At 41.0% G+C, this 137,526-nt stretch overlaps 5 protein-coding genes and 1 long non-coding RNA gene across 13 annotated transcripts; 4 read left to right on the top strand and 2 right to left on the bottom strand.

The window, feature by feature from the left end:
- Positions 1 to 16,050: 16,050 nt before the first annotated feature.
- papss1 (3'-phosphoadenosine 5'-phosphosulfate synthase 1) lies at positions 16,051 to 29,153 on the bottom strand. Its single transcript, XM_086032391.1, has 13 exons — positions 29,071 to 29,153; positions 28,144 to 28,499; positions 26,739 to 26,853; positions 26,423 to 26,658; positions 25,482 to 25,620; positions 25,168 to 25,286; positions 24,966 to 25,079; positions 24,494 to 24,605; positions 23,003 to 23,208; positions 20,454 to 20,589; positions 20,050 to 20,318; positions 19,501 to 19,730; positions 16,051 to 18,529 (listed from the first exon to the last, which is right to left on the bottom strand). The coding sequence occupies exons 2-13, from the start codon at positions 28,204 to 28,206 to the stop codon at positions 18,391 to 18,393; spliced, it is 1,878 nt and encodes a 625-aa protein (XP_085888517.1). The 5' UTR covers positions 28,207 to 28,499; positions 29,071 to 29,153; the 3' UTR covers positions 16,051 to 18,390.
- On the top strand, positions 22,951 to 27,414 carry LOC147146087 (uncharacterized). Its single transcript, XR_015087033.1, has 3 exons — positions 22,951 to 24,141; positions 24,479 to 24,633; positions 26,412 to 27,414. It is a non-coding gene; the product is annotated as an uncharacterized LOC147146087 (long non-coding RNA).
- Positions 29,154 to 29,722: 569 nt separating the features above from the next.
- Positions 29,723 to 41,369, top strand: sgms2a (sphingomyelin synthase 2a). The gene is made up of 6 exons (XM_086032392.1): positions 29,723 to 29,923; positions 34,998 to 35,474; positions 36,858 to 36,975; positions 37,671 to 37,824; positions 38,567 to 38,733; positions 39,831 to 41,369. Exons 2-6 carry the CDS (start codon positions 35,053 to 35,055, stop codon positions 40,011 to 40,013), a joined length of 1,044 nt encoding a protein of 347 aa, XP_085888518.1. The 5' UTR covers positions 29,723 to 29,923; positions 34,998 to 35,052; the 3' UTR covers positions 40,014 to 41,369.
- A 2,187-nt stretch (positions 41,370 to 43,556) lies between these two features.
- cyp2u1 (cytochrome P450, family 2, subfamily U, polypeptide 1) lies at positions 43,557 to 48,288 on the top strand. The gene is made up of 5 exons (XM_086033949.1): positions 43,557 to 44,043; positions 45,061 to 45,711; positions 46,899 to 47,060; positions 47,682 to 47,849; positions 47,926 to 48,288. Exons 1-5 carry the CDS (start codon positions 43,632 to 43,634, stop codon positions 48,105 to 48,107), a joined length of 1,575 nt encoding a protein of 524 aa, XP_085890075.1. The 5' UTR covers positions 43,557 to 43,631; the 3' UTR covers positions 48,108 to 48,288.
- A 379-nt stretch (positions 48,289 to 48,667) lies between these two features.
- Positions 48,668 to 52,067, top strand: hadh (hydroxyacyl-CoA dehydrogenase). The gene is made up of 8 exons (XM_086033950.1): positions 48,668 to 48,815; positions 49,705 to 49,833; positions 49,907 to 50,064; positions 50,691 to 50,817; positions 50,974 to 51,063; positions 51,153 to 51,225; positions 51,522 to 51,638; positions 51,718 to 52,067. The coding sequence occupies exons 1-8, from the start codon at positions 48,699 to 48,701 to the stop codon at positions 51,834 to 51,836; spliced, it is 930 nt and encodes a 309-aa protein (XP_085890076.1). The 5' UTR covers positions 48,668 to 48,698; the 3' UTR covers positions 51,837 to 52,067.
- Positions 52,068 to 53,753: 1,686 nt separating this feature from the next.
- Positions 53,754 to 117,090, bottom strand: lef1 (lymphoid enhancer-binding factor 1). 8 transcript variants are annotated; one of them, XM_086032242.1, is made up of 11 exons: positions 116,399 to 117,090; positions 114,413 to 114,470; positions 110,231 to 110,355; positions 74,595 to 74,724; positions 70,912 to 71,002; positions 70,659 to 70,778; positions 68,989 to 69,151; positions 67,534 to 67,641; positions 64,177 to 64,225; positions 62,984 to 63,025; positions 53,754 to 55,167 (listed from the first exon to the last, which is right to left on the bottom strand). In XM_086032242.1, exons 1-10 carry the CDS (start codon positions 116,612 to 116,614, stop codon positions 62,991 to 62,993), a joined length of 1,095 nt encoding a protein of 364 aa, XP_085888368.1. In that variant the 5' UTR covers positions 116,615 to 117,090; the 3' UTR covers positions 53,754 to 55,167; positions 62,984 to 62,990. The 8 variants fall into 8 exon arrangements, with proteins under 8 accessions (XP_085888368.1, XP_085888369.1, XP_085888370.1 ...); XM_086032243.1 differs by having other exon boundaries at positions 64,177 to 64,219; XM_086032244.1 differs by having other exon boundaries at positions 64,177 to 64,216.
- Between the last annotated feature and the right edge of the window lie 20,436 nt (positions 117,091 to 137,526).

Below are 137,526 nucleotides of genomic sequence, written 5' to 3'. Positions count from 1 at the left end.
TGTAATTTTTATGCAATTCTGGCCAATTTAAATAGCAAACACACAAATAGAAACACAAATTCACTGCCAGTTTTGAACGCAATCTACGTTTGATAAGTGCATGTATGTTTGCTGAAGTGTGGCAAAAATACTTCTGTTTGCTCGGTCATCTGTGTGGCGTAAAAGTCGCCTCTATTGGGTGTTTTTTTTTGTTTGTTTGTTTTTTTCAGACAATAACGAGCTGGATTAAGTTGGCTTGCTTGTTTAAAGTCAATCCCTTTGATGCTTCGTTGCAGACGGACCATCGTGTGTCACGGAGGTAAGTCTGTGTTTCATTTTAATATCGAATATATTAATATGTAATAGACCTGGTTAGTTGGCTCATTGTTTTATTTATTGCGTCACTCACGGCTTTGGAGCTTTAAGAAGGTGTTTTGTAAATATATTGGGCAAATATTTGCTTTTGTGACATTTTCAAAGGAATTTTTGCCCAATGGGGGCTTCACATGATCGTTGGCTTTGAAGTACTTGGCTGCCGCTGCCTTTGTGTTTGTACTATCTTAATCAATGCCAGCATTAAATAAGCATTTCGTTGCTGTCTTGTGAAAAACACTTATGTCCATTTTTTTCATTCTTATTTTTACATGAACGGTGTTTCCGCGTTATGCATTAACGTGAAAATTTAAAAAAATTAATAAAAAATTAGACATAAATGTTTTTCATAGGACAGCGGTGATTTGAATGTATTCTTTAGGTAGTATTATGTTTACATGAGTGTACAATAGGAATATAAGGTATAATACAACTTGAATGAAGCGGGGCCTACGGACTCAAACAAGCTGTTTTTTTTGTTTTGTTTTTTTTTCATTTCATGATGAATCAACCAGAATCATTAAAAAGTATTGGCATTGGCGATAATGGTCTGGTACTTACCTGGTATTGGATTGATACCAAACCCTGGAGTATTGCACATCACTACTGCTGGTTTTAGCATGTACAACAGTTTTTTTTTAATCATTTGTCATTAAATGATTGGCTGATTGATTTGCTGTGTATAACCAAGTTAAAAAAACAATATTTGAAGAAGCGGAATGATGATTATCTCAGCCATCATACACAGGGAGATTTACAAGCAAATTAAAATAAAAATGTGTTTAGGTTAAAATGAAAGAGCAGAAGCAAATCTAATGAGACCTCCCACAATACCACTGTGCTGTATATGTAAAATCAACATTCATAACTAAAATAATTAACTAACTAACTTTTTACCACGCTGTGCACATTTCTTGGGCGCTTCAGGTTAAATCCTTCCCTAAGAGCTTGAACAAGATATAAAGGCCAGAAAATGTCTAATGTTGACTCATTCACTGCCAGACATTTTCAGACCCTCTTTTACCCTAATGTTTGAAAAATAATTGCCCCAAAAAATATAAATGAGTTCCTGGAATTGAATGGCTGGACTGTCAAAAGACAAGTAAATTTGTCAATGGCAGTGAATGAGTTAAATATTCGGTTACATTTTATGCTGAAAAAAAAAGTTAAAAAAATGTGAAAGACCCTAGATTGATATATCAGAATTATTTGAGTGCAAAAACCAGCCAATGGGTTAAACACAAATATCAGATTGTATACAACAGGGTTTTGAGTTGTGTTTTTTTTTCACCACTTGTTTACATAGTAGTTGTCGAATATGTATATGCCCAAAATAATTTGCCATTATAGAGTTAATCAGAACATCAACGTGGCCATGTTTGCATCATTGGCCTGTAATGTTGATAGAATCCAGTAAAAATCAACTAGAATGCATGTGCTCATCTCAAAGGGCCATAATGAATTCCAAGCAGAAAACAGGATTTTTCCATGTCAGAATGTGTGCTATCGACATTATATCTCGTGTGTAAACGTCAGGATTATTTATGTCGAACAGCGGCGTTGACTTGAGTGAGCGAAGTGCAGCGAAGCAGATTATGACGTGCTGGCATCCGAACACACCACATCATAAAAGTCCAAATGCTCCCTCAGGACACACATTTGATACTGTTGCTGGGTACACTGAGCATGTTTTCCCAATGTGTTGCACAACCGACTTTGAATCTAAAACGATACGCTCTTGTCTCAATTTGGCTCCAAATAAGCCCTGAGTGATACTGGCAGAGATTGAATCTGTCAACAGTCGTTACTATTTTCACCGTGGGCCTTTGCTCAGGTTTTGGATTTCCTATAAACTCCATTAAATGCTTTGATTGTTCAAAAGGAGCAGGAATTGGAACACTTTATTTCTCAACGCGTGGGTGGAATTTGGTCCTGAAATTCGATGTTCTCCATGTTACCAAAGCCCGGTCATGAATTTCACATTAGATCAGAGTGAGCAACAAGAAGGATATCAGACTTCGTGTTGTCCTGATCTGGGAATTGCGAATGTACTCGTTATCAGTTTGTCATCATCCAACAATGTTGCAATGTGAAACAGATGCTTTTTTTTAATGTCTCACACTCCAAATCATCAAAAAGCAATAATAACTTCACTTAACTTGCTATTTCATCCATGTTACCGTTGAAAAATGGTGTTGTCCAAATGATGATGACGTCAAGAACGGATATATGTGACCTGGCCTTTCAGACTGTGGTCGCATTGCAAAAAATCAGATACGCATCCTCCGATCTAGGCTCACATATGAAAGCGACCCAGGTCGGATTTGAAAAAAATCGGAATTGAGCCATTCAGACTGTCAGAGAAAAATCTGATACAGGTCGCAATGAGGGCAAAAAAAATCCGATCTGGGTCGCATTTCCCTGCAGTGTGAACCTAGCCTAAGCATTTTAATAATGCAGATAGCGTTTAAAATTTTCCAAGTTTTTTTATCCGAGAGGTTACTGAGAGTACCAAGAATTGATTTATACAGACCGTATTTTCCGGACTATAAGTCGTGTTTTTTTCTTCATGGTTTAGCTGGGGATGCGACTTATACCCCGGAGCGACTTATGTGTGAAATTATGAACACATTATTACCTGAAAATCATTTCACATGTTATTTTAACGCACATAGAGAACATAAAGGTAAATCCTAAAAGCTATTAAAATGCATGAATGATTTAAACGGTTAAAATCTATTATTGTGTTAAGAAATAGTATGATAAAAAGACAATCAATCCATCTATACAAAATAGTGTACTGTTCCTTATACAGACTTATACTTCAGTGCGATGTTTTTTTCTTCTGTATTATGCATTTTATGGCTGAGGCGACTTGTACTCCGGAGCGACGTATAGATTGGAAAATACGGTATATATATATATATATATATATATACATATATATATATATATATATATATATATATACATATACATATACATATTTTGGGGGGGACTGATGAAATGTAAACTAAAGGGCTTAATAGGACGAGGACGGATAGGGTCAGAGGATGATTATTTTTATGAATAAGGACAGAAGGACAAATGGAAGGGTGCCCAGGTCACGGACGGAGGACTGTGTTATTCCTGGAAGCAGCACAGTACTATAACGAGAATTCTAAACATATGTATAAACGCCTTCTCTTTCCTCCAACCAGTGTCATTTTGTTGCAAAAAGGCTAGAGCCTGTATTTGTGCCATGAAGTTGAAACGGGGAATTGCTTCATGAGTTCTCTATTCAGGGACCCAAATTATTCCCATAGCCCGTTTTTCCTGCTGATTGCCGTTATGCTCCATAATGAACCGTTCCCCACGGTCGGGTCTCTCAGGTTGTGCTGGTTTATTTATTTGTGCTTGGAAACTGGATGGAGGATCAAGGAAACGAGCAGTTATGAGACCATTTGCACATCCGGCCGTACCAATCGGAATCTGCGTTCAATCATCTTATTTATCCTCCCAATTGCAGGCCTGAGTGTGTGGGTGTGTGAGTGTGTCACCGTTCCAGATCTACACATTGTTTCCAGCGGAAAAGACAAGGCCCTTGACTAATCACTGCAAATTGGAGATCAAAACTGAGAGCGACACCCAAGACAAATAGGAGCATTGCGTTGGTATGCCGGGAAGTCAGAACCAGACTGCATCACTTCTTGGTCGTTCCCAGGTACTCGTTTATGGCGTCAAATGTGTTTTGTCAGCCTCAAAGTGAACTGCGGTGTTTGACGGATTGTTTAGTCATTCTGGATTGTCAGGAATATTATTGTTCACCATTCCAGATTTTAACCTAGCTCTTTTGCTTTTTTAACTTAAATCTGGACCCAGAATATTAAAAATTCCCAATTAGCTCAATGGCTTGCTGAATTTGCACCTTGGTATAGATTGCTTGGCACAGTGCAGTGCGCCGTTGACCAACCCATTCTGTGTATGTAGTGCCGTGGAGCACTGGCTCAGTGCTGCGCAGGCTGGCAGCCGCAAGCCGCACCCGAATTAGAAATGTTTTTTCTAAATATGCCGCCCGCTACGACAACATCTGGTGATGGTGGCGGCAGAATGATTTCACAGTGACAACAGCAAGAGCTTTTGGAGGAGAGTTCTACAGTGAAAACAGCATGGAGGAGACAATGGAACAATCCATAATTGATTCGGCGTCCCGAGTTCTGGCACACGAGAAAGATGACGTACCGTGATGTGGTCAATAAGAAGCTGCTCCCTGCTCAGCTTGAACTCCGACTGGAAGCAATGTTCATTGAGCCGCACCTCACGTACGAGCTGAAACTCCCGCAAATCCTGGCGTTCCATTCGAATCTGATGCCCAAGTTTGACCTGCTACTTTGCTCCTCCTCCTTATTACAAGCAAAGCCAGTGGCTTTCCTTTGAAACAGTGACGAATACATTTTGCCGGTGCTGTTTCCTGCCTTACGTCCACACCAGTAGGAAAAAGCACTAGGCTACTTTCTGTTCCGTTGTTTTGCAACCTGTACCAAATATGGGAACGCTTGCGCTGTGTCACTAGAGTCCCTGCGCCCTACCTCGTGGCACAAACCGGTGTGTGAACATCTATTTGCCGTCGTCCGCAACGCAAATCTCAGTCGTTTAAACACTGAACGTGTCTCCCATCAACATCGGAGAGACACAAAACGAAAACAGAATCTATTGCCCGGACAAGGCTTGCAAATGTTTAGTGCACAGACTCCACGTCGCAATTGGCATAAGAGATTTATTTTAAATAACATATCTTATGCAAATATGCACTACTTTTACTAGCACAAAAATAGAAACCATGCTAAACATCAGAGCTGGCTGGGCACTTGACCCTTTTTTGCCCGTCTGTTATTCTGTCAAAATTGGCATTTTACTCCAAGCAGTTTACTACTTTGGCAATTTATAAGTGCATGGCAAGTTAACTCGTTTTTTTATACAAGGAAACCATATTTTGATTTATACATTTGCACTTTATTTTTTTTTGTTGTTGTTGGGTCCAAAACGAACTTAAATTATTATTGCGTTTCAAAGAATTTTGTCTTAATATTTTTTACATGTTTAAACCTGTTCTTGTTTTGTAGCAAAAAATAATCGTTTGAATAATCGTGATTTATACTTTTTTCATAATCGAGAAGCCCTAGTATGTTCTCATATGGTGGCCATTAGGCATGCATTTAGTCAAATGCAAAGAGTACCAGCCGTCTTTTTTGGGAAGGCCAGTCAGTGACTACGTTTACATGCAGTCAATAATCTTTCTAAAACCCGAATATTGGCAGTATTCTGGGTTTATAAGCCATGTAAACGTGCGCAGTAACCTGAATATGGCCTTATTCGGTTTTTAAAATTCCGAATATCATCCCTGGGTTACTCCTTTTCTGACCCGTATATAGTATGTGCGCATGTACTGTATACGTCGATCGGAATACTGTATCCCGATTGCACGGGACACGCTGTGCATGCTCAGCCGTGAGGAATTTTGTTTTTTGGAATACAGGAATTGCTTGTATGCGTGGCGCGCAATCCACCGCAAATACACAATTAGTGATAAACAAAACACGGCAAAAGCTAGAGTAAGTACGAAACCACACTTTTGGAGCAAGGAAGAATAAAAGAAGGAAGCGGATGAAAATGCGGAGATAACGTATAATTACGTCATGACGTTGTCCGTATGTCGCCATTTCAACCGGGTTATTTAATTGTGGGGAGTAACTCTGTCCACCCAAGCCATGTAAACGGGTTATTCCGAATGACTCAGAAATCGGAATATTGACCTTAACCCGAATATTGACTGCATGTAAGCGTAGTCAGTGTTAGTTACCACCTGTTCTTTTTTCCAGAGGGAAAAAAAGGGGTGTTGGGGGAGAGGCAATTATCTGCTTCGTCATTTGATGACATCATGGCGTGAAAACAGACCATCGTAACAGCATGCGGAGTCATAATGTTCGCCCGTAAAACAAAAGCATATGATGGCCAAGGTGGACACGTGAGGCTGCCAAAAGCGCAGCAAGCAGACATCTGTGCACACGGAAGACCGGCGCGGAAAAGACCTGAAGGCTGCGGGAGGTCAACTGACTCAACGCTGAGGCATCCCATAGTGTTTGTCCTGCCAGGTCCAACTAAACGAGCGCTGATATACAGGATAGAGACTGGGCTCGCCTCAAAGGGTTTGAGCTCGCGTCCCAGTCTCGATCGTCTTTAAACTGGACTACAAGGTTCTTTCTTGTCTTTAAGATTGAGTCCAAGTCTCCAGTTTCAGATTTATATGTAGTCTGTGGTCTTTGAGCTTTAGTCTTGATCTGTCGTGTGCGGGCCACCTTTGAGCTTGACTCCCAATCTGGAGTCCATGTCCTGAGTTTCTTTAACGTAAGTCACTTCAGTGGCATCTATTGTCATAGTCTCTACAGTAGTCTTAGTGCCTGATTCACTAAGAAGCCAAATAGCGGAACCGCAGGATGATTTTTTTGTAAGCCCTTACTTGACATCAAAGTTTAAGGCCTCCACGCTTTTTGCGGTGTCATTGCCATTAACCACAGCTCAGGCTCATGACAGCTTCCGGCGAAAAGTAATTCTGAAGTGACACCAAGTGGAAGGAAAAGATATCCTCTCACCCAGTCCCCGTCATGGCTTTTTCAAGACCTGCAGTGAAGAGAAAGTTGGCTACGAGAATAGCCAATTTCGAGAGGAACAGGAGACTGAATGTTTTTTGTTGTTGTTGTTGTGCACAGGGGCACCCCGACATGTCTTGAACGCACATAGAAGGTTGCAGTGCTCAAAAAATCAAATGTCATTTCGCCAGTACACATGCTGAGGAGTATGCAAAAAAACAGGAAGGTGAGAGAGGACGGCAATCTTATTCATGTTCTGAACTGTGAATATTCTGAGCTGTTATTAATAAAAGTTGAGAAGATGAGATTAGTTGTACTTTTGTTTTTGAAGACTTGAGCCCCTTTTTTGTGGAATACTTGATGTGGCCCGGACAGACTCCATCTCCAGCGGCCCTCCACATTATTTGCGTTTGAGGCCCCTGCGCTAACAGAATATGCAAGAGAGTTTTGCTCTCTAGTTAGCTCTGGTGGAAAATTTGGAAGAGCACCACAAGTGCAAAATGAAGTTTGAAGTGATGGAATAGGAAGTGTTAGTGGAAGAGGCAAACAAACGTATTACTAAATTACAGAAATCTATCACTCCAAAAGTTTGGCCGGAAGTCAGCATTCACATTACAGCCATGTCCTTTTTGATTTAACTTGTCTCGACTGTGTGGAAATTACATGTGTATCCACACTCTGTCTAACATGGCATTTAAAACTTTGCACAGCACACCTGAAAAACTGCGTTGGGAGAGGTTAGCACTAATTGTCTTGCGCTGAAATGACCCAGATGCATGAAAATGCAGAGTTGCAAGGAATTTTGTCATTGGTGATGTGGCATGACTCCTTCTTGTGACTGGCGGCAAGTTAGCCCTTGCATTGCGGAATGAATGATATGTTGTTTTAATATTTGTTTCTGGTATTTCCAAAAGGTTTACGGAAGCATAAAAGATCCGTTCACCCTGTTGCTTCTCATTTTACCCACACCTCATCCTTGCCACAGTAACAGCAGCCATACACATAGCAGTGCAAGTTTGCAACGGACTTTCAGACAGAATATTTTAAAACACAAAGTCAGCCGCCAAAATTCATTTTTTTTTGTTTGCTAAATCACCTTGCATGCCCTTAATGAATCTATTTGCATAATACTCGCTGTGCAGCGTTTGCCAGACGTAATCCTCGGTTCTCCCGGTTCGTAGTTCAGCTTTCACATTTGCTGCATCGTGCAATCAAGTTTGAGCCTATCTCGACAACCACAAAGCTTAAGTTAATCAGAAACCTTAAGAGTTAAAGTCTAAATCTTAAGTTCAAGAGCTTGAAACTCAAGTTCAGGCCATTTCTATAGAATTTGAGCTCAAGTTCAACTGAAGTCTTTGACATCACTTCATTTTTGTCTAATCTCAAATTGCATCCCAAATTTTTGAATCCCCATCTCTTGTCTTTAAGCAAGAGCTCAAGTCTCCAGTCATTTGATCGGATTTGAAGTCTCTAGTTTTTGGGACTGAATCCAAACCTCAAGTCTTTGAGCTTGTGGCCAGATCATTTGGACTCTTGGTCTCTCGCTTTTGAGCTGGAATCTCAGTGAGTGAAAAAAAACCCAGGCCTACAACGTAGGTATTTACATAAATGGTTAGGCACATTTTTTTCAAATATATTTATTGGTTTTTAGTATACAAACAGACAAAACAACAGTAACAGAGAAGAAAGAAAAATCATTAAAAAAAAATAAAATAAAATAAAATTGGCCCAAAACGATATTAAAATAACAATACCTGCATCTCAGAGACAAGTTACCATGTCAGAATACAAATGGTCTTTTAACAATAGTTGAAATTTCAAGTCCAACAAAGGCACATTTTATTTATATAGCATTTTTCACAGAGAGGACTCAAAGTGCTTCACACTCACCATAAGGCGCACTTAAAATTCTTTAATTTCTCAAAAATCGACAGTACGTCTTGTAATCCAGTGAGCATCATTTATGGATGTTGGCTTTTCAGTCCGTCGCCTTTAATTCAAATAGCTTCCTATTTACTTTCGCGCCACTAATCACAAGTAGGCGTCCATGTTTTCATCATACCGGAACTAGAACTACTTCCTCTTTCTGTGTCTAAGAATCAAGGGAAATATAGTCCTACTAGCAGAGCTGCGCATTAGGACTTCAATATGAAGCCTGTCAAACAGGTTCGAAAAAGACAGATGAAGGGGATCGAGACAACAACTAGCGGCCATTCACGTGCTAAGCAAACATCGCTAACAGCAGCCTTATGAAAAAAAGTTTGCATAGGTACAAAGAAATTACGAGAGCTATAACTCATTATATCGTCAAGGGTATGATGGGGTGGGGAAGGTGGATCTTGGTCAAAGTTGCTAGAAAGAAACGCTAAGGGAAGCCCGTTTAAAATGCTAGGCGGACTGGCTATAGGTGATTACTATTTGCTCCGGAAGGAAGGGTACCCTGGCTGCAGGCGGAAGTCGATAAACGGCCCGAGGTAAATGACACAGCCAGTTTTCTATAGTTGCCGGGCAAAAAAGGTCGGATAATGGTGAGTGCACTGACTTGTTTACAGCTGATAAACTGTCAACCAAGATAGCATTTAGCATTAGCCAAAGTAATAACACAAACACTGGTCACCAGATTGACTAGCAATTGTTCAAATGTTTTTTTTTGCATCTGTCGGAGGATCCCGTCCTCCACTTGAAGCAACCCTTGCGTAATTGTACGGTGAACAATACAGAAAAAGACAGAAATAACATCATGCCGGCCTCCCTCTAGACTCAAATCCTCACTTCGACTTTCCAGAGCATAACCTTCCCACCACACACACACACACACACACACCCAACCCCCCGCTGCCGCCCTCCCTCCTTCCATCCTGAGGTCAAGGCAGATGCGTCTTCAACTCAAATCTTCACTTTTTCATTCTTCGCCTGTGTTTCACATTTAGACGCAGGGGCCTCTGCTTGTATTCGCCGCAGATGTCCACTTGGCAACTTGCTTCTCCTGTCTTTTGGGTGCATTTTGATGCCTATTGCTCAGTTGAGTGAATTAAGGAAACATGATATAAAGTTGACGCTTTCTAATCAGATCTTCCGGAGTGTAACAGAACAGCGTGGAAATCTTTCATTGCTGTGGTGTTGATGGATCAAATTCCCCTGTGCTCTTTGTACCTGGACTCTGTCATCATCTATCAAGGAGTAGTCAGATTACTTTATGTTCATATGATTAGCAGGCATTGGAAGAGCACACATTTGGAAAGAGAGCAGGTTTAAAATAATGTCATAATAACAACACATGCAAGCAGGGCAAGGAAATTCGCCAAATTTGTTTTGTTGACATAAGCAAAGCAGGTTAATGGTATGCCAGAAACCTCACTACAGGATTAACTTTTTAGAAGACCATGGCTTGGTTCACTTTGTGCAAAATTGTTGTTGTGACTTTCAGATTGTTCTGTCAGGGGTTGCCACAGCGAGTCACTCACATGATTTGTTTGGCACAGGTTTCACACTGCATGCCCTTGTCGACGGAACCCACCCATTCAAATTTGGGAAGTTTTATTGGTCTGTCCTCTCAGCAAATAAATTCAAACAATCAATGTTTTTATACGGGTTTGGGACTAATGCAATAATTTTGGTGATAGGTAATGGATGACTGACCATAGCATGTCACTGGCATTGGGCCGAAATATCTTGTCACCACAACTCTATGCTACTGGCCAGTCCTCACGTGAGTCTATATTTATTTATTCATTTTTTATATATATATATATATATATATATATAATATCGTCCCGAATGTGCTCAATCTTCTGCGTAAAGAATTGCATAAAGTCATGGGCTGAATGGGAGAAGCTATTGAAGGTCGGCAGCTGTTGCGTTAGCATTGTCACTGTATCAAATGAATATTTAGGATTGTTTTTATTTAGAACAATTAATCTGGAAAAGTAATTAGTTTTGGCTAAGGCGAGTGCTTCTTTATATATTAGTAAACTATCACACCATGCCTGATAGAAGACCTCAAGTTTAGTCGCACGCCATTTGCGCTCTAGCTTCCTACAAGATTGTTTAAGTGAGCGGGTGTCCTCAGTAAACCGCGGAGTAGGCAGTTTAGGACGAGTTTTAGGTCTTAATGGATGCTACAGAGTAGTAATTAGTTTTGGCTAAGGCGAGTGCTTCTTTATATATTAGTAAACTATCACACCATGCCTGATAGAAGACCTCAAGTTTAGTCGCACGCCATTTGCGCTCTAGCTTCTTACAAGATTGTTTAAGTGAGCGGGTGTCCTCAGTAAACCACGGAGTAGGCAGTTTAGGACGAGTTTTAGGTCTTAATGGATGCTACGGAGTCAAGCGCATTTAACAGAGCAGCATTAAAATCATTTGTGAGATTTTCAATCGATATAGCTCGGAAACGAAGCAGTTGCCAGGGGCAGTAGCTCAGACAGCGCAGTGCTGGTTGAAGAAATAATATTTCGGCTGCTAGAGCTTTGATTGTGGTCAGGACGATGGTAATGAGCCCGCACTTCAAATTTTATTAAGGAATGGTCAGACATAACAGTAGTATGCGGTAATACCATTACATTTGAGAATGCTAAACCACCGATTTAAACACTCAGCAGCAACAGCCTATGACACAGCTAAGTATTCAAGTTAAAGCCAAGTTGTCATTACAGTACACATATACACTTTTTGTGATGAAAAAAAATACATATAATAATAGTTACAATTATTGCTAACTATATTAAAACTATTTTTACAATGAAAAGAATACAGTAATTTTAAAAAGTCTATGAAATTGTACACACTTTCTAGGCATTGGAATCGTTGAATGTGCAACAGCATATTGTAACAAATTGAGTTATCTGTGTTGTGGTCAGATTTGTGTGTTGCTGAGTTGTGATGTTTCCAAGGTTCATAAATGCATCGTCCGGCAAGCGAGTGGAGCAGCGGAGAAAGAAGAGCGCGAGCAGTTGTAGTTGGATTAATAAAAACGTGATAAGTAAACTACGTATGACGGCGTGTTCCTGGAAGACGCTACAATCTGATAAATCTCGCCATTTAAGTTCGACGTTTTGCTCCCTCGTCTAAGAAACATTCAGTCAGATGATGCCGTGCATGTTAGACGTACTACCTGCTGCCCATCTCATGTAGCAATGTCGGCACACAACTTTCGCACTTAACCACGTACCTTTCCACATCGGCGATTTGAACAGGCCAGCCAAAATGTTCCCAAACAGGAGACGCAAGGTACGGGGGACCTTCAAGCTCTGGCTCTTTTCTGGCTCTCACTTTTGTGCCGCCACTCTCCTAATAAGTGAACCGAACCGAACGCAAGTGGACCAAACCGAACATGCCATACCGAAACGTATTAATACACCCACGTGTACCGTTACAGCCCTACTCAATAGCGTCTGTGTGAAAACTTGTCTACTCACGCGTAAGCGCATAATAAAAACTCATCAGAAACGGTACGTGAGTGGACCGAACCAAACATGCCGCACCGAAATGTATTAATACACCAGAGTCAGGAAATTGACAAATTTTCTCAAATTTGCACTTTTTGGGGCCCCACAACTGGGTTTGCCTTGGGCCCCCGGAGGTTCAGATCTCGAGTACCTGGTTCAGTTCATGAGAGCACACGTAGTCGATGGTTGTAATAAAAACCAAATCTGGGCTCAGCTTGCGGCCATCTGTCACAATGACAGCTACTGTTACCTCTCGTCTCAGCCGTGGCCTCCTGCAGGTGCTGCTGCTGAGGTCCACCATCAGACAGACCCCCTTTTTTTATGTTCAGTGGTCATAAATCCAACTATCCAACCAACTTTAGTACCACCATTATTCTCAAAAGGCTCTAATGGAGGAGCAATCAGTAGGAATGGCGATTAGGGCTGTGCTGCAATAATAAATTAAAGTCACAATACAAGCAGTGCCTTGACTTATGAGTTTAATTTGTTTCCTTATCATGCTTCCAACCCAGATCACTTGTATCTATTAAAATGAAAGGAAAGCCATTCTTCTGTTTCAGCGCACCACCCAAAAAACAACAGAAAAAATCGATACGCATTTAAAAATAAAAACACTTCGTAGTACTAGTAACATTAATAGAATGTAAATTAAACAGTTTGTGCATCGTGATAATTCATTGGGCATTGCGCTGCTCCTTCTAGTGTGTGCCACAACACACAGATGAGATGATGAAACAGAAGTCTGTCACAACTAAGCTGCAAATACATGTTGTTGTTTTTTTTACTGAGGATAAAGAATATATGCCTGTGTTTTTGTATGCTCGGTCCACTTGTTGCCAGTGCCTATGTTAAAAAATAAGTAATGTAAAGGTTTATAACTAGCACAACATCAATACTACTTTTGTTAGCTCATCTACAGCGTTAACATTAAGCTAGCAGCTAGCAGTGTAATTTTTTGTATTGTTTAGTTTTACAGTAAAACTTCAATTGAGAGTTAGTTCGCTTGGCCTCTTCAGACGATTTAGTCGCTACCTGTCAAAATGTTGCTTGTGAAGTTCCCCACCACCATAGCTAGCACCGGTAAGTCATGACAAACAAAAAAAAATTGGCCACATGACGGCTTGTATCACGAAAAACTCAGGTCAAATATCACTCTATTCCAATGTCTCTGACAAGTGTTGTGTTTCTGTAGTTTCTTCTTCTCCTTTCGGATTCCTCCAGAGTTACAAGGCAGATGTTTTACTTTTGACGGGCGTGTATGATCTCTTTATGTTCACACTTCTGACACGAGCCCCTCTGAATGAACGCCATTCATGAGGACGGCATAATAACCCTCCTACAAGGGTGGTATCGTCCGCGAGATGGTGTTGCTGCTGGGGTGAACGAGACAGCAGTTACGGTATGTGTTAAGCGGGAGTGGACAAGGGGGCTGAGGACTCATCCCTGTGGTGTCCCCATGTTTAGAATGAGAGTGACTGAGGATTATTGTTGAAGGTCCAAGCAAGAATGCGATTTTGAGTGTCATAATATAGCAGCTAAAAACAAAATCACTAAGGTGAAATCAAATGGCACAATATGAAAGATCCTTTTCATGATCAATAAGTCATCAATCTTAATACCCGGGATTACTGTTGAATGTCCAAGTAAGAACTGTATCCATGTTGAGTGACATGTAATGAACAAAAATACAAACGCTACAATTTTGGCCATCCTTCATGAGCTTTCTGTGTTCACAAAAGGCCTGTTTCCCTCAAATGTTCTTTATCAGTCTAAATCTGTGTTAGTGAGCATTTCTCTTTTGCCAAGATAATCCATCCATCACTCTAAATTGTGCAGTTTTATTGTATTTAGAGGCTCCAGGGAGGGGTCAGAAAACCAGTATCTGTTGTGAATACCAGTAAACGTCAGCCGTGATTTAATATCCGAGCAAGTACCCTGCTGATTGTGTTGCACACAGAGCATTTTTATTAGTAGGTTTCTGAAAACCAAACAAACAAAAATCCCTCAACACAGCACTTGTTATGATTCAATATTGAGATATTTTCTCAACAAAATGAAACAAGATTTTGACTCAAGTCTCAGCAGATGAAAAAGCTACGGCCGGACTGACAAATGAAAAAGATAAACAAAGACAAAGTGTCTTGTTCTAAGATGTCGGGCCACCAAGGCAGATGTAGTACAAGCTGAGCATATGACTGAAACAATCTTATGATTACATTCTTCCATGTGGTGTTTTATGTTGGTGACTTTCCTCTTTTTCTCGATATGGTGGCCTGGAAGGTCCTCACATGTGCTTCTCATCAGGGAACAATGACTAGTCGTAAATCCTACCATCAACTTAAGTTCCCCGGCAATATTCTCAAGAGGCTCTCATGGAGGAGCAATCAGTCGGAAGGAAGATGAGACCTATGATGCAATAACGTTTTATATTACCGGATTCATGGCAGGGATACAACTAAAGTACAAGTAGATGTAGTGTAATTATTAAGTCATGGTGTAATAATACAATTGCACTCAAGTATTGTAATATGTTTTTTTTTAACATGTAACATTACACACAATGGGGGGGGGGGGTCGTGAAACATCCACTATTTTGTTTTTGGTCATTTTTTAGGTTTTATTTATTATTAATTCAGGTCTTCATTACATTTTGAAGTCAGGATGAACTTTCTCAGATCAGGGTAGGTGGACACTACTTGGGGTGCAACCCCGCACGTGTTCGCCATGTATGGCATTGTTTGCATCTGGGGCCCAGCTGCCACTCTTGATGCGCGAGAGCATCAAAGTGAGGTTGGGGGGTTCGGGGGTCACTAGTGGGTCTCATTTAACACACAGCTGATGGAGTGACAATCTGATTTTGAGAGGTGAAGCCATGTGGACTGCTTCAAGGTCATACTGACATCACATTTCATAAGCAGAGTGTCAGTTTTCCTTAAGCAGAATGTCCTTGCATAATGACCGGCTGTTTTTGTTTTTAGTTAAAAATGCTTTACTGGACAACGAAACTTAGAAAGGGTATCCAATGCTGGTTAACATGAAGCAGCTGATTACACATGTCGAAGATGAAATGCCACATGGAACAAATTAGCAACCTGAGATGGGATGTAACAAATTACTAGAGAAGCACTAGGACATGCAATTGTGCTTAAGACATTGTCTTGTTAGTTAAACAAATATACATTTAAAAAAAACAAACGTTGAAAAGTGATGACAGTGGATCCTCCTTTAACAATTTTATCATGGTCCTGGGCGTATCCTGATTCCATCACGTACGTTTTCATTTGACCAAGGCACTCAACCTTTACAATTAATACAAAAGATTACAGTCCAAGGATACTCAGCTATACTTTCAGTGAGACCTTGGGTACCAAAATTTAAGCCCGCCCCCACCCAAATAAACCCAATCAAACCTAAAACTTCACTCTAACTTCCTCACATTAAAGTGTCTACTTAACCATAAGTAACCCAATAATCTAGCCTCAAACTAATCTACAAATCCTACACCCCCTGGTTTTCAAAGTCACGGATGCCCCCCCCCCAGGTCACGCAACATGTAATTTCATGTGGCCGAACAAAACCAGGAAGTAATGCTTGTGACAGAAGTTTAACTTCAAGGCCAGACGAGCTTTGACAAAGCTTGCGAAAATTTGTTTTCAACATTAACGTGGTTTCACAGTTAAGATTTTTCATCTGAGGGCAACCATATATGCCATGTGGGCCACGATGAATACAGCCCCAAGCCCAGAGCTGCGCCAACATCACTATAAAGACGCCTTTGAGACTTTCCCATTCCACCAAATATTTAAAAACGGAACATTTTCAGTGTATTAGGTAGACATTATTTTGTTAGAACTGCATATTGGTCAAGTTACATTTTTTATATACAGTATTGATATAAATTAACAGCAAGCTGGCAATGCTAATAGCAAAGTATGTGAGCTTGCTGACAGGGTGGACATTTGGGCTAATGTGTCTTATGAGCACCAGAGCTGGGCACTTGACCCTTTTTCGCCGGTCCGACCAACCTTCCACCCTTGACCTGGGTACCCTTCCGACCGCGACGTCCCGCCCTTATTCATAAAAATTATCACCCCCTGCTCCTTTTGTCCACCACCGTTCGCCCACCCAAAAAAAAAAAGGGTCCGTGATTGACACCGCTGCGGGAGAGATGCTAACGGCAGAGGCTTTTTAAGGATCATTAGCTGGCTAATTTACTATTCGAATCCGCTGTGGACACGCTTCAAAATGCGCCACTAGTACTTTACTACTTACCCAACTGCATGTACTTACTTCCATTGCGAGCCCCGGGGTTGGTTTTGTCATATTGGATAATTATTTGGGTCCAACAGACGGCTAGAAGTCGCATTCAACACTTCCCTTTGTTCACGGCCTTCAAAATAAAAGTATCCCAGCAAAACACTATACACAGCAGGTTTGCAACGGCGTATTTCTGGAAGTAGAAGTCGCCAGAAGTGCATGAACTCCACCTTGATGTGCCAGCATCATACTTGAGTGCTGCGCACAGCTTAATATACTCCCGGACACAAGTTGTTTTGAAACAGTTAAGCTCCATGTTGGGGGGGGGGCGTCGCTTCAAAAAGACTGCGACAACAATGGATATCGTACCTGCTACAACCATAAAGGGACCAAGATGACTAGACTATGCCTTTAATTTTATTGCCAAACTAGTTTGCTTTGCAGCAGCAACAAGCTGCGTGCTGCATGCTCTCCTCCTCTCCCTGTGGGGAAACTGTATGTCATCGCAACATGTGACATAATGGACCGATCAGAGCAGCAACAATTCCTGATGGGTGCGTGGCATGTGTTGCAGACCGGTCCCAACCGCACAATGCGTCAGTCACGTGAATCAATGCGGGAGTTGTCGCTCGCACCGACGCGGGAGTAGAAAGAAGCCTATAAAGAGCCTTTTACTGAGTAGGCTGAGATGAAATTTGGCCGCCTCGCGAACACGTGAAACGCATGATGGACGATCCACTTCCGGCCAAGCTTAGTCCAACCATTTTTATAAAATTGTCATCCCCCTCCCCCCAGCCCAAAAAATTGGGAATCCGACCCAGGGACGGACTGCCCAGCTCTGATGAGCACTTATTTGACCTTTACTTTGCAACATGATTCTGTTAGCAAGGTGTACTTTTTGGCAAATATATTACACATTTCTGATAGGTTTGTACATCAAATGATATTTCTCTATGACAGAATGGGCATGTTAAACTTGACAACATCCAACTGCATACATACAGTATGAGGAAAATTATGAACCAGACGTGTGAAGATTTACTCTGCAACGATCAACAGTTTCATCCACCACTTAAAAAAAAAAAAAAAGACAAAATACTGGTCATAATGTAACTTAAAACACCTAACCCTAACCCAAAAATTGAAAAAATATAAATTCCTGGGATTGAATGGCTGGCAATAAATGAGTTAAAGGGGCAGTTACCCCATACTGACAAACATTGAATTATATATCAAAATGGCTTGTTTGATCAAATCACAAAAAAAAAAAAAACATTTAACCACTGACCACACACACTGTAGTTAGGAGAGCAGTGTGTCGGACATACCAAAATCACAAACATCCAGCGAAAAAAATATATATATCAATGAAGGAAAGACGTTTTAAGAAACTTGTTATATTTGTATGTGTGCAAATGTTTTGCCACATATCAGACCTCAGAGTTTGATTCTTCTGCTACACTTACATGATGACAGTGATTCTGATGAGGACACCAAAGGCATCTTGACCCATAGATTCTAATCCTAACCCCAAACCTTCTCTCATGCAACAGGTGTCCAATAGACTGTCCAAAAAGCTAATCAAGTACATACGGCATGAGACTAAAAACCGCACTGTGATGAGCAATGACTGAATGGTCCCAACATCAGCCTCTTTAAATGAAAATAAAAAGAAACCAGTGTTCCCTGTTTTCCGTGCATAACGCCTTCTATGCCTTCTCCAGAGACTTGTAGTATTCTTTAAGCACGGCCCAGGCCTTTGGCGCCATGAAACCGTCTGGAGGATTGTCGCCTTCGCGGGCCATCTTGCGCATGCGTGTGCCCGAGATGAAGTCATAGTCTTGATGGCTGCGGGGGAGAAACATTGAAACGTTTACTTTGGGTTTCGCTTTCAAGCTTTTAGGACTTAGAAACAGGGATTCTTTGAGAACACCTCGTGTTGTCGAAGTGGGAATTAACTCATTCAGTGCCAGACATTGAGACCCACTTTTACCCTAACATTTGAAACAATTTGAAAAAAATTAATTGCTGGGATTGAACGGTTGGACTGTGAAAAGACAAATGTCTTTGGGATTTTTAAATTACAAATAACATCACTATGCGGGGATACGTTGAGATATAATACATGGATTTATGTGTGATGTATAAATAATTGAAATAAAATAACCATATAAAATCGGGATTGCAATACTGAGGGATAAAAAGTTGCGATTATAGTATTTTTCAAAATCGTTCAGCCCCAGTAATGAAACAGTGATTTCAAGTTGTAATAGATTTTGAACCTAAACCGTTTTATTTCCACATTCTGGATATTGACCTACACATGTCCTCAGATACAAGCATTCCATGGCAAAAAAAAAAAAAAAAAAAGCACAGAAACATGACTCCTCTTTGAATCGAGTCCACATCAAGCCATGCCCAGGCACATTTTGATCTTTTATTCTTAGTGAAATTAGAAGCGGCTTCTTCAAATTGGCAAAACTGTCTGGACCTCATGACAGAACACTCAAATGAGATTTTGCATCTCTTGCAAAGGCATGCCACCTTTGAGCTCAAAAAACAAAACAAAAATTGTACCATAACTGAACAGATTGAACTCTGCAGACCTTTCAAGTTTTGTACGAGTACTGGATGTTCTTGATAAACACAGCGTCACACATTGTGCTTCACGGAGAAACAAAAACAAAGCCATAGTTCATACCAACGTTCACCCTCCCCGTTCTGAATATGCTTCCTATGGCATTTCACTTGCGGCAAAGACAAAGGGAAGAAAATGGAGGGAGAATACAGCGCAAAGCCACTTGTTGCACGATACTCACTTTTTGGAATCATAGAAGTCCATGGCTCTCTTCACTTTGTTGTAAGCAGCGACCTTGAAGGGGACAATCTCCAAGGTGATGAGGCCCGGGGCCATGGTGAGGACTTTGGCGCCGTGGGTGGGCTCGTACAGGTCCTTCCCTGTGTCTGGGTGGGGCATACCGGCGGGGTCGCGGCCCACAATGTAGAAGTTGGCGCCGGCTACCATTCGAGCTCGGCAGTGCCACTGCACCTGTCAAGGGAGGGAGATTGTTCTTTAAACTGACTGGCAAATCTGGACAAAAAAAGCGTTGCAGCAATAATATTCGCAAGGAGTTTTAATCAAACATTCACAAAACCGAGTAGGCAAATAAGCTTGTCAATTTTGCGTCTGTTTTCACCTGGGATTTCCACCTGATTTCGTGCAGATTGCTGAACTTTTTCCAACTGTTTTTTTTTTTTTTTTTACAGTTTTCCAGGGGGTGCAACTATGTGCGCTTACACCATTCGGCTATTTTCGGTAACACTAAAATACGGCCCCCGTAAAGAAAAGACATAAGGGAGCCATTCACCTCAGTGGGCCCGGCGTACATCATAGGTGAGGGGAAAATGGCGACGATGGTGGAGTCCGGATTCAGGATGCCCTCTTCCAGCACGGCGGCGTGCTGCCTCATCCGCCACGGCAGCGGCACGTCGTCGTCCTTGGTCCAGCCGCCTAGCGGGTGCAGCAGGAGCACGGGCCGGCGGTAGCCCCGCTCCGTCAGACGCTTGTGGGTGTCCTGCATCAGGAGGGCGTGGCCGTTGTGTACCGGGTTGCGCAGCTGGAAGGCAAACACGGCATCTGCGGAGGGAGGAAAAGTGGGCTGGAATTAGCTTCTTTGTTGATTTTAAGTGTTTATATACTATTGTTCGGTGGCGGAACACTCCTGTAGGCTTAATGATCTTGGGCGCTGCCTGCCCCCCAAACCACAAATACCTGCATTCATTTCTTTAAACTTCTGTTTGAGCTCGGTAGGCGTCAATCGGTACTGGTCCAGTCCGTCGTTCCAGTAGATTCGGTCAAGGACCTGCAGGTCGCCACCGACGAGCCAGTCGCCACTTTCCATCACCATCTGAAACGGGAGTCACAGCAGCGGTCAACTCTGAACGCAAACATAGTCCAGACACGAGACAATGGCGGACAGTAAAAAAAAGTGCTTTGGAGAAGCTGGAGCGGCGCGCCTAATAAAGTCCAGACTTATCAGATCTGAAACAGCGGGGACACTCACAAAATAGATCCAAAGTAGAGCCTGTTCAAAAGATTTTCTCCCCTCTTGAGATTCATTGGAAAAGGGCGCCAAGCATACAGGCTGTCTTAGAAATTGAAAAAAAAAAAAAAAAAAAAAAATCTGGTTTGATAGTTGTCTTTAGACTTGGTACAACAGCGAGTGGCTCATTGCCCAAGGTTATTTTTGTATGCTCTGATCCAAGTAACTGTCGTGAATTAGATGATCACAAGATGGCAAGTGGGACAGCAGCTGTCATATTAGTCAGAAGACCTTGTATACTGTACTCATGTGTTTTCTAGATACAACAACTCCTCTTCCTCCAGTAATAAAACAACTATTACGTTTTTATGTTTTTGAATACAGTAATATAGAACCATTGCCTCAACATCATGCATCAAGTCCGCCGGATAGCGTGACGCATTTGATTCGGGGCAGAGTGTTGGCAACTAGTGTTGCTGCGATTCAAAATTCCAATTTGCAAAATGTTTAAAAAAAAAAAAAAAAAAAAAAAAAATCTCAGACAACAGATGTATCTTTCTTTTAAAATTCTAACCCAAAATTCTGGCTGGTCTGTGAAAAGACAAATAAATTTGTCTTTGGCAGTGGACGAGTTACACTTGTCAAAACCGATTTAACCTTATTAAAACACACATTCCAAAACCTTGACTGCCATAGTGTCTGCGTGTAATATATGTGCCTTTATGATGCGGGGCCTGCTTTGTGAGTGTCCTGGCGTGTGCTGTGGCGGGAGAGCTACGTGACTTATTTATCTAGACTCCCTATTTATTTTGTTTTTAACGGCAAATTCACTTGACAAATTGTAATATTATTCGGTACAGTATTACGTAACATATTATGTAATATTATTCTGCTGTCTGCAACCAAGTCAGCATTACAAATGACAATCTGTTCCCGATTGTTTTACCTGGACAAAGTACAGGTTGAAATAATAACAGAATGCTGTACCGCTAACAGTTGTTTGATATACATCCACTCATTTTCTATCATGCTTGTCCTCTTGACCCCTTAACCTCAGAACTGTCAGGCAGACATGTTAGTATAATGTGCTGCGACGGTGTTCAATATTGTTTGTAAAAATACAGTCCTACTAATACATGCTCCATTATCTAATCTACCTGAGCCTCGGAGCAACAGATTGGAACAATTCACAACGCATGCGGTGAGAGGGAGTCGGCATCCAGAAATAACACCTGTGAAACTGCGCTGGACCAAAAGCAGCAGATCAAGTGATTAGCCTGGGCATCCGGACAAATTGAGGGGAGGAGCGCCTGACCCCGGCTTGCCTGCGTTCTGTCTTTCCATCGGCCAAGTGAAATAGACGTGGCACGTTGGATCTGCGTTTTATCTTCGGAGGCGGCGAAACATAGTTTTGCAGAAACTCATCACTTTGGATTTATGACAGTTTTGGGTGCAAACATTTGTCTTTTAATGGCACACCTGCTCGTGGAAGTGCGCACCTTTTAAACTACGTCCAACCTTGAGAGCTACCCTGTTGGGTTGGTCAGAAAGTGAGCAGCACCACCTGTGTTGCTAAGGCTATGTCCACACAAACATTGCTCGATTTTTTTTTTTTTGAGAGGAAACTTATGTTTTTTTAATGAGCTGTGGGCCTTTGTCCACACGCAAAATAAGTAGTGGAAGGCGGAAAAGTGAGCTTTTGGAAAACTCTGGTCAAGATGAAAACACGTCAAAAAAGTGTTTGCGTCTAGACAAGGGGAACAACATTTCTGTGATGAACACGCACTCATTTAATGTAGAAAAGTACTTTTTGTTCAAGTACATTTGAGGCCAAACAAATATCCCTCACTGCTGCAGAGTCTTATCAGAAGCTAATGCTATTAGCTAACGCTAACCTTCTGGCCTTTATATGATAACAAAGGTGTCACAGTCGTGGGGATTTCTGGATGATATTGCCTCTGCATGTTAAGAGTTTCCGACAGTGTAGTCACTCGAAAGGGACTCTGGATCTTCACCCAGCAATGTTTGGATCTTTGTCTTATGTTGTAATATGGTATTGTGTAGGAAAAAAAATCTCGGCCGGTTAATCATGTCGGGCCCTACTCAAATCATTGCTGGTACAATTAATGAAGATTTTATGATGGCAACAAGCAAGTAGTCTACATCCCAGTGGGAAACAAAGAAAAAAAATCCAAATCCCTTCCCAGGTTGTGCCCCATGCCTATCTGAAGCACCCTAGTAGGTCATCATCAGTCAGAGTTTGCGTTCAGCAACTGACCTTGATGTAGGGATGAGTCTTACACGTGGTGCCCCACTGGCGGGCGCAGCGCTCCTCCTTGCGGTGCTCGTAGAACTCGGGGTTGCGAAGGATGGCCACTCGCCTGCCTTCATACACCAGCGCCATCGCTGTCACGCCGTCCAGGCGCTCTTTGTCCTCTGAAGCCACTGGCAACACCACCGGCACTGAGAGGTTGATCACACCACCTGGAGCCCAAAGAGTTCATCAGAATATTTTTACAGTTAGGTTCTGTATTTGGACAGTGCCAAGAGATCTTGTCCTCATTCCCGATCTACCACAATGGAATTCTAAAAATGTAAAAAAAAAAAATGCCTTCTTCGGGGAGGGTCATATCATTTTAGAACTTGACTTGTGAACACTTCCTTAAACGTTAAGATGGAGCTTGTGGCTGTGGCGTCAGAAGTCGATGCGGCCCCCAGCGCGCCGTCGTCTCGTCCCAACGTGCGGTCCGAGCAGCTGCTTCACATTAAAGCTCCCACGAGCCAGCAAGGCGGACGCAAACAGGACTTTTGTTGTTTATCTTAGCAGACCATTCAGTTAGCGGCGGGCCGGCGGCTTTGATTGACGTCGACAAGAGGAATTCTTTGTGCTCCAGCTGCAGTTTACTGGCACGCTGAAATACATGTCAATCTCTGATATTTAGACACCTTATTTGCATACTTGAGTTACCGTCTCTACTTTTCACTTTTGGGTATTCATGCTTGGAAAGCTGTTGTTAAAAGCACCTGCCAACATCTGAAAGTGATACATAAGCTATGCTAATTATTTTTTTCCTTTTATTTAAAAAATATTTCATGTACGTACATGAAACAAAAACATTTGGCAGGACAACCCCAGCCTCAGGAATTGGAAATGGGTCACATGGGGAATTTCTGGAATGTTCGTGAAGCATAAGTTGCAGTAATTGCACTCAAAACAAAATATGACTTCTTTCATTGCCAAAAGAAAGTAACGATACTTTTTAAACAAATCCTAAAAGCGCATTGCTCTTTTTAAATCCGAACAAAGCTGTCATTAATATCAATAGCCAGGATTACCGGTACTTGTTACATTAAATGTAATTTGTGAGCGCATTTTTTCTGTCGTTTTGCAGATTTCCAGGGGAAATAATTCCTAAGGTAAGCTTTGCCCACCATCTAGTGGCCTTTCTAGTGTACTGCAAATGTACTTTGTACATTAAAATGAATTGCTTAAGTGACTGACCATCATGAAGTTTGACGTTAAACAACCAAATAAATCTTTTATCGATCCTTTTCTGAAAAGGGGTGTTCTTATGTTGGGATATAGATTGCTTCTCATCACTTATTTTTTATTTTTATATGATGAAAATGTATGGATTCATCTGCTTAATTCTTATGCCACTAACGCAATATTAATCAGAATGGTGTGTTTAGACGACCGAGGGCACTTTTTTGCCTTGAGTTTCCCTTTCAATGCTGTGTGTCTCCTTTAAAGAAAAAAAATAATTACCATCCAAGAGGCAGTCAAAGTGGAGACACTGAAGATACTCTCGCTCCCTCATGAAGCCGTTGAGTGGCGTGGCCCAGCCTTCGGCCAGCACCTGTACCCACTGCATGTCTACCTGACGGTCACACACAGAATCATCACTTGTAAGTCTAATTTGTACGCAGCAAAATATGCTGGAAAGTCACAGTTTTATAATGCGTAACTGACAATAAAGCACTAAAACTGTCAGGTTGCTATATAAAATCAATACCTTTGTGGTTGTAGTTTGCCGGGACTAAACCATAATGAGTGGTGGTGCTGTCATTTTGATTTAAACAAGAGGGGCATTATTTAATTTGTAGAGGCACGATGTATGATACAGCTCTTGTACTGATTCGACAGATTGCGTGAATGGTCATAATATTGTGGATAGTCAGCGCCAATACAATTGCTTGTGCATTGTCTGCCTCTCTGAAAACGGACAAGAGTAAGAAACCTTTCCGATCTGAAGAGCAGGCAGCGTCTCGGCGTCAGCCTTGGCCAGGTCCAGTTTGTTCTCTTGAACGTACAACTCTTTCACCTCGTAGGAAGCGTCCACCGGAACGATGTCCTGCGATAATGAGAGAAAAGCAAAACCATTCAGAATTGGTACGAACCAAAATGATCGGGTTCAAGTGAAAACTTTTGGCTTTTGTCACCCTCTCCTGAAGCAGGTCAACCAGCTGCTGGATGCACTCGTTAACGCTGCAGGAGTCGGTCTTCAGCACCAGCTCAGGCGCCTCGGGTTTCTCGTATTCAGAGTCGATACCCGTGAAGCCTGCACAGCGGCGTGAAAATGTACGCTTTCGATAAATATCGCGTGACGTGGCTTGTGTGAGGGTGACAAAGGGATCAAAGGGATGAACGCCATCTTGCTTCACTGAGTGCATTATGACTTCATTGTAGGAACATTACGCGTAGGAATCCCACAGCTGGAATTGGCATGCACTTCGCAATGCCCAAACCACTCTACCTCTTATTTCGCCCGCCCTGGCTCTCTTGTAGAGGCCCTTCACATCCCTCTGCTCGCACACGTCCAGCGGGGCGTCCACAAACACTTCGAAGAAAGGCAGCCCCGCCGCTTCGTGGATCTTCCTGGCGTTAAGACGATCCTGCAGACAGAAACAACCAAGCGTGACTGATTTTGATCACTGATGACGGCACAAAAGAAAGCAAGCTCTCTACAGCTTTCTTCAAAAAGAGATTCAAACACTTAATTTTCATAAAATACGAACTTAACATGTTATTGTTCTAATGAAATTAAACTTCCAAAGGTGTAAATTTGGAGCAGGTGAGGCTCCGAGCGAAATGATCAAATACTATACACGTGCCATCTTTAATAAGTAGTTTTGACCACTTCCAGCGTATTCCTTTTCATAACAATGAAACTGCAGTGCTCATTTTACCCGCATTGGGAATCTCGCTCCAGTCAAAAGTCTAGTGTGCAGCCAAAGTGAAACTTATCCTGTGAAAAAAAAAATCTTGTGGCAATACCGTGGCCTGAATAACAAAAGTTAGATGTTCCCCCCTGACTGTTCTTAATCTCAATGTTTAAAGTTGTTTTAATAGTTGGTCGAAAACCTCAAATATTTCTTTTTCTCTGAACCAATGGGAGTGGAACTAGACAATTTTCGAGGCCACTATCTTGTAAGGTACGCAAAAACTGCATTCTGTTGACAGGCTTTAATCCCCTGCCAGAATGCAAGAAAGATTATGGCCTCATACAGAATATGCAGCATCTTCCGTTATACATAGCTCGAGCAAACAACCCTATTCATATCACTCCATTCTCTCGGCCAATGAGAATCGTTACGACTCGGTGTCCAGATAAGGAATCGCCTCGATAAGCCGTGTCAATAAATGGAATCAGAATTGCTAAATTCCTTTTCATTTCCATCCTTAGGCATTACCAACCCTGCTGTAGGGGGAGATGAAGCTGGCCAGGCAGACCAAGCCAGCGTCTGCAAAGAGCCGCGCCACCTCGGCAATGCGCCGGATGTTCTCTTCGCGGTCCTCGGGACTGAAGCCCAGATTTTTGTTCAGACCCTGGCGGATGTTGTCGCCGTCAAGCGTGTAGCACGGGATGCCGTGGCAGACGAGATACTCCTCCAGGGCCATGCTCACCGTGGTCTTCCCAGCGCCGGACAGACCTCGACCACAAAAAGAATAACTAAATGATTCAAAATAATGGGGCAGATGCTACCGGGCTCAGCAAAGACTCACAACTTACCAGTAAGCCATACAGTGCATCCTCTGAAGCCGCCTCTCGTGCCCACCACTTGCCCACGCTTGTTCCTGCTGACGTGGTGCGCTTGATACGTGACATTTGTGGCACGCTGTGTCCCCTGTATTGATTCAGGCGTGAAAATTGATTAGTGTTGAAGTCACCTTCTGGAATTGGGTCGATTGTGTAAACTAGTTGTTGATTAATTGCATCTTGAAACAAATGAGGCCGATGGAATTCACCGTTTGACTCCAAACAAAATTTATCAAATTAGTTAGAAAATAGGGCGGCACGGTGGTCAACTGGTTAGCACGTCTGCCTCACAGTTCAGAGGTGGTGGGTTCGATCCCAGCCCCGGCCTCCCTGTGTGGAGTTTGCATGTTCTCCCCGTGCCTGCGTGGGTTTTCTCCGGGTACTCCGGTTTCCTCCCACATTCCAAAAACATGCATGGTAAGTTGATTGGACACTCTAAATTGCCCCTAGGTGTGATTGTGATCGTGTGATTGTGAGTCCGGATGTTTGTCTCTGTGTGCCCTGCGATTGGCTGGCAACCGATTCAGGGTGTCCCCTGCCTACTGCCCGAAGACAGCTGGGATAGGCTCCAGCACGACCCGCGACCCTTGTGAGGTTAAGCGGTATCGGTATAATGGATGGATAGTTAGAAAATAAAAAAATGTATACATTCATGTCTGATTTCCCTGAGTAAACGTTGGATATAAATGCATATTAATACCGTAATTGCGTTTTATGATTATGCCAATTTTGTAATCGTGGAGTGTAATCTTATTGTAATTGAATTTCAATTAACTGCACAGCCCTTGCCGTGATTGGTCATTACCTGAGTTCCCCCCTGAGATGGCCCAAAAAACGGGGGGATTTTACTATCAAACTCATATTCCACAAACGCACTCTTAATCAGAATCGACTAGTGGCCCTGCATAGAACATATTCTTGTAAATAAAATTAAAAGTTTAAAATCACAGACCCTATATATATATATATATATATATATATATATATATATATATATATATATATATATATATATATATATATATATATATATATATATATATATATATATTTAAAATGTATAAAATGTTTAGAATGTAATAGCCCTATCTTTTAGCGTTGAACTAACGACACGTGACATATAAACAGATTAAATATTTAAATTAAATAAACGAAATACAAAAAAAACCCTCTTACGTATTTGACTGAATGCCATTTTTATAGTCGTGTACGGGCTGGGCTGTCTTGGCAGCTAACAAACCATTCAAAACAAGCTGTGTAGTCCACACAAACAGGGAATTGCTAACTATGCTAACGGGCTAAAAGTAACGAAGAAGTAACCCGATTTCTCAACGGGGTTGGGATGAATCGCCAGATGATCTCGGGGAAAGACACGCACCCAGTTCTGCGGCGCGTTGCTCAGCTTCTGCTTCTTGTACGAGTTTCCATACGTCTCCATCATGTCAGCCCGCCGGTCCGCTTATTTAGTTCCACCGTGTTCGAACACTTTGAAGATCTGACGAGCCGTTATTCGCGTTTGCCTGTGATGTGTGTCCAACCCGGCGCCGCCTGGTATCACCTGGACGGAGGAAAGCCTCAGCAACCCGAGAAGGCAAGCAACAGGAACCAGTAGTCTAGGGGGCCACGTCGCCTCGCGAAGCTGTGACGTGCATTTCTCATTCTTCTTCCTCTGGCTTTTAGCGGTTGGCAAACAACTTTCGTTGCACTATCGCCATCTACTTGTATGGCGAACGCCTGAAAAAAAAATATATTCAATTTAACAGTTTTACCTCAAATTCTTTGTAATTTTCATCACTTCCTCCACATTTTGTAATTTCATGTGTCCAATCGGATGTTGTCAAGCTTAGCATGTCCAGTCTGTCATGGTGAAATTGACAGTTGACAAAAACTCAGAAATTCAAAATGCTGTATATACTGTATATTAAAGAACAGTCAGCTTGCTAACTGAATCATGTTGCTAAGTGATGTTCCGCCATGTGCTTCTGCTCAAGCGTGCATATGCTCACATTAGGCAAAAATGTCCACATTGCCACCAAGTTCACATATTTTGGCGAGAGTTTAAAACACTTAATGTCAAAAATCTTAACGTCGCTTAATGTCAGATAAACGACGTTAATAAAATTAACATCTGTTACTCATGCCCACTTTTTTAAAAAAAGTATAGGTATTGAGAATAACGGAACGATAACAAATAATTACATACGTGAAGACTGTTTACCTTTAATCCGTCATGGACAATGTTTTGAGATTGTACTTACTTTGTCACTTGAGAGAAAAGTTGTTTGTAATAACATTTTGCTTGTACCTCTACTGAAGAAATTGGTGGTACGCTTGCAACATGTGGTCTCCGTGGCACCGCAGTGCGTGTGCTTGCACACGCTTTGAGCTGAAGTCATTGCATTCTATTAGTTCACCACCAGATGACACTAAATTCTATACACTGAACCTTTACTGTCCATAAAATCCCAAATACTGTGAAGATTGTTTTGATAGTTTCAGAGGTTGTGGGCAAAAGTATAGATGTTCATGAGAATTGTGGTGACAATTCATAGCAGTTTTCTGACATTAAGCTTTTTTTTTTAAAATTACACATATATTAGGCTTTATAAACTGTACGCAAAGTGTGTCTGTTTGTTTGTATATTGTCTTGTTGCAGTTAATTTATACTCAATTCAAACATGGAAGCATGACCAATATGCATTAATTTCTAACAGCATAACGTCAACTTAATACTACAACAAACATGAAGTTCAATAGAAAATCTCATCTTTTTTTTTATGTGTAAAAGGGAAGAAGAAAGCCTCAAAATGCATCGGGCCGCACACTAGAGGCCGCCCTCGAGTCGACCAGCATGCACACAAGAAGCCGAATCGCACACCTCTGTTGGTCATACAGAGTCCAACGTCACCGCTTTGGCTTTATGACGCGATTGACATACGAGGGGGACCAAGTGGGATGGACGCGAGCCGAAGGGCGAGCGCAGTCTGGTTGGTGCACGGCAAACGATGGGCGGCGGGGAGGAGCGAGCCCCGGAAGGCGAGGGTCTGTCCCTTGGGGAGCCGGAGCACTCCTCCCTGAGCCGAAAGAGCTAAGCATCATTCGCGCACCCTTGCCGACACTGCGACGACACAAGAAACCCGGAGGCCCGACTAGGACAGGTAGGACTCCTCCGAAAAATGGACACTTGCTGAAACTTATGGATCCATTTTGAGAGGGACCCATTCAACAATGTCTTTGTTGTGTTATAGTTTGCACTGTAGATTAGAATGGCATCTAGATTAGAATGAAATCTGTGCGTCTATGCGCCAAGGTAACTAAAGTATTAAAATAATAATGTCAGTCATAATTTAGTATTATCACATTCCTAAAGGCAGAGTTTTTGTATAGGAACTCGTGTTGTGACTATTGAATCTCAATTGTTCCTATCAGTTTTTAAGTCCTCTAAAATATCAAGAAAATAAAAGAAACAATAGATTACAGTACTGTATTTTATAAAGGGTATTATAAATCTATCTATCTATCTATCTGTCTATCTATCTATCTATCTATCTATCTATCTATCTATCAGTTCCTCCATGGTTAATAGCATTAGGTACTGATTAATGCGAAGGGCTACCAGTTGAATACACACTTCCGATGTAACAAATGTGCTCAGATTACCTTAGATAATTTTACTGTTGTAGTATTAATGGTGGTGATTGCGGTATTAATGCACAGTATCTGAAGACACTCATCATGTTAAGGATTTCTCATATCAATGTAGGAAGCAGATGAATATCAGTATGCAGTAATTGATTTATATAAATCACTGTTAATGTTCACATTTTAAAATAATCACTTCTCCAACATTCCTAGGAAATCACAACATCCCATCACTGGTTAGATACATTTAGAACAGGCCCGTGGGCACCACATTGGTGACCCCATAGTCATGTCTACCTGAGATCCATCTGGTTTGGATCCCCATGCTCGTGTTAATTTTGTCCTGTATTCTATCTTCCTACCATATTCCAAAATAATATATAGGGATAATTATGATAACAATTTACTAATGGAATGAAATTGCAAATTATGAATGACAATGTAAGAAATGTTCCCATGATCATGTAAATCAAAACAATGTAGGCACAGTTTTCATTTCATATGAGTGACTGTGATTTTTTTTTTTTTTTCTGTCTGGCTTTCTCCCAAGTTTCAACATGCATGTTAGGTTCCGTGAACACTCTAAATGGTTGATTGGTGTGAGTTTGAGTAAGAATGCAAAATGAATGCCATATAACCTTACGAGGACATGTGCGAAAGAAAATGGAAATATGGAATTGCCTGGTGGTCAATATACAGTCCACAGACCATAGGTTTCCTACACTTGCATTTATTAATATGAGGCTAGAACATATTTAACCAAAACGTTCAACTTTTATTGTGTCTCCGCTGTTAAGAACGCATAATGGGTTTGCACATACACATGCGTATAGATACATGCGAAATAATGTTGCATTGATCTATTGATCATAGATGAGAGCGGCATCAAAACAGCACTTTAAAATGGAAACATCAAAACCGTTCAAATGCTGCATCGCTCTTTTAATTCGATTGCAAATTCCCAGATGTTGGAGGTCTGCCTGAAAGGGAGAGAGTGTAATTACAAGACAGTGCAAATGACCTGTTGCCCCACCCACGAGCCTCATGTGGAACATGGTGTTTAACAAGACGTCCTATAACGGAGACTCCCAGTCCTGCCTGTTATTACTGACAATGTACGCCTCACTTGTGGCCTTACGAGCCCAGGTCCACCCTGTTTAATAAGATGAAGGACCCAGTATTTTCACGCCACATGTGGCTTTTCCGACTTTTCCATGGCCATGGAGGCCCCATCACGTCCACCCCATATGTGGTACCTCCAGATCTCTGATCTAAGGCACCTTGGTCTACTTAAAACCTCTCCTCTACGGGCCCAGCAACAGGTGTGATCTAAGGCCCCACAGGTGTGTTTACATGTGGTCTTAAACCTCCAACATGTCACCTCCACTTATGTCCTCGTAGGTCTGCCCTGCCTGTGTTCTAAGGCCCCTAGCTTGTCTGCCCCACCAGTGACTTGAGATAACTAGGTCCAGCATACCAAATACGTTTAAGGTCCCAGCTTGTCTCAACATGTAGGTCTGTGGTTTAAGGCCCCATCATGTCCACCAATTCTGGCCAAACTCTTCAGTCTGAGATCTTCCAACGTGTGATCTAGGCCAAGGTCCCTCACATCCAACCGCAAGGCCACCTTAATTTTTTTCCCATTATTGTCACCGTTATCTTTCTACTTTAATAATATTAGGTCTGAGGCACAAATGTGAGGGAAGGTAACTCAAAATATTTATGCATGTTCAGAGCTTGAATATTTACAAAAAGGACACTTTCTGCAGTATTCCATGAAGGCCCTGCCTTGAACAGGACTTATGATTATAACTCCCTTTGATGGAGACAATCCATGCTGCCAGGAGGTAAATGACTGGGGAGCTATCGTAGCATGTTATTACCGAGGCCCCAAAATGGACGCCCTGCCCTGGTTCTTGCGGAGCATAAAACACAGCCTTCATCCGGGCTCTCTGGAAATAGCCTGGGTGAGTGCAGCCGGCCAAGTTATCCATTACGCCGTGTGGACATGTGGAATAGCTGTTTTTTTTTAGTTTTGTTTTTTTTTTGTCATTTTTCCATATCGACTCATTCCCTTTAGAGCACTGGCAGGCACCACCGGCTGTTGGGAAAAAAAAGACTTCTCTTTGCTTCCCATCAGAGCAGGCTAAATCCGAAATCCTTGCTTGAACACTGCTAAACACTGATGCCATGTTTCAAAGAATATTTTTCCCATGGGAAATAATGTGATTCTTCAGTTCCAGGGTAAACTGCAACCATCATAAGAACTTTATCAGCTGTACCGGAAATGTTTCAATGAATATACCAGCATGTTGAAAAAAGCGTATCAACCAACGGAAAGGTTTTCCTTTTTTTTTATCCTGGCCAACAGCATATTGGATGTTTTTTCTCTTTGGTCCCATTTTAAATCCATCTATGTTTTGTTGTACTAGCCTCATCCTAGCTTAACGCTAAGCTTGTTCATCTCTCAGGTCCGGTCTAAGTTTTCAAATTCCGTTTTCGTTTGTTGCTAGTATGGCGTTCAGCTGGCTGTTAGCCGGCTAAGAGCTACGCAACTACTTTGGAGCGTCTGCTCGATTGTAGCATCAACACGGCTTTCACACATGTGCACTATGTCAGACATAGTGAGACAGGCGAAATTGGAAATCGACTATCACTGCTGTATCACCCGATATATCAATAATTCCCACCAATTAACATAATTCTACATTCAAATGAAAAACATTCAAATATTGGTCAATTTTGAGTGTTTTTAAAAATGATTTCTAAAGTCACAACGGTCTAACAACAAATATAGACGTTACATCATCCCATGTCCAGCACGCTAATGATCTTGTGTTGTTTGTATGCGGTCGCTATTAATCAGTTTTGTGACTCGTCTGTCAAACATTGTTATTTGCAGCCATCCATCAGCTGCACCTTGCATCTTACATCTGTGATTCTCAGACTGAACGTGCCCCCCCGCCCACCACCGCCAACAATTGATCCTGAGCAACTTGATACCATCTACTTCTATCCAATTCTTTGCTTGGGTGCCAAATTTGTCCACAAGTAAACATCCCATTGTCTATGCATCCTAAGTGGCTCTCGGTTAGAATCAGTATCCCCAGAGCCATTAGCAGTTAAAGGCGCCCTTTAAAACCTTTTAGATGTGAAATAATGAAAATGTTGAAAGTGGATATTGTTTTACGGTTGATGTAGGACTTCCGCCGGCCATTAAGTGGAGCACACTGAAAAACATCGGAATTGTAGCTCATCACCCCCTTTGTCTTCTGGGTGCCATTTTACACGATTCACCTCTTGTTCCATGCACTCACACTGTTTAGTACTGTGCAACATGTGGCAACATAATATTCAACGTATACAAAACCGATATGCATGGGAATGTCTGATATGATATGACTGGCAATTGGACAGTGAGACAGTGCAGGAAGGCATGCAGGACCTAGAAGGGGAACTGGAAGCAAAATGTCAGAACCTTCTGTTACCGTATATTTTCAATGTGGATATGTTATTTATCAGCTGTGGTTTACTTAAATCTACAAACTCTTGATAATAAAAAGATATGTTTAAAACATCACATCTATGGGAGCCACCATTTTTAGGTCTATTCACTCTGACGAGTGTTTCTCGAATCCTTGATAATGAGACATAATATTCACCAGTTCTTGACCGCTTCATTCACTAAGAAGTTTGTAAATATTCAGCAAAGACAAGCCGCATATTCGATTTCATTATCTGTACAAAAGCTACGTACTAAACCATGATCGATCATCATCTACATGCATTTACCAAGCTGTGAGACAATCTGGATTTCTTTTTTTGTGGATCTCTTTCACATCAAGAAGTTGATTGACAACGTTTTTACTCTTCAGTACACTTCCTCTGATGACCACTATATGTTTTCTGTCCCAGCTATGGTGTACAATAGGACCCGGCCGATATGGATTTTTTTAGGGCCGATTTTGATATTTGGCAGAACAAAATTCCAATAATGGATTAATCAGCCAGTTAATTCAAAAATATATTCTGTAATGTAAAGTAAAATAACGTTTTTGGTCCTCAACGTTTACCGCAATAAAGATGTGAATTACAGGCAGAACATTTGACTGTTTTACAATCTTTAGTATTAGTTTTTACAATAGAGAGAAACTTTGGCAAATATCTGCCAATGTTTTGATGATTTTATGGGGGGAAAATCATTATTGTTTGAACATCATTATCGTTGTTTAATGTGTTAATGTGCAAAAAGAAAACAAAAGTAGGCAAAAAAAAACAAACAGCTGATTTAAAAAATATATATATATAGTCAGATTAAGTCCGCGGCCAATTAATCGCTCGGGCCCTGGTGTGCACAGGATCCAATGATTTAATCCATCGCTCTACAATCTCTCAGCCGATGGTCAAATGACTGAAAATAAGGAAGAACGGGGAATTTAGAGAAATGCAAGCCACAGACAAGTGGAAGAATGAAAGCAGACTGATTAAAAAAATAAATAAAAATCTTGGTCAGAGATGATTTTATATCTCCTGAAAAAACTACTGTAATTGATTCAACTGAATAAAGACTGCATTGAATTATGATTGCAGTGCCACCACCTCCATCCAGAGGGGTCCCACCTGTGAATGGACAGAGCAGGAAGCCATGTCGTCGTCCCAGGCGGATAGCATGAACCCAAAAATGGAAGGCGGTGCCGGGTACAGCAGTGACAAAAAACCCTGCCCTGTGCACTCGCCAGGCTCGGGCGACACCAAGCGAAGCTTCCGCAAGAGCAGGCACAATGACTACGTCAAGATCTCCATGAAGGAGCTCGAGGTCAACCGCCTGCCTCCGGAGTGGTGGAAAACGATACTTCTCTTCTTCTACGCCAGCTTCAGCCTAGTGCTGACCACGGTGGTCATCACATTGGTGCACGAGAGGGTTCCGCCAAAAGAGACCACCCCGCCGCTGCCCGACACTTTCTTGGACAACATTGACACAGTCAAGTGGGCCTTTAGTGTTACAGAGGTTAATGGCATTGTGCTGGTTACCATTTGGTTCCTGCAGCTCTTCTTCTTCAACCACAAGTAAGACGTCTACGCATACCGAGATCTGTTTCAAATATTTTGGTTTCACATTTTAGCGACGTTTTGCTTGAGGTTTTTGTAGTACTGCAACCAACGATTATTCTAATAATCGATTCATTGTTACACCTCTAGATACTTATAAATATAAATGCTCTCTGGTATTCCCAAAAAGACCACCTCTAATCTACAATGATTTATGAACTCCAGCACATTACTCAGGTTTTAAAATCTCTGCTTTGACTCCCCGTATATTTCAGGATCGATTTTACGTTCTTTTTTTTTTTTTTTTACTAGTTTTTAAATGCTTTAACTCATTCACTGACAGACATTTTCAGACCCTCTTTTACCCCAAGGTTGGTAAAACAAATATATATATATAAATAAATTCCTGTGATTGAATGGCTGAACTATCCATCCATTATCTGTACCGCTTCTCCTCACAAGGGTCGCGGGGCGTGCTGGAGCCTATCCCAGCTGTCTTTGGGCAGTAGGCGGGGGACACCCTGAACTGGTTGCCAGCCAATCGCAGGGCACACAGAGACAAACATCCGCACTCACAAGCACACCTAGGGGCAATTTAGACAGTCCAATCAACTTACCATGCATGTTTTTGGAATGTGGGAGGAAACCGGAGTGCCCGGAGAAAACCCACGCAGGCACGGGGAGAACATGCAAACTCCACACAGGGAGGCCGGAGCCGGGATCGAACCCGCGACCTCTGAATTGTGAGGCGGACGTGCTAACCAGTCGACCACCGTGCCGCCCTGGCTGAACTATGAAAAGACAAATAAATATGTCCTTGGCAGTGAATGAGTTAACGGTCTTGGGCCATCATATATATACCCTTATCGTATTAACTCTTGCGGGTCCTGAGGTCCTGTAAAACTGGCCTTTTGATTATTCTAAGAGTTAGAACAAACATGTACAGAGTAGCTGCATTTAGCTGTTATGATGAGTGCCTTTGGAACAGCCTGTCAAGAGAGCGTCAGCATAGCAGACACTGTTAATCTTTTGAAAAGTAAGCTCAAAACTCAGCTGATTGGATTAGTTTTTACCGATGTTTTATTATTTATACTCTCAAAACAGTTCAATCAGAAATAACCCAAATTGGGTCAAAAAGGGACAAGCTCAACTTTTTGGGTCAACCAAAATATAGGGGCAAATGAATAACCCACAAGATAACCCTAGTTTTTGGTGTTGTTTTGTACAAACATTTTATAATTATTATTATTTTTTTAACTTAGCAACCCTTTTTGTTATGTGGGTTATTCAATTGAGCCAACTTTGTGGATTAAATACAAAGAAGCGATTTAAAAGTAAAATATCCACAAGATGTTCCCTTCAAATTCAAATAGTCACTTAGTAATAATGTCTATGTTGCAGGTCCATAGTATGCCGACGCTACTTCTTCCTCATAGGCACCTCGTACTTGTACCGCTGCATCACCATGTACATCACCATCCTGCCTGTGCCTGGTATGCACATCACTTGCGCACCCAAGGTGAGCATGACACAAATCCTGGAGCTTCATGCGTGAATAGTGTACTAATAGCCGTCTTAGTACTGTATTACAATTCCGCATTTTCCATGGCAAAATTCCCAAATTTGTGCAGCCCTTTTAGCATTTACCTTGTCCTTCGACATTTCTCAACCGATTCAAGCATTCCAACTTCAAAACCGATTCAAGCATTCCAACTTCAAACTTGTCTGCCCATCAGACATTTGCTATGTTAGCATACCAACTGGTAGCATGTTAGCATCTGAACACTTCTCAGTAGAAAGAGTGCCAAAGCACATGGCAAAATATAAAACCTTTATCAATCCACTTTAGCACTTTCTCTACTCAGTTTGCACTTACTACCGTTTATTAGCACACCAACTGCTAGCATGTTGTCTTTTTATCAGTTCTTATTACAAAGTAAAAATAGTACCGGAATACATGTAAAACCCTCATCAGTCTGTCTTGACGCTTTTTGTACTTTCATTGCAGTTCACTCACTGTTAGCCACCTGACAACATCTTAGCCTTTTATCAGTTTTAATTAGAAATGGTACTGGATTACAGGGCAAGATTTAAAACCCCAATCAACCCGCCTGTGAACCTGTTGTATTTGTGTTGCTATCTCTCCATTGTTAGCATACAAACTGCAAGCATTTCATCAACATCTTCATCCTGAATCGTTTTGCTTCTTGTCAGCTGCACGGAGACTCATATGCCAAGTTCCAGCGAATTCTGAAGTTTATTTCCGGCGCCGGCCTGTCCCTTTCCAGTTCCCAAGTTATGTGTGGAGACTTCTTGTTCAGTGGACACACCGTGATGCTCACCCTCACTTACCTGTTTATAAAGCACTGTGAGTCATTTTTATAATAGTTTTCTATATTCATATATAAAGTATGTGTGTTGCATGTTGTTTGTGTGTAGCAGTGGCAAGCAGCTGCTGTAAGGTTACAACTAATTCCTATAGAAGCTCACCTTTTGCAGCCTAACCCAACCAAGCCAACCCAACTCCAGCTCCTGATGTCACTAACTAGTCCATGCCTCTTAAATGCACACACAAATACTAAGTACATACATTTATTATGAAAACAGTTTATTTCTCAACATTCTATTTTATTAGGTTTTTACACATTAGGTTTTTACACAATAATGTGTACTGCTATTTGTTTTTATTAAAAACATGTAACAAAAAAAAACAATTTTGGTGGGCTGGAATGGATTACTGGCATTGTCATTAAATTTCAATGGGCAACATTTATTTGATATTTATCATATCGTCGCTGTCCTGCAACATTTATTTGATATTTATCATATCGTCGCTGTCCTGTGAAAAACACCTATGTCCAATTTTGGAATTTAAAAAGAAAAAAATGGACGCTATTGCGATGTTTGTAACGCGGAAACACCATTCACATCCACATAAGAAAAATGAAAGAATTGAACAAGTGTTTTTCACAGGACAGCGTTGATACATTAGTTCATCACAGAATGAATTCAACTCGAAAGTCAAGGTGCCACTATCAACTTACAATTGTGAAAATGATTCATTTTGGTTAGTGTCACTCATTTGCTGCGCGGTGGGCTTCCCCCCGCAGACTCACCTCGTTCATTCTGGTGGTACCACCTGACGTGCTGGCTGCTGAGTGCCGTGGGTGTCGTGTGCATCTTGGTGGCACACGAGCACTACAGCGTGGATGTGGTGGTAGCCTATTTTGTCACAACAAGACTCTTCTGGTGGTACCATAGCATGGCCAACACACAGGTGGGTAGCACGTGTCCACAGCTACTGAACAGTAAAGTCAGTAAGGCAATTAAAACAGTAAACAGTGTGCACATATCGACATTAGACATGCTACTGTATGTTAATTCTGTAATTGCATTCCATTTATGTTTTGAAAGGCAGGGTTCTACTGCTTTTTGTGTGTTATTGCAATATTTGTTATTGCAACAAAAATACTGTTCTGTTTTAATATATAACTTTATTTTTATGGTTTCATTTTTGCTTGAAAATACTGTTATCTCCTGCAGCAGTCAACTTTTTTTTTTAACGTTCAACATTTTTGTTTCATGCAATATGTTCTAGAAAGACTCTGTTTTTTATTTTTAATGTTCTAAATAAAAAATATATATCATATTTAGTAAGCTTAAACATTTTAATAGTGTGGTACCTTGTAACATTTAATGTCTTGGATTGATTTTTTTAGATGTAAAATTTTCATTATTTTGCAGCATTTTTATTAAAAAATAATGTAGTATCTCATAACATTCAAAAACGTATATAAGAGATTGTGTAAGACCTTTTTATATTATTAAACTTAGATATTGTATTTTGAAAATACTTTAAAAATAAATGCAATACTGTGATACATTTTAACATATTTCCTTATTTATTTCATTAACTACTGTGACATCCTGTGATATTTTTTATTTTTCAAAATAAAACTAGTGATAATTTCAATTCAATTTTTATTTACTTTTTTCAATTAAAAGTGTTATGTCTTAACATTCCTTTTTTGATTTTCGTTTTGCAAAATAGTGAGGATATCTTAAAGCCTTTACATTTTTAAATACAAATCGCTTTGATGTATCAACTTTTTGTATTTAAATATTTTAATTAAAAACTAGTTTGATATCTTCCAACAGTTTTACAATTAAAAAAATAGTGATGTATCTTGTTACATTGAGAATTTTTTGATTTGTAAGTCTCGTGTCTAAGTAATGTGTGAGCTTCTAAACATTCAGCTTGTAATCCTTTATATGCTTTTTCAAATGTATCATCAAATGTGTTGATTTCTTTTCTTGTCATTTATTTGTTTCTGACGTTGGCATCCCCCATCCTGTTGTCCCCCCTGCGCGCAGTGTCAGTGCTCCCCCAACAACTACCTCACCAACACCTGGTGGAACCCTATGTTCAACTTCATGGAGCGGAACGTGAACACGCCTGTGCCGTGCGTGTACGGCTGGCCCGTCAGTTGGGTGCCCGCCTGCCTGAAGAACCCCTGTAAAAAGTACTCCATGGTACAGAGCACACGTGATGAGTGACAGACTCGGGGAGGGTTGGGGGAGTGTTCAACAAACAAATGTGCCTAGAAGGTTAATTACGCTTTGTCTGTCTGTCTGTGTTATTACTGTTGTAATTTAAATAGTTGCATAGTTGACGGTATCTCTATGTGTTAGTGTGTGTGTGTGTGTGTGTGTGTGTGTAAGCATTCTTGTGCCAGCTTCTAGAGCAGAGGTGGGCAACCTACGAGAGCATTTTATCCCCCCACCGCCAAAACCATTTATCCCACAAATAATATCTAATAATACATATTTGTTTGATGGGTGCATGATATTTTCCATAAACGCCAGATAAGAAAAAGGTTCCCCACCCCTGTTCTAGGAAATTTTCTAAGCATTTATAGTGACTTCACTTCCGATAGCAAACTTCCCAACATTTTTTTTTTTTAATGGTTCAATGAACAGACGTCACTATCAATGTCACAAGGTGCCTTAGTGCAGTGTTTCCCAACCTTTATGGCGCCAAGACAAACATTTTACATCCTCCCCCCAAAAAATCTCATGCCTCATCACAAGCAGTCAGCCAACCACCAGGGGGCGAACTCAACTGATGAGAAAGCAAGTCATGCTGAAATTAGCAAAACAAAATAAACCTAGCTATTTTTTTTCATCAGTAGAATCAGCAGCTAATCCGTTGTCTTGACTACTAAGACAACGGACTTACTAAGGCCGTTTATAAATTTTAAATTCTTATGTAAAAGTGTATTTCTTTTGATCAGTGTCATTTATTCTTTCAGTTTCAGAAGTTCTACTGCACTGAAAACGGTTTAATGTTGTTAAAAAGTATTACAATAAAAATACAGAGCATGAGGAAAATTGTGATTAATAATCATGATTACAATATTATAAAATACAGTATTACAACATTGATCAAAATAATCCTGATGATCATTTTGGCCATAATTGTGCACGCCACACCACAATTAAAAATATCCCAAAAAGTATACAGTACTTTAGTATTAAATATAAAGTACAGACTGAAATAATGTCGATGGGTGGTGGTAGTAATTCGCTATTTGTCACTATGCGTTGCTGGCATAGATAGATGAATAAAGATACATTATTTGTAGTCAATAAAGAGTCATTTTCAGGCCAATTAAGTGAAATTGGATCATTTTGCATGGCACCCCTGATGATTTCTCACAACACACTTATGTATCGTGGTACAGTGGTTGGGAATCGCTGCTTTAGTGGGTTCAACTTCAGTCTGTGTGTATTTACCAAAACTGCCTTTATTATTATTATTATTATTAATTAATTAAACTTGACTTTAGCACCTCTCAATTGGTGTGAATCATCGATGTGGTCGTTGCATTGTATTAAACTCAATTGAGAACACTTAAGTGTCTTATTTGCACTCATGGATTATCAAAAAAGTCAAAAGGGCCAGGCATGACATTGGTCTCTAAAATGTTTTGCGATATACGCACAGTATGGTTACTCTGACATCTGACCATCAAAAGTTTAGAGAAAGTCAAATCAAGTTTACTTGTAATGGTTGTATTGCATTTTAGGCCCACCCTGAAATTTCACCCGAAAGCCGATTAGCCCTCAAATTTTGTAAGAGGTGTGTGCACAAAATGTTAAATTGTGGCCGCAAATTAGGTTGAAGTACTTATGCTCATTTGTGGCCACGAAGTGCAGTATAATATGTGCACAAAAATACAAATTACAGTGGAACCATGATTTAACGGATTTAAGGCAAGGGGACCTCCGTTTGAGCAGATTGTTATTGAGTATTCTTTTTTTTTTTTGTGGCCTAAAAACATCCAATACAGCAAAAAAATGTTTTCTACTTTTTTTCATAGCCTGAAATGTCCAGTATAGTATAAAATGACTGTAAATATTTTAAAATGCTTGTAAATACTTATATAATAGGTTTGCATGTAAAAAATATATTAGTATTAAAATGCCCACCTCAAAAGACTCTGTAGTGATTTAAGAGCGTTTTTGTGATTAGGTTTACGACAAATTTCCCCGCCCCTTCTTGGGGCGTGGCTTATGTTATGTTTTCGGTCTCTGCTCGCCACGTCACGGGAGGAGGCCAAGCATGGTAATATTGCTCGCTTTGTCAGTTCTGTTGTCTAAAACGGCGACCAAAATGCAAATGCACATTACTCCTATTGTCCACTTCAACCTGTGAAAGTATAAAATTGTTCTGCACAATAGTTTGGATTTATTGACATAAAAGGTGATCTCATCGTGATCACCTCCACAAAATCAAAAATACCGTGGCGATTGCTCCTCCACCTTCACAAGCTGAAGAGGACAAGAGCATGAATGCACACACGAACCCCGACTGGTTATATTTCGGACTTTTAGCGATGATAAACTCGTGTCAACTCTCAGGAGAGAGACGGCGGCTTGCAACAGGCAGATTGGAGCTTTACGCCCCCCTCCTCCCTCCCCGACTAAAGGTAGGATAATGGGACGGCTAATAGCAACAACTAGCTTCAGGTCGTTAAAACAAAAGGTGTTAGCGCAAACAACATTAGCTCCATACTCTGCGTCCAGCCTGCGTCGAGTCGCGGGGTTGCCTCCCAAGCAGTCGCTTGCGTTGTCAGACAGAGAGCCGCCAGAGTGTGAGTTAAACCCTCACCGAACAAGCGTCAATGTCAATGTTCAGTGAACAAAAAGTTCCAGCGAGGCTGACTCCACAACCGAGTGGCAGCATTGGAACGTACCTTTTCGGCTGTTTAGGCGTGTTGTCAGTCGAGAAAAGGGGGCCATTCCTCATCCAAATAAATGTGCACGTCTACTCATTTCCACTTCAGTCTCTCTACATATCCTGACTGGTGTTAAATGCCTCGCTCGTCCTGACCGTGATCAGCAAAGAAGCAGTGTTTTTTTCTTTTCTTTTTTTTCAAGCAAAGAGCAAAGAAGCAATGTGCACTGGTCCCAGCCTATGTAAATATCCTGACTGGTGTTAAATGCATGTCTGCCTCACAGTTCTGACGTTAAATTCCTCCACTCTTGGATTAATGGAAGTATGTACGGCACATGCTACTGGTGCTGGGCAGAATGATCATCACTTTTCAGGAAACAAAAAAAAGTGTGAGCCATTAACATTGCATTGTCAAACTAAGCAAGCATTTTTCAGCACTTCAGATTGGTCAGTGATGATGCATACGACAAATGGGCCATATGAGTTTCAATTTCAATTCCTTCCAGTGTCAGTCACATGACCAAAGGACCATCATTTTATTGGCCAGACATTGGTTGAACTGAGAATGGATAGATTGCTTCGCCCTGGAGGTATTTTTGTGCCATTTTATATTTTGAAGTAGAATTTTGACTTTGAAGTTTTTTGCACTAAAATTTTTAAGGTTTTGGATTTTTTTGTAATTCCAAATGTGAAACATTTTGATGTTAAAAAAGTGAAAGTGAAAAATTAAAATCAGAACCAAAAATACACCTTCAATCCTGCAAGCCATTCCCGGGATACATGTGGATTCCTAACCTATCAGAGAAGTCTATTTTTCTGTCCACCAATAGGAGAGAAGCTCCTTGTGACAACCCCGGAAGGATGGTTCATGTCTGTTTACGTATAGAAAGACAAACATGGCTTCGTTGAGCATACTTATACCATAACTATTTTACATGATGCTCCCGCTTTGGAGCAACTTGCTGCTGTCTGAAGTAAACATTGCAACTCTGCTCTTCTTCGTTGTGTATTTGTTCCTTTACTACCATATGAAACGTCGCCGTCGCCTGGCTAACATACCTCCGGGTCCCAAGCCCCTGCCGATAGTGGGCAATTTTGGCGTTTTTCTCATCCCTTCGTTCATCCGGAGGAGGATCGGGAAGGCGTCGAAGCAGAGCTCGACACCCGTGGAGGCGCTGACGGAGCAAGCGGCGGTGTACGGCGACGTGTTCAGCCTGTTCGTGGGCACGCAGCTAATCGTGGTGCTGAACGGCTATGACGTCATCAGGGATGCTTTTCTAAACCATCCCGAAGTGTTCTCAGACAGGCCGAACATCCCTGCGGTCACCCTCATGACCAAACGCAAAGGTGCGTTTTTATGGACTTCGTCCATTAATATGTATTCAAGGACTTTTAATTTATGAACTGTCCTCAATGTAAATTTTAGTTATTTAGTGATATTTCGTTTTTTTTAATGACATCACATTCAATTAATTACATTTTTGCCATTTTGTTTCGATAACTGTTGACGATTAATGTCATTTTTTAAATGGAATTAATATTCAAGGGCTTGTTCAAATATTGAATGATATATGTTTTAATGTATTTTATCACATTTTGTAATTATGGAATTATTTGTGACAGTTTATTTAATGTAAATATTTACTTATTTTATGATATTTTTCGATATGTTTATCAAATGTCCTTTTAGTTATTTACACCTTAGTAACTTTCTAAGTTTAACAATACATTTAATTGTTTCAATTTGTTTTGTTTAATTACATACAGAGGTAAATAATCATCAACAAATGAATTATCAAATGAAATTATAATTACATGTATTTTTGGTAATCGATTAAATGTTAAGAGAATTTGTTTAATTTATAATTGTCCTTAGAATTTAAGCCTCCCACTACAGGTTTTTGCAGTCCTCTGTGAAGTCAGACTTTTTCCCTTTGTGAATTGTTTTTAAAACACCTGCAAACATCTGTTTTTACTTTGGAAAACGATTTTTAGCACTTTTGCCTATTTCCTTCTTGATTCGGAACAAAGCAGTGACCGAATCTTAATTTACGTGAATTTTCTGAACTGTCTTGTTTTTGAATGTAGGATTGAAATTGAAACTCGGATTCTTTGATTAATTGACAAAATATTCAACAGTTTATTCAATTATTACAATAATAGTTATTTGTAGCCCCAATTCCACCGTTATTGGCACTTTTAGTCGTTTATTGACCCATTTAATTACATGAAATCCTTAAATTGTATTTTTAGTTATTTAATGAGCGTCTATAGTAATGAAGATGAATATAATGTAATAAACTGGGAAGCAACTTGCATCAGTCCAAAATGATCTCTGTGTTGACAACCATGTTTTTCCCCAAGGTATTGTCTTTGCACCTTATGGGCCGGTGTGGCGAAAGCACCGCAAGTTCTGCCACGCCTCTCTTCGAACCTTTGGTTTGGGGAAGCTCAGCCTGGAACCGTGCATCCTCCAAGGCCTAGCGACGGTCAAAAGCGAGCTTTTGCGACTAAGTCAAGAAGTTGGCAAAGGCGGCATGGACTTGACGCCGCTGGTCAGCAACGCCGTCTCCAACGTCATCTGCTCTTTGGCCCTCGGCGAGCGCTTCCCCCAAGACGACCGCCAGTTCGGGGCCCTACTGGGCCTGATGGTGCGAGGACTGGAGTTGTGCGTCAACAGCCCCGCTGTCCTCATCAACGTCTTCCCACCGCTCTACCACTTGCCCTTCGGCGCCTTTGGGGAGCTCCGGCGGGTGGAGCGCGACATCACCGCCTTCCTGAAGAGGATCATCGCCAAGCACCGCGACACGCTAGACCCTGGGAACCCCAAAGATTTAGTGGACATGTACCTGGCAGAGATGGTGAACCAGCAAGCTGCGGGCGTGGAGGACAGCAGTTTCAACGAGGACTACCTCTTCTACATCATTGGGGATCTCTTCATCGCCGGCACTGACACCACCACCAACTCTCTTCTGTGGATCTTGCTCTACATGGTCGTGCATCCTCACATCCAAGGTAAAAAAAATGAATTTAAAAAACTCAATAACCAGGAGGTTTCCATGGGAAAACAGTGTTCCCCTGATATTTGCAAATAGTGAAAGTTAGCTTGTACTTGGGGCGTCAATTACATACTGTAATAGTAATGGCTTTATATATCTCAGAACGCCATTCCACATTGAAATGAATGAGACTGCCATTAATCCGTTCTAGTGTGTTTTTAGTAAGAAAAATAGCACTCTCGAGCAGGGATGTGTGACTTAAATGCTGGAGGGACCCACAAATTTTCATCAGTGCTACTGGGGGGAGGGGGTGGGGGGCACATAGGACCAAACACTTCTTAACCAGATGTTTGACAAAAATGCCATTTTAAAAATGGACAAAATACATGCTCTTAATATATTTCACTTTTGATAATACCTTTTTTAATGCATGTATAAAAGAGCTACTCTCCCACCGCAACAACCAAGGACTTGAAGCAACCACCAAAATAAACAGATATTGTATTTTTTTTCTCCAGTGCAAAGGGCTCACTCGCATAAAAAATACTAGTCAAGGATGGCACAAAATAGCCGAACAACAAACCAGTATTAAGTGCAAGGACTCATTTGTACAAGTTTTCACAAAAGTAAACTCACACGAATTTTAACATTACTGTAATACTATGTTTGTCCTGCAAATCATTCCAAATCTGCCAAAAATGATTAGGCCAACTCGCATTGTAGTACAGTATAGGGCAGTATAAGAACCAGTGTAAGCACAACTAAGACATGTCTGCCATTTAGTGGGGATTGGTGATATTACATCTTAAAACTACAGTTGAACCCTGCATGTTTCCCGATCAACTTCACAGTTTGTTTGTTTTTTCAATAGTTTTTCATATTATGGATCCCCCCTGCCCTCAACTCCACCACTTTTCCTCTAAAATGTGTATTGAATGTTTATCTGCAGTTATTTTTTTGAAGAATTACAAAATCAGATTTTTTTTTTATTAATCAAGGGGCCACACAGTACCACCTGTTGTCTGTCCCTGCTCTAGAGAGTTGTTTAAAAACAAAACAAAAGAAGAAACAAGAAGGACATAAATGAAATAAATATTTTGGTATCAGTCCCAGATGACCCATAACCCTGATGAAGGTAAGAAGTTTTGAAGATGGATGGAAGAATTAAGATGATAAGATTTTTGCTTTTTACCGTGGATTCAGATAAGGTCCAGGCAGAAGTGGACGAGGTGGTGGGACGATGCCGTGTGCCGTCGCTGACTGACCGGGGACGTTTGCCCTTCACTGAGGCCGCCATCATGGAGGTCCAGAGGCTGACCGCCGTGGTTCCACTGGGCATTCCACACATGGCGTCCAAGACCACAGGTGACATCATACGACGACAAATCGTGCCAACTTTTTTTTTTTTTTTTACCTCTGCCAAGAAAGTTACGTTGTGGTTTGTGTTTACAGACTATTTTAACAACATATTTTTGTTCCTGCTGTCAAACTTACTTAATCGCATCAAGATATTTGCCGCATTTCACGCATGTGCAGAATGACCCACCCGTGCATCCTATAATCCCACTCCTAAATGCAGTGAGTATCAGAGTGGATGCGTGCGTGTGTAAATTTAAACATGGAAGAAAAGCAGGTTGGCCCTCTGGATGGGGAATTAAAATTTTTTTAAAAATTAAATTAAATTAAAAAAAAAAATCAGGCAGTGAATTGCACTCATTGTGAGAAGGAGTTCCAGTTCCACCGCAGGAAATTTTACATGCATCGGGACAGACAGTGCACGTAAAATGATGGCCGCGGCTCACAGTTTACCATATGACCACCTGCCCTGTGTTGCCCACATCATACAGAGAAGCATCACTGTGAGTCTCGCTGGCAGTGGATTTGACAGTGCGTTACAGAGAAGTCCTAGCTGGCTCTGAAAGCCGAGTAGTTTTAGTCATTTCAGTTACGCGACTTTATTTTTACTTTTGTGCAACACGTTCGCAGACTTCCGAGGTTTCACGATCCCGCAAGGAACGGTCCTCCTGCCCAACCTGTGGTCAGTCCATCGAGACCGCGCCGTGTGGGACCAGCCCGACAGCTTCAGGCCGGAGCGCTTCCTGGACGATAAAGGCAAGCTGGCGAGAAAAGAGTGCTTCATGCCTTTTGGGATCGGTACGTAACTCATCCTATATGGCAAATCCGCGTGCCAACTGCTGTAATGTTCCATTCTCTCTCAATTGGGTGTCAGGTCGAAGGGTGTGCATGGGCGAGCAGCTGGCCAAGATGGAGCTGTTCCTCATGGTCACCGGCCTACTACAGGCCTTCACCTTTCGGCTGCCGGTGGGAACGCCGCCGCCTCCCATGCACGGACGTTTTGGCCTAACGCTGGCGCCGTGTCCCTTTGCCGTGTGCGTCAGCCCTCGTGGGTGAAGTCGGCCGATTGGATGCCCAGAAAGGCAGCCGATGCAATATTTAGGACATGCAAAGTCACTCGACACTTTATTAGGTACACTTTGTATTGTTTCGGGTCAGTACTATAAAGCTGGGGAGAAATATTATTTTAATTATTTGTTATTTTAATCTGTGTTTTTTTTAAACAATCATTGTTGAACATCTAACAGACAAAGATAATAATGTACATAAAAGTAAAAAAAGAGTCAGCGGTATGTATTTTAAATAAAAACATTAAATAAGAACATAAAGAAAAAAAGCTTAACTACTTTTCTGTGTTTGTAATCTAAAATCATTTATGTGCGGTTTGGTTTCTGCCTCCAAAATTAAGAAAATAGATTTTGAATGACTACATTTAGATTTATGGATATGGAACGCTGCTAGAATAATGGTTACATTTATAATAAATATTTGTTATTTTTTTTCTACGGCTTTGCATGGCCTTGGCTGACCTGAAAGCACCTGTTACGTGACGTCGTGAATGTGTGCCGAAAGTAACGTTAGCGTATTGGCGTCACGTGACCAGCGACCGTCCTTCCTTTTAGCTTCCTGTAGCTACTTGTAGTCGTCATGGCGTTCTTCGGGCACCAGTTGTGCAGAGCTTTCTCCTCGTCTGCCCTCAGGAGTGTAGCCATCAAGCATGTGGTCATCATCGGTGGAGGACAAATGGGTGCGGGAATTGCACAGGTGGGCCCAAAATGAAGCTTTCTAGTGTTAGCCCAGCGGCTAGTTGGCTAACCGAGTGTCACCGAGAAGTCTGTTGCCCTCACGAAGACCAGCACTAGAATCCTGAAGTGCAAATTAAAATATGTACTTTTATCTATGCTACATTGTAATTAGTGTTTGCCTTATTTGACAATTGAAAATGTATGTCGTTCAATGAACTAACTACGCCAAGTTCTAACGGGGTGTTCCACTTAACTACAGTTGCAAATTTGGCCAGCAGGTGTCGCCGCCTGCCTGCCTTGTGCCCGAGTAGGTGACGTTGAACTATTAAAGTCAATTGCCGGAGGTTCTGTAATGCTTCAGGTTTTATTTGCGTTGTCCAAATTCACCCTCAATGTTTTCCAGGTTGAATACGGTGGGATTAAAAATCTATTCTAATCTATTTTACAATCAAACTGGCACATTCATAAATGAACTCTAAAGGAATTATTCAAAATGGTTATAATATGAAAATTGACTTTTTAATTTAAAAACATTTATAGTTTTTTTTGTGTGGAGTGCCTACCCGTCAAGTGTGCCATTTATGGAGGTAGTTGGTTATTTTATTCAACTCAACTTTATTATTATCGAGCACTTTGAAACAACTACTGCTCTATGCAAAGTTCTGTACATTGAGCAAAATTTGGCCTGACAGTGACAACAAAGACAGTTAAAACAATAGCATAAAACATTAAAACACAAAAACAACATCTCATGCTGGATCAAAATTGAGAAAGAGAGTGCATAATATGCCTTATGAAATATTAAAATAAGAAAAGCACTACTTTAGTAAAATGTAAAAAATAATCGAACACAGCGTCACCGGTGCGATTCTTTGCCAGCTAACTCCCGACTTGAATGTTTGTGCTAGGTTGCTGCGTCGACCGGCCACCAGGTGACGCTGGTGGACATGTCAGACGCCATCTTGACGAAGGCGGTCAAGGGCATGGAGGCGAGCTTGAAGAGGGTGGTCAAGAAAAAGTTCGCCGACAAACCTGAGGTTTAGTGGCCGACCATTGCGAGCGTGGGGACGTGCAAGTAGTTGACCCGAGGTGTTCATATTTTCTTTCCAGGCGGGTGAGGCGTTCATTGACAAAGTTCTGCGCAACGTGTCCACCGCCACAAATGCCGCCGCTGCCGTCCAGAGCACGGACCTCGTGCTGGAGGCCATTGTGGAAAACCTGAAAGTCAAACAGGATCTTTTCAGCGGGCTGGATAAAGTGGCACCGGCGTAAGCGTCGCAACTTCAACGGCTGCCTGTCCGCTTTTCCTTCTAAAGATCGAATGCGCCACCATGTTACATGTGGACGTTAAGGAGTGGAGTGTGTTACTGTGTGTCTAGGGAATCCATTTAATATTTAAATAACTTTTGGAATTGGACTAGTGAAATAAATGGAGCTTATTCGTTTTTGTTTTTTTAATGCACTTGTACTGTGCTGTTCCATTTTAAGTCTTGTAGGTGTCGGAAGCTCCGCTGTCAAAACAAATTAAGAAGGATGCAGTTCCTCGTTGATGTTTTCTTTCTTTTTTCATTCTTTCTCCTGTCTTTCTTTTGCTCTCTCACCCTTTCTTTTGTGCTTTCATTCCCTTTCTCGCTCTTCCTCTCGTTCTTTCTCTGTCATTTTCATCTTTCTCTGTCATTCTTTCCTTCTTCCTTTGTCATTTTTTCTCTTTCCCACTTTCTTTCTTCCCCTCTTTCTCTCATTTTTGTCTTTACTTTGTCACTTTTTATTTTTCCTCCTTTCTTTTTTCTTCCTGTCTCTGTATAACTTTCTCTACCTTTTTCTCTTTCACTTTTTTCCCTTCTTTTTCTCCCTTTTCTTTTTCTTTCTCGCCATCTGTCTGTCATTCTCTCAGACACACCATATTTGCCAGCAACACATCGTCGCTGCCTATCGGCGACATCGCTAGCGCCACCTCCAGACTGGACCGCTTTGGTGGCCTGCACTTCTTCAACCCGGTTCCCATGATGAAACTCGTCGAGGTTAACGCAACACACAACCTTGTGGCTAACAAAATGCTATTCATTCTCCTCACAAAGTGGACGTTTACACTAATATCGTCTAATAATGTATTTTTGTTCCACCAAAATGAAACCTTCAAGATCCACATGGATGATATAATTTGCCCGCCCCCGCAGGTCATCGGAACATCGGCCACGAGCCAGGAGACGTTCGATTCCCTGATGAACTTTAGCAAAGCGCTGGGCAAAACGACTGTGTCCTGCAAGGTACGACGGAAGGACGGGGTGTCGTTTTTTCCTTCAGTGAGGAAAGTAAACCGCAAAGCTAGCCGGCTAACAGACATGCTTCCGTCCAGGACACACCGGGATTCATCGTGAACCGCCTGCTTGTCCCCTACATGCTGGAGGCTGTCCGTCTGCATGAGAGAGGTGTGAAACCAGTTTTTGCATATGTATTGTTCTGTTTATCAAGAGTTACATCAGATTGTTAGGTTAGCAAGAGCAAATTGTGTACACTCATTTACACTCAGTTGAGTCGAGTGGTCAGCCCTAATTGGCCCCTGCCAACGAAAAGAATCGGAATCGTTCACGTTCAAACGATGCTCAATCCGCTTGACTACAGTTGATAGCAGGTCAAAAGTCATCACGCATGAATCTGGATATTAAAGTTGTGCATTAGTCACTACAGTGGACACTAGCATGTCATGGTATACTCGTGATCGCAGGTCACGGGTCCAAAGAAGACATCGACGTGGCCATGAAGCTCGGTGCTGGTTACCCAATGGGACCCTTTGAGCTGCTGGACTATGTGGGTTTAGATACAGCCAAGTTCATCTTAGATGGTGAGTTCAAATGTTATTGGAAGATGACAAATGAATCTGGACTTGTGTTTATCGTTTTTTTTTTTGTTGTTGTGAGCAGGTTGGAGCGCCATGGAGCCCAATAATCCTCTCTTCACCCCTAGCCCTTTGCTCAACAAGCTGGTTACAGATGGAAAGTTAGGCAAAAAGACGGGCGAAGGATTCTACAAGTATAAGTAGCTTCATTTTATTCAGGAATGGCGACAAAAACTGAACACTAATGAAGAATGTTGCTTCTATGATAATGTGACATATGTGCCTTTTTTGCCTAAATGCCTGATGAGAACGGCACTACCAAAATGTGTGAACTGTGGATCATACATAACGGGGAAATAATTTGTCAGTTACCAATTGCTAGATGATTTTTTCAAAAAATGTGTTTGAACAATTAAATACCTCTTCCCTATTTAACACGCTGGTCTTAATATGTGAAATTCTTTGGCTGTTGTCTCTGAATGTCCTGCCATTCCTCAAGTGAACACAGGGCGGTGCTATTGCTTTTGAAATGAGAACGCAAGACTCACTTAATGAAGCTTAAATTTGATTTCAACTTCTCAGACAAAGTATTTACGATTCACTAAATCTGACTCATTTTCAAGAAAGCATCTCAGGCTTGATAATACAGAGCACTCTACACATACGAACATGTATTTGTAAATTCAATTTTCAGCCCCCCATGTTTCGGTCAAGCACTCTAGCTCTGGGAGAGAAAAAGTCAACTCGCTTCACAACAAGTAGCAGTGTGGCAGATAAAACGTCTAAATAGTCAGTGTATCAACTGCTCACATGTGTATCAACCGCTAACTTTTCTGGAAGCGAAGTTCATTTTCACTGACCACACCCAAGCCTGATTGCCTCCAGACCTGTTCAATCAAGACAAAATGAAGTTGGCCAAAATGCATGATCCAAAGAAATTCATAAATGGATGAACAATACAATTTCAGTATCTGTCTGGAAAGGGTTCAAAGCAATTCCTAAAGCTTTAGAACTCCAACTAACAATGTGAGAGCCATCATCCACAAATGGAGAAAACAGAACAGCGCTGACCTTCCTGGGTGTGGCCAATTAACCGAAGAGCACAATCCAGGAGGTCACAAAGAGAACCGGGACAACATCTAAAGAACTGCATTCCTTTACTTAAGGTCAGTGTTCATGACCCAACACAATAAAGAGACTATCGCACAAAAATGGCATCCATGGCAGAGATCCGAGGTGAAAACCGCCAGGCAGCACATTTCTCTGAAGAGTCTCTTACTAGTCTTGAGATTTTCATGTACCCTGCACAGATTCAGGACACCCTGTGCCAGATGGAGGAAAGCAGCCCCCGGACATAACAGAGCCTTCTCTATGTTGAACAGTCAGGACAATGTTCTTTTCTTGGAATGCTTCATGTTTGCATCTGTGAAGATAGAGCTGATGTGCCTTGTCAAAAAGTTCCAGTTTTGTTTCGTCTGTCCGTAGGACCTTCTCCCAGAAGCTCTTTGAAATCTTACCAACTAGTTTATTTTGAGAACTGAACGGAAAGGGACTATTTTCCCGGAATCGTTTGCATTTTAAATCTTAAATTAGTACCACTTGATCAAGTTTCTTCTAACATTTAAAGGGATATTGTGTGTAATGTAGCGCTATCTGGTGGTGAACTAATAGAATGCAACGACCTAAGTTTGAAACCATCCATTTTTAAGCACACGCACTAAGGTGAATCGGAAAGACGACACCTCGCAAGCCAAGGCTAAGCTGCAATACCGGTATCATATCGGAAGTGAAAAGTTGTATCAGGACAACCCTAGTACTGGGATTGGGCCTATAAATCCATGCTCCTGACTTCAAAGTTTGATTTAGTTTTTCTTGAAAGTATTCTTTTTCCCCAGATATGACTTGTCAAACAAGAATTTGATCAAAAATATATTTTGTGAAACGTCTGTCGATAAGTAATTTTAACAGTAACTTTTCTCAGAAAAGTACTTTTTCAAAAAAATCTGACTTTTTCTCTCAAGAATGTATGACTTTTGTTCTTGAAAATATGTGACTGATCTGTCTCCCTGCATTTCCACATGCACACGCACACACACACACACAAACACACGAGTGATCAAATAAGCAAATGGTGCCTTTTTATTGGTTTTTCTTAAAAAAACAACAAAAAACAAAAACGTGGAAACAGTTCAAAGACGACCACTTGGGAAGCAAAAGTGCTCCTCAAGACGACAGTGACCCCAAATCATATCAACACGGGATAGTCATCATCATCATCATCATCATCAAAATCATCATCATTGTGGAGCAATAGTAAAATAGAGAAAATATTACAGAGATGCTTGCATGGTGGGTGACGACAAAACAAAACAAAACAAAAACCAAAGAGCTCACTATTTTGCTACCAGGAAAAAAAGGTCCATTGCAATGAAAGAGACTGCCAAGTGCTGGGGTAAATATATAATATCTGCTTCATTTGTCTGCTTGTCCATCCTTAAAATATAGGCCTCACTCTCGCATGTTGCCTGAAAAAAAACATGGAAAATGACATGGGGGGGAGGAAAGTACACCCGCACACCCACCCACACAGACCGTTAGTTTACAAGATTATTAAAAACAAGAAAAAGAAAGAAAAGGAAAAAAAATGGCTTTCCTGTGTATCCAAAGCGCATATATATATATATATATATATATATATATATATATATATATATATATATATATATATATATATATATCAAAATAAATGTACACCATGAATTTTAAAACAAGGGCTCAAGATAAACAAACGAAAAAAAAGTACATTAAAAAAGGTTGACCTTTTGGCCAACCAACTGGTCCAACTTATTCCAAAATAAAATACAATAACTGTGTGGAGATGAGATGAGACGAGATCCCTCCAAGTTCCTTAGTGCAATCTACAAGAGGTGATTGGTCCGTTTGGTCGGAGGGGGCGGGAACCCCAAAATGGTCGCTGGACTCCAGTGGAAAAGCGGGAATGTTGACCCTTAACCAATTGGGGAACGCTCCGAGGGCCTTGTACGACATTTATGGAAAAATATAGTCAACATATTTATGATTGTGTAGTATCAATATTTGTGCTTACCTATTTTGAAAACTTCTAATTAATTTCTCGCGGTCCAAAGCTTTCTCACTCCTGAATTTGACAAAAGAACTAACAAATAACTTACAATAACTTACTTGGAGTGCGCAAGTGGTGTGTTTTTATTTGTGCGCGATTGTGTGTGTACAGGAAGTGACACACGCACGCACGCACACACACTTTGAGTGAAAGAACATGAGTGATGGTGATTGTCGTGTTCAGTTCAGTGTCTTTCCAACAGGGAGAGTGCGAGGTGTAACTTTTAGGGGGTGTCAGGTGATAAGTGATGGGAAGGTGGGGTAGTTTGGGTGGGGGCGAGGGCGGTTGGTCCTCTGAGGGTCTTCATGGAATCTTAGCAGGCCTCCATCTCGAGCAGAGGCCCCGCAGCGGCTGCCTTCGCTTTGCATGTGGAGAAGTTGTTCCGTTTTCCTCCTGCGACGACAGAAAGACATGAGTGGTGGTCACTTATCGCCATATATTTAGTGCTGTCAAGCGATTAAAATTTTTAAAGTAATTAATCGCAAGATTTTCCATAATTGATCGCGATTCATCGTATTTTTCGACTACAATTTTTTTATGAAGCTTGGATCAGATATTTACTCGCGCAATCCACCAAAGATGTACAACTAATATGCTATTTGAAATTGGATTTGCAAACTGCCGCCGAGCAACTTTTTAAAGTAAAACTATGTAAAAGTCAAAACAAAAAGAATATTCATTATGTTTGACAAGGCACATTTTCAGTAAAATTGCGCCTCAAATCCAACCATCAAACGCAGAGGCCAAAGGTACACCACTGCTACTAATTACAAACAAAACAAAAAAATCATAGACATCACTTCTCAAGTTAGCATCTTCCTGTTAGCCGCATTCTAAACATCTTCACCACATGCTGCATGAAAGCAACCACGGGCACCGCCCGCCCCATCCCGACATCTCAGCACAACCCCCCGCCCCCGACCCCCCCAACTCCCACCCTTGCAGACGCCGCAGACATGAAACGATCTGGCCTTCCTGCTTCGGGAAAGCAGCGTGTTTATGAGTGTGTGTGTGTGTGTGTGTGTGTGCGCTGTCGGCAACGGGCCAACACTTCACAAGGTCCGGCCGACACAAACACCAGGATTCAGGAGCAACTTGACCCCTCCTCTCCACCTCCTCCCGCCTGCATTAGCACTCAGGAATGCTGGCTAGCCTTTTTTTTTTTTTTTTCTTTTCACAGGAAATGAAGCACTCTTCTGTTCACACACACACACACACACGCACGGTGATCCCTGTCCCGGGACACAAGCTCTCCGCTGGCCGTTTGAAGTACGTGAGGTTAAGATAACTGGCGCGGCCTCGCATCTCAATCGGCGCTTTCAACCTCCCGCGCGCCCAATCAAAGGTGGCCGCGGCTGGGAAAGGCCCGCCTCTGAGCGTCCATTTAAACCCCCCACCCCCCTCCCCTCTTTTTACTGGGCTGTTTTTTCTTGTGCCATTACGAAAGAAAACACGGGAGACAAATTGGTCTTTTAAAAGACACAGGGAGAGAGGCCAAAAAACAACATGGCAGAGGGAAAGTACACTAGAAGTATTGGGACGAAATTTAGAAATTCAGCAATTCTGTGAAAAAAAGAAAAACATCAAACATACTTTTTCTGTTTCCGCACTGATTTATTCCCTCGGGTCTTTCAGAGCGAATTTTCCGAAGCAGGATATTGTCGCATCCCAAATGCGTGTTTACGCGGCCGCTGCGACGTCCACGTTCAGATGATTCGATGTGCGATGACAGTAGGTCTTAAATGTCACACTCTATGTTCATACTCTGATAAATATTCAGCTTTTTTTACTGAACAAAAAGTCGTAGTTTTATGTTGGACAAATATAAAAAGCTTTGTATTTTGGGGAGGAAAACAACAAGAAAAGCATAAAAGTGTTTTATGTTTTTGGAAAAAAAACACTGCCGTTGCACTTCACCCATTCAGATAATTAGATGCGTAGCAAAATTAGCAGGTGTGAATACTAACAACGTTTTTCACATTTGACAAACAAATGCCTAAATTATAAAAATTTGATTTATGTTGTGAACTTGGAAAAAAGTCATGTTTTCAATTTAGACCGACTGAACAATTAAGGTATTTAGCAAAAAAAAAACTTCTCAAAGACTTTCTGGTTGCGATAGTACAAACAGTCCATCAAAAGTTGTCATTTTTGAAAAAAATAAAAATACATTTCGAAATGAGAACAACTTGGAAGTCAACCAGCCTCATGGTTGACTTTTTGCCGCGCTAATGCGACGACGGCACGACGGGCCTGAGAGGAAGCGGTCCGGTGACCTTGGCGCGCATTTGGCGACGGCGTTTTCAAAAGCGCCAGTAAACTTACACCCGGGAGAACTAAAAATGAGCGGGTCCATTAAAGGAGACACCTGGAGCAGAAGGAGGGGGAGGTTTTGCACGCTCAGCACTTTCTCCAACACCCCTTCCTGACACCGGCTGACTTTTATTTGTATTTGTTTTTAATAACGTGCCGTCGCAAGGCCGGCCAGGAAGGGCTCAGACCTGAAAAAGTGTGCCCACAAACCGCAGGCATGTGTGGGCGGGACTAATGGGAGGCGCTGGCCACATCAGACGCGGCAACCATGGGGGGCCCCGCACAGCTCGAGTCTGGCCGTTCCCCCCCCCCCCCCCCCACACACACCGACACAGATCGGTCTGAGGGGGTGTTGGGGGGGCGTGACGGCACGTTCAAAGAGTCTGAACAATGACTGTTGCCTTCACTGTGGTCCCGCTTGAAAGCGAACATGACGAGGGAGGGAAAGGAACGGGAGTGCAAACTTTTGCTCACTTGAAAGCACTTTCGGGGATAGCACACACTACAGCGGACGGCTATTCATAAGCGGTTTCTTTCCGTGCGCTTGAGCCGAGTGCCTGGAATGAGACTCGGACATGCGCCGTCGTGATTGATGTCCAATTTTAATAAGCATACCCGTGCGTGGACTGTAGAAGAAAAGAGATTTTGACTTTTGTCTACTGTAGCGACTGATGTACAAATTTGACATCAAGACTGATAAAAGTAGAAGAAAACACATCTGATGAAAAGTGGTCTGCTGTAGTGATTGATGCACAACTTTGAAATCAAGTCATAAAACTGGATGAAAACTGCTTTTGGATATCTAGTTTTTTAGTTCATTTAAAAAAAAATAATTGTAGTGAGCACCAGTGTTGGGCAAGTTACTTCCAAAATGGAATATAATTCATGTTACATGTATTTGAAAGTCATACATTTTTTTACAATATTGACATCTGTGTTGAGTAATAGGTTACTCATTACTTTTAAGTTACTTTTTTTATTTTATAACTATATTGTGTGGGGTAAAATATAATGTTTAATGTTTCAACTATGGTTTCTTTGATTAACATTTGTACCAATAACAAGAGGCATTTTTGAAAATATTAAATATTGGAACTGATATTTGTTCCACCAAATAAAAAAAATGCGTTCTAAAGACAAATCCTTTAAAGTATGTGTTCATATTCAACTCTGATGCCTGCCTACCTTTGTCAACTAAGTAATTCTACTTGTGGTGATTTCTTAAGTTAAATATCTACATTGTAAATGTTTTTCTTTGTCTTCATTTCTTTTGGCGTCAAATTTTGTCACGTGGTCCTTTAACGTGTAACCGTAATAATATTACAAAAATGTCTGGAGTAACCTGCTATATTACTTCATTACCACTTAAACGTCATATCTTACTGTAACACGTTACTTTTATAACGGGAAATGGTTAACTAGAGTCCACTCTAGTGACTGATACGCAACTTTGACATTCAAATTCATAAACCTAGAAGCAAACATCTTCTGAATAGTAGCCCATTGTAGTGCCTGATGCGCAACTTGATGAGCACATTCAAAACTTTTGGAGGGAGGTCGTCACAACTGACGCATGAGAGGGCTAACGAGCAGAAAATTGAATGAAACATAAAGTGTTCCCTCCCGCCTCGTCCCCCCCCCCCACATCCCCGCCGGCCCCCTCCCCCCTCCTCAGCAGATAAGCGTTTGGCAAGGTCCCGCGACTCGGACTCAGGAAGCGCTGGAGACATGACAAAGAGACCCTCACGGAGTTGAGCGCGGCGCTTCACAATGGGTCGGTGACTCCGGGTTAACGCACGCAGGGGAGCAGTCTAAACAACAGGCCACGTGTCAACAAACACAGTTGAGGCTTTACAACAAGCTCCTTTTCATGCTCGCTTCCTCTCAAAGGAAGGAGGACGAATATCAGATGCGGTGGGAGACGAACACATATGTATCCCACAAGGGCATCTAATCACTGTTTATGGTGTTGTACAAGGGCCCGACTGATATGTGCTTTTTGAGGCCGGTGCCGATATTTGGCAAGAAAAAAATTCCGATTAATCCTCCGACTATTTCAAAAGTATATATGGTGAATTTAATAACTTCTGTTTGGTACTTTAATGCTCGCAACAACAAAGATATGAAACATATGAACATTTGATTGTTTTACAATACTTTGTCCTGTAGTATTTGTTCAACTGTGCAACAGGGAGGAATTTTCAAGCACAAAAACATGCATAGAAGCGTGAACTGATGAATTAAGCTTTTGATTTCGGCCATCAATGCATGCTGTAAATAAGCAAGATTATGCGTGAAGTTCCTGGCAAAACAAGATTTATGCATGATGCCCTTTAATGTTAAATCACATTTCTTCTACTTTCTTGTTTTCTTTGCCATAAGTGATAACTTCAAAATAACAAACAGAGACGCCTTTCTCTTCTGCCCACGAGTGTGCTGCTCGTAATTGAGCTCTGAGATGAAACGCCAAAGACATGCAACCATTTGAATTTGGCTTTGGAAAGTGTGCAAATTAATTAACAAGCGTCAAGCAAGTAAAATTAAAACAACCTATAATCCGGGTTTGACCATCTTCGCAGCGGTGACGACTACCCTCTTAAATTTGGCTGCACACGTGAGCAGAGATGATACGCCACCACAGGAAGTAAATCAAACTGCTTTAAATGAGGTATTTTTTTTTTATACAATGCTTTAAATAATTTGATCTAAAATTCCGAGAAAGGTTGGGAATCAGAGCGATGAGTCAACAGGTGAATGAGATGTAGAAAAACCTCCTTAAAATGAAAACATTTCAGAGCGCCGCTTGGGGAAGATTTGTTGTGGCGCTGTCCAGCTGTGCGCTCGTCCTGCGGTTCGATTTGCTTACGATAACAAAAGCACCCACATCCAAATGTGGAAAACTACTCAGCTCGGTTTTACAAATGCACAGTGAACTGAAGCTCATAACACAAAATGACTAAGCTAAGTAGAGAAGGAATCCTCTTATGTATTTTTGCTCCTGGGCTCCCCCTATAGTCAGGAAGTGGAATACAAATAAACAATGGGAAATTTCTTCAGGGTGAAACAAAACTTGCTTTCACATTTTTCATCCTACATGCATCTATCAGCTATTTTCACAAGTTTTTAAAAAAATAAACATTTCAGAGGTTTGTCCTTGTTTTTCATAAAATGAAATACGTTATGATCATTTGACAAGGCTAATGTTATCGTCGATGTTAGCGTCAACGCAACAAACTAATTTTATGGTATTTAAAGTAAGGTCAATTGCTGTCCGTTGTGGTCGGCTAGCACCGAAAATGACAAAATTGGTTATGTGCTTACTAACCACAACCAAGAACTTTCCAATTTTGTAAAATTAAAAAAAAAGTACAATCCTTTTTCATATTATCATTGCTAGGAATAAATGCATGAAGAAATTGCATGGCATTTGAAAAGAACCGTCCAATTGCTTTCTAGTGTTGTCCTACTAAACCTACCAGGACTTGTTTGTGTCTAAATAAGGTGAATTGAAAAATGGTAAGATCATATTAAAATGGTAACATGAGCATTGATGTGGGAAATAACACAAAAACTAATGTTCTGATTTTCCGATTGTTGTCCAGTGTGGATGATTCACAGTAAAAATGGTCAAACTGGCCTCCAAAAAATTGATTGTGTAACTTCTGGTCAGTACTAACAGAAAAAATAAAAACTGTAGTTAATTTGGACATTTTAGATTATGTCTGATTGCGCTCCAGCGTGGCCACGAAAAGCCAACAATGACCAAATTGGCTATTAAAAAAAAACCCTAACTAACACGCAAAATATCATTTTATGATATTATGACAAAAAATAATATTGTTAGACTGGGTCGTTTCCAGGGTTGAATCACAACACGTCAAAACTCATTGGAAAAAACGACCTCGGATGCTAGACGGCTGGGCTGCAAGGAAACTCAACAAACATTTTTTTGTGGCATCTGAACGGAGCTAACCTCAATCCGGCTCTGTGAGATCTGCATAAATTGAAGGCTGGGGGAATTGCGGCAGGATCCTCGGCATTATGCTTATTATGTCAAGGGCTGTCACCGAGAATCAACGGAGGTGTCCATCCCGCCGCGGCTAGGCACTGCTAATTATTGGATCCAAGATAGACTGGCTTCTTAGCGCTTTGAAAGCCAACTGTGGCCAAAGAAAAAGACGAAGGAGACGGAGGAGGGGGGGGGGAAGAAAAGCTACCCAATTTGGGGAGCTACTGGGTCATAAATCGATGGACGGGGTGGAACACTTTGTGCCATTTTTGACGCGAGAGCAGATTAGTCACAACTGGCCGGCTTTTTCGGGGGTGGAATAACAGGATGCTGGCAGGGAGGTAAATATCCATCCATGCATTTTCTACGGCGCTTGTCCTCATTAAGGCCAGCTGGAGCCTGTCCCAGTCAGCTGACTTTGGGCAAAAGGGGTGTTGAAAAGTACAACTTTGTTTGTGTGTGTTTGTTCAACTGAACAAGTTTTTTGACAAATCTACTTTTTTGAAATTATTTTTTTTACCAGGAAAATGTGAAAAATGGTAAAAGAAAAATATTTTTGGGCAAAAAAAGTACACTTCGAAAATATGTCTCTCTTCCTTGAAAATGTTTTTTTTTTTTGCCAGGAATATTTGACTTCTTATTGAAAAATGAGTTGTTGATCATTTTTCTGTCAAAAAATTACAATCTACAAAATCTACATTACAAAAAAAAGTTTGAGACTATTCAACTTTTCTGTATAAAATGGGCCCTTTTTCATTTAAAATATGTATTTTCCTCTAACAACGACATTTTCTGAATATTTGCAACTCTTTTCTTGAGTTGCTTCTTAAAAAAGATATGCATCTTTTCCCCTTGGAAATGTTTTTTTTTGCTGAAAATATTTGACTTGGGTCTTTGACTTAAATGTGCAACTTGTTTGTTAACGCATAACTGATAACATGACTTTTTTCCTTGAAACAATAATAAAAAAAAAGTTAAAAAGGTTTTCTTGAAAATGCACGGATTTTCTGTCGAAATTAGACAGCTTTTTCTTTGAAAATGCAAATTTTTTGGTGAAAAAGTTACTATTCGTTCAAAAACGTACAGCTCCGTTTTTCCTCAAACATTTTTTGTTATAAATGCACGACTTGTTTCCTTGAACATGTAAAGAAAAAATGTTGAAATTTTAAGTCCTTTTTGTCAAAAACATGTCAAAAAATCTGTGGAAAATCTGTTTTCCGAAGAATAAAAATAATTAACTATTTTTTTTTTTTCAACGAAACAAAGTCTTCTTGAAAATATAAGAAAAATTTCCCTTGAAAATGTTCTTTTTTTTGTTGAACATATTTGACTTGTTCATCAACCGTACAACTTTGTTGAAGAAAATTTTGGAGCTTTCGTCAAAAATATACAACGTTTTCTTTGGAAGTATTTTTTTGTTGAAAATATTCTAAGACAAGTTGCCAAATAATACTCCCTTTTTGAGCCTGGTGACACCTTTTGACATGGCCTCAATCAGTACAACCCACCTTTTGTTACGGCCATATAACAGACACCGTGAAATCTTATTAAGGCAAAGCAGCTCATTACAAAAAAAAAAAAGCTCCTGAATGTCTGCTTGACAAAATATATACGACACATGTCGACCATATGGAGCAAAGATGATGTAAACTTGGGGGGAAAATGCTCTGGATTTACACTTTTAATCAAAATAGATGAACACAGATGTTTTTTTGTTTTTTTTAAATGCATGTCATACACTGTTGCTGCTTCAAGATATACACACACACATTTTAATGGACACAATGACTATGGCATGGACCTTTTTTAGGATTAGTCTGTATAGCTTTTTTCAAAGAGACTTCTTACTTGATGAGCTAATAGGAGGAAAGCGGAGGTGTGGCTTACCATTTTCTCAGATGTACGCCGTTTTCATTCTCTGGCCCGTACCTGCAGAAAATGGCATTTTTTAAAAGGGGACTGGAGGATTTCGAGTCAGCATGAGCTCATTGCCGCCTGTTCTGTTGTAACACATTTAAGGTAACAGTGCAACCTCGCAAGTCGAACGTACAGTTTGAAAATGAAGCTAAACTTGGTCGAAAGAACTTGCTTTTTCTTTGGCTTTTGGGTGAGATGTAACCACAGAAAAGTGATGACGCGTTGTAGAATGCAGGTCTTGGCTGTTTAGCCATAACTAAAGAAACAAAAAGAAGAAACAAAAAGTTTGAAATCAAGTAATAAATGATGAAGCGCAAAGTTAGCTACATTGAGTCTCATGGTGAAGAAACTCGCCTCCCAGGCACACATCTGAAGTGCAGGTTGAACAGTCATTGACCTACGTGAGACTTTAGCTTAGTGAGCACTTAAATTATTAACTCAACAAGTGTGCTTTGTTTTTTCTCGAGCAGACGGCAAAGAGGAAAACTGTGACCACGGCCAAATAGAAAATAATTGAGAAGCTTTTGCTCAAAGTGGCGTAGTCTTGATGTCGGCTGTCTGTTTAATAAGTTTAATAAATTACAATTGAATGGACAATTTAAATTAAAATAGGTTATGGTAATTAAAAAAAAAAAAAAAGAATGTTGTGACTTTAAAATAAATGATAAACAAGAAAATAAAAATAAGTGAATAAAAGTAATCAGTAAGTAATAATAAGAATGTTACAATGTTGCTTAAAAGATGACTATTATTACTATTAAATGGATTCTAATCAGTTTATTAAAGAAAATACCATTACTATTAAGAAAAAATTAAGATAAAATTAAAAAAAGATTACAATCTAAAAATAAAATAGCACAAAGTAGAACAGAATAAAATAGTACTGCAGATAAGTGGATCAGCATTCTGGGAATTTGTTGCGTTCGACTGTGGAGGTTGCATTTTTTGGGACTAGCGATGACCTCGTCAATATGTTAGCGGCAGAGTGTCTCTCAGACGCCTCAAAAACGAGGTCGGCAGGAAGTAACATTGAGCAGGCAGACAAACAAACATGTGCAAAGCTCCGAGTCGCAGAGAGAACGGCCAGACTAATCCCAAAGGAGGCGTGACGTGGACAAGATGGGAACGTTGTTGGAGGCCGAGCGGCGGGCGCATTAACTCACCTGCGGCCGACTCCTGGATCTTCTCCCGCTTCCGCTTCTTCTTCTTCCCCTAAAAATATACAGAGGAACGCATAAAGTGTGGCTCCAGCACTCACGCTCACTAGACCACTCTGATTGGCTGCTGCTGCTGCTGCTGCTGCTGCTGACTGTCATGTTCACTCATCCCCTGCCGGACATCCCACCGGCATGCCCCCCGGACACTCCGGATAGCCCGCCGCCACTAACCACAAAACAGCCAAGCTAACAGTCAACGCGTCTTGTTAGCGATTGCAGCACTAATGATTTTTTTTGGCGATTTTTTTAGGGGAAGTCAACCCAACCATATTTTTTTCAAGAATATGTTCTATGCAGGTCCAATAGTTGAAACAAGGCAATATGATTATTATGAAATATGAGTTAAGCAGCAAAATCCACCCGTTTTTAGCCATCTCAGGGGGCGGCCATTTTGTCACTTCAGTCGACTGAAAATGATATCACAACTGTTCAGGGTTCAGGTAACGACCAAACATGGCTCAGCTTCAGAAAACAGGTCAGCTGTGATTGGTCTTTACCTGAGCCCTGAACAGTTGTGATGTCATTTTCAGTCGACAGAAGTGACAAAATGGCCACCCTCCCCTGAGATGGCTACAAAGGGGTGGATTTTGATGCTTAACTCATATTCCACAAACGCAATATTAATCAGAATGATGTGTTTCAACTAGTGGGTCTGCTGGGAACAGATTCTTGAAAAAAACGTGTTTGGGTTGATTCCCACTTTAAAATGATGAAAGCGGAGGGGAAGTCGAGTATTCGATTATGTCATTGTTTTTTTTTTTTTCAGTTTAGTCCAGCATACCCCAACCTGTTTTGCACCGCGGACCGGTTTCAGGTTAAGGCATATTTTGAAGGACCATCTTAGAAACCAGTGGCCTGCAGTCAGGGCCTTTTCTGCTGGAATATGGATTAATCAGCAAAAGGGGGCAGCCATTTTGCTTCTTGCTATCGACTGAAGATGGCATCACAGTGCCTAAGGGCTCAGCTTGCAAATGTCACATGACCAAACCCAGAAAACCATTGAGCTGTGAGTAGTCGTTACCTAAAATAGATTCACAAGGGAGGACGATGTAGGAAATGATGAAAATTGTATTTTTAAGGCGCACTTTTCAACTGAAATTGGACTTTATAAAGATGAATCATCCGACAGTGTTGCTGGGTGGCTTGATTCTACCTGGCGAGCGGCAACATAACCGAAGCTCACGTTAGCGTGAATGCCAGTTTTTGTCCACTTTTTGAAGTCCCCCTGAACGACATTATCATTAAAACGCAATTAAAAATGCTCACTCCTATTAAGATCAGTGACAACGCCACGTTTTCTTCCCAAAGAGGTGCTGAGGATTTATTACCACCCCAGGGAGATGATGTAGAGGGTAGAATATAGGTTGATATTCTCGTGGTCCTCAAATATGAGCGGCACTTTTGGTTCCCCGCTAATCCATTTATTCACGAGTTAATCTGCCAGCATAGAGGAGACTCACATACACGGTTGGGGGTGCGCGAGGAATACAAGCACACCGACAGAGGATACCATTCATTCCAGCCCCGTAGTGGGGTCTAAAATGCCATAGCTCTAACGCAACCCATCAAAGAATGAGCGATTTGACTTTATTTTAGTTGTGGCTAACTGTTTTTACAGTCAATATCAATAGAACATAGAGGAAACGTTGCTCAGCAAGGCGTTTGTGTTTGGCGGCACAGCAGCGGAGGCAGGAAAGGAGGAAGGATGCCGTTGATGTCCGAGGGGAGGCAGATAAACACCACAAAGCACTTTTTTTTTCAAATTCTGTTTTTGTTTTCTTTTTTGGGCCAGTGGTGGAGTGAACGTGAGTGCCGGAGCCACACTTTTCATAAAGGCTGGTGCTCTCTCGCTCTCTCTCTCTCTCTCACTCACTCACTCACTCACTCACTCACTCACTCACTCACTCACTCACTCACTCACTCACTCACTCACGCACTCACTCACTCACTCACTCACTCACTCACTCACTCACAGCCACGCTCGCAGGAGTAAGAGACTGTGATCTCAAAACACACACAACATATTTTCGTCAAAAACATAAAAATACTTTCTCTCGAAAATACACTTATATGACGTTATTCTTGTAGTATTATGATTTTAATGTGAAAAATGTAAGACTTTTTTTCTTGAAAAAAATCATGTCTATTCTGTTAATATGACTTCACTTTAAAAAATAAAAATACAAATAAATTCCCATAAAATGTTTATCTTTACAAATATATTTTTTTTATCCTGTGAAATATTCCACTTTATTTTTGTACTATTAAGACTTTTGTCTCCAAAATATACAACTTTATTCACATAGTATTATGACTTAAAGCTCAAGAAAATCTTTTTTTTTTCAAAATTAATATCTTTCTAAAAATGTATGACTTTTATCTAAATAATATCCAACTTTTTCCTAATTGTTTTTAAATTCTCAAAAATATACAACTTCATTAATGTAATATTACTAGTCCAATACTGAAAATGTAAAAACATTTAAAAAAAAATGTAAATATATCACTTTTATCAAAACAATTATTATATATATATATATATATATATATATATATATATATATATATAGTTATTTCCAGCAAATATACAACTTTTTCTCAAAAATATATAACTTTATTCATGTAATAGAACAACTTTATTCATGAGTATAGAAATACTTCTGTCCTCAAAAATATACAAAAATATCTAAAAATCTCACGTTTTTCCTCAAAACCATACCTTACTCTTGTAATATTCTGATTTAAATATAAAAAAATATGACTTCTTGAAAATATGTGTCATAGTTTATTTTATACTGTTGTTGCTGTTCTGTGAAACACACTTACGTCCGTTTTTTTCATTTTTCTAAATTTTACATGAATGGTATTTCCACGTTACAGATGTCGCATTAACGTGAACATTTTGAAAAGGACAAAATTGGAATTGAGTTTTTCACAGGACTGCGACGTTATATTATTGTAGCGCCATACACGTCGTGCACAACTGTGTTTTTTTTTTTAAGCGCTTAAAACAATCGGAACATCAAACAACCGCATAATAATTAGCAGGCTAATTTCACTGGCAGCGGCTATAAAAAGTGACACTTCAATCCATCCAACGCTATGAATTGCACATTAGGCTGAAACAAAGAGTCGGCCCAAATGGAGTCCATTAAGCATGCAGGGGACTATTGAGTAGCCTCTGTTTTTTTTTTTGTTTTTTTTTTTTTTAAACAACTTGTCATTCACACATGTACACGCACACAGTCATGCGCGCACACACACATACACGCACCTCTGCAGAGCTGTACTGTTGGTACTTACATAGTTGTCTCGGGCAGACCAGCCTGGGTAGAGCTGCATGTGGAGCTGTCGTTCCTTGCGGGCTAACTCATAATACTTAGCCTGCTCTTCCCGAGATAACGCATGCCACTGTTTTTAGCACAAAAGGAGAAAATGTCGTCAGTAATTGGATTGTTGGTGTTTTTTTCATTTTTAGTAGAAAAGAAAGCAAAATGTTTGGTGGGAGATAAAGCAGGTACAAAGCAAAGAACACGATAGCATAAAGGAATATTAGGGCCACCCGAAAAAGAAAAACTACGAGACTGAAGTTGTAATTTTACGAGAAAAAAAGTTCTATAGTTTCGAGATAAAAGTCCTAACTTTGCGAGAATAAAAATCATTCAATCAGGCCAAAAAAGTATATTTCGAAATTGTAATTTTACAAGAATAAATCAGACTTTCAGGATTAAAATCATAATATTCCAAAAATAAAGTTGAATATTTCAACAGCTATAATCAGAATTTAAAGAGAGTAAAGATATTATATCTTAAAGGAAGTTGTACGCTTATGAAACTACAGTCCTGTTTTTGGGAGAATATTGTGCAAAGTATGTTTTAGGGGGCTAAAGTTGTATATTTTCTAGAATATTTTCTAGATCAATGTTGTAATTTGAATAGAAAAAGTAATACATTTCCAAGATAAAACCTATATTTTCATGATTCAAGTCTTCATCTTAGGATAGGAGGATAAAGTTGCACATTTTGGAGGAAAAAAAAAGCATTTTGGTTAAAATTGGTTAAAGTTCACAAGAATAAAGCTGTATATTTTTGATGGAAAGAGTAGTATAGGTTCAAAAGGTAAAGTTGTAATTTTACAAAAGCGAAATGGAAGACATTATTGTGTTCATTGAATTTTCAAGACAAAATATATACATAACAAAATTATACAATTTTATACCTGTGAAATCACAACATTTCCCCACCGAAAATATACAACTTTCTTCTTGTAAATTTATGACTATTCCAAACAATATATAACTTTTTCTCTTAAAATTACGATTTTAATTTCGGAAATATACTATTCAATGTACTGTAATTCTCATAATGTTTCGACTATAATCTCAAACACATATGGCTTTCTAACCTAAAAAATGTGCACCTTTTAACTCGAAAATATACAACTTTATTCTCATAATATTACAACTTGAATGTGCAACTTTTTTCCTTCTGACTTTATTCTCGTGAAATTTCAACGTTAATCTCGTAGTGTGATTCCTTTTGTTTTTCCCTTTCAGTGCGACCCTAATACTCCTTGCTAATTAAAATATGATGACACTTAGAGGGTGTAAACGCTTTCTTTGCCTTGCCCGTTTGTTAACGCGTTTAATATGGCTTTGTGGTTTCACTCTTAAAACAAGAAACTTGCCCAATTCCAACTGCCTTGGATAAGTCCGGCAATTACCCCAAAACAAGTGCGTGTCAATGACCGCCACCTACCCGCCGTCCCAGGATCTGATTGATGGCGGCGCTCTCCTTCAGAGTGCACTCGGCCACCACATTGGCGCGCATCTCTTTCATGTAGAGCATGAAGGCGTTGAGCGGCTTCTTGATGTGCGGTCTTTTGGGCTCCTGCTCCTTTCGCTGTTCGTGTTGTGGCTTCCTGGAATCAAAATACATAAAGAGGCTAAAGATATCATTGGTGAAAGACAGGGAGATGGTGCCAAAAGTGTGACAAAATGACATCCAGTCGTACAATGTCCGGGCTGTTACGGTACCTCCTCCCTACCGCATGTGCAAGTATTTGAGTCGTGTTGTTTATATCGCCTATTCATGTGGCTGTCGGAAGAGGGTTTTTTTCCCCCAATCCCGGGCTGTGCCCCTCCCTTATGGGGGCAAAGCTTGGGAATTGTTTTTTTTCCCCTCACCCTTCCTTTATGTTTTCCTTTTATATCTAAGAAAAACGGGGCACCGTTTAGCAACCCGTCGGTCTTCCCCGTTCTGTCTCCATCTGTTGGTTACAGTTTGTTTTTTTTCTCACTGAAGTCACCGAAAGAGTTTGTCATTGCATATAGATTCCGCAAAATGGCAGCAAAGGACACATTTTGTCGAAATGAAACTACTCAACTCACTTGCAATTGTTTTCCTTTACACTAAGATGCTACCAGATGGCAGAAAGCAGTATGGTTATTGCTTTGGCCTGAGCACAAAAACAGCAAATAGGTGAATATTTAAAAAAATGAAAGAATAGCAAAAGATAGACCCCCAAAAATTTCGTCATAGGCTAATTCTCAAACTCCGAACGACAAATGCACAGGGGTTAATTGTACATGGGTAGGCTCTCCTAGAACACTAATGCTAAAATTAGTAAAACCATCAATAAAATACAGAATTACAGTTTTCATCAATTTATGTAAAAGTACAACACTGTATGGCAAATTGGAAGTTGTCTTCTTTAATTTTCCAACACAAAATATCACATTAAAAAAAATGTGTGAATGAAAATCACCAACGTTGGTGTTCTAGCGTTGAGTTCATGATCAGGTATGCTGGGCAAAGATCCATAGCCACTTTCAAGTTACAGGTGCTCCTTTTTTCCTCCTGCAAACTTTAGACTGGGCTCCAGCAACTAGAAACCACTCGAGTCGCATTGCTCAGGTTCCCGCCCCCGGTCGTCATGGTAACATAATACAAACACGCCATTAGCCCAGCAGTACATCAGGCAGAGTGTTTGTTTTGATCTTTTTCTTTTTTATACAAACACTTGCCTGAATTCCATTTACTGCTCTCTGGTGGCCTTTTCTGGTGGTAAAAGTACTGCTGTAATCTCATATCTCCACAACAGACGGACCAAAAGAATCTCTCGCGCTTTCGTTCACTCGCTCAGCTACTGCACTGGGGTGAAACTTTCTAATAAGACGCCAGGATGCCTGTGGCTAATGCAGCTATCAGCCATCGCCACGTCAGGGTTGTATCAGGCGTGTTGCCGTATCATCTGGGACCAGGATCTGGTGCTGGCTGAGTGCAACACCACCATCCCCGAGGCTAAGGAGCCCCTTTAACAAGCCCGGGCCGATAGGTTAGCTGCTCACTTTAAGGGTAGGCTAGCTTGTTACTTGGCGGAATACCTGAACGTGACACGACTGTGAAAGGGGGACAGTGGGACTCACATGTGCATGATGTCGGTTTCGTGCAGGGGCTCGTGCTTGACCTGGGGGTTGACGATGGCCGGGTGGGGGATCCCTGTGGCGTGAGGACCCGGCGGTCCCGGGACCATGTGGTGGGAGAACCTGCAATGTCAATAATTTGTTGAGTTGGTCAGGAACTGGTTACAAATCATGTGTATAGGTACGAAATAGATGAGATAAATTGATAGATTTCATTGAGTGATCCAACACGTCCAAGTCTAAGGGATGGCCTCACCATCCCAGTGGCGGCGTGAGCTGTCCCACTCCTCCGGGAGACAGCGAGTAGAAGTTGGCTATTTCTGGTCCCGCATGATGCCTGGACATTCCTACACCAGAAACAAAATACACAAATTATGATTGTGGTCATCTACTATACAGATATACAAACATTATACAACAAACTACCATACATACATACATACATATATTTGCATACATACATACTGTAAATATTAGCTAAATCATGTTTCGGTTCAGTTCGTTTTTTTGGAAACTTCAGTCCGTATATTTTCGGTACAAAAAAAATGATTTTTTTTTTCTTAAATATTTTTATTTTCAAAAGTTGTCAAGTAAACTGAACTTTTTTTTCAAAAAAATAAATAAAAGCGAACCATTCGGGTCATATTCTGAGAAATTACACCAGGATAAAGAATACACTAACAATAAAGATCTCTTAATTTTGTAAATTATTAAGACACTGAAATCTTTAAACACTCAGCAGCAACAGCCTATGACACAGGTCGTGGCCTATATTTAATGTATAAGGAGTGTGGTTTTTGACCTGCTCAACATTGTTAAGTGCCTTGGGATAACTTATGTTGTGAATCGGCATTAACCCAAATTGACTTGACTTGACAGATTTATTCTTGTAACACTGCAATTTCATCCTTGCAATAAACACAAAAAATAGCCACCGTGCTGAACTAAGCTAAACTGAATTGAAGCCAACTGCTTGGCGGAAACAGAACTAAAAATTGAACAAAGGGTTTGCTGAGTAAAGTGAAGGGAGGTGAGAATAAGTGCTCTTTCAGATGGACTATGCTTATAATAGACACACTCATGCACAAAAAGGGTAAATGCCTGCAGATTAGCACCGCACTCTAATACCTTCTGGAGCCATAGCCTTTTCTCCCTGCCTCAATCTCTGTGGTCTGAGGAGTCCTTCCTCCTCAGAGAAGCAGTGTGAGTGAGGGGCTTAGATTTCCAAAGCTTGTGTTGCAGCACTGGATCCGTGGCGTGCGTAGCACTACCCCCTGCCCACTAATCCACCCCCACCCCAAGTTTCCTTCGAGCCCCCCTGAGGGCATAGGAGGAGGGGGGGGGGGACGATACGGTGTGTTAACCTTGTCACTCACACCCCAAAAGTGACTAATAACCCCCCTCCCATTCCTGTCACCCCCTCCTCACGCTTCACATGTTCCTGCTGACACCCAACATTTCCTTCCTCACCGTCAAACCATCTCCGTTCCCATCAGAGTCACTGTTTGATAATTCCATTTTTCAAAAAGGAGCAAGGAGGTTTCCATGCGAATGTTCAAAGGCCCTCCGCGCGACCTTCTGTCCCGCCCATCTACGCATATTACGTCCCATAATGAGAAGATCCGTGATTGTTCTTCATAATTAACGAGCAGATCAAAGTGTGTGCCCGCTGAGGAGGCCCAGGACGCCATTGCTCCATGAAGGACGAAGCAGCGAGAAGATGGATTCACATTTTTGGCAGATTAGTTGTCGTTCATAAATATGTGACAGTAGCTAGCTCTTCTTCCAAGTACAAGAGCGAGGGTTGACAATGTAAGTATGTCACGATACCGTGTCAAGAACGTGAGGGTTTACTTCGCGTGGGAGTTCATCGTGAGCGAAAAATATAGCTGAATGCATTGTTTACGTTGTTATAATCCGCCCCTGGCCAAAACCTTTCCAGTTGTCTTTTTCTAACCGCGACTACCGCCGCCGATGGTATGGAGGGGTATTACATCTCACGCATGCACAGAAGGTACTTTCAAGGTCAGCGTCGCTGTCTGTCGTTGCGGTGCATTTGTCCAGCTTGACGTGCCGACAGCCGGCCCGACGCCACAGGGCGTAAGCGTCGGTCACAGTTGGCCAACGTCAGGCCTATCTAGGCCTTTAAAATGCTTTCATCGTCTTTCTGGGCACTCGCCAGTGGCTCATCGGGGCAGGACGAGTGCTGGCTAATTTGCATGAGACAGCCTAGAAAGGGCTGATTTCAGCAAGACAAGAAAGAGGGTGTGTTAAGTATGCGTCAGTTATAGATCATTTGTGGTATTTTGATGACACGTGGGAAAAGGTCTTCAATTGTGACTAAAATGCATAATATATGCACGCTTGATACATCTACTGTATATAGAGTATTTCTGTAACAATAATGTGATCTCCTTAAAGGCGTCAAGTTTGACGGGCGGAATAAAAGCGGAGCTCTGCTCTTCTCTGAGCACTTGTCACCAGATTGCGGCAAACTTCATCAACTGTACGTGACAACGACGTTTCTGTTCTGTTCCGATCGACGCAAACTATTTCCTGCTTGTAGAATGCCTCTGAAGCCCGATTCCTCTGACATATGTGGAGCAAGCACAGTTTTCTTTAGACGTCTCAGTTGCCTTCATCTCACTTCCACCTTGTTATTTATAGACGCTCCCTCAGAACCTCATCATCATCATCGCCAACATCCCCGTCTGATCACTCTGCCGCTTTTCAAGTGGAAGAAGAAAGGTGAGGGGGAGAAAAAGAAGAGACAAAAAGGTGCAGGGGAGCAGATGAAAATAAAACACGACGGAGGCCTCGCCTGCCGAGCGCGGTTGCGGCGCCGAGCGGCTGTCAGCTCGGCTGGCTTGATGTTGCTACAGAGAGACGCGAGGGGGGATGGTGGGAAGGAGGGAGGGAAAAGGGCAGCGCGACGTCCCACAGGCGCCTTCAAATGAGTTTGGAGCAGGAACCAAGGTAAAGACGGCTCGGATGTGACAGTTTGGGAGTTTTTTGACGGCGGACGCCAAAGTACACTCGAGTTTATTTATAGCGACTTCGCCCTTCAGCCTCTCTTTCAACTCGGGAAAACGTCAAGGAAAGAGTGGAAGATCACTTTTCGGTTAGTTCATTAGTTATTTGCATCAAGACATACTGCAAAGGTTTACAGCAAATCACTGTGTGTTGGTTGTCATCACAAGATCGGTTATATTTTAAGATATCGGCCGATCACCAAAAATGAATGAAATTAGCGCAGATCCCTGGATGTTTGCTGTTGATGTTTGTAATGTTTATATGTTATGAAATATTTTTGGGTATAATTCAACCGCATTGACCGATTCACTTGAAACGAGACACGCTAACAACCAACAGTGGAGGCCAACGAATGTTTCCTGTATTGAATTCTCAAAATGAAACACACTTTATTCAAGAGGGGATTGTGGGTGTTAAAAAGAACCTGTACGTTGCCTTGTTGTGTTGGGGGGAAAAAAACACTTTTCCATGAACGCCAAGGCGTTTTACCTGCTTGTCCTCCGTGTTGTTTGCCGTTCTATATACAGTAAACTGAACTAAAAGAGACTAGGGGGATGAAGTGGACCTTTTAATTTTCCATCTCTGGAGGTAGTATAAAGAGATATAACAGAAGTGCTACACTGTCAGTGTACAGGTTTATTTTGGAATTTTCAATAAAAGCCGGCATTTTCAGGCTAAACAGGGGGACGGATTTGACCTGGAAAAGTTCTGGAGGTAGTATCAGAGTAACAGAATGCTGACGCTGTACAAGGGTATTCCACAAGCTGCAATTTACAACACATTTCACACTGCCATCACAAAATGTTCAAAGCTACCATTTTTGCTCCTCTGCTCAGTTGGAATTTGCCCAACAGTGTCTATAGCGGAATTCTGCGATGTCGGAAACAGGGTTGCGTGTTGCCTTACCTTGTGGTTTGGTATCCTGCGGGTGATGGCCGGAATGGGAACCCGGGGCGAAGTGCTCGTCGCTGTACGTGATCAGCGGGGTGAGCGGGTGGACGGCATGGGACGGCTGCACCACGGGAACTTTGTTGGACTGTGCAGGAGAAGATGAAACCATCAAAATTTGACACCACCATACACCAGGATGCATAAGTATTGTTTTAAATTTTCGGTTCTATATCAGATGTATTATATTTTATTATTTTCTATTATAAATTTTATGTGGGCAGTTTCGCTCATGTCACTGCCTTATAAAAAAACCCACATTTTTTTCAAAATATTTTGGGGTTAGAGTTAGTTTGGAGTCAAGTTTCACAGAAAAACATCAAATAGCATTTTGTGACTCGGCAAAGGTTGACTGTCCGACACGGGAAACTGCAAACTTTGTCGTGAGGCCTTTTGGACGGGAAAAAAAAATGGTCAAATGGGAGTATGCCGGAGAGCGGGATGCAAAAGCGAGGGATCAAAGGTGGTCATTAGCCAGTGAATAAGGGGAGTTCATTGCAGAGCAAGCGCTGGGGGGACGTTAGAGAGGATGAGAAAGGTGGGGGAGGCTTGGGAAGAGAAGAGAGACGTCTGCAGCAAAGGGTGGACTCAGCAGCCCACACCCCCCCTCCCTTCCCAATATCATCGCTGACTCACAGCCTGCCTTCTGACAGTTTAAATAGTCCTGAGCCAAGCCCTGAAAAGTTGTGGCTGGACCCTCCCCTCCTGTGGCTCCCCCACTCTGCAAACAGTGTTACATGCTTCAACAGCCATGGACACATGGTAGCGCTTAGACATGCTAAAAGTACGCTGCACAAATGGAGCCCAGACCTGCACAGGACCACGCCTTCATCTCCACAGGATGCAGATTAACAAGATAGTCGTCCTTAAACTGCAATTATTTTCTCAACTGCAGATGGGTGACGGAAATATTACAATTGACGTCAAGTGAAACTAGAGGTTAAAATAATGTATATATATATATATATATATATATATATATATATATATATATATATATATATATATATATATATAAAATCGAGTGATGTTCGATTGATCGATACCACTTTTTTTTTAGACTGATATCAATATGAGTATTCACTCTTTCAGAACTCACCGATACCGAGTGCAGATACCGCTTACTTTTGATATTTAAAATTGTATTTAATACAATTCCCAAAAATTGTGAGCAAAGTCCTTTCCTTCTGACGTAGATGATGGGATGATTCGCCAGTGTGTCAGACTTCCACAGTACAGCGTCAACTATTGCAAAGGAGGACTTTTTTTGCAAAGGAGATTTTTTTTCCTTAGGTATCGGTGGCTGTTATCAGTAGTCTCCATGAGTACATGATACCTTGTAATTAGCCCGGTATCGACCCAAATTATCGATATCCAGTATCAGTACTCACCTATCCCTACTAAAAAGGAATAAAATGAACTTTAGGCAAAATTCATGTAGCTTGGTTGGACATTTTGGTGTTTAAATAAACAATGTTTTGCCTCTTTTGTAAGAACTATGTGAAAGACTGGTAGATTTATTTCCTCAATGTGTTGTTGTACGATGGTCTCCCATCTCTTGACAGCGAGATGATGAGAGCAGTCACTAAAGAACACTGTAAAAAGCGCTTTCAATAAATGTAAAGCAGGCAGAAAAAAATACCGTTGTGGCGAGTCTGGAACGTATACATAGTAATAAACAGGCGTTCACTACATTCAGTCCAGAAAACAAGGCAGACCGCGAGGAACCCAGCAGGTAACAGGGACTCACACAACGGCCCACGTCAGAGTTCACTAACCGTCATTAATGACACGAGTTCATTTTTACAGCATGTGGTAGGTGCTTCTATTTTGGCCAGCAACAGAGTTAAAAAACCGGGTCAGCAGTCAACTCTTGTGTTTCCAAACCATTATCAAGCCAAGGCACATATTTTACATCAGACAAATCTCATGGTGCACAACCAAAAAAAAAAGTGGACAAGCAGGTCAATTCTGCACCTTCCGGTATCTAGTGAAAGAGTGTTTGATTGTTCTGCCTGTCACTACATGTCATTCGCGTAGATTATTTGTAGTAAATAAACAATTTCTGGTCAACTTAAGTGATAAATTCCCAAGCACACCTGATGATCTCTCACGGCACAGCGGTTGAGAATCACTGCTCTATGTACTGAAGTAATTACACTTAGTGCCTGTTTCTTTTGAGTTTATTTGAGGGAGGCGTTTATTTGTCTTAAGTAGATGACACCCCAGGCCACTAATTTGGTGCACGCTGTCTATTATGGTATGGCAATAAAGTTCTTTTTATATATCTTTCTTTGTTTTGGTGTTGCTTTAGTGGTGGAGTGCCAAGGCGACATTCCAAAGTGCTTAGCGGCCGAGGCTAGCCAGCGCTTGCTCGCCCAATCCTGACACATACACGCACACACACATACACTTGGACTCAGGGGTGACTGGAATGCGTATATTTCCCAGAACCCCTCGCAGACTGGCACAGCGCTCAATCCGTAGACCCCCCACCTTCTGGGAACGTCCCGAGCGGGAACACAACGCTGCTAGCGTGCGGCGTACAAGCTTGGCGACCACATGACGCTGTTGGTGCGCCACTCTCATTACTGGGCGGAAATGGGGCGGCTCCTCCAAACACACTGGTTGGAAATTTTTCTCGCCTTTTTCCTTGTGTTCTGTATAAGCTGCACCAACACAAAACGGGGTGCATGGAGTCAACCCAGAGGATTTTTGTGTCGTGTCAGAGTTGTATGAAATGCAGCATGCAGCACCACGATGTCTGGGAAGTGTGAAGTTTTATTCCCGAAACTCACTCCTCGCATTCACTGTCACTGTTCTGTATAAATGGCAGCGACATGGAATGTGGCAACAAAGTCAAACTGGCAAATTTCCATCTAGGTACAGCGGTGCTTTGAGATTTAATTTGTTCCATGGTCATGCTTGTAACTCAGAACGCTCGTATCGCAAATCATCTTTACCAATTGAAATGAATGGAAAAGTCTTTAATCCGTTCCTGCCTCCAACCCACAAAAGAACAAAAACTGTTGTAATATGTTTTTTTCTACTGAGAAAAAATAGCACTCTATAATATTGTACTTCATAAAACATACAGTAATGACAATTAAATATAATTTTAAAAGAATGAATCCGTTTTTCCCATCAATTGAATTCTGCTCCTTCCTTCTAGTGTGAACGCTTTGACCACATGGGGACAGTATGACACAGACAGATTCAGGTTTCAGTTTTTTTCCAACAAGCTGCGTACAAGTTTAAATAACATAGATGCTAATTATCGTTAGCAATAAGATAGCGTACTGCAAAGCTAAGCTATAATCCCAAGGCACCACTGTTGTAGATAGTTGTAACAGAGGCAGGATGCTGTGTTTAAGGACATTCTACAATATAAAGACGGACAGGCACTCATTTCTCAAATCCTTTTTAGTTGAAACCAATTAAAGTTCCACCAAAACCATCCTCAATCTTACCTATCCCCTTCAACACCGCTCCTGAAAGCTGGCATTTTCCTCATTTTTCCTTTGGTGACTGTGAAGGCAAGGACTTTTCTGAGTTTCTATCAGAAGCCATGACGACGGCTGCGTGTCAAACTAGTTTGACATTCACGGTGTCTGACATGGTCACACATACAATTATCTGATTGGAGGATGTCGTGTCGCCGTATGAAAGCACAATTATCTTCGCTCGGTTCTATACAAAAGGCACAATGCTGGATTCCTTCTGTAATTTTACAGAAACCCTGTGAAAAAGAAATATTATTCTACCTCCGCACAGGTGAGCAAGGTTGTCTGATAAAGGTGACAGGCTAATCCTTTAGCGTGGGAATCTCAGACCTCACTTAAGGATGGGGGCAGGCTTATTAGTAGGCCTATTAACCCTAGAGGGGGGCGACCGGTACGTGCCCTCACCAGGGGCTACGCCTGCACTGAGGTTCGGCGGGCTGTGGGAATAAGATAAGAAGTGGCTGGATTATTATCTTTTTAGCTGGGGGTCAGTAACATTTGTTCAAACAATCCAGGTTGAAGAGGACAGCGACACCTACAGTGAAAGCAGAAGCCAGGCCCACACAGCACCGAAGCACGCATTTGTTACAGCTTGTCAGATGGGATTTCAGTCAGCTTGTTAATATACGGCCGCCCTATTGTGGTGAAGTCAAGCGAGGAAAACGGTCAGGCCTCTGTGACCAATACACAAATTTATGGATATTTGGGTGCACATTTGCAGCCACATCAGCCAATTGACAAGAAAACAGCGGAGCACAACAAGTACAGGGATCTCGGTTTTACAACGGAGCTCCGTACATACGACGGCAAAATAACCCCAATTTGTCCTTAGATCGTTTTTCACTACTCTATTCTTTATTCTTGTGCTCCAACAGGATTTTTAATAAAACAAAAAAGATGATAATATTACGCCACACAAATCCTCATTGACGCAGATTTAAGTACTGTAATACTATACTGAATGTAGCAAAGCATCCCCGGAACATACGGTTCTGTTTCAAGAAACTTCTGCCAACGGGCAGTACATTTAACACTAGAATGCTTTGATCGTCTTGAGGTGTCATTGTAGGTCACAGTCTAAAACGTTTAATGTACGTGTAAAAAAGCTTTCAGTTGCTTGATGCCAGAAAACTGCAATGAATCGTCACCAAACTTCACATCTCCACTCATGCCCACTTTAACCTCTGAAAATATCAAAACAATCGTCACAGTATTTGTGATTTTATGGGCATTAAGCTTTTTGTCTCCCCATAGACGTTCACTCGAGAGAAAAACAAATAACATGGCCTAATGTTCGTTTACTACAACCGATCATCACCAAACCAATCAATTGCGACATTTACTGGCACGCCATTGCCGTGTTTTACTTTTAATGAAAATCATGGAAAGTATGACCACGTAAAAAAAATCTTCAAACCTCCTGTTATGTTGCGGATCAAATGGAACCGTTTGGAAAATCTAGGGGGAAAAATGCATTAAACATAATACGCTGGCCTCTTTTTAATATTAAAAAAATTGCATTACGTTATGTGAGATATTTTTTTATTAAACATTACGGCGGGTCACATTGACCCATAAACATTGCTGTTAAATGAACACAACAGGAGGGTTAAGCACTTGTATTCATATCGATGTGCTTGGGTTAGGTCAACGTAATTTATTATGGTTAATTTAACTTAATCACTAGGATCGAGTCCAATTTAATTTATTTGAGTTCAATAAACTTGATTTATGGTTTTTCAGTGTCGTAGAGTTTATTTATAGAGGTTTGGCCTATTAAAACTAACCCAGGTAAAATTCACACCTACAGACAATTTAAAGTCTAGTAAAGACAGGTACAGTGAGAACATGCTAACTCCACATAGGAAGGGCAATTTGAATGCACATCCTCATCCTCTCATCCACACGTGTTATGACGTCTCAGCATTGAAACGTGATTGCCTCGTGTCATTTCAGCATGAATGAATCTATTAAATGTGAAGGCGACCGGATTTCATACAAATTCGGCTTGATTTAGTCATGTCCATCTTACAAACATGAATTTATTGATTACCAGTTACATGTTAGATTTAGGTAAATGAAGGCAGTCAATATCATTTTTTTGGTGTAAAAGGCCACTATTCTCAATTTTTAAAAAAGCCTCGACAATCAAGCAGCATGGGAATCTGCCATCCACCGCCAACTCCCCGGCTGTTTATGAACCAGCTCACATGCTTTCCGCACACTCCATTGTCGCTGCAGGCGTGAGGAGTCCTCATTGCATATAAATTACAGAAGTGGGAAGTGATTATTATAAAAAAAAAAAAAAAAAAATCTCCCCCCTTCTCTACTCAGCAGCAATTGTATAATAGAGTACAAAAGCTGTGCTGTGAGACGAGGGGGGAGAAGCATGTTACTCAACGCTGCACGAACATGTTTGTGGATTCATGCTCGGCAACTATCGCAGGTAGGCTGGAATCTTGAGCTGTAAAAAACAAACAAAAAAAGGGACAGAGAAAGGGAATAAAATGTACTATTTCCTTCTCCACCCCAAATGGAGCCGGTGTGCCAAATGTGTGGTTGCCCGTGCTGCAACATTCTGGAGCGGCTCCCGCAAGGAGCCGGCTCCTTGCCAGCTTCAGTTCCGCACAATGAATTTCCCTTCAAAAACCACATCTGAGCACTTCTGTTTCTGAAGGGCCAGCCAACGCTCGATAGGAACGTCCAAACTCAATGTTTTCCTTGTCAATCCTGGTCGCCTCGCCTCTCGTTCTCTCGTGGAAAAATACGAATAGAAAGATCCCCCAGCCTATTATTTCTCCTGAATAAAAAAAAAAAAAGGGGGACCTCCAGTATGGTCGCCCTTCATTGCCACATTCCAGTGGCTGGAAGTAATGTTTATGGATTTAAAAAAAAAAAGATGTATTTGACTTTACTACTGCGTTAGTGTAGGTTAGGGACGGACCAGTATTCCCCACCTTTTTTCCGCCAGGGACAGACTCACGCCGGTCGGAAGCAAATCACATCCATACATCCATCCATCCGTCCATCCAACCATCCATCCATCTATCCATCTAACAATGTCTGAATGTAAATTTTCAAAATGTTTTTGTGAAAAGGTACTGTAAAAATAAGGTGGCTTTTACACAACGCCATTCAAGCGACGTCACTGATAGTGTAATGGTTCATTTGCCTAATTTGCATATTCCTCAAGATCTAGTTTTCTCCAGGTAGTCCAGCCTTCTCCCACATTCCAAAAACATACAGTACATGTTAGGCTCATTTAAGATTGTAAATACCAAAGCCTGGTGGTGTGTGCCCTCTCACACACTCATACAAATGAGGAAAAGGCTATCAGAAATGGAAGGGCTGATAGGTTCAAGAGACAAAATTCAGATTTTTGGGCTTTCATGTGGCCCAATTTGGATGTCCTACATTCCTCAGATCGGAGCAGGGCCTCTTTCGAATGTGGCCAAAAATCCGTCCGGAACGGAGAGCGATTGGATCTACCCTGCTAATGCAACCCCGACTTCAACAAAAACACGTACAGTCAATCAAAACAACAGTGAAAGCATGGATCTTTAAATAAGCGAAATGATGATGGCGCAAACGGTAAAAGTAATGCAGTGGGTAAATTCATTGTATGCAACGAGAAATATTTTCAGCATTGATGAATGATTCAGGGTTCTACATGAACCCAAGGCTTGCTGACGCTGGCCCAATTGGGCCAGTACAAATTTAATAAATAAATACGATGAAATGAACATGTTCTTGCTTTTTTTAATATTCAATATTTTGAATTTTATTCACTAAAATTGATCCCAAAAATAATACAGTATAAAGATGCCAAATATGAAATAACCACTGAAACTTAACATGTTATATCATGAATATACGAGGCCAGTGCCAGTTCTGGCAGGGCCACCACCAAAAAAGGCTTAATGTCGGAACCAGTCATTGTTTACTTCAGTGTTGCTACTATCGCTTGTTGACAATTTTGTGCTGTAAATGTAAACACTGTGATCCAAGCGCCAAATTGAAATTGGCCGCAAAGTGGAATTACAGCATAACCTCCACAGGCTTCGTCTCTGCACTTGGCAAGAACAAGAGTGTGCTGGGAAAACCACTGCTTGGTTCCTGCAATAAAGTTGCAATAAAATGATGTAATGGAGGAAAACTCATGAGAGCTGCTGTGATGAGCACACCCACCTCACACTTCGATACAGTGAGATTTTGTGAATCTACTCTGCTGAATTTGTAAATTTGCCCATTTGTTTATTGATTATGGTAATAGACGGAATATGTCAAAAGTGCATTTAAAAAACACAATAGTATAGTCCCAAAATTTTAGCTTTTGGCAGAATTAATCATATCAGTTTTAGGAATCTAGTTCTCACACTCCAGCCTCTACACCACCATGGGGAAGACTAAAGAGCTGCCAAAGATGTCAGGGTCAAAATTGTAGACCTGCACGAGGGTGGAATGGGTTCCAAAACCATCAGAAAAAGGTTTCGTGAGAAGACGATGACTATTGACGCCGTTATTACCAAGTGGAAAACCACCAAAATGACAATCAGGTAAGGGAGCTGCCTCAAAGTACACTGCGGGAACGTGTTAATCATCTGAAGGCAATTGGGGAGGAAGACGGTTGTCGACCCGCTGTGCTGCAATGGACATAAATCTTGCAGTGCCTGCGTAGTCCCCCGGCTTAGGAGGAAACATGTACAGGCATGCATTAAGTTTGCCAGTGAACATCAGCATTTGACTTTTTCCGGATCCTTGTTGTGGATAAATGGCACTGGAGGGGGTAGTATCAGAGTCTGACTTAATGGGTTACAGTACCGTAAATGCAATATCATGCCTTTGTTGGGTTTGTATAAAAATAAAATTCTACATCTGGCATTCAGCAATTTTGCACGGATGAAAGAGTGTTAAATTATGTTTATATCAGGTTCTCCTACTACAGCTGAAGGCAAGTTCAATTCAAGACTTTTTAATTGCATTTGAAATTAAACTTAAGACCAACTTCACAATGTTCCCACTGTCCCGTGTTGTCCATAATTGCTTCGGTACATAAATGGCGTGCATCTGTTCTTGAGACTCCTGACTGAAACCACATCACTGTTTCGTTGCTTCCGCTATCGTGGTTGCACGATGTTGCCGTGAGAGTCATTCGGTCAATTGTTTTTTAAAGGATATTCATTTATTTTGACATGCGAGACTATATACGACCATAACATTTAATATTCATGTGTTAATGCCTTATTTTTGGATTCGTGAAGGTTTTTGAAGGATCCACAAGAACTCCGTTGTATATACTGCGGAGGTTGGAGTGTGTCAGGTTTTCCCAGAGAAGCAGTGACAACATGGTGCAAACTAGAGCATCCCATCCTCCCCTCCTCCCCTCCCCTCTTTGAAAACCAGTAGAGACCAACCTGAGGAAGCTTAAATAAATAACCAATTAGCATTTTGTGCAGCGGGTTGAACCCCACCAGCTTGCACGTACGGCTAACTAGGGAACCATCTATTGGCAGGGACAGCTCTTTGTCCAGGGGGCTTAATGTAACCAAACCCAATTAATGGAGAAGAAAGCCCCGCCGCAAGCGAGGTGCGGAGGAGCGCCACGAGCCCGGGGGTAATGAGTGGAACAAGCGGAGCCGAGCGTTGGGACCCGAGTGGAGGAGGCTACGAATAACAGGAAAAGCCTGCCCTGGAGACAAATTTACATCTGTGAAGACACCCCCTGATCTCCCGCCTCTCTCCCTCTCTCTCTGCATTTTAATCATAAATCCTGCACGCTAGTCAAGAATTGATGCTGAAGGGAAGCGCTGACACTTAAGGCCGAGGCCAGTTGAAGGAAAAAAAAAAGTACAAAACATATAAAAGGGGATGAAGGATCAAGTCATAAACTCCCAAGTCATTTGGATTTGCTGTAATACGTTTGACTAACTTTTACAGCTCAACATGGTCTTTCTTGGGATCCAAACCTACAAAAATACATCATAGGATAGAAGCTAATGAGCAAAACAAAGCAATGAGCTCTAGCAGTGGCAACTGTACATGACTAATTGTTATATGAGCAACAAAAAGACAACAATGAGACTCAGCAGCATGACGGTACAGTATACAGTATATAGGTGTCAACTTTGGGCAACTTTACATGAACACGCAACAAAAATGGAGCAATAATAGTCAGCAGTATTACCATATAATATACATGCAGGTATGAAAAGGCAGCGGTATACAATAGACAAGGCTGGGTGATGTGGCTGAAAAGTGTATCATGATGTAATTCATATCGATATTATATTGATTTTTTTTGTTTATAAGAAGATGTGCATTGAACAGAAAACAGCAAGAATAGTCAGCAGCATTAGACATGAGGTGCAATTACATATGACTGTGAATGAATGCTATCGTACCGTATATCAGGAAATGTCAATGGGAGCAAAGTACTCACGACCAGACAATCACGCACAGCCTCAACGGCCAAGTTGGACCGACCAAGTTTCATCTCCTCACATCACTCACTAGGCTACACCCCTTAAAGGAACACATACAAAGACTACACAACACCACTAGTTGTTGTGTTTGACTTTTTGTACATTGCGCTTGGGCACGGAATGAATTAAAGGAGAATTCAAGGTATGGTTGTATTATGCAGACATTCATGGCAATTGGAAATGAATATTTCTTACTTTATATGCAACAAAAGGCAGCAAGAATAGTCAACAGCATTACTACATGCTATTTACGTACAGGAGTATTGGATGTACCATCATAACTGTGCGACGTACGGTGATACATTTCAGGCCCTGACCCACAGTTTGAAAAGCCATGGTGTGTTACACTCAGTATAGTAGTGTCAAGCGCGGTCACGCTCCATGGCATGCCTTGAATGAGTCTACACGCAAGCACAAAGGCGCTATTAACAGCCGAGTGTCTCCAACAGCACGAGATGGATTACCCATCATCCTCCAGCTGGCAGGAAGCGCGTGCGCTCCCAGCAAACCAATCACGCTTCCATCGCTCTCTCTGTCTGTCTGTGGCACCGATGATCTCAACGAGGATAATTTGTGTGAAATGCGCCTGCCCCAGATGAAAAAGGCTCAATCGGCTTTATCAAAACAGTGTTTCCACTCTTAATTTTTTTATGTCACAGAGCTTCTTAATGGGGGGAAAAAGTAACTTCAGGGTACAGAGACAAAATGGTATGAAAAATCCAGCTGCTTCTCAGCGAAGCCACAGTGAGTCGACGAGAAAGTCTTGATCTGTTTCCCGATTCTTCAGTGAGTTTTTATTACATTGATGATACTACTACTACTAGTAAAAAAGATATATTTATATATGTATTAAAATAATATTAATATTTTATAATAGAAAAATACCTAAATATATAAATAAAATAAAACGTCAAATAGTACTATTATTTTGCGAAATAATTAATCAGTAAATATAAAATAATAAAACAGTAAAAAGAAAAACAAAATAAATAAATAAAATCTCAAATGAGTAACAGAAAAAAAAACAATTTTTTAAAAATATATATTTTATTTGGAATCTTGAACGTTCTGAACTCCTGTTTCCATACCAGTGTCATTAAAAAAACTCTTTTTTTTGGTTACTAAAGTGGATCTATATCTATCAATCAATATATGTATCTAAATCTATTGGCCAATATGCAACCGTTAGTCAAGTTGACAAAAATGAAATGAAAATTTTAAAACTATACACCCCAAGTCACTAGTGATTTTCTTTTTAATACTGTCAATCCCTGCATATTCGTGGTTCAGCACCCGCGGATTTGCATATCTATTCATTTTTTTCGATTGTAAAAAAATCGTATTGTTTTTTATGGATTTTTGGCCCTAGTTGACCAACACTGAGTGGAGTGGATGGCCTGTGGGGGGACAGCAGGTGTGGCGGTCTGGCAGAACCGAGGGCGAACTGCGGGACGTTCACCGTGTGGTGGGGCACGGGCCTTATTATCACAGCGGGGCCCAGTCACATCAAAGGAAAGGTCGGGAAAGGCCCAACATTGTGCTCCAGTGCCGCCGTCGACTAAGTACGCAAGCTTACATGTAAACACCAAATGGAGGACCACACACCTACGCACTTATTTGTCGAATAAAAGGGAGAGACAAAGTGCTGGTAGCTTTGGGACACGCGAACCAAAACCACAACTAAAAATCAAAGAAATCTTTTTCATTTCAAAAAACAAACCAAAAGCAAAAATGTGGTTTGGGTAAAGAGTGAAAAACATGCCATTTTAATGTGGCTAGCAGTGCTCTAAATTGATAGCACAGTCACCACAGGTGGTTAGCAAGCTCTCTAACAAATCAAATAGTCAAAATCATATACTACGTATATGTATCAACAATATTGTTGTTAGTATTTTGTTTCCAATGCATTAAAAGACACTCACCCAAGTGCTGGACTGACGACAGGAAATACTTGTTGCATAGTTTTAAAACTAACTAACTTGCTTGCTAGCTAGCTCGCTAAAGTGCTAGTTTTTGGATTGTACCAGTATTGTGTTGTATTGTATTGCAGTTTTGTAGTGTGCATACCTACAGTAACTATTGTTCGTGTAATATTTTACTACTGTAACTACTCATTAAATAATGTTTTAAGTAATTACACAGTTATCTAGCTAGTTATCTATTATTTTGTGTAGTGTATTGCAAAGATTTGTAAGTCAATCGAATTAACCATTATAAATCATTTTGTGTAACTTCCTAGTTTTAAAACCAAATAAGCTAGCTAGCTAACCAATTACCATTTTTTGTGTAGTAAACTGCAGTTTTGTAGTTTAGAGTAAATAGAAATTAGTAGTAGTAGTAGTAGTGCTAGTGTAAGCAAGTTTGGATCTGGTATATTGCATAACATTGTAAACCAACTAACAAGCTAACGGACTAACCAACTACGTAGTTTTGTAGAGCATATTGCAGTTGTACGTAACTACGGAACTTGATTAACGAAGTGTTTTCATCCTTGTGCAGTTTTGAAATTACTGAACTAGTTTTTGACAAATGCCTTCGTTTTTTTTTTTTATACAAATGAATGAATTAGCTTTTGCAAATCTGTTGCATAGTTGTGTAGTTTGTAACTGGCTATTTACAGTAACAAGCTTTTGCGTAATTCTTAGCTTACTTTCATTGTTTAAAAACTAACTAACAAACTTATTTTTGCATAGTTTTGTCATTTACTGCAACTTGTTTAGTGTCTACTAACAACTGTAACACATGTATTCATTATTCATTGATTTAATTATAGATATTTAAAAACTGAAAATACTAGGCTTTTCTCGCTGCATGTTTCCGTCGTGGTAATACAGTATATAGTTGCTCCATGTTTTACAAGGCAACCACACAAAATCATAAAGAGTTCGATAGAACTTTAAGTATCACTTCAATTTGTTTTGGTTTTTGGCAAATTAAAGGGTGAGGAACAAAACCCGGTCTAGACTGCTGGCTTCCGTCTACTTTGGGCTTGGTGGTTTTGTCGGAACACCGCATTCAGTCAGCGTCGCATGCATTGAGCATGTCAAACAATGCCGGAAAACTAGCAAAAGGAATGTGCTCAAATCATACAGGAGTGCAATATGAAACAGATGCACATCTCAGGGGGGCGTTAGCTGCATTTAGGCCGCATCAATGGCTAATTGCCGCGATCGAGTGCATGTTTTCAAGCACGGGGAATTTTAATCTGAGAGCCTTAAATTGGATCTCCTCTGCAAAGCTCGACCACGTGCACGGAGGAGGGAAATGTTTGGAGCGCATTGGCGTTTTCTCCCCTGATTCATTTGGTGTTATTTATAGAAACGTTGCATTAGCAGCAAGGCTGAGTGAGCTGTGGCGCCGCCTTACACATTGAACGAGGCCCCGAGAGGTGTACCAAAATAAAAATGGCAGCACCAGCAAACTAGCATGCTAGCCTTCGCACAATAGGAGCCAAGTGTTTTGAGTGTCAACCAGAGAAGAGAAAAAAAGATGTCTTAACATTGTTTCCCAATTCTTAAGTGAATATTTTATACATTAAAATCAATTGTAAAATGTGAATACATTACATATTATGTTAGAATAAAAAAATTGGATGAAAAGTATTTTCTAAATTTGTTTTGAAATTGCAAAGGAATTAAAAATTACTACATTTTAACATAATCACATAATTTCACTATTAATTACAATAATAATAATAATAATAATAATAATAATAATAACTTTAAAATACTTCTAAGTCTTCTAACACATGATGATGTGAAATGAAATAAAATAATACATTTTTAAAATAATACAATATTCATCATCATACAAGTAAAGTTAATTTTGATTGAATGATTGTAATTATATATAAAAATAATACAATTATTATTATTTTATAAACTTCAAATAAAAAACAAAAATAACATTGTTATTTTGTAATACTAAAATGTCCTTGTTTCACAATGAAAATTGATCAATCAATAATTTTTCAAAATAAAATAAATATTTTATTTTTCAAAATTCATGTTAGAGTCTTGTTTTGTTTTTTGATTGTATTTTTTAAAAAAAATCCCCCCAAAATCCCAGCACAGTCTATTGTTAAATTAAGTGCTTTAATCTTAAAAGAGTGATATATAAATGAAAATGTTTACAACAAACTAACTCTTAAACAAGTTTTTATGATGAAAATTAAACACAATAAATAAGAAATAGAATAATATTAATATTACTTTAACATATTATATATATATATATATATATATATATATATATATATATATATATATTACATATTGTTAAAATTTAAATTGTTTAGTTTTTTTTTTAAATTTTTTATTTTTTTCTGTGATTTGGAATGATTTATTTCTCTAACTCCACATGTAAATAGAACTGGCTAGCACAAGCTAATTACTGTGCTAGCCTTCTCTCAATAACAAAAGCATTGTGAACGAGGCTGCCTCGCACGCGACGAACAAGAGCGGATTTGCCTGCGACACCTAGATAGCGCGCACCCCCACAACCTGCCAGCACCACTTCCCTCGAGCCTCAGCTCGCGCCCAGGTATATTCTCAGTATGAATGGCTGTCACTTTGGATTTGGGAGCTCAGCATTGATGGGGTGGGAAAACCGAGTCTTGCAGGGGTCTCTTTGTGCGACTCTACCTGTGGAGAGGACAGCGCGGGACTAAGCTACGTTACACAATACACCTTTGGAGAGGAAAGGGTTTGGCCAGAGTTGGCTGTGAGCATATTTCAACGGCTGGGAAAAAAATGAGGGATGGATGGTGGGTTGGGGCGGGGTGCTTTTGGAACGAGAGACGGTATTGACCTAGTTTTCCGACGGATGCTCTCCCACTCACATGACGAGCCAGAATAGAAGTGACAAAAATATCGGCGGCTCAGCGAGCACGTCGTCTTCACGGGTGAATTACAAAGGGATCAGACGCACCGTGCGGGGGGTTTCGTCTGTTGGGGCAGGTCACGTGGAGCCCCTCAGGTGCCGAGACACCTGTGGCCCGGCCTCCGCCTGACCTTGCTACCCCGAAAGTCACATGACTAAAAATAGGTCTTTTCACCTCAAGGCATGCTATCACTTGGCCTAAAATGACTGTTCCCCCACAATGGCAGGGACCGCAACCTAGGGTCTGTGGGCCATACATGGAACTTGAGATCTGGCGCTGTCATGCAATCCTACAAACAAATAAAACCACAGATGAACTGTTGGTCATAAATTCTCATGAAATTATAACAAAAAATTACAACTATAGGAATACCGACATTTGAGATAAGCCATTACAGTGTTCCCTTGCTACGTCGCGGTTCGGTTATTGCGGCTACAGTTTATCGTGGAGTTTTTCATTTGTGACCCTAACTTCATCCATTGCGGGATTACCTCGCTATTTTTTGTGTTTTCTTTCTATTTTTCTTCCTTCTAAGTCAGACTAGTCCAAAAAAAAATGTTGATTTTTTTTTTCAGGGGAAATTTGCTTTACAAAACCCAAGAGGTCAGAGACCATGAATATTCAGCTCATCGCCCCCAAAATCACCATTCCTTCAGAGTTAGTGTGCCTTTTGGTGCTCTAAATCATTGTGGAAACTTAAAAACTTGTGAGTTGCCAGGACTACCATTCTTCTTTGTTTTCTAAATGAAACATAAAGAACTTCCGGCGGTAATATGTTAGTTAGTAGCATTTTGTAGTTTAACTGACTTGCTACTATAACTAGTTTGATTTGTGTATTGTGTATTTTGCGTATTTCTTCACTACTATTACAATTTTTTATATCAGCTAGACTTTTTTTTAAGTATCTCATTCACCTAGTGTTTTGTGTCGTTTTTGCGATAATTATAATAAGATGAGGATGATGATGCTTTTCCAAGCAGTATTCATGATGGTGGATCACATGGCGAACCTTCGGGCTTATTCACATGATGGACTGTACAACAATACCGTCAAGCTCACTCTTTTGGGTGTGTTTTAGGGGATTAAGTGGTAAAGACGTCCAACATCTGCCTTTCAGCCTGGAATTAGCCCTTAATCAGACCCTACACTTTCAGGGTCCCTGCTAGTATGTGAATTAGAAAAAAAAGCTATTCAGATCTGATCCCCCACAGCCTAACAAACGGCTTTTCTACTTCTCCGCAGACCTCAAGAAGCTCTTCAAGGAGCTCAGCTGAACACGTGAAGACCCCGCCCCCTTGTCAATTAGCTTTGCGATGGGTTTTTGTTGCGTGCGCGCGCGCTTCAATGCAAACAAAACAATGAGCGTGTACGACACGGTGGAGGACAACGTCTGCTTATCCACCCCCCATCCTGATAGTTATAAAGAGATGCTAATGTTGGCTTTTGGGAGCACAAAACAAAGTCCTTAAGCTCGGTCGTATGTCGCGGTAATGCTGCTGCACCTGATACCATAGATACAAAGCATGTGCCATGTGCACCTGCATCCCCGTCACTGGCAAAACCAAGTCAATACTAAAAAAAAGGACAAAAACAACAAACCAAATTGGGGATTTGGTGGGTTTTTTTGCACTGAAAATGACATCACAGTGGCTAAGGGCTCAGCTTGCAAACATCACATGAACCAAAAACCAAAAAACAGGTGAGCCATGATGGTGCCTGCACACTTTGGCACTGTGATGTCATTTTCAGTCGACAGCAAGTGGCAGTACAAGGCAAAAGAGACCCAGGAGATGGATAAAAACGGGTACATTTTTGTGCTTAATTCAGAAGACTTGTGAGCACGCATAGAACAAATTGTAAAGGACCTTTTGACTTGACTTCCCCTTTCTGCCTGGCGTCAAAGGCGTGGTCTAAATTATGCTCTGGGGCTGCTGTGCTCCATCAGGCACTGGATAAAAAGAATTCTGATGGGCTACAAAAATACAACCACGCCTGATTTTCATGACTAAATTTTCACTTTATTAATTTTCATTTATTATAACTTTTATCACTTTCAATTAGGTTTCAGTGACCATTGTGGTTTTTTGAGAGGGTACCAAAAATTTGATCACATTGCCTGCATCGCCAAAACCAACCATACAGTGCAGGCAATTTGGCATTGTTTTGTGGGCTAACTTTTAATGTAGCTGATTGGCTGTTTGTAATGACGGAGGCTGTCAGCGGGGTGCAGCGGTCGCATACATTTCATCGGCTTTCATCTGAGGTACAGAGGAGGGGGGTGGATTGATCTGCCGGTTTTGATGCGTTGTTTGATGACGGTCAGCTCAAAGTGGAGGACGCCTGTGTGATGTTTCGCCATCGTGGGACATAAAAAGCTTCACCTGCCTCCCTCAACCCTGAGCGAAGTTTATGACCCCCGGTAGGTTTGAAGATTCCCCGCTGAGACGGATGTCGATTTCCATTGATGCCACATAAATACATTCAGCAGCCCACCTTTATATTTTTTAAAGCCATGGCCCGCTTCCTCTTCGGCTTTGTTTCAACCCAACCCCTGATCATAATAGGACAGTATAGCTAATTTATTTAATGCGTGCATCCCGCGAGGAAAGCGAGCGCCTTCCATCAGCCAGAGAGAGCAAGAGAGCAGCTCGATGATCAAAAGAAACACGGAGCGTTAGGCGAGCTCGTCAGAGGAACTAATATATTCTTGCTAGATATCTAAGTGGGTTTCATCATCCTGCATCAAGTGACTGCTGAGGGGGAAAAAAAAAGAAAAATAAGGCCTTGTTCTCATGCCGGTGACATCAGCGAGCACAGAGGGGGAGCCGAAAAGATCAGTTATTTCCAGCAAATGCAACTCATAAGAGTGTCAATGCCAAGAAACGAGCATTTGCTCTAATGCTCGCGTGCCAAAAATAGCATTTTGCTAATTTTTATTGCTGTTAATTGTGTTAATGCAATGCAAGTTACCCAAGCCCAAACCAAGTCTGTTTTTCTACAATTACATCACAGAAACCGAACGATGGGGCAATGATGACATGGCATGGCCTCAAAGCGATAAATCCAAATGGGCTCTCCAATTTGAATCACGGTTGCATGATGTCACCTACGTCGCAGATGTATCAGCGATGCAAAAATATCATATCAAGTGAGCTTCACAACTAAAATTACATGAAGCAAAATTCAGCAGGCTGAATTGTTATTAGCAGTGGTGGAAGCTAACAGCTGATTTGATGCTAGTATAACATACAGTAAGAGTCCAACTAAAGATGCTGGGCTTTATTTTCGTAGACAGGCACACGTGACCTTGACGGAAAAACTGGCACATCTTTATTTTTGTGCCGGGGCAATTCTAGTTTACTATGTTTGGGAATTTGCGTGCTATGCCTGTCTGGACATTCCGGTGGACCAAGGGCTTTTTATTGCAGAATCCCGGAAGTAGACGAGATATTAGACCAGATAAAAACAGGTCTAAGTTGTGGTGCAGTTCACAAACGGATGCACAATTGGGAGTGAAGGCAGTCTGAAAACTTTACATCATCCGCAAGTGGATATCTTGCAGTTCCTTTTAAATGTACTTTGCTTGTGCCAATCTCCCGCATGGTGTTCACTCCCATAACAGCGCAAAAGCCAATTTCTAGCTGTGAAAAAGTCTATGAAAATACCATAAGAAAGAAAACTTTACTCATGCGCACAGTTAGACCGCGCTTTTGTACTAGACTTGCACTGGACACGAAAATAGGGCCCGAACAGCACTTTCTGGTATTTTGCATGTTTTAAAAAATGTGAGAATCTACAGTATGAATCAAATAACATACACACTAGTGTCCATTAGCAAATCAATTAATCTGTAGTATATTTATTTTTAAAGGTAATGTTGTGAGTTGAGTTTGAAATGATTTTGTGTTGCAGGATCAAATTTTGGGTCATCGCTAAGATTAAAACTACTGTAGGTAATGTCTCCCTAGATGCACATGCACAAGACAACCATTTTGAGCAATCACACGAAAATAACAGTTTGGTCTTTTTCCAATGTTGTGCTGTGTTAAGTGACGACATTGCAGTGTTAGAAGACACAATGGAGATGAGAAACATTCAAAGCTGCTTCGCTTTCCTCTCCAACTTGTTTTTTTTTTTTTTTCTCCTCCCTTCACTCCAGCCATAGAAAATTGGGTGCCCGAGGCAGGAAACTTGGCCAAGTTTGCATTTCGGAGCCGACTGCGGTGGGGCATGAGGGATAGAGATATGGCACTGGAGGATAGAGAGGGCCATGGGGGGGGGGGGGGGGGGGGGGGTGCAGGGCAGTGAAAGGTGGCAGTAGGGGACGGCGAGCGTTGGCTGGAGAGGAGGCCCACAATGGCAGGAGGTGACATAACGCAGCGTTTCGCAATCTTGAGTGAGCCACAGCACACAAATGTCATGGCACGTCACCAAACAAAAAGTGTCTGTTAAAAAGTGTTGCGCCACTATCACAGTTCATCATTCGCATCCCCGCTATATCGCAGCTTTTTTTGTGGAATGTATCTGTCTCTCGCTGGTTTTTAGAGTAGACTTACTGTAATGCCCTCACATATGGGAAAGGGGAGCCACAGTCGCCTATGCACTTTCCAGCCGTTTATTGAACATCAAGAGAACAGCACAGCACATAAACACAATGAACACACTCACTCAAATTTTCAGTTCACACAACATTTTTTTTTCCAGTGTGATCATCTCTCACACACACACAAATGGTGGTTGGGAATCATTGATTTAATGCATATGGGGTTATAACACAAAAGGCAACACATCTCATTAGCACGCCCCGTGGCCTCGCACCGCGCCATAAATATGGCTTCATCTGCAAGTGTAATCGCTCGCATTGTGCTGCGATTTTCTGCTCTGCTGGACGACAGCTCCCCCCCCATGAACACCCCCTTTTCCTCTCAAGTATCTGTTCCTGGCGAATCCAGCGCTGCCAAACCCTGGTGCGTCTCCCAGATTACAGGTTACAAGAGTCACTAATCCGGGTTGGGGTAGAATTACGTGTTATACTATATAGGGACAATGCACTTAAAACGGAGACTGGTATTCCTTTTGGATTTATTTACAGCATTCAATGTGGTGTGAAAGAACATGGACAAAGAAAAACCAGCAAAGCATCAACACCATCCAGCTAGCATGTACACAATCATGAACCCATGTAACATGAATGAATGTAATCAGGAGTTCCATTATTCAACGCAAATAAACCACCTTCACATAAGGATTATCAATAGTATTAGCTAGCATACTTAGCCTAAATAGTATGATGCCATAAAAAAGAAATACAGTCGACTCCCCACACTTGTGGCACATGCAGGTTCGCATTTGGGTCTTTTTTTTTTTATTAGGGATGGGGGAGGGTTGGTGGATGTTGTTTGATTGCTTCGTCATTCAACTTTTCAAACATGTAATGTATGTCTGTCTTTTTTATACACTTTAAATAACCGTTTTTTTTTTTGTTTTTTGTTATTTATGTATTATTTTGTTACATGTTCGAAATCAAGCAAGGAAAAAAAAAACTTTTCTGAAGAATTGTTTGGGTTTAAAATGTTTTATGTATTCCATTAGGGATGTGAATCTCTCCACAAAAGACAATTCAATATGGTTTTCAATATGTTGGGTATGAAACAATTCAAGAACGGTTCAATTTAAAAGCGGAACGATTCGATTCAGTTTGACTGAGTGGGATTTCGATTCAGTATGATACGGCTCAGTTTGAGAGGGTATGACTTTTTCGTTGTCATTTTACATACATTCCAATGAACTTGTCAGTAATGTAAATGTGCCATTTCCTTCTAAGATATCTCCCCAATAACAGACGATTTGATATGTATCTCCATATCGATTCGATTTGATGCAACGATTTTCCGGTTCAAACCGTTTTGGTTACAGCCCTAGTATTTATGTACCAGTGTTTTTCTTTTTCCCAAAGGTATTTCAAGTAGAATACACGGGCTACATTGAAAAAAAGGTTTTGTTCAATTTACTCAATTTTATTTTTAATTTACTTAGTCTACTTTTAAGTACTTAAGTACTTTTTTAAGAACTTAAAAAATGTATCTGGATCCAGATGATTTTATTTTGTGCAAGCATTTGACAAAATAAAATTGAATAAATTCAACACACCATTTTCTTTCACTGTACTAGTAGCAGCACCACGAGCAAAGAAAACATATATTTCAATTTCATGTACCACTACGCACGAGGTGCATTCAAGGACAACCGATAAAACAGGACTTACAAAACACAGAAGAAAAATCACCATCAATGAATTAAACCTAAAAATTAACATTGCTGATATTCCATGACATAGCGCCAAAGTAATACTTTCATTGCTTTGGCTTCAGCACAAAACAACAAATAGGTGTGTTTTTAAGCAAATAACAAAGTGGTGGTTCACTGTAATTGCCTCAGAACCGTGATTGATTTCAAACTCGGAAAGGGGAAAAGATGATGGCTAAACCCCCCCCCCCCCCCCCCCCCCCCCCCCCCCCCACATGCTAAAGAAAACCCCCTCCCTGCCTCTCCGGCACTCGCTAGCGCAGCCAAGACTCTCCATCTACTACGAGGCAGGAGGCTTTGAAGAGATCAAAGCCAAGGCCGGGAGCAGTTGCGCGCCCTGGGAATACGGGAGAGAGGCTTTCTGCTCCTCAGCCCTATTTTCTCGCGTCATGTCGGATTGCAGCTGTATTGCATTTCGCCAGTTTTCTTAATGCTCTTGGTTTTGACTTTGACATCAGTGCCCCCACAGCCCCCACCCCATCCCCCCCTTGGTTGCTTCAAAAACAAGGAGAGGAAGAGGAGGAGGTGTAGGGAAAAAAGTGAGCGGTGAAGAAAGCGGCAAGGAGCGGAGGTTACGAGATCTGCCGAGTGATTCCTATTTTCGCAACTCCATAATTGGCCGGTTCCAAAAGGGGAGGAGGGGGCGACATTTGTTTTCAATTGCGTTGCCGATATGAAAGGAGCGACAAACTTTTATGGGGTTCCCGAAAAATTGAAGACAGGCTTCTTTTCTTTCTTCCCCCGCACAGTCAAAGGGCAGCTTTTTTATGGGCGAGACCACACAAAGTGAAGCGACAGCAGAGAGAATTCGCCTCTTTTGTCCTCCCACAGCATTGTGTGGCATGGCCTCACCACCACGTGTCTGAATGTGTCCTATAGCCAGCCGTTAAAGCAGATATTCACAAATTGTAATGCATTTTATATATTTTTTCCCTACAAAATGGGAATATGAGCATTTCTTCTGTATGATTACATTTTAGCTAATATTTATGGTACCCAAAATGCACTTTAGCCTGTTGTAAATCATAACAATGCAGCATCGTAAAAGTGATTTGGATAATTTGATTCCTTCAAATTCACAGGGCATCTTTTTATGGGTGGGATTAGGAATGAACGATTTTTTTCCTCAATATTGGAATTGTTTTTCCAAGGTTTTCTTCCCATGTATTTTTTAACAAACACAAGCGATCAATTAAGCTGCATTACAATAATCAAATCAGATTTATTATACATAATTTTTTTGGTCTTATATCGTTGCTGTCCTGTGAAAAACACTTAAATCCACTTTTTAAAAAAAAGGCTTATTTTTATGTGAATGGTGCCTCCGTGTTACAGACATCGCATTAACGTGAAAATTAAAAATAAAAGTCCAAAATTGGACATACGTGTTTTTCACAGGACAGCGACGATATGTTAGTCTTAGGCAGACGGGCCTTTCGGCGATTACTATTTTTTCTGGCCGGACAAAAAGGTGGATAGTCGGACGGCAGAAGGGTACCCTGGCTGTAGGCGGTAGGCGATAAGCGGTCCGCAAATATTTTGTCAAATGCCCATTCGCATTCGGGAGACATTCCCGGGGTCCGGAGGACGAGAAGTCTTTTGAAAAAGACGGGCTAAGCAAGGACGGAAGTGGGTTTTCGTCCGTCCCTCTATTCGGCCCTAACCGGGCCAGGTATCGATTGAACGTGTTGTGTTGGGTTCTTTTAAAAAGCAAGACCACTGCATGTTCTCTTCTACGGAGCCACCTTCGTTAATTGCCTGCACAACGCTTTTCATGTGCTTCCCAGTAGTCACATTGCACATGCATACTCTGCTCTCGCGTGGTTCAACACATGTAACAACAACATGGATAATGCCACAGGTCAGTCAGGACGCCATTTCACTGAATGACAGAAACACGCACAGCCTGTCTCGTGTGTGTAATCCAGAATAGCAATTTTGTTTTTAGCATTTAGCATCTTAGCCCTTTGCATGCGAAGTATGTCCTTGTAAACCTGAAGCCATTAAAGCGTGGATTCAAAAACTGTAGGGCTTCCTATCTTGTCAAATGCCACCTGTTCAAAGTGGCCAAGCTTTACTGTTAGTGTTAACTGTTTTTTTTACCTCTGTGTGTGTTTGCGCACATATACTGTTTGCAAAGCGTCTTTGAGAAAAGCGCTATACAAATCCATCCATCCATCTATTCTCTGTACCGCTTATCCTTACTAGGATTGCGGCTACACTCTGAACTGGTCGCTCTGGTTTATTATTATTAATGGTAAATTGTCTTTCAGTTGTATAGCACTTTTCCACCTGTTACGGCACTCAAAGCACTTCACACTGAGTCCGCATTCACCTACTGATGGAGCAGAATCAGGAGAAACTGGGGGTTCAGTATCCTGCTCAAGGACACTTCCACATGGTCGCAAGTGTCGGGGATCGAACTCACAACCTCTGGGGGGTTAGGAGAGGACTACTGTACCACTGAGACATTATTATTATTATCATTATAACATTTAGTAATTTTTAACAACAACTTTGTAGGATTACATTTTTACATCAGAAACTGAATTCAAAAGTTTATGTTAGCCAAAATGCACTCAGGCCCGTCGTCTTTTACAAACTAAAATGCGTTCTGTATTAACGAGGGGATTCCCAAAATGCTGTTCTGCAATTCTTTGTAATGCTTTATGTCACAGAAGCAATTCCTCTGTGTGATTACACTTCAGCTGAAAAACAACCCAAAATTTATGGTATCCAGTAACCACTTTGGCCTGATGTAAAAGGAAAAAAACCTAAAAGCTCACCACATAAAATTGATCTTGTGCCTTATGCTTGGACTAAGTCGATTTCCTTGGGATCAGTCAAGTACAGGGAGTTCTCCATTTACGACAGTCCCGATATGACATTTTGAGGTTATCAACGGCACACAATGAACTACTTTCTTCGCAGTTTAAGGACGTTTTTTATTCGATTGCTTCATATTTATGGCCTAGAAGTGTTTGTACAATAAACTTCTTAGCTAAAAAGAAAACAAACAATTTAAAACGTAAGCTACGTAGAGGCCACCTGTCGTCTATCCCGTCCACAATGCCGTATTGACATTGAATGAGGACGATTCTGTCAGATTTCTGCTCATCTTAAGAGGCAATAGATGTGTTCAAAGGTACAGTATGTGTTGATATTTGACGCACTGAAAAAAAAAGAAGAAAGCAAAAGCCTTCATTTCAATGAACAGCTTGGCTCATAAAGACCCGCCGCCACCCCTCCTCTTTGTACTGTAACTATGCAGGTCTACTTTACCAACCTCCTACACTGGGGACCATTAATATTTCAGCGTTGTCAGATAGATGCATGCACCCACAGCAGAAAGAAATAATGAGCTTCTGAAAAAATATGAAACAGCAAAGAAGAGAAGGCGGCGGAGGAGGAGCGGGAGGGATGAAGGGCGCTGACCATCTAGCTTCACGCCACAGAGCGGCTATTGATCATAACGCTTGCTTCTTCGCTCGGCGAACAAAGTGGGCTCTGTTGATGCGTTGGCCAATTCTGGACACAGCCGGCAGCATTTGCACCCATGTTTCACTCCTGTGGTCTCATTGTCAATCCCCCAAAACTGTGGCCCACCATGTACCTCAATGGCAGCTATTCATCTTTTTACTCACTTGATTGGCGGTATGGGGGGGGGGGGTCGAGCTTAAATGCTTGCAGCTAAGCTTACGCTGATTCAAAACTTTTGATGCAAGCTAGTGTCGTGGTTCATATGGCAAACTTTAGCATAGCTGGCGTGGCACGTTCCACTTCAACGTCCCACAGACAACAATCACCTCACGATGAGCCATTTCTGGCTTTATCTCTGTTCCATAAAAAAACGGCGCCAACACACAATAGGAGGGATGAAGTCCACCTGCAAATTTATTTCACTTCGGCGCTAGTATCAGAGCAGTTAAAATAGTTGTGATAAGAGTATTTCTTAAGCCCGTATCTCACTGAGTGGCGAAGGTTGGCACACGTTCACAAACAGTCGCAAAGATGTTCGCGAGACATTCGGTGTTAATGGTCACAAACAGTTTTCGCAAACATGTTTGAACACGTCTTTTGCAACTGTTTGCAACCTTTTAGGAATCGTGACGAAAAACCAACTGTATAATTGGCACCTATGGAGAATGGGCTTATAAAAACGATGTGGCAATTTTCAGACTCAATCAAAGTTATAGTTAAGGTAGGACAAAAGATAACAATTCTGGGGATTCAGTCTTTGGCTACTGTTCAGTAAATGGCACCAATACAGAAGGGGGTGCAAAGTCAACACAGCTATTGTTACGCTTTGGAGGTATTATCAGCGCGACCACATACTGCATGTGTAAGCGCCTTCAGTATTTAAAGTAAAATCTGCAAATAACACACACCCATGTATAATACGCCCCCAACAAAATCACCCTCAAAAAGCATTTTTTTTCTCCATACTTGTGTATAATGAGGTCCCCTGATTTGCTTCCTTTATTATCAGAGTGAAAAACATGACTGAATGAAGATTCAAAACATTCCAATTAAGCGTAAATTCTTTTAAATTCAGGTTAAAAACTATATTCTTTTGCCATACATATGATTAAGGTCTTTCAAAGTATTTTTACAATTCTATTTTTGAAAATCTTGTTCTTACACTTTAAGATATTTTTTATTTCTTTGCTTTGGGTTTGAATCTCTTTAACTCTAGTTGTAACTGCTTATAATTGTAGTACTTTTAATTACAGAATATGAAGCAGATTGAGTTTTGTTGTACATGAAATATCGTGCAAGCATATTTCCATCATGCTCTGATGGTCTCCTGTATACACTAAATAAAGCATTGAGACGGAATGAGGGTACAAACTACAAAGTCGAGCCAGCTACTGTCTGGGTTTGGCGGTAGTATCAATGCGGTAACAGAGGTGGGAAATCTGCCTACGTTTCAAAGTCTTCCAGAATTTCTGTCACTTTTCACTATAACCACATCCACATGGAATGGGGTATGAAGACGACCAATTTTCCATCTTCCAAGGCAGTTTCAAAGCAGTAACAGATGTGGGAAGCAGACTGTGTGTAAGTATATGTAGTAATGGCGCATGGCTGTTGAGTATTATCATCACCGACACAGAATGGGGGTACAAATTCGCCTCGGCTATGATCCGACTTCCGAGGTAGTACCTGAGCCGTAAAAGAGGCAGGACATGAATCTATTTCTGATTAGGAAGTCGTCACCGCAGCCTCTAAAACAGAACAGGGGAATTAGGGACGAGCGTGGCAAGGCCTCTCAACTGACCCTGGAGATCAGCACCAGACTACATGTGCAGAGTGAAGCCCCCTGAGCAGGTGTGGCCTGACTGACCCGCTGGCCGACTGACTGACTCCAAGCGACCGCCTCGCACTCGATTTGGTTAAGCCACATTCGGATCCGCGACGGGTGTCGTCGCTTCAGGCTGCTGCGCTTTGACGGGTGAACCACGCCCCGGAACACAACCACAAACTCGGTTCAAGTCTGCGCCTTCCTGTCCTCATCAAGGCAGAGACACTGAACGACACTTTTTTTCACTTTTTTTTATTTGGCATTCCATGTAAGCAGGCCAATTTCCAAGACGGAGCCGCACATTTCTTGATGTGTATATTGACTACTGACCCATTTTAAGGTTGAGTGCAATTTGGCCGCTGAATCAAGCACAAATGTTCATACACGTTCAAAGATCTTCACCACCTTCTATATGTGATGCCTGAATTTTGTCATTAGGACTCAGAAATGATTCACTGAGAAATTACAGAGAATGTTCAAAATGCCAACTCACAAAATGTTAGCACACATGGGAATAAATATTTATGCAAGATTGATTCAAATTCAGAACTCATTTCCATAAATGATTTTGAATGTAATTGAGTGAAAAACTAAAAGACAATCGCAAAAAAATGACATGGACAACGTTATCGAAATTATTCCAGATTTATATGAATCCAGCACAAATTTGCAAAGCTTCCATGTATAACAAGCAAATTTAATAAAATGGCATTCTGTAAAACACAAACCTCTGCCAACAATCCAAAATTGGAGAAGCACCAAATTACACACCAGAGATGACTACATTTTCTGATAAAATCCATGCATTTTTTTTTACAGACAAACTAAAACACATCTGAAAGAAAAACAGAGTCTAAACTGATAAGTAGTAGTTCTGCAGTAGCTTTTTCCCAACGTCACACAAATGAGCTGATATTTTGAAGTTGTAGTGGTTGAGTAAGTAGAAGAAATATATACAGATGCGTTAAATGCAAAAGGTCTCCATTCATTTCAATGGGCTTCTCTTCGTGGGAAATGTGGAATTGTTGGAGAAGTGGGAACTTTTGCAATGTGAACATTTGATATCGGAATGTTTGAATGAGTTGAGGGACGCATACATTTTAGAAGGACAAAAAAGTGGGGAGAATAGTAAAGTCTTCTGATGGAAAATAACGTGTGAATATTGTATTCTATCTCAAACTGTCTTTCAAACATAAACATCATATCTGACTGATACACTGCCTCCTATTGGCCCGGAGGCTGAACTATGAAGCCATAGCACTCAGAAATAAATCCTCATCCTGTTACAGTTTATCGTAAGAGGCAACACTTAGAGGTCGACTTCTGTTTCTCATATAAAAAAGAGACGCTCACAGTACGGCCGAACGCCGTGCTCCATTTCACCGCATGAAAGGCGCAGATAAGGTGATTGCAACCACATGGCGTCGTTACAGCCGTACATATGGAGAGTGAGTGTGTAGTGGAACCTTGGGCGTTAATGGCGCTGTTTAGAAAAAGAGCCGAGCTATGGCGGCACTACAAAGGCTTTGAAAAGGGCCAAGTGTTTTTCGTGTGTGAGGTCCCCTTGGCGCAACGCACATCTTACGCCACTCGGTAAAAGCTGCACTGCAGATGACATCAATGTCACCGTGACTCTCTTGCTTTATTGAGATCATCCAGCCGGAGACCAACTGAGAGCTGCGATCACGTGCAATCCAGCTGCTACTCGAAGCATACCAAAGACCTTTGGAAGCTGTCCACTCAAGCAGGGGTTCTCAATCTTTTGGTGTCTAGGGACCCTTTTACATGGGAGACATTTTCCAAGGGCCAGTTCATAATCGTAACGCCAATTAAAAATGCCAAGCATATCTACATTTATATTCTGAAAAAAAATTGTTTTATCCTGTAATCACATTCATCCAAGTCAGATTTATGTGTTGATACATCACATTCATATCAGAGCTTTTAATTGGCCCGTAATTAAGGTAGGAACGGCAATAATTGGTTTATTATGTTTGTTTTATTGACATGTCAGTCCCCATATGTACAGTAAGCATTCCCTTTCTTGATGATACTAGACTTGAGATTTATTGCACAATATTTTGCGTACCCCCAAAATTAAATTAAAATGAATTAAATTACCGGTAATTCAATTAAATCTTTTTCTGGAAGTTGTAAGTCATTTCACCTTCTCCCTCTTCCAAAAAGCTCTCAAAAGATGTTTGGGTTTTTGTCTTTCTACTTTTTTTTTTTTACCTATTTTTGCTAGCTTGTGGAATTACTTATTTTCTACCGTATTACATGAATGAAACGGGCAGTTTGACGCGTACATAGGCAAACGTGGAAGCAATTAATTTTCATAATAAAACGTATTTCATACTCTGCTGATCAACAAAATAGTTTTTGTTCAGTGTCTCTGTGCGGCTGATACCAAATGGCCCACTGACCTGTACTGGTGGCTCAGGACCGCTGCTCTTAAGTACATCCAGCGTGTACATGGATGCTTGCTGGTAAACGCAGTCTTCTCAATATCTCAATAACAGGAATCTTACACAGTAGTGCTGAGGGCATGAGCAAAGGACACCCGAGTGGTCCAACCAAATCCAGTTAGGTAAGCCCGGGTTAGTGATTCCACGCTGCGAGACACTGCCTGACTAGATCCGTCACATTCCCGCTACATCAAAAGAAAATGTGCGGGCACTGTAAAACCCATGCCCCCTCCCAAAAACCCTCCATCTTCCTTTGCCACACCTTAAGGATCTGCAATTGAGAATTCATTGGGAGAAAGACTCTATGGCTTTGGAAAGAAAGAGGCTACCCCAAGGCCACCATTTGGTTGGGTTGCCACAGTACAGTTTGGTACACTAAACCTTGATCTGACTTGTGGTGTTTGTGGACAGAGGGGCGATCGTGCTAATAATACTCCCAATTAGAAATAGCAGTATCAGGCAGGCGTCTTTGGTGGATATGAGACTCTGCAATCACGAAACTCTGTTTCCACCAATGACAGCAACAATTTTGCCAATTGCTGAAACAGCATTGTGTTGCGCTGGCATACTGAAGTGACCCATATTGCACTGGTACCACAAAAAAGAACAGGGTACAGCATCAGCAACAAATAAAACGGCTGATGAAACAGGGCTCAGATTCAGGTGGAAACAGAGCTTTAAATGGCAAAAGATTGAACAGGCGGAGAATCAGGGAAAGCTCAACTATGTCTGTTTTGTCCGTAAAGGTGCATTCACACTGGACCACTTGACAACTGAAGTCCAGTATGTTTGGCTATTTGAGGTGCTCTGATCCATACTCAAGAAATTCTTCTAGTCCTCTGAAATGCTTGAATGAGGTCTATGGTTTAGCGTGCCGTGTTATACAATGATCGTCATGAGGTGCAACACATACGTAATGAAATGAACCAGCCGACTGTCCTCTGTGGTAAGAAAAGGAATTAACTGCACTTGACAACTTAACTCTGGTACGTTCAACATTGGTCCAGTACGCTCTGATACTCAAGATCTGTACACTTCGCCTCCGCTGCAAGGCTCGGAAAAGGTGGGCTGTGGCCATACAATTACTGTACCGACGTGAAACAAGTATAACAACATACCAAACTAAACTGCAGCAACATTCACCCGCAACACCACTGCAACACTCAGTGACTCCAATTCTCCTGAAGCTGTTCCAGAACAGATGGAGATCACCTGCACGTCAAGTGAAGAAGCACACTTCCGTTCTTTTTTCAATACCTAAACTTGTGTGGTTTTGTGCAGAAGAGCCAGGACATGGCGGCGGCAGAGTATTCCTGGAATAGATCCATTGCACGGTCTTTATTTAGACTCCGTCATTTCAAAATCCTGATTTAGATTTCGGGCGACTCAGAAAAACATCCTCTTCAAAGCCACGAACAAGCCAGATCCCTCCCTTCGCCCGTCATGGCATCCTGAAGGTTTGGTGGGTTGACTATGACTCAAACGGTACACACGTCATCTGTGAAGGCATGCCAAAAACTTTCAACACAAATCACCCATTAGTTTGTCTATTTTACACAGAGACGCCGGTGTAGAAACAATGCAGAGAAAAAGAGTTTGCCCCCTTCCTGATATCTGATATTCTATGCATCAAACTTAAATTCAGATACCATCAATCCAATACCGTATATCAATACTTCTCAAAGGCAACACAAAAACCTGAAATGATTTTATTCATTAAAGTGTGGAGGATCTTCAAACATATCTGGCCCAATGTGGTAAATAAAGACTTAACTGTGAATAAAATTGAGTTCTATTTCAGACTTGCTGAATCAAGAAATCGCTTAAGTTGAAAGTGGAACAAAGACGCACATGGAGTGAAGTAGGTAAAACATTTAAGAACAGGTAAGAAACATGACTGAAAGACTTTCATCCACATGCAGAAAAGGCCTGATTCTAATCTAAAGATATGTGACTCCATACATTTTTCTCCATATCCTTCGTGAGAACAAAGAAAATTGGAATAGTGCCACTTGAACCATGCAGTCAGAATCTGGCCTTAAAGGACTTTTTGGTGCTAAATCGCAGGGACCGTCAGTATTTCAGATTATGTGACAAAAATGGACGGGGCTTGTTTAATCAAATGCCGATCATCACTCGTCGGTGTCATAATAAACCAAGTTGAAGCGCAAACACCTCTATAAAATGCACATTCAGCATAATCTACCCCCAAAAATGAGACGATTAGTTTCTCTGATACAGTACATGTGTGAGGAAAAAACAATTTGTTGCCCGATACTCTGACAATCTTTGCCAATTCTGAGGTTTGTTTTTCCCAGCAGGACAATGCTCCATGCCACACAGTTAGGTTGATAAAGGTGCAGATGAAGGACCACCAGATCAAGAGCTTGTCATGGCTAGCCCAATCGCCATAGCTGAACCCCAATGAAAACCTTTGCAATTTGATCAAGAGGAAGACTGATGGTTACAAGCCATCAAACAAAGCTGAGCTGCTTCAATTCTATCATTATTTGATGTCTGAAAATATTCACCTTTTGACCATTTATTTTGGGGGTATTTTGACCATTTTTCATTTTCTGCAAATACATGTACTCTTGGAATTTGGGAGGTATGTTATCAGTAATTTATAGTATAAAACAAAACTAAAGCGCTCATTTTATTTCAACAGGTATGAATTGCTAAATCAGAGAAACTAATCTATATATTTTTTTCCAGCACTGTAGTTGGACCGCTATCTAGTTTTCTACGCACGCCAGCGCTTTTGCAAAGACGCAAAGACTTACGCGTGTAAAGAAAAAAAAGAAACCCACATAAAAATCTGCTGACAATCAGCGGCTCCCGACAGCTCTGTCATGGCTGGTCGGCATGTGTGCAGGAATGTCATGGTGAATGGAAATCAATCCAAAACGACTGTGACGGGGGTTGATGGTGGGGTAGGACGATGGAGGGAAATGAAAGAAAGACGGAGCCTTTGATGTGAGTGAAAACTGATCCCAGGCCTGCAGATAAACTGCGGCGACCGTGGCGTCTGCGACGCTGCCATCGGATGAAACAAAGGCGTTAAAAATGACTACTGTTTTATTCAAGATGGCTCCAAGAGAGGAAGATTCGCGAAAGAAGAACGTGCGCGGTAAATGAAAACAACGAGAGGCTTTGAAAATAAATAAATAAATAAATAAAAAATTGGCAGCGAGCATGCCCCGGCTGGGCCTCGTATAGTACGTCTGCTGGGAAAGGTAATTTCCTCTGGTGGCTCTCGAAGCAGACCTCCTCAAGCGCTTCCATGTGATTGGAAACATGAAGAATTTGACTAGCGTGTGGATGGAGTGGTGTTTTTGAATTTCATTTTTACAACTCAGAAAATGATCAAATTAATTATGGAGTAAACTGCTTAACTACTAGCTACAGAAGCGCTGTTGAGTCATTCCACTACTTTGTGGTCAGAAGAAGAAAATGACATCAACTAAAGTGGGGTAAAATAATCGCCCAGGATGGATAAGGGACCGAGCCCCGCTGCAAATGGTGAAAACACGTCAGCAGTTGACACTCAAATTATGTTTATAATTGCCTATATTAAACCGTAAATATATCACAAACTATGCTCCCAAAACACATTGATAACTTAACTTTACAACTTTTCCTGTAATATCGGAACTTTATTCTCGTAAGATTACATGTTTCTTGTGACGCTACAACTTTGTTGTCACAACATTACAATATAGGTCTCATAAAAAAATTTTCCTCATGTTATGACTTTTCTGAAAATATGCAACTCGCAGCTTGTCGTTAACAGTAGCTACAAGCTTTTTTCTGGTTACTAAACTCATATCTTTTAGAGGTGTATTTGCACGAAAAAGCCCAATGAAGCTGAACATCAAAATGAAAAACAGAGAGAACAAAGGTAACTGAGCGTACCTTGGTTCGTGACGAGACCGCGGATTCTTACGCCCGCTTCGCAAACTACTTCATTGCATGCCATATGTAACCTCAAAACGTTAAGACTATCGTAAGCACCCCGTTTACGTCAGGTTTATGCTAATGGTAGTGGCAGAAGAGAGATTGAAGTAGAAACAGAAACAAAAAAAATCTAAAATTAACAAAACATCTACAAGTACCACAAACAAAATGTTAGACATAAATTCATAAATATATTCAAAAGTAACTTCATACAGACTGCACGAGTTTGATTCCCAGCCACTGCCATGAAGAAATAGGTGGCTTGTGTCAGCAAGGGCCTCTGGTGTAAAAACCGTGCCAGACAAATCATGAGTGACTCGCTGTGGTGACCCATGACGGGAAAAGGCAATAACAAAATACAAAATGTTATAAAATAAAATACAAATATTACAACAAAAATACACAAATTGCAACAATAGCATTAAAAAAAAAAAAAAAAAGACAAAATACCTGGGACCACCATAATACGAGTACCACCTATAATTGGTAGTGATTTCATTAAAGGTGTGTCACCATTACACACAGAACCAACGATTAGCCTACGGACCGGTTTAAAATTATAAAATGTAAAATAATACAAATAATGAATATACAAGTAACTTCAAAGAAACACAGACATCCAATTCATTATTTCCTATTGTAATATAACGTGCCAAAAAGCCGGTGGCAATGCTGCCAGCCATCCCGGGTGGAGACATTCGTGGACATAACAGCATTAGTGTGGACAGCTGCGAGGGGACACAGGAAGCCGCCAGTGACGGATCTGCAGCTGGCCTGATATTTAGGCCATTACAGGGGGAAGGTGGGGCGGGGCAGAGGGGGGGCGCAGGCCCTGGACCGCACTACTTACTCAACTGCAGTGGATCCCGACCTCTGTCATACTGAGGCCAGTGATCGTGTAATCGGTATATTTCAATTTCAGACTGGTCATTTATCTCTTGCGGAAAACCTCAACTCAGCGAGCACTCTTCCAATTGTTTTTTTTGGTTACACTTAAGCCAAAAGAATGAGCAGCCTCAAAAAGGTGACCTCTGGTTATAAAAGTTAAGGTAGAGGGTGATTTATTGTTTTTACGATTTACAGTGAGACCAAACCAGTTGAGGCACTGTTTCACTGATTCACTGCCGACTAGTTAGTAGGCTGCAGAAGATGACGCTAGCTAAGGCCTAGATCCATGCAGAGCTCTGCAATCTGCTCGAAACAGAAGTTAAGAACATTCCGAGAGGGATGAACCCCGCCCTGATGCAAAGCATTTACCCAGTTTGCCCAGGCCAGTGAAGCTAGCATACAGCTAGCTAATTTAACGTGGCACAGTGGTTAGCTACTTTTTACACCTCTAAGACCATTCAAAAAATTATATCTGACTTTGTCGTAAGAATTTTTGTTTTGCCAAAATGTCATTAATTTATTTTCACACTGTTATAACAGCTGTACTTGTTCAATTCTGACTAATAGTATGACAATGATGGCGACAGTTGAGCTCTGGAACTTAATATTTCTATTTCCATTAGTACCTACAAGGAAAATGTTTCCAAATGCCTTCAAAAAGCTGCTGTAACAACATTTTGTGACCTAAAACAAACAAATTCAACATCTACAGTCGAACCGCAAGTGACATTCAACACTGAGGTTGCCACATTCAGAATTCGGTCAAAGTTTGTCTTTAAAACAGCACAACCTGTAATATTGTTTTTATGCCGAATTAGAGTGTTTAATGCTTTTTTTTTTTACGCACTTGTAAGACTATTATAAATGTTAAACAAGTAAGATGAGCATCGTCTTACTTGTTTAACATTTCTAATATTACACTGATATAAGGTAATGATAAGAAAACATTGCCTGCACACACAACACAAGCTTTATGACGGCGACAGTTTGGCCTTGGATCTCATTAATTTCTATTTCCTATGCTCCCAAAATGTGGCACACAGTTGCGTATGAAAGCATCTACAAATTTCCAGCTCCAGCTGTGTTATGTTCTTAATTAAGTAAAATAAAATAATATATACTCGGTGTCCCAGAAAGCTCTACTCCCTCTTTGAATACCCATGACTCTGGGAGTGGAGAAGATTTTTGTTTAGACTGTCTACTTTTATACCAAAGAACTATCTGAAACGTAATGTTATTTTCTTTATCTTCTATGTCATAAACACCCAAATCAAAACAACATATATGAGGACTAGCCAGATAATAACTGAAGACATTTTCTTAGGACACCTTGTAAGTGCATCTCAATAAATTAGAAGAGTTGTTATTAAACATTTTACAACAGGTACCACCTCAAAAATACTTGGTTCATGACAAAAAAAAAAATACAGTAGCATAGTAGGCCCAAGTGTTCACTTAGAATTAGACAGATGTTTTATTCCTTAAAAGTGCATTTAATATTACTGGAAGCCATTTCAACATTATGGACAGTTTGAACATTATTGCGCTTAAATAAAGAAAATTCATTTTTAAAAGATTAACTGAAAATGTTCTCAAACGTTAACTATACTTAACAGATAGGTATAGAATGAAAAAAAAAAGCAATTGCAACATTATGCAGAGATGAACATTAAGAGAGCATTAAGTTAATTCTATGATTCTTTCATGTACCGCTAGAGGGGGGCCTACCGAAATAAATTCAATTTTGCGCAGTATTGTAATTTATTAAGATGCACGTGTGTATGTATTTAAGTTGGTACTGACCGTTCTGGGCATGGGAGGCGAGAGGGAGCCATTGGTCATGTAGGAGTCGTTCATGTTGCCCATCATGATGTAGCTGGGGTAGCTTGGGTAGGTGTGGCCTTTGCTGTACAAGTCCTGATGTTTCACTGATTCCCCCAAAAAAGAAAAAGACACAATTCAATAAGCAGCCTTGTAATTTAACATTGTACAAATACTTTGTTACTGGACTGAAACAGAATTTCCATATATTTGTACATAATCCGCTAAATTAATTAAATAAAATGTAAACTTTTACTGAGATATATTTTCCCTGAACCCTTTTGTGACAAAATTCACTAAATTCCTTCTGATGTTTGTGGACATTATAAAATAATTTGACTTATCAGTACTAAAGCCCATGCAATATCAGAAAATCACTTAATATTACTGTGATGATATATTACAACAAATGTAAGATAATTTCAGACTTTTTATGCAAGTAATATTTTACAAGCTGTCTTTAACTTCTGCCAGAGTTATTTCTTGTTAAGGTAATTTTAATAAATCTTTTTTTCAAATGTAATTTTATTGCATTCTGTACTTGATACAAGACGGTCAATAAGTCAATAAACAGAAGTGGGTAGAGTCGCCAAAAATGGTACTCAAGTAAGAGTACTGTTACTTTAGCAAAATATGACTCAAGTAAAAGGGTTTCGGGTAATTCTCCAAAAAGTTAAAAACTACTTAAGTACTGAGTAACTGGGAAGTAACATCTGATTATTTTTTTAATTAGATGAACATCAAAAACCTAACAATATACTTGAAGTGTTAACTACAATACTGAATTCAATTGTAATTGAAAAAAAAATCAACCATAAATAATGGTCTTAAATTAATGTTGTTGCGTAAACAGCACAGTAGGCAGACATTATATAGTTGTTGTTTCATGTAAATAAGTCACTTTGAAATGTTTGCTTCTGTTTGGGGCTGTGTGCAGTTATGTGACTGCCAGGCTGTGTTTGATTGATGGAACGGAGTCTCTCGTGGTTATGTTGGATTGTTGAGGCGTTATGTGACAGAAGTCTCTCTGACCAACCATAACAAAAAGATTGCGCAAGCACTAATAGATAAAGTCGACTCCTACATACTTGTGGTTTGACACCCATGCATTTGCATTGAATTTTTCCTCAATATTTTTAAACACTTTTCCATAATTCGGTTGGGATTTCTTTCATCAAAAATGTAGAGTGAATGCTTATCAGCGCTGACAAATTTTTGGGGTTTGATTTTTTTTTTTTTTCTCCAATGCATTTCAATGGCGGTAAATTTTACCGGCCCGATCACTATCACCCATGAATAGCGGGGGTTGACTACATGTCGTTAGCTTATAATAGTATAATTGTCTAAATCATTTTGGATAAAACTACTCTGACAAGCAAATGTAGGGTGTTACTGTTACTAGCCAGCTCTGTCAATAAATCACACTGAATAATAATATCGCTTTAACCCGCGGCACATTTCGCCTCGGCCTTTTGTCCGCGGCCTCGCAGTGGACTCTGACTAAATTGTATTATGCGCAGGAACAATGGAGCCCCTCTGTGCCAATTAGCACCAATTAGATGAACATACAGAGTGTGTCAAAACAGGAGCCGCCCCAACTGTTCTTCTATGACCTAACAACAAGAATAGGAGGAGGAGGCGGCGCTTTATACAAGAGGACTCAATTCAGCACCACTCGCCACTCAACTGTCTAATAAAGCCAGGGGCGGGTGTGCGGGGGTTGTGAGTGTGTTTGTGGTATTTAGCCCGACGGCAACAGGGATCTTGTTGTGAAGAAAGCCAGTGTTTGGTTTGAGAGAAGGAATGGGGTTAGGGTTGGGGGCGGAGTGAGCGGGGAACAAAAGGGGAGGCACACTCCACCTCAAAGGCCCCGCCGATGACCCGCCAAGCGGAGGTCACGCCACAATAGGCCCACGAGGTCCCGAGAGGCGCCCGCGTGTGACCCCCGACGCCGCGTTTATTATGGCGAACGCGTGACTGGTGCCAGCTGGGTTGATCTAAATATAGAGACGGCCGGGGCCTGTGCAATCAAAAAATGTTGGCAAACGATGATGATTTGAGCAACGAATTACTTGAAAAGGTAGCACAGTGGGCTAGTGGTTGGCACGTCTGGCTCACAGTGCTAGGGGTTCTGAATTAAGATCTCAGCTCTGGCCTTCTGCTCGAGAGTTTTACACAGGGAGGAAACAACTACACAAGTAGATTTGGCTTTTTATGGTGCCAGCCAATGTACTTATCTGTAGTTTACTTGTGTATTTATGCTTCTGACGACTTTTTTGCAAGTACTTTCCACTCCTTAAGTTGATTTGAGATCGGCTCAGTAACAAAAAAAAACAGGCCAAACAGTAAACATACGGAGAGGAGCATGAACCAGGACACATTAACATATTCCCTAACTATAGTCATGTGTCAGCAGCCAAGTAATGTATTTAATCATATTTTTAAGATGTAACTACTACCCAGGGGGTCAGAGATTGCTGGTGGGTCGGAGTGATGTGTTAATGTCTTTTGACATCAGTTTTGTGAAGCAATTTGTGGTGCTTTTTAAGTATGAAAGGTGCTATGTAAACGCTTGGACTGGTTGCTTGTTTAAGAGAATTGTTTGATTTTGCAAGAATGATTCGAGGTCAACCGCCAATTTCAATCAAAAATTCTCATTCTAATAAAAAAAAAAATCATACATGTAGGTTGCATTTAATTATTTATCATTAGCTAAATTACCATTTTTGTTAGCTTACAACATTAGCAAGCACATTTGGTGAAACCATAAAAGTAAAGAAAGTGCTTGTAGCTCGTAAACAACAACATATACCATGCGCAAAGATTTATTGTCTTCTTCTCTGTACGAGTAATATGAAAATTCATAAATGAGGAAAGCTATTTTGTGTATTAGCATAGCATCTGTGTCCTGGCTGCTCACTATAACATGGCTGATTCTTCTTCTCAATACAAATTTCTAAGTTCATGCAGAGAAGTTTATCACAGGTTGTGGGTTCAAATCCAGATTGTGGCCTTCCTCAATACTATCAGTACACTTGACTCTTTTTTTAACACCGCTATCTGTACAGGAAGTGCTACCTGGTGAGGGCATGGAGACGGTTAGGGACCACAAAAACAAAAAATGTTCTCAGGATTGCAAAAATGTGAATTTTCTGCCATGTTGAGGCCCCTATAGTGCAATGTAACGGTAGCGTAGCATTTCTGTCCCAGGTGGGCTGCTCACTACCTAATGGCTAGTTACAATATGCAGTGGCTAACTTCTTTTTACACTAGAATAACAGTTAATGTGAATTATTATTTTTATTATTAATACTGCTATCATGGCTGCTCAGTATAGTACTATTAAACGTATGCCTCAAAGTTAGCTCTGTTTAGCCTGACTGTGAAGAGATTCTCCTCCCTGGAACACATAGTGACATGTGGCCGTCACAAGTATTACAGTATTACAGTGGTTAACTTATTTTTACACGTACACTTTTTACAGTCAGTCAACTACTTCCACAAGCTTTCACTTTCTACATCACAAGTTATCATAAGAGTGAAGTACTTGAGACTTTTTTGCCTCCTGTTGCAATAGACATATATGCCTAATTTTGTGTCAATCAGTGAAACCAGGTGTCTGTTTTGTTTTTTGTTTTTTAACTTTCTAGAGCGTACTACTGAGTCAGTTTTGAGGTGGTTACGTTTGGGACCCCAAAACTACACACATTTTCACCAGGATACACCTGCTTCCAAAAATTGGTGAGTTTTGGACTCTGTTGAGACCCTCCCCAAAAGGCGATTCATTTGTTGAAAGAATGATCATTAAAATTGCAAGCAGAGTTGAACCGAAATGGTCAATTCACGATTCAGTTCTGCACATAGATCGTTCCGATTTTTTTGTGGGTCCTGGTATGACGTATATGGCCACCTTGTTTTGGGTTAAACAGAGAAACTGTTTTTTATGTTTGTTTTTACTTTGTAATTGAGTGACTCGAGGGTTCTAATTATCTACTATGGGAATTCGTGCCTTGAAATAGCAACAGACTGAAGATGTAACATTGTATTCTTTCTGGAAAGGCCTTGTATTAATCAGAGTGACTGTTGTTTAGAAACATTCAAATACAGTACATGTCTCCCATTCCGAGCACATGGAGGAGAAAGGGATCTTTTTGCGTCACTCACCATCGTCGGGATGCTCTCTGTGCTTTTCGTGATACGAGTCTTGGGACTGTCTCGCCGCCTTTGTGAAAAAGAAGCCAGCGAAAAAAGAAAGAAAAGAAGAGGGGAGAAATTGAATGGCAGTGAATCGATTGTGAGGGCCTTCAGATGCTGTTAGACACACGGAGCTGCTGATGTGGTCAGAAGACCGCAGAATAACACGGCCTGGGATGAATGTACTTCTTTTTAGAATTTTTTTATTCTTTGCTTGTCAACAAGGCGTACACATACACGCACACCAGCACTATCTCCCACTTAATTAAGACGCCAAGACCTTGAGGGGCTTTACAAATTAACTTGTTTTCCTGAGTTCAATCGTTTTCATTCCAGCTGCCAATTTTATGTCTATCAAGGCTGTCATTGTTTTTTTTTACAAATTGAAATTTTATTTTTTTACACCCAAAAAAATAACGAAATAAATGCATTTTATATACCCAGTTGCTGTCAGGGGTGAAGAGAACACTAAGTACGCACACACTAACACGCATACACACATCTTCAGGATGGCTTCCAGCTGTTCAAGGGGGAACTTCTCGTGCATCCTAATTAACATTCAGTTCACGTCAGCCTCACGTCTCGGAACATTTCGCAGTCTCAGTCAAGACAGGGGTCCCCAAATTTCATTAACTTGGCGGTTAATGACTGAACATTCCAATAACTTGCTCATTTTTTATTTCTACCTCTATCTACAGTATGAGTGTGTGCGTGCATGTGTGTGTGTGTGTGTATGTGTGTGTGTATACGCGCAAAAAAGCATGATTCGTGATGGTTACATAAAAAGGCGTGCAAAAATAAAAGTTTTGTAATATTATGAAAAGAAATATTTAGAAAAAAATGTTCCATATATAAAGAAAAATGTTACAAACATTTAGAGCAAATACAGTGAATGTTTAGGATTTTTTTTTTTAACTTGGGGGAGGGAAATGCCATGACATACATGCTTCAAATATTTAGAAAATAATTCACATTAAATTAAAAATACATTTGATTTAAAATTCACGGAATATTGTACATTGAGGGAAAATATATAAATATTTAGAAGAAAATACTACAAATATTTAGAAAAATATCACAACTATTTATAGAAAAAATACAGAAAAGATTTGTGAATATTACAAAATATTCTAAAAACATGATTGTATGTATTTTTATTATTATCAATGCAATTGCTGCTTCAATTCAACTATTGGAGCATCTTTCCCAGATTAAACGACAAGATGTCCTCACTATAACTATAACATTGAACATCCGAGATTTACACCTGCTTATTATACATAATCAAAATAGTTTGACATTTATTATGTCATCTTAAGTAGCTATCCTTGCATTTTACTAGTCTGTTGTAAAAGGCAAATATTTAAAACATTTATGAATGTTTGTATAATACCTTTTTAAAATGATTGTTTAGAATTGTTATGATTGTTTTTTACATAAATATTACAAAATATGATTTAGTCCAATAAATAGCATTTGAACCCAAATATTAGCCGACTCCTAGCAAGGCCTTTATACAACAAGATAATTTAATGGTAATTTCCTAAAAACAAACAAAAAAAAAAACCCCACAAGCTTTAATTAAGCTAAATAAATTGCATAATGCCGAATGTGCAGGGGTGGACAACTTACAGCCCGTGGGCCATAAAGCAGCCCAGAGAGAGCATTTCATCCGGTCCACCATGCAAAATGCAGCCCTTGAGCAACTAGTATTAAGAAATAAGTCTAAAAAATATAAACCCGCACATATATACAATACATAAATTATTATAAATTTAGTATGGGCCTTGGAGGACTCTTAATAGGAACAATATGAATCTTTTAGGGGCCAGGCTCAATTTTTCAATTTAAGCCAAGTGAAAGGATGATTTTTAGCATGAATGAAACAGAGGTGGCGGCCTCACATGTGTGTACTTGTGTGTGTTTTTCTTTTAAAAAAACACAGAGGCTACTGACCAAATGACTCACATCGTGGCTGTTACTGTTGGGGCTTCCCTCGGACTCGTTGACCAGCGACGACTTGATGTCGGCCAGGTCTCCCTCCTCCTCCGAGTGGCTGAGCTCGGCAAAGATCTGCTCCTTGTGCGGCTCCCCCTCGTCCTTGAACGGGATCATTTCGTCCGTGGCGCACAGCTCCGGGTCTCCGCCGCCGCCGCCTGACAACTGAGGCATGTCGTCTCGCCTCTTTTTGCACCCACAATCCTGCCCCCCTCCTGAAAAAAAACACTCAAAAATGTGTTGTAAAAAAAACAAACAAAAAAAAAAAGAGTATAGGAACTCCCAGTGGAAGGTGCCAAGTTGTTGACCCCCTGCAGAGGGGAAACAAAACACAAACGGAAACAAACGTCCACAAATCACCACGTTTCACTCAAAGATGCTTTATCCACACGTAAATGGGAAAAAAAAGTGCATGTGATAGTCCCTTTTGGGTCCCGGTGAAGAAGTCAAAAAGAGTGTGCGGATATGCGCATCCACAGTCCTTCAAATAGCAATCAAAGGCAAAAGAAAGGTGATGTTAAAACCAAAACACACACACACACTCCGTGGAGAAGACTTTCCCAGCGCTCCCACAGCGTTTCCACGGTGTAATGTAACCGGTGTGTGTGAGCGTGTGTTGGTAATGGAGCTTCTCCCTCCTCCTTTTTCCTCCTCCTCCTCCTCCTTCTTCTTTTTTTCCTCCTCCTCTCCAGTCAGCACTGATTGACACTCCCACTTTACTTCTCCCAAACAAATGGGCCGAGCACACAAGCCCAAGCGTGGACTGACTGCTCAAAACAAGCACACGTGGTGGCGGGGCCACGTTTTCCTCAATCGGGGGCCATTCCTGGAAAGACCTACAAGGCCCATGCTGAAGTTGAGCCACTGAGAATTTGAGTGGGCTAACTCCATTTTTGTCAATTTGGAGGAGGGATTTAAAGTTTTATGGCTGGGGTTTGGGGCATTTGGCCAATAAATTTGTTCATTTGTAATTGAATATTTACACTCTGCTGTAAAACTGCTGTGTCAAAAGTAATCCAAACTGTGTGAAAGAGCTAACCCAACACTGAGTCCAAAAGGAACCCAGATGATGCTGGGTTATTTACAGTATACCCAGTGCAATGGGTTGAGGATTTAACCCAGCACAGTGGGTCAAGTACCACTCCTTATTGTACTGGTTTAAAGTTATTTACTTAGCCTCATTTTAGTTTTTTAGAGTTTTTCAAACAGAGGGACAGGGGTCCCTAATATGAGTTTTAGGGTTCAACCATTTGCCATATAAATGCCACAAATATACACCCTCAAAACTGCTGGGTTAGAAATTGGACCGACCCGCCAACTTTGGATTCTTTTGTATGAAAAAAAAGTTGGGTCGAATTGACCCAAGTTCGTTGGTCGGTTAAATTGTTTACCCAATGGGGTTTGTTTTTGACCCAGAAGAGTAAATTCAAGTTCATAAATGCAATTTTTTTTCCAGGTAAATATCAGGCCTACTGCTACAATAATTCTCCATTTCACATCAAAACTCTGTATTATGCAACATAAATGTTACATGCTGTCACAAAAATAAAATATTTTGTCACAAAAAAATCTTGATTTTACCACCTGAATGGTACATTCCCGCCACAAAATGCACCACAGTGGCGATATATTCTATATCTACTTTCTCAAAATGGAAGAAAGAAACATTTTTAAATTTGAAAACCCAAAATATTTTTACAGATTTTTAAAAAAATTTTCAGGGGGCGGGGCGTTCAAAATAATAAACTTTTTATATGTTGCTTTGTTTCTGGCATGCGTGAGAATCCCAGTCAGACTGAGCCGGCTCAACTTTATAAAGTGCAGCGAGGGAGGAAGGGGGTGAGGGGAATGGAGGGAGAAGGGTGAGACGGAAGAGGGTGGGAGTGTGGGGTTGGGGGGGTTAGTGGGGGCGGAGCTGCGGCTGCCTTTGATCTGGCAGCGGCTGGCTCTTTCATCCCTGTAGCGCCCCCCCACCCCCATGCCCCCCTCACTCCCTCCATCCCCTCTTCCCGACCCGCTTCCTCACCCCCCTCCCCTCTCCTGACTCCCCCCTTGACACCCCCCGCATCCCCCCTCCCCTTTGTATGACTAAATTTGGTCCGAGTGTGGAGCCCGGCCAACATTTCCAGCAGCTGAGTGAGAGACATAAGCAGAGTGAGAGAGAGAGAGAGAGAGAGAGAGAGAGAGCGAGAGAGAGAGAGAGAGAGAGAGAGAGAGAGAGAGAGAGAGAGAGAGTGAGTGTGAGCGAGAGTGAGAGGAGAGAGAGAGAGAGAGAGGGAGAGAGAGAGGGAGAGATCTAGGGAGACATTAGTCGGGGGGAGGCGGTGAAAAAAAATAAGATCAAAGGCTTTTTGGGTTTTGGAAGGCGCGCGTGGAAAAGAGCTGGGACTGGCGGCATTCCAGAGTATAGCGGAAAGAGCAGACACGCGCACTCACACACATGCACGCACACACACACACTTTCATAAGAGTTAATTAGAGCCCAACAACTGAGCTTTCAGGGGAAAAAAAGAAAATAGTTAAGATTTCGTCTTGTTTTCAGCCACTAAAATAAGAGGAGATGCTGCATGTTCTGCCTCATTATTGTAACTCTTTAATTTAATTAGCCGCCTTGTTCACAATTGACCCCCCCCTTTCTCCTCAGCACCATGACCATCTTAACAGGAAAATTCTTTATTTGTTTGTTTCTAAGGTGATTTTACCTTGGATATGCTTTTTTAATTGGGGGAAAAAGAGGATTTGTGGCTTGTAAAGGTACAGGCCTGCAGGGCCCATTCTGTCACAAAACATTATATTTTGGCACGTAAATGATGTGTTCTGCAAACCCCAAAAAATTGTGTCACAAAAATTTGATATTTCATCACATAAATGGTATATTATACATCGCTTCAATCTAGTGGAAGAGCATTTAAATGTTCAACCTTTATGCCGCTGCATCGATAGAAGAAGAGAGATATTGTAAACAATGAAGTAAAATTGGACAAATTTCCTATAGTACGCCCAAGGCAGATTCGCTTTCGTCTATTCTTTTAATTCTATTTTGGCTTTGTCATAAAACGTCACAGATTATGACAACCCCCAGTGGACAATAATAATAACGGCAAATCACATGCATATATGCTGGTATTCTGCATGAAAAGTAATACAATAAATATTTGGTCGGTACTTCCTGGATTTTGTCTGTTGGTGGTCTGGAACAATAAACGAAGGAATACCTAACAGTACTGGTATATTTTCCATGTACAGTTCGGTCATATTTAACTTTTAAAAACAAAACATTTACAGTGCATAATTTAGAACTGTTTTACAACTTTTTGTTGTTTTCAAGTTTTGTGCAATATTTTCTAACTGAAGCATTATTTCCAAAGAAAATATTTATCTTTCTTTAAATGCAGTGTAAACACTGAAACTTCGCGCCTCGTTTTTGATGAGCACTTTGGCTGACTACATTATTGTATTTCATTGTTGATCATTATCGTTTTTTTAAGGTGCGACTTGGTGTAAAAAGGTTTCCGAACCAGTGCACACGAACGATAATGGAACCTCACAAAGTCATTTGCATCCACAGTGAAGCTGCCTGGCTACAGACCTTTGTTTGCTGTGTAATTGTGACGAAGCAACACCTTGAAAAACACAAAAGTATACACCTTGGCGTTGGCATCGATGTTCGGAACTTTACAATCTAATTTGGACGGGAATAAATACGAGGAAAAGAGGAGGAGAGTAAGTAAGTATAGAGCGCTACATTAGCATTTCTCCGCTAATGAGTTCATAAGACTGACCCCTCTGGATGGCACATGAAAAGGAAGCATTCCTGCTGCGTTGTGACCTCAATTCACTTTTCTCTCACTACACAGATACTACATTTTGCATGGCATATTAAGGCAAAGTGTACATACTATAGACACACACATAAAGGGCATAATTTAACAGCAGCACGATTTGATCACCGGTCTTGCCGTATTAAAGGACGCCATATGGTTACAAACTGTGTGAATAGTCGACACTGTGTTCTTATTTTTTTTTTTTTTTTTTTTTAAGTCGCTGTATTGGTTTTGAATTGTTACATTTACAATTGTAAAAATACAATAGTTTGCCAGACAAGATGACACTTTGACACATTAAGGGAATACTGTGCCTCTAAAGTCAGTATTTTGCCACCTGAATGTTATATTCTGCCACAAAACTGCAATATTACAAATTGCTATATTTTGGCACATAAATATTATATATTCCACCACAAACTAACATTGTTTTTCCTCAAAATGCTAGCTTTTGCCACATCAATGCTAGAGTATGTTGTGCCACAAAAAACAATAGTTTGCCACCTAAATGGTATAGTCTGCGACAAAAATTTTGCCACAAAATTTATACTATAAATTTTCCATATTTTGAGGCAGTTAGGCTTTTAGAGTTTTGTTTTAAATCTTAATGACAAAATGAGGATTAAAAAAAAAAATCTAAATGGGAAAAATGCAAATGGAGGAAATTGGAAAGGAACCAAAAAAGAAAACAGAGGAAATAATTTCTCCAAAAAGACAGAAAAAAACAAAAAGGACAAACAGGACAAAGAAGAATGAGGGAAAAATATTAAAGTACCCCTTGAAAAATACAGTTCCGTACATAATTATTGCAATTTTGTCGAAATGCTAAAAATATCCTTGCCAGAAAATGCTACTGTGAAACGATACTGCGAACATATGGCATGCTCAGTTCTTTTCTCAACATAGTTTGCATTTGTTTAAACCTAGAGATTATTGTTGCAAAATTCTCTTTGTTGGAACAACACACAGTCGAGGTTGTCTATTATTGTCTCATCTTTAATTTGCTCTATTTTCACCACTGTGCAAAACACTTCAAACAAGAAATTCTGCTAATTGTCTGCAGTTTGGCGCCCCGCTGCTGCTGTTGTCGAGTGCGCTGACTGGCGGTGGTGCGCTGCTACGTCACTTACCGGCTTGAGCTCAGAGGTTAATTCCCTCGTACGGCTTCATCCCTCCACCTGCTCGTCATCCGTTTCGACTTCCTTGATGTGAAAATTACAGTCCTGCGCCGGGACGGGAAACAAACGTCAAATCAGGATGAAAAGAGCCAGCAATTAAAAGTGTGATGAGACACCATTTATCAAAAAAGAGCAAAGGTCCGACCGAGGTGAGTTATTATTGTGCTCGGATTGGTAGGCGGCTTCATGAAGGGCAGGAAAGTGTCTTGGGGGTACTGTGAAGGAAGGAAGATGTGGTGATTTATGGCCCCACTCACAGCCACGCTATCATTAAAACGAAATGATTTTGATGTAAATGCTGCCGTTTGGAAGGATAGGCTGCAGGCGATAAATACACACGCGAGCAAAGTTCATGAGCAGTCAGAGTATGTTTACATTACAGCAAACTCGTAGAAAGTTTCGTTAACAGTTTCATGAACGAACAAAAATATTGTTAAACGATCGCTCTTCACAGCGGCCCAAATCGCTGTTCACAGCGGCCCAAATCGACTGAAAACGTTGTAATTTGCAAGCCGGTCAATTTGTTGGAAAAGTACAAAGCTGTGAATTTTCAAGGGCAAAACCGCACCGTAACCACTGGAAGTGATCGGAGAGTGTTAGGTACTGTAAGTATCTTTAATTTGTTAAGGTATCGCCATGAGGAATGACGAGATGTACACACTTATGCCCCTCCTCTGCCATATAAAGTGTAATTACAGTATATACTGTAGTTTTGTGTGTCGGATGCAAAGTTATTATAATTAACAAAAACTTATAAAATAACTAAAACTAAAATTGAAAAAAAAAATTTATTACCAAAATAAAAACGAAAAAGTTACAAATAAAAATAACAAAAACTACCAAACTCCATCTTATGTTTATAAAACGAACAATAATTATAGCGAAAATGTCCTTCGTTTTCATTTTCGTCAGTTAATATCATACGTGGGCATTCAGGGTTCATCTTAATCGGTGTGGCTGTACATCCGTCGCTACAGAAGAAGTTAGTTAAGTTATTTGAGAATCATACACTACTTTACATTACAAAACAATACTTAGTGACTTTTTTTTTAGCTTGCACCCGGCAAATACGCCATATATTAAAAAAACTACATCTAACATTAAAACTAATAAAAACAAAACTAAAATGAAGCGTTTCTGAAAAAGAAAAATGAATAAAAATTAACAAAATTACTCCAACAAACAATTAAAGCTAACTGTATTTAAAATACTAAGGTGAAAACGAAATAAAAACTAACTATAATGACAATCCTAAACTTCTATATCCCTGGTTGAATGTGTGTCTTTACGAGGCATCCACTTGCAGTGAGTGTCGTTATCTGGACTCACTTAATCTATCATTTGCTTGATTGTGCATTTAATATTAGCGTTACGTGACCGAGACAACTTGACATGAGTTAAGAGTCAGTCGTAGATGGATATATCCGGATACTTTTCAAAATAAAATATTTTTCAGCCTCGGATAATAAATAAACCGAAAGTACTGCATGTTTTCTTTTTCTTTCATCTGTGCAGCCCGCCACGGCCCGGTCCAAAGTGGAACGCAGCCTGGTGGTTGGAGACCCCTTGTCTAGGCGACAGTTGTGCCTTGTCATCCTAACGTGGCTCGTGGACGAAAAGTGCATTGGCGACAGGGGATCTCATTCGACACGTGAGGACATTACAGTACCTTAATTGTGCCTTTTTTTTTTTTTTTTTGTTCGAATGACAAGAAGCTCATGAGCATCGCAAAATATCTTTTTGCTACAAATTTCACTGTACCGCGGTGACAACTATACATCTTTTATGAACACCTGCACCTATCAACAAAACAAGTTCCATGGTGCCAGTGGGCAATCTCACCATATTTGCACAAATTTCTCTAGTCCACTGCCGAGATGGTGGCCGTCCCAGTTGGGTGACGTTTGTAAGTAAACACCATCATTGACTTCCCTCGAGGCTTCTGGGTCAGCCAAGTGCTAGACTGCCCATTAGTCTTCACAGGTGACAGGAGGGCGTGGCTGCACACAAACACGCACACACACACACACATGCCGTACAAAAGACATATCAAAAGCTTTTCTCTCCCAGCTGATTTCTCTTCAGGTTGCAGACAGGCAGTACCTGCCCCTGCTTGAACTATGTGAAACATTATTATAGTAAAATTTAACTTCTAAACTAACTTAATTCTTTCACTGCCATTGACAAAATTACTTGTGTTTTCACAGTCCAGCCATTCAATCCCAGGAACTTATTCATATTTTTTTCTATTTTTTCCAACATTAGGGTAAAAGAGTGACTGAAAATGTCTGGCAGTGAATGAGTTAATTTACTTGTGATTTGTGCTGCTGGTGGAATATGAAGGCAATCACAGCATCAGGAGTGGAGTTTCTGCAAGAAGCTACTTAATAGATTTGACATTTAGAGTCATCCATCTGACTAGGATTTGTTGTTAAAATTCAGTAGCTATCAGACAAAATATCAAGGATAGGTTCATACCACTGGTAATGAGCTCACAATGACAAACTTCCTATGTCTTTTGGGCATGACTTATTGAGATTTCCGGATGGTTCTACTCATGCTAGACATAGCTGCTAAGTCTTATTTTGCTAACTGAAACTGGCTCTGACCTTGTGCAGCTGCCTTATTAAGAGTTTCATATTTTGTGACGAGATTTTTATCCTGCCATGATCTGCCCATACACAATGACAAAGAGTCTAATTTTTCACAATTCCTAGCCACCATATGTCTGGTGCAAGCGGGTCTAGGAAGTTTGTTTTTGAAGGCAACGGGGAAATGGCCAAAATTTCCCCAAAATGTCTGCTTCTAAATAAAGTGGTACAATTACTGTGTCTTCTAATTTATTTTTTTTACTTATGATAGCAATACTAACCAATATTTAATGTTGCCAAGGAAAACTGTCTTCAGGGGCTGAATTTTCAACACAATTCCCCGGGAAAAACTGTCTTAAAAGGACACCTGGAAATGCCAATTAAAACCAAAACACTTTCTGTGCATTTTAGGCATGGGTTTTTGAAAATATTTTGTAGGTCTACCCATAATAGACATGGCTACCAAATTTCATGTTGTAATTGAAACTGGATTCAGGGACAGAAATTCAAGGAGGTGCTACCAAGCCTAAACTTTGAAGGTCTACCAGAAAGTCTTTACATGTGTCAGGAATTACACAAAATCTCCAGGAAAACACCTTAGAAATGCAAACAATATTTGATGTTGCTAAATGACTGGTTTTGGGGGCTGAAATCCAGGTGGCTGGTATCAACCCTGAATTTCAGAGGTCTACCAGAAAGCCTTTAAATTTGTTAGAAATCAGACCAAATTTCTACACTTTGATTTTGAAGGACCCCCTGGAATGTCTGCTTCAAACCAAAATATCTGACTTTGTGTGTCTTTTCTAACATGGCTTTTTAAGACATTCTTGTGGGCCTACTGATAACAGACATTACGACTAAGTTGCATGTTGCTAAATGCTAAATGAAATCCAGGAGACTTGTACCAACGTTGAATTTTGGAGGTCTACCAGAAAGTCTTTAAATTCATTAGAAATCAGACTAAATCGCTAAGAAAAGTTACTTTTAGATGGACGCCCGGAATTGCTGCTTAAACCAAAATGGCAGACTTCCTGTGACTTTCCAGGCGTGGGTTCCTGAGACTTTTTTGTGGGTCTACTCATGATAGACATGGCTACTAAGTTTCATGTTGATATGTCAAGCTGGTCTCAGGGACAGAAATTCAGGCGGGTGCTACCAAGCCTGGATTTTGGAGGTCTACCCAAAAGCCTTGAAAATGGTGCTTTATTTGGCCAAAGAATAATAACGATGAAGGAGAAAGTGTACACTGTAATCGATCCATTCAGAGTGGCAGGACACCATTTGTTTATTGTGGCCCGGCATGACTACACTGAATAAGGCCGGGCCAGCGTCTCCACTGTGCGCTGTTTGTGTTACATTGTTCAGGTCCAAAGGGGAAGTGGCCCGGTCTTGCGAGTACACACGCACCGACGTTCCTTTCATCATCCCACTGTGTTATTGGAGAAAGCACCGAGCGTTGCGTCAGGGCCCGCCGTGTCGGGGTCACGGGTCAGAGTTGCCCCCCCCCACACACACACACATACACACGCACACACCTCCCAATACCACGCCGTCATCCAGTTACTAATCAAGCACACGCCGCACCTCACTGACCCTGCTCCCGCGTCTGTACCCGAGATCAAAAACGGAGCGGTGCTACCTCTGGCTCTTTCTTATCAGCCTGGTTGTCTCATTACATCAACACGCAGGTCTAAACAGTAAACATCACCAAGCCTGCTTTGACCCTCATTGGACACGAGCATGTGTGCGTGTGTACTGTGTAGGGTTATCAGTTCTTATCCGGACAGAAAGTTACTTCTGGCTGTGGGATCCCATTATGTCATTGTTAGGATTCCTTACATGAGAAACATATCGCTGCTGTTGGGCAGAAACCGATATTTGATTTGATTTGTGTGAGGCAGCATGGTGGCAAAGTGTTAGCACGTTTGCCTCAAGATTCTCAGGTTCAAGGTTTTAACCTCAGCTCGGGCGTTTGTTCAAAGGTGTTAGTGTTTTCTTTTGTCTACATTTGCCCTGCAGTTGATTGGCCACCAGTCCAGTGTGTAGTCCACCTCTTGCGAAAAGTCAGGTGGGCTAGGCTCAACAGCTCAATGAGGACGTGCACGAGGGAACATGGATGGACTGATTTATTTTAATGGTCAAAAGAGTTCTAGCAAAATGGTGGGTCTAATGTGATAACAGTTCATATTTATTCACTGCCACCCATAGATGTCAACAGCTGTGAATGAGTTAAGAGCGGTCTATTGTCATTAGTAGAAAACATCCATCCAAAATTCTCTTGGACCTTCCACATCCTGGTCAGCATCTCGTCCAGGTGCTATCAAACCTTGCACACTAAAACCAGCAGACACTCAATTTTGTGACGTTTCTCTGCATCATCTGACAATTGTATCATAGTTACTCCATTACTGGTATGGTCACTTTATTTTGCTCTTAACTCTCCACATCATTTGCACATCTGTCAATGGTCAATAATACTGCACTCACGGTATCCTGACATTGCTTGAAGACTGTCTGTATTTATGCGTTACGTCCTAAATGTTCTTTGTGTTATAGTTGCTTGTTGCTGTAATACTGAAGTGGGTCAAACTACTAGAGACAAATTCCTCGTATGTTTTTACAGACTTGGCCAATAAAGATGATTCTGAATCTGGTAAAATCCCAAAGGAAGTCCGGTGACGCTAAACCCCTTCTAGCCATGTCTCGCCTGCCATCTGCTTCACAAAGCTTGGTCACAAAAGGCCCTGCAAACGTGTCCTTTAGCACCGCATCGGCACACCTTGAAGGCATGTGACAATATTGGAATGTGCAGTAAACATTCACTCGTGTACCAAACGTCCTTGCATTTGAATAAACTGCACCAGGAAGACTTCCGTTCTGTTGACCTTCCAAAGCCTGTCGCTTTTTTTCTCTCTCTCCGCTTGTTTGTGACTTCAACCGCTGTTAATGTCATTCGCCCGCTTTTGGTTTCACTGCTCCCATGGAGTTGCCTTGGCGTTGACTCGGACTGATGCTCACAAACATGGTACCCCTGGGTAAAGTCTCTGTTTTCATCTCAGTCCAGTGAAGTCCTATTACCTTATGATATGTCCACAATTGCCAAATTGTGCTGAGGTCACCTTTTTCCTGCGTAGCAATAGTGGAAACAGAGAGTCATTCATCTGATTTTCATTGAAAAGATTGCATACCAGGTTGTTTGTTTATTTACTTAAAAGTGTGAATATTGAATGTGTATTTAAAGTAAGAGTTCAATTTGAGAGGATTTACACAGTTGTTTGTGCGAAACATGCTGCTGTTCGTTGACTGGTCATCAACAGTGGCGCCAAAGCAGACAAAATTTAGATGAGAGTGTTATTTCAGTGTATAAACTTTTTGTGACTTTTGTTTGGCGGTTGGTGTTTTCTCTGTATCACAAACAAGCTTGTCAGCAGTTGTGGCTGAGATCCAGGGTGTGTAAAGTTACGGCCAGAACTGTAAAGTGTGCCTTTCTTTCCTCAATAAAAGTTTGGTAATACTTATTTAGAGAATGAAAATGAACATTTCAAAAAAGGGTAGGTTTTGAAAACACCCACACTGCACTGTTTCCATTCGCAGACTGAAAATTGGAACGTTGCACTAGCACTGCAGGACTGAACTGAAGCATTCCAAAAAGGCAAGGAAACAAAACCGGAAAGGCTTATGTGTCAACATACTCTAAGGTAAATGCTGAAGGAAAATATGTTTTTGCATTTTTCCTCCCTTATTCCATCAACATTTTCTAATAAATGGATACTTGATTTATCCCATAGGAAATTCCAGTACAATGCAAGTACAACTCAAAGTTTATAGACAAAAATGTTTCCTCTCTTTGTTTTTATTGTACAGCTTCCTTTACTTTAATCCATTTATGTTCCAAGAATCCCCTTGGTAATCTACAGTGGTGTGAAACAGTGTTTGCCCCTTCCTGATTTAAAAAAAATAAATAAATAAATTCCCATCATCAAACAAATCTAAATTATTACTCGAAAGCAACACAAGTGAACACAACGTAGTTTTAAAATGTGTTTTTTTTTTTGTTTTTAATTAAAGGAGAACAAAGAATCCAAACCTACATGGCCGGCGGCACGGTGGTCGACTGTTTAGCACGTCCGCCTCACAGTTCAAAGGTCGTGGGTTCGATCCCGGCTCCGGCCTCCCTGTGTGGAGTTTGCATGTTCTCCCCGTGTCTCCGTGGGTTTTCTCCGGGTACTCCGGTTTCCTCCCACATTCCAAAAACATGCTTGGTAAGTTGATTGGACTCTCTAAATTGCCCTTAGGTGTGATTGTGAGTGCGGATGTGTGTCTCTGTGTGTCCTGCGATAAATACAATTCAGAATGTGTCGTCTGCCATTTGAATCTCGCGCCCCCTCATCTTCGGCTTTTTCCGGAGATGTGACGTCACTGTAGCCGGAGGATTCAATGACTACTAATCATGAACGGTAATAACGCCCCCTTCTGTCGGCTCGTGTGTTTCAAAATCCTCGCATTCCAAAACATCGCTCGCCACTGAATGTGCTGTGTTTGTAACGCATGGAAATTGTACAGTCTATGTATGGTGTAGGGAGCGGTTTAGCTATATCTACGTCACTTCCGGTGGCTAGAGCCACGATTCCTCGAGCTTCCATGAGTTTCGGAAACACTTGGAATGAGTAAGTAAAACCTATTTTCTAATTGATCTGTGGTCGACAACTTGCAGCAAGTGACTGGTATGTATTATAAAACCTATTAACAATGAGAATGTGAATTTTAACAGACTCTAAAACATTTTTGCACCCTGACCTTTAAAAGGTTCTGCCACAGCATTTCAATCAGATTCAAGTCTGAACTTCGACTAGGCTACTGCAAATCCTTCTTTTTTTTTTTTCAAGCAATTCAACTGTTGACCTGCTGATGTGTTTTTGATCGTGATGTGATGCACAAGCCAAATATTCTTCTACTTGAGGTCATAAAACTGATGGCTAAACATTCTCCCTCAGGATTTTCTGGAGGAGGGCAAAACTCATTGTTCCAATCACAACAAGTCATCCAGCTCCTGAAGTAGCAAAGCAGCTCCAGACCATGGTTGGGGTAGCATTGAATAGTTTTTTCCCTGCTAAATAAATCAAATATTTAAAAAACTGCATTTTATGGTTACTTGGTATATATTTGTCAAATTTTTACATTTGTTTGATCTGAAAAAATGAGTGGGGAAACTATTCCTCAAAAATTTGTTGAAGGGGGAAATTTCTTTTCATCGCACTGTATTTTGGTAAACACAACATCCCTCAAAAAACTAACTGAATGAAAAGCAAATATATAAATATGTACATGCAGACAAGTACCTTCAACAGTTTACCTAAGTTTACAACTTCCTGAGCTTGAGTAGAGAAAGCACTTCATGGGTTGGTCTTGATGATTTGGAGTGTTAAATGTGTGTACTTAAGGCCTCCCTGCACACCGCTTGGCTTTGGTCCTGAGTAGCCACAGTCTCAGTGCGATCAAGGAAATTACCCTCGGCCCGAGAGAAAACAGTGAATGAGCGCAGAGATGTTTGGTCGCGTCAGAGCACTTTGTTCGTGAAAACTAAGGTCAAGTTTTATGATTTCCGAGACATGCAAGTGGGAGGGGGGGGATTCTGAAACACATTTTTGTCAAGACCACCAATGCTAATTTGTCCATATAGGGGACCTTCAGCCTAACTTAACTGACTTTGGGACTAGTGGCCAGCCAATCGCAGATTTGGCACATAAAAACAAACAACCATCCATATTAGAATTCACACCTATGGATAAGTGTTTAATGAACCTGGCATTAACGTTTCTGGAATGTGGGAAGAAGCCAGAGTACCTTGAAAAAACCCATACAGGATCTGAGCTGAGATGCGAACCCAGAATCTTTTGACTGAGGCAGACGTGCCAACTAATAGGTGATCAAACAGCCCAATGCTAATTTTGGGGAGACAGTGTTATATTTTGTAAACATCTGCCAAATAGAAAAGTAAGGTCATGTGTCCTCCAGATTCATTTTTTTCTTCTGGATCCAAGGTAGACAATGTAAAAAAAATAAAAAGGTTTTAGGTTTCCACATGATTTGTAAAATTATTTTCGTGGCAAATGGCCATGATAAATGCATCTTGTGACCATAGACCATTTAGGTTGAGAATTTTTTTTTTCAATGTTTACTTGACCTGTCAAAACTGATTGAATGTTAACAAGCTTATCGGGTCTACAAAGCCCAAACAGCCGCAGTGATTGATTTCGAAATGGCACTGCTAAAAAAGGCAAGGTCTCATCCATATGCACTGTATCTCTCTCATTTTGAGCAGATGACACTTTCTTAGCATACATTACACATGCATATCATCTCCACTAATCACACTATTTGTGGCGGCTGATTGCAGTGTTGCTTAAGACGGGGGGCTCCTTTGTGCCGGAGCTAATGATGTCCCTTTGTGACGGGGCCCGGGCGTGAGGGCTGAGGACACCGCTATAGACTCGAGAAGAGCTGTTGTGCGCGGGTCTTAGTCTGACTGGCAGCTGCGATAATCCGCCCTTTGTGTCTTCAGCAGGGCCCCACTGAGCTCCCCTGACAGGGACCGACGTTGCCTACTCCGGCAGACAGCCCAGATGGGCCGAGTGACGCAGGGGAGGAGGAGGCAGAAGGACGGTTTCAAGGAGGGAGAGAAGATCCACAACAGGCGCAAGGATGGAGGGGGAAATGAGGAGGATCCTTAGATTCGTATTTGCAAAGACCTACAAAAACAAATTTAAATGGATTGTAATGTGTATGCCAGGCCAGTAGTTGGCGATGAATGAAAAAAAAAAAACGGATCATCTTTTGAACCCCGGTTGCATTTGTAGGTTTCATATTTGACAAATTTAAGTATAGGGGTCCTTGACTTGCGACGGTCAAATCAAATCATTCTAAGTTATACAGCACACTACATTCACAGCAGACGACTTTTGCACTTGAACCAGTTCAAGAACCACACTCCCCATATATTTTATCACTCCTCCTGTCTCCAAAGCCATCACTTTTCAGGAAGCCGAAAAACGGCATGTACCGGTATGTTCAACCATTAACATAACATCATCAAATGTCCCACTAAAACATTAGTGTAAAGTATTCTACTTCAACCAGGATCTGTACATCTATGCAAACACAAAGTATGAGTACTTATACCGGTCGTCGCTGACATCCACAACCACTGGTTAATGGGGAAAAAAAGTGGTGTGAAAGCAAAACTTTCCAGGGAGTTTGAGCGCGATTCACACAAGTCATGTTGGGAGCCCGCTCCTAAGAAGCACTTCTCGCCGAACATGATGAAATGGTCCTTTAAAGTGCTCTCTGAGGGGGCCGGCACTTCAAGGGCTCCTCAGAACCCTTAGCACTGCCTTGTATCACCCCAGCGGGAAGGAGCGGGAGGAAAAAGAGGACCAGGGAGACAAACACGATGAGGGAGACAGCTCTAAAACAGAAGAAAAAAATGTGCAAAAGAGTCACAGATGAGCAAAAAGAAAGTTGAAATGAAAGAATATTTCAGAAGCGATCCTCTGATCAGACGAGATAAGAGCACAGTAAATTTAGCCCGCATTGGCAGTGGAGTTCAGTTGCTTTGCTTTTTCCAAACTCCAGTGAACGTAGGACTAAGAGGCGAGGAGCGAGAGCAGCGTGCCCACCAGCTTTTTACTCGGGGAAAGCCTAATGAGTTCCTGTGGGATGGGTGCCGGCTGTCAGTCATCGTCATTCTCCTGCAGCTCGTCCTGCACATCCAGAACCAAGGGGCATGAAATAATTAAAAGATGGCCGTCGCGGATTCAGGAAAGGGAGGAAGTCGCAGCTTGTTTCGCTCGCTCCACTGAGAGGGAGGGCTGGGGCGTGGGGCATTTGAAAAAGTCACAGTGCCCCATCATAATTCATGGTGACAATGAGGCAACAGCGTTATTACAGTCTATTGCGTAATGCAAACAATGAAAGAGAAATGGCGCGAGGAGGGTTGAAAGGGAGCGTCCGCTGATGCTGCCGCGGTGCGTCCTTTTTTAAAGGCAGAAACAAGAAGGAAGAGAATGACCGCAGATTAATATCGAGCTTTTTGTTTGATTTCTTTCAAAGAGGAGGGCGGTGTCCATTAGGATCTTCACGCCTACAATCTATTATCAGTCATCTACACCAGTCGTTGTTCAGCCAAGGCACATATTTTATGTAAAATCTCATAGAACACGGAAAAACAAAAATGTCACAAAAACTACAGTATACGTATCGTATTTTTCGGAATGTAAAATAACCTTATTATAGGGCTCAGGCTCACTGAACAGGTACATTGTTGAAAATTTCCATGCGTAGGACGCACTGGGTTATAAGGCGCACCGGGTTATAAGGCACATTACTGCACATTTAGGGAAACAAACCACTACAGCAAATAGGACAAACTTTATTCAACTTCAATTCCACAGCCATACATAAGGCACACCTGATTATAAGGAGCACTGTCAATTTTTGAGAAAATTAAAGGATTTTAAGGGTGCCTTATGGTCCGAAAAATACGGTACGAAAGAAAAAATAAGGTCAGATTTGGAATCAGCGCAAACAAAAACCAAAACAAACAAAACAAAAATCATCTAGAATACAGTACTTTGCTTGCATCGACAATCCCCCGAAAATTGTAAAAAAAAAAAATGTTGACCAGTGTATGTTTTAGACAAATTAAGTAAAATTAAGTAATATATCATGACACACTAACACATAATCCAGGAGCCCTCTATAGGCATAGCCTATATAAACAGAAACAGACATATTATTACAATATAATGACCAAAGCATGTAAATTTAACCTGCAAAACATTTACAGATTTACTGTAGTCTTTCCTGTTCATTATTGTCAACTGTGCGAGAAAATGTAAATATTTGGGGGGAAATCTAAGCCAAATGTCCAATGATACAATGTCCTGGAGAATGTAAAAATGTTGCTTAAATATCCCTAACATTAGTTGTATTAAGTTCATTTTGTCTTCCTTGTTGTTTAAATTAGAGGTAAACGTCTCAGACAATGTCAAAATCTGCTCCAAATGTTTTTCATATATCGTCAAATCAAGCTGTATGGTACAAAACGGCATTTGGTTCTGGAAGTGAGAACAAGGCCAGAGCGTTCGCAAAACAATTATCACAATACCTTGCTTCAACCCAAACAAGGAGGACTGTTATGGGGAGCGGAGAGCATCACAAAATGAGCAGTAGGCTACCTGAAACAAAGTACAGAGCCTTGATAAAATCTGCATGTGAATGGATGGTGAGGGCTTCATGTAATTGCTGGGTGAGCGATGTTTTAGAATTGGCAGGCTGTATGTGGCCAGCTTTGATACGAGAATTATTTATTGACACGGGTAAATGTGTAGTCGGCTCAGCTGATTCACAAAGGCCTCAACAAGGATGATGTGCGTGCGCTTCTTAAGCGTAATACAGGTAAGTGTGAAGGTCCTCTAGGAAAACCTGTTTATTAATATTCTTCCGACTATGAATTACATTTTTCGGGGCTTCAAAAATGAATCAAAAAGGCATACATTTTTTCCAGTATTTGTATACTGGTGAAAATTTACATACCGTTACAACTTGTAATATTTGAATTATATTAACCATTAAAACCGCCCGAGGGTAACCAGAACTACAATGCGGTCCATGACGAAAACAAGTTTGACAACCCTGGTTTAGACAATATGATAACAGCAACTATTGAGATCAGTTCAAATGCTTGGGGTCGAAAAAAAACAGACCAAAAAAACCGAGCTTCTATTTTGAGTTCAGTTTTCAATCTGCTAGGTCTGATGTTTCGGGATTGGTCCTAACGCCTAGGTCCAGTGACAAGCCAATGAGCCACTAAAGGTCATTAGATGCCTATTTCATAAATGTAGGCCCCCACTAGAGCGTAACGAAGAGTTCAGATTTCTGTTCCTCTCCACAAGTCAGTAAAAACACCCACCGTCCGAGGTTAATTGAATGTCCATCTCTTAAACAAAAAGCATTGCATCCGCCTCGGTTTGTGTAAACATTTGGCAGTTAAGGCACGGCTATTGATGCCAGGGGAGGCGGAATGGGCATCGGCTCAGGGGGACGGAGGCTGGAGACGACAGCCAAGGTTGGGCCATGAGGTGGGCCAGCAGACCTGGCTTGAGATCAGAGGGAGCGGTGTTGAGGACGCCAGGGAGCTGTAGGCAACATGCCATTCTCTGCGTTTCCCCCGACTGACAGGCCAGTAACAAAACTGATGTCACGAGGAGATTGCCGAAAAATTTTCTGAACTTGCCTTCACGGTTATTTGAATGACTGCAATTCATCAGTAGAAAGGCTGGGTTGAATACATTGTTAGTGCAACTGCAGCACAGTTTTTCGGGGACAAAAATCTAATCCAGTTTTAAGCAATTTTTCACCCTTTGTTTACTGAAAAAGCAAACGTCATTGTTCAAATCAACTTTTGCTTTTTCCTTTTTCCCTCCTGTGATTTGCTTTATTTCTCATGATACCAAACAAGTACTGTAACAGATTTTCCCCAGCAAGTTTATTTCTACTAGCATTTATTTTACAGAAATTCACCCTTCAATTTTCTAAAGCATACCGTTTAATTAACACAGGTGGGCATCGTCTATCCGTCAACAAGTTCCCGTCTTTATTTCCGGCCCACCCACGGAGTGCCAGTCCGTCCCTCGGAGTGCTATACTTTTTAATCATGGGGTGTTTTGACAAAAGCAGACTTTATTAACACACATGGGAACTGCTTTGAATTGTAGAAAAAAGGGTGTCTTTTTTTTAGTCTGGGATATTTAGAGTTATTTGGGGCGAATCTATTTCCTGGTAAATTTATGGGGGGGTAAAAAGCTCTTTTTGCTTTCCAGTCTAGTGCCTCACTATTCAAATTTTTCCATTATACGTCCATGTCTTGTCAACCTCTGCAGTCTCCGATGGTTAGGAGACAGGCCGGGAGACTGTATGCTCCGCTGTCATGGGCTGAGTGCTCCACTCGAGGGCTCCTTTGATGGTGTTGGGGGATTATTCATCCTGTTCATTGGGTCGTGTGCGACTGTCACATTCACAGCCCACTCTTGACAAATAACCAATATTTGCCCATGCTGGAATTCTTGACACAGGCCTACTTTGATGTGAGAGGTGTCATCCAGATAGTGACACATTATTAAGTGCAATCAATAATTTGGAGTTGGGTGTGTGGTTTTTTTGTGCACTATATAAATACAGGTGTCAGCCATTTTTTTACACATTGGCCTTCCACTCCCCCACCCTGTGTAAAGGGATCACTGCCATTGCCATGTCCGTAGCTTGCAGTGTTCAAACAGCCATTGCGGCTTTGCACATTCAGATAACTAGACGAGTGGCCAATTCAACAGCAGAATCTGGGAAAGAGCCCAACATGTAAAGATGTTTGGAGCCAGTCTTGGGTGTCCAACTGCACATTCTGGTCACCAACCTAACACACAGGTGAATTTCTGCCATTGGTTACGCCTCTGAGAATACCTCTGGAGCAGGAAAATTTGCGGGTGAACTTGTACTTGCATCGCGCATCAGTATCCTACACTTAGCTGGCCAGAGTGAAAGCGGGTACTACTTTGAATGCCAGTCCGCTTTCGTCAGATAACTTCCAATGTATATTTTTGTTGTCTTGTGGAGGAGGTTGTCACAGAAAAGAAAAAAGAAAAATGTGCCACATGAATAGTTTCATGCCTGTGGAACTGAACTCTCATGCGGTACGTTAACACCGTGTGATGATGACCAAGTCCTGACGCAAATAGGAGAAAACCATGAGTGTCCCCTATATAATTAAGAATCGCCTATAGTAAAAGTTTAAACTATAAATATACTGCAAACCGTGATCCCAGAATTGATTAATAGCATTTTACATTCATCTTACAACATGAGCATTAAAAATAAATGACTAGAGATTATTTGATTTGGAAAAAAAATACGCAGGAAATGCATGCGTACATGCATTGAAGACACTCTGTAACCTCCACTAACAAGCCAGGTTAAGCTTAGAAAAGTTTGTCGTTCAGTTGAGAGACAAGTTGACTTTGTACTACGTTTCCATATAGGCAGAGCAAAAAAAAAGAATAAGCAAAGGGGTGAGTTTTCCGCAAAAAAACTGAGGATAGGTTCCACAAGAAAAAAACCTTGATTAGGTGAATCTGTGAATAAATGAACCAGAAGTATGTGGGGGTTCACTGTCCATTTCCCCCCTGAAATGTGATCAATTTCTGAATTCAGGGGCCTTCAAAGATTCCATTTGCATGTTTTGCTTAAATTGGATATTGGCAAATTGGAGACACAATTAAGTGTGTTCCAGACACACATTTCAATTAGACAGATGCTGTTGCAGTCTTGGTCAACTGCGCCATGTACAAAGTATGTTTGCTAACAGCTGGGTGGAGTCGTTTGGCAAACAAAGGCGTACTTTTCAACCAATCTAGGGGGCCCACGTGCACGCCAGTCTTTGAAGGTTGTGTGTGTTTGCTTTTTTTTTTTTTTTTTTTTCGGGGTCTCTGGAGGAATTCAGGGGCATCTCCTTAATGGCATTGGGAGACCTGCCGATGTGTAGGCGAGCGGCACAGCTCCACATCAGCTCATTAGGGCCCCGGACTGGCGAGCTTGGAGCCACATTAAAGAGCCGCCATTCCTTTCAACATGTGCCGGCTGCTCTCCCTTCCGCTGGTGCAAATGCATTCACACCCAAGGAGTTTTATCACCAAGGCGAACATTTGGACTATTTTGCCATGGTGTTTGATATCTACTGTTTTAAAAGCTTGCAACTTTGCACTCTTTAGTTTACTGAAGTTGGAGTTTCTTGCTCTAAGGCTCTCTCAACAGGTACAAAGTGGGACTGACTTTTCAAGGAGAAAAAAATGCTGCTTATCAGAAGCTAATGCAGTTACTAAAGCTAATCTGTTAGCAAAAACCACCAAATTGCACAAAAGAAATAAACAGCAGTAGTCTGTGTACCGCTTATCCTCATTTGGACACGCTGCACTGGTCCCCAGCCAATCACAGAACTAGAAATAAGCCACACAAACAAACAAAAAAAGTCCATGACGTGCTCGGTCGCACGTGCACGTGCATCGCAGTCAGGAAAGTTGCAGTAATGCAGCAACTTATTGTACGTGTCATTATTGATAAAATAGTTCCTCTTGCCAGTTATTAATAATAACCACCATCTTAAAAAATAGAAATAAGAAAAGATTGGAACTGATCCACAATGTTTGTGAAGCTTCAGTGACGCTGCAATGTTCATGTCGTGATTAACGCAATCGCGTCTCTCCCATTGAAATAATTCAGAGTCCCCCCAAAATAAAACCACGACTCACCCAGTCATTTGGATCGTGATCAGCGGTGGGCAAATTACAACATTCCGTCATTTGGCATTCAGCAGCGGCCTGGCACCTGTTCGTCATCATCATTCCGTCATTTGTCCAAGTCGAACCAAACTGTAATCATCTGTCGGT

The sequence above is a fragment of the Filicampus tigris genome, chromosome 6 (genome assembly GCF_054856515.1).
Source record: "Filicampus tigris isolate MCC_2025a chromosome 6, RoL_Ftig_1.0, whole genome shotgun sequence".
Lineage (NCBI taxonomy): Eukaryota > Metazoa > Chordata > Actinopteri > Syngnathiformes > Syngnathidae > Filicampus > Filicampus tigris.
The sequence above is the reverse complement of the archived record's forward strand: the minus strand, read 5'-3'. Positions and strand labels throughout refer to the sequence as shown.

Bases quoted from the DNA above. Each gene is read 5' to 3' on its own strand.
- papss1 (XM_086032391.1), bottom strand. From the start codon at position 28,206: ATGATGGAGACGTATGGAAACTCGTACAAGAAGCAGAAGCTGAGCAAC. The intron at 26,854-28,143 runs GTGCGTGTCTTT...GAATCAATACAG, and splicing joins GCAACGCGCCGCAGAACTGG to GGGACACAGCGTGCCACAAA. The intron at 20,319-20,453 runs GTATTTGTGGTT...CTCCCTCCGCAG, and splicing joins GTTTAAAGAAATGAATGCAG to ATGCCGTGTTTGCCTTCCAG.
- sgms2a (XM_086032392.1), top strand. From the start codon at position 35,053: ATGTCGTCGTCCCAGGCGGATAGCATGAACCCAAAAATGGAAGGCGGT. The intron at 36,976-37,670 runs GTGAGCATGACA...GCTTCTTGTCAG, and splicing joins ACATCACTTGCGCACCCAAG to CTGCACGGAGACTCATATGC. The intron at 37,825-38,566 runs GTGAGTCATTTT...TTCCCCCCGCAG, and splicing joins TTACCTGTTTATAAAGCACT to ACTCACCTCGTTCATTCTGG.
- cyp2u1 (XM_086033949.1), top strand. From the start codon at position 43,632: ATGATGCTCCCGCTTTGGAGCAACTTGCTGCTGTCTGAAGTAAACATT. The intron at 45,712-46,898 runs GTAAAAAAAATG...CCGTGGATTCAG, and splicing joins CGTGCATCCTCACATCCAAG to ATAAGGTCCAGGCAGAAGTG. The intron at 47,061-47,681 runs GTGACATCATAC...ACACGTTCGCAG, and splicing joins CATGGCGTCCAAGACCACAG to ACTTCCGAGGTTTCACGATC.
- hadh (XM_086033950.1), top strand. From the start codon at position 48,699: ATGGCGTTCTTCGGGCACCAGTTGTGCAGAGCTTTCTCCTCGTCTGCC. The intron at 48,816-49,704 runs GTGGGCCCAAAA...TGTTTGTGCTAG, and splicing joins TGGGTGCGGGAATTGCACAG to GTTGCTGCGTCGACCGGCCA. The intron at 51,226-51,521 runs GTGTGAAACCAG...TCGTGATCGCAG, and splicing joins TGTCCGTCTGCATGAGAGAG to GTCACGGGTCCAAAGAAGAC.
- lef1 (XM_086032238.1), bottom strand. From the start codon at position 116,614: ATGCCTCAGTTGTCAGGCGGCGGCGGCGGAGACCCGGAGCTGTGCGCC. The intron at 70,779-70,911 runs GTGAGGCCATCC...TTGACATTGCAG, and splicing joins CTCACGCCGCCACTGGGATG to GTTCTCCCACCACATGGTCC. The intron at 69,152-70,658 runs GTGAGTCCCACT...TTTTGATTCCAG, and splicing joins GAAACCGACATCATGCACAT to GAAGCCACAACACGAACAGC.